The sequence below is a fragment of the Tenrec ecaudatus genome, chromosome 10 (assembly GCF_050624435.1).
Source record: "Tenrec ecaudatus isolate mTenEca1 chromosome 10, mTenEca1.hap1, whole genome shotgun sequence".
NCBI lineage: Eukaryota > Metazoa > Chordata > Mammalia > Afrosoricida > Tenrecidae > Tenrec > Tenrec ecaudatus.
In genome coordinates, this window is record NC_134539.1 from 153,464,310 (window position 1) to 153,599,030 (window position 134,721).

Here is a 134,721-nt window from a genome sequence, read left to right on the forward strand (position 1 = left end):
CGTTCTCATCAGCTCCCTCTCCCCTGTTCCTTTCCTCTTGCCCTCCTTCCCCTCCCCTTCTCTCCACATGGACCACCAAGCGGAGCCGTGGTGAGCATGCTACCATGAAATGTGTCTGACTGCTTTATTGTAATAGCTTTTCTATCGCTCATGCTCTCCATGACTTTAATATAATATTTATATATCTCAACCATACAATTATGCTTATTGAACCCATGATCAGTGGGGGGGGGGCGGCTGGTGGGTTTGAACCACCAACCACCTCTGGTTAGCAGCCCAACACGTACCTCACCGCACTACCAGGCCCCTCCTCCTGGCAGGTCACAGCACATTCAATATTCACCAATGATGCTTTGAGTCTTTAGCTTCCTCATGCATGTGAACCCACTGCCATGAAGTGGGCTCCGACTCACAGCGCCCCTGGAGGACAGAGTCCAACTGCCCCTGTGAGTTCCTGGAGCGATGCGTCTTTACAGGAACTGACAGCCTCATCTTTGTCCCTCAGAGCAGCTGGTGGGTTAGAACTGCTGGCCTTGCCATTAGCAACCCACCTGGTAACACGGTCCACACCAGAGCTCCTGATTACAGGTCTGTGAGATGACAATAGCATGCCTTGGGTCAAGTGCATGTTTATCTGCAAAGCAGCATCTTTTAAAACCTTGAAAGATGTCGGGGGTTTATGGTACTTCTATACAATGTAATATGAAGTATACATCAGTGACATTGTTCCAGTTGCAGAAACTCAGTACCCCTTCAGCAATAACTTCCCCCTTCTCTAGACCCAGATAATGACTGATAAGTACTGGTCTCTCTGCAGTGGTCTATCTAGTCTACATGTTTCGTGGAAGCGGGGCATACAACATACGTGTCCTTTGTGTCCGACTCTCACTCGGCATAAAGAGTTCCAAGCTCTTCCCCGTTGCCTCAGGAACCAGGACTTCATTTCTCGCCTCCGCTGAATAATTCATCGTGTGGAATACCGTGCTTTGTTTATGCATCAAGGCTTTCAGTGGTTGCAAATGTTGGTGTTCTCTTTCCAGGTTAAACAACGCTTTTGGACGTCAGGGCTCTGGGGTAACTGTTGGTCCCCTGTCCTTGGCTGGTGTTGGGAAGGCCGGGGCTGGAGTTCACAGATGTCTGCAGGCTGACGTGCCGTAGCCGAGCAGTACATCAACAGGGAGTGGCCCGGAATTCAAGTTGAATTCAGAAGAGGACATGGAATCAGGAATATCATTGCTGGCGCTAGATAGATCTTGACTGAAGGCAGAGAGTACCCAAAAGATGTTTGCTTGCGTTTTATTGGCCGCAAAGGCACGGGAGTGTGTGGATCATAGCAAACTCTAGATAACATTGTGAGGGAGGATTCCAGAACACTTCATTGTGCTCCTGTGCAGATCCAGAGGTTGTCCTTTGACTAGAACAAGGGGATGCACGGCACGGTTTAAAGTCAAGACAGGTGTGCGCCAGGGTTGTCCTCTCGCCATACTCCATCTCTGCTGAGCAAATACTCCGAGAGGTTGACCTGTCTGAGGAAGATCAAGGGCATCAGGATCAAAGGAAGGCTTATCAAATAAGACCTGCATACATAGGTTCCAAAGTCTTGCCTGATGAAGACAAGGACGATTGGAAGCACTCACTGAGGAACATCAGAGACTACAGACTTAAGTGTGGATTGAAACTCAGTGTAAATAAAATCACTGTCTTCATAACTGGACCAACAGGGAGCATCAGGATAGATGGAGAAAAGATTGACGGCAAGGATTTCATGTTACCTGGATCCACCATCAACACTTCCAGAAACTCAAGAAAGCAATGGATCCGAGTAGACCAGCTGTTCTCAACCTGTGGGTCGAGACCCCTTTGGGGTAGCAACATGACAGTGATTAAGTAGCAACGAAAATTAATTTTATGGTTGGGAGGTCACCACAACATGAGCTGTATTAAAGGGTCTTGGCATTAGGAAGGCTGAGAACCACTGCATTAGCCAAACCTGCTGCAAAAGATCTCTTTAAAGTGTTACAGAGAAAACCTGTCACTTTGAGGAGTAAGGTTTGCCGGACTCAAGTCTGGGTATTTTCAGTGGCCGCCTGTGGGTGTGAAAGTTGGACAATGGGAAAGAATTGACCCATTTGAATTCAAGTGTTGGTGAAGACTATTGAAAGGGCCACGAAGAAGAATAAAGGAATCGGTCAGCATGGGCAGTCAGAATGTTCCTTAGGGGCATATTTTGGACATGTTGATGGGAGGGACCAATTCCTGGTACAGTGATGTTTGGTAAAGTGGAACTCAACGCCCCCCACCCCAAGTCCATGCCGACTCCTTGCAATCCTCTAGGACAGGGTGGAACGGCCCCTAAGGGTTTCCCAGACGGTAAAGCTTGTCTTTCTCCAGAGGAGCGGCTGGTTTTGAACCGATGACCTTAGGGTTAGCAGCCCCGTCATAACCACTGCGCCACCGGGGTCGGGTCAAGTGGAAGTTGGGTGAAAATCATGCAACATCTGGCTCAAACAATGATTGTGAGGATGGCGCCGGGGCAGACAGGGGCAGTGTTTTGTTCTCTTGTGCCTGGCCTTCATTGTGAGTCAGAACTAGGGGCCACAGGTGAGTGAGCCTGAGTGGGGTGAGTGGTTTAGCACCTGACTCTAACTGCCAGGTGCGCTGCTCCAGGGAGAAGGCCGTGGTGGCACTCCGCTTGTTTCGGTGAAGATTCTTACTGTCTGCTGTGCTGGAATTGGCCCCACGGTGACTGCTCTCCGTTACAATCCAAGACGGCAGCCTTGGAGAACTGCAGGCAGGACTGCTCGAGCCTACAGGGCCATGTGAGGTGCAGCTTTCACAGGATGATGGTACCCATGACCTTGGAAGCCCACTGCCCTCGCTTTCTCCCATGGCGCCCTGGGGCTGGGGTGAGGATGGGTGGGGTGGAAGCAGGCCCTTTCAGTTAGCAGCCGAGGGCTTTAACCACTGTGACACCAAGACACATGATGAATCCTCTTTTTTTTAATAAACATTCCCCAAATCATGCACATTAGAGTGATGGTGGATTTGTTGGTTGTTGGTTAGTTTCCATGGCATGAAGGGCTTTGGTTTACACCAGGTTTAAGCATAACTCACCCCCCCCAAAAAAAACACACCCAAAACACTAACTACTAAGAGATCCTGACTCATAGCAAACTTACTGGACAGGGTAGAACTGCTTCTGTGGGCTCCCCAGCCTAACTCCTTAAGGGAGTTGAAGTCTCGTCTCTCCCCAGGAGCAGTGGGTGGATCTGAACTGCTGACCTTGCTGTTAGCAGCCCAAGCCACCAGGGCTCCTTTAAAGGGTACATTTTTATTAAATTTCAACTGGAAACGGGGTACAACAAAATTCAGGAAGCGCTGGCCGTGTGTGGAAGGAGCCCCTTCCAGCCTCCTGGGACAACTCAGAAGATCGAGGAAGGAGGGGCTCCAGCCTTCCTGGTCTGTGGCCTTCGGCCTAAGCATCTCCTCTTTCCTGGGCGGCCTCGGATTCATTGTTGGCCCAGGTCAGGGCCCTCTGCCGCCTGCATTATTGATGCCCTTGCTTAAGGCAGGAGCTGCGCCTATGGCCCCACCAGAGGAACGGACACCCAGAGCGGCCAGATCCCTGGGCAGCCCCTCTTCCCAGGGCGCGTGATGGACGGAGGCAAAGGCAGAGTGCCCCGGCGTGCAACAGGCTCGGGGCGGCCATCACACAGCGAGCAGGAGTCCGGGTCAGCCAGCGCCGACCGTGCACCCGCCGGGGACCGCCCACGGCGCCGCGGAAAGGTTCCCGGGGCCAGACCCACCACGCAGCCGGACACCGCCAGGGGCCAAGGGGGTCCTAGCGGCCACCGGAAGCCCTCAGCAGAGGGGAGCAGCGGAGGGTCAGGGGGTGAGCCACTGCCGGAGTCCGCGGGGAGGCCAGGCAGCGTGCAGAGTCACAGTCTCGACACCAAGGAAAGCGGCGAGCCTCGAGGGGGGCGCGGGGAGCAGAGGCTGGGGGCAGACGGGCGGCAGGGCAAGCGCGGCCGCCGCAGGAGGCGAAAGAAAGATCGGGGAGCTGCAACCCGTCGGGACCGCCCAGAAGCCCGGGGTCGCGATGGCGACACGTCGGGCGGGGACAGGGGCAGCTCCTGCCTGGACAGCGAAGCCCACGAGCCCCGAGGAGGGGTCAAGCGGGGCGGCGAAGCCCCGCAGCTGTGGCCCAAGTCACGGGGAACGGACACGGACTCAGAACAGACCAGAACTGGGCCGGAGTACGCGCGGGAACCCCGCATCCGGCCCCCAAGCGGGGAAGAGTCGTCGGAAGCGGGGCCCCAGAGACTAGAGGACTCGGGGGGCGGGACGGACTGGAGCCTGGAGCAGGCCCGACCGAGTCGCGGCCTCCGGGGCCCCGAGGCAGAAGCAGCCGCGCCAGGTAGCGGGGGTCCAACCTCCAGCCCCCTGGACAGCAGCCGCACGCGCGGCCTCCGGAGCTTGCGGGCCTCTGCAGACAACAGGCCGGCACTGGGCGTGGGGAACCACGGACCGCCGCCCGAGGGCGAGCCGGGGGTCGCGGAGCCGAGAGAGGTGCAGGCTTCGATTCCCGGAGCCAGGCGCCGCCAGGTCGGGACGGTGCCGGGGATGACGCAGCCGGTGGCGAGCGAGCCAGGGGACCCGACGCTGCCGGCCGCCCTCCTGGCGCTCCGCTGCCTCGGCGCCGGGTCCCCGCCAAGCTCGGATGGGAAGGCGCCTGGCCCCGGCCCCGGCCCCGGCCCCGGCCCCGGCCCTGGCCCCGGCCCCGGCCCCGGCCCTGGCCCCGGCCCCGGCCCCGGCCCCGGCCCCGGCCCCGGCCCCGGCCCCGGCCGCGCGGGGCTCCAAGAACGACTCCGATGCGTGGCGCGCGCCCTGGGTCTGCTGCGGTGGCTGCGGCGGCGGCTCGGGCCGCGCGGCCGCATGGAATGTGGGGCGGGGCCGCGCACGAGCGAGGGGCGGGGCGAGGACGCGGGGCGGGGCAAGGGGCGCGGGGCGGGGCCGCGCACGAGCGAGGGGCGGGGCGAGGACACGGGGCGGGGCAAGGGGCGCGGGGCGGGGCTGCGGCGCCGTCTAGCATTGCGCCTGGCTAGTGTGGCGGGCATCGGGGCTCAGCCCGGCGCTCCCCGTGGCGCCGGCCTTAGCTCCCATCTAGCCGCGAAGGACCCAGCCCCCGACGGCGGCTCGAGGCCGGAGGAGGACCCGGCCTGCGACCCCAAGTTCGCGGTCGTGTTCCCGAGCATGCACCGCCCGGCAAGGACGATCGCGGACACCGCCGCCGCCGGGGAGCGGCTCGTTTGCCCTCGTGCCGAGGCTGCAGGGGACAGTGAGGGCCTTAGGGCGAGTGGGCCAGGGGCGGCCGGACTCCACCACTGCTCCTTCCCCGACTTGACGGGCTCCGAAGAGCCCCCACTCGAAGACAGAGCCTCCAGCAGTGAGGTGGAGCCCGAGGCCTCCGAGGCCGAGGCCCCAGAGGCCGAGGCCCCGGTGCACTGGGCGCAGGGCTCAGACCCCCGCGTGGACCCTGGGCCGGGCTCCGAGCGGCTGCTGCCCCGGCTCACCCTGGAGACCCGCTCGGAGCGGGAGAGGCGCGCGGGCCCCTGCGCATCCCTAGGGGATCGGTGGGAGCCAGAGGACGAGGCTGAGGAGGCCCTGGAACAGCACCTGCAGTTGAGCCGTGGGGCCAGACTAGAGGGGCCGCCTGCCCCGGATGCCGGTCCTGAGGACACGGAGGACCTGGCCCGGCTCCGGTGAGCTGCGGCCCAGACTCTGCTGCCCCAGGAGTAGAGACCCCGAGCTATGTGTCCACAATATACCCCCTGACCCCACACGTAGAAACTGCATCCCCCCAATAGAGTTCTATTTGGGAAAGCTTTGTGCACCCCACAGAGTTTTCAGTTGGATGAAATGCGGGGTCACTGTCCCCCACTTCCCTCTCTAATTGGCATGAAGTTTCTTTCCCTCTGGTTTTGGGCCCTGGTCCTGCTTGTTACTCCTTCAGGGTGGGTCACTTGCTTAACAGCCTGTCTCCTATTTCAGTGACAAGACCCATAGAGCTTGCCTCAGCTGGCCACTGGCCTGTAGTAGTCCCAGCAGGCGAGCTTAGCCAAGACCCCTCAACTCCCTGTCCCTCCACTCCACTGTTCCCACAGGCTGGTGTGTGATAGCTCCGTGCTGCTGTGTCTCAAGACGAGGTTTCACCGAAACCGCATCTATGTATGGGGGCCCTGCGGGGAGGAGGGGTTCTGGTCTGGAAGTGACCGTTCTCCTGGGGACAGAGGGCCCTCTACCACCCCGGGGGCTCCTCTTCCTGTCCTGGGTGGGTGGTGAGCCCTCTCTGGGTACCCCGGGGAGGGACCAGGGTGGCAGGACTGGGGGGTATCAGAGCCCCACTCCATTTTCATGTGCATTTCCTGTCCATGGGAGGGGGTGGGAGAGGTGGAGCAGGGACTATGAGGGCAGTGAGTTTGGTTTGGTCTTTGGTCCCTTCTATGCTGTGTGTGATGCGCCCTTCTGCCTTCCTCCCTAGACCTTTGGGGGGCCTCTCTTACTTGCTCTGAACCCCCATCAGCCCCTGCCGCTCTTCACACCTGAGATCCTGGCCAGCTACCACCCCGGGAAGGCTCCCAACACCTCCCCGTAGGTGACTTTGCCCCTAGATCGTTGCTCAGGCTACCAAGCCCGAGACACATGGCCCACTGACTGACACATCCCACATCACACAGGGCACATACTGCCTGCATGTAGAGCTGGCACCCCGATGCCCAGCTCTCACCCTCTCATCTCCCCTATCCCTACCTCTACCCCGCAGACACATCTTTGCTGTCGCAGAAGCAGCCCATAGCCAGGCTCAGAGGACTGAGCAGGAAACTTGCATCCTCCTCAGGTGGGTTGGGCTGTCCCTTTCACTGCACCTGGGGCAGCCTCCACCACCTGCCTGGGTGTCCACAGGTCATAGGCCGGGGCGAGGAGGGGTCCTGAGGTCTGGTCTGCTGTAGGGTGGCAACTCTGGACTAGAACATGGGATCTCAGCACCCTTCTTCTCCAGGCCTCTGAGTACATCCATCTGTATTGCTGGGGGCCTCTTCCAGGGGAGGTGTCTCCTCCAGGTGGGCACATCCCTTCTTCCTAAGGGACATTAGGAGACCCTTCCACTTTCTGTCACTGCCCCCTGCAGCGGTCACAGCGGCTCAGGGAAGACAGAGACTGCCAGGAAGGTGATGTACTTTCTAAGCAGCCTGGAGCAGGAGCAGACGAGGGGCAGGTGCCAGGTGAGGTGCTGCAGGAGCCTGTGGCCTGGGGGCCTGTGATCCTGGACGAGCTGCCCTTTGGCTAGGAGGAGGGTGACCATTAGACCTCTGGCTTCTGGGGACAGGGTGGGAAGGCTGTTCTAATGGACCCAAGTCCCTCTGTGGCCCCAGAACAGCCTCCCGTCATAGAGCACTCTCAATTGGGGTACCTAACTCAGGGTCACTTTGTGCTTCCTGGGGTACACGATGACCCACCCCCTCCCCCAGCTGGAGAACGTGTTACCAATATTCACAAGCTTTGGCCACGCAAAGACAGTCCTCAACGCCAATGCCAGCCGCTCGGGCCAGGTCTCGTGCCTCTTCCTGCAGGGGTGAGTGGCAGGGTCCAGGTGGGCGCAGGGGAGCCCATGTCTGTTCGTCCCTGGGGTCAGCCCATGGTGGGTACACAGCCCAGGCACTCGCTACCTGGTCTCCTGTGCCCACAGAGGAGTCATTGTAGGAGCCTCAGTGTCACATTACCTGCTTGAGGCCTCCAGGGTGGTGTTTCAGGTAATGTCTCCATGCTCCCCACTCCCTTCCAGCCCCCTAAATTAAAAACAATGAGAAGGCCCACTATATAGGGGGTGGGGGTCCTAGGCCCACAAGCCTGCGTTCCCCAGGCCACTGCTCCCCCTCAGCCAGCACTTCTCCCCAAGGCCCAGGCTGAACGGGGCTTCCATGTCTTCTATGAGCTGCTGGTGGGGTTGGACCCCCGGGAACGGGAGCAGCTCTCCCTGCAGGGGCCCGAGACCTACTACTACCTCAATCAGGTGGGCATTGGCACAACCTACACACTGTTCCAGGGAGGGCCAGGCCTGCCTCTCACTGCTACGCTCCACAGGGCCGGGCCTGCAGGCTCCCGGGCAAGGAGGACGCCCAGAATTTCCAGCGGCTGGTGAAGGCCCTGCAGGCTCTGGGCTTGGGCCCCGAGGATCTGGCCGCAGTCTGGTCCGTGCTGGCCGCCATCCTGCAGTTGGGCAATATTTGCTTCTCCTCTTCAGAGGTGGGCACCCCTGGGGCAGGGCAGTGACCACGACGCCGTAGCCCGCTTCTCAGGCGCAGTCAGGCTGTCTTGGACAGCACCCAGGTCCCCACTTTGGAGATAAGAAAACTGAGACCTGTATCTTCCATCTGAGGCCCCATACAGTCCCACTAAATCCCGAACCTAACCCACTGCCCTGGACTAATGGATTCAAACTCCCAGTGCCCTGGGAACAGGGGAGAGCTGCCCCTGTGGGTTTCCGAGGCGGTCAGTCGTTCTGGGAGCACATCGCCTCATCCTTTCTCCAGGGAGCGGCAGGTGGGTTCAAACCGCCGACTTTCAGTTAGCATCCAATGTGTTTCCCACTGCCCAGGGCTCCTGCGCTGTGTAACTCACTTCAGCTCTCACCTCCAGACTCACTGCCATCAAGTCGATGCCGACTCACAGTGACCCTGCAGGACAGGGTAGAACTGACGCTGGGGGTCTCCGAAACTGTAACACTTTGTAAGAGTAGCAAGCCCTATCCTTCTCCCATAGAGCAGCGTGTGACCTTGAACTGCTGACCTTGCAATCAGCAGCCCAATGTGTAACCACTACCACTATGCCACCGGCTCCAAAGACAACGCACGCGTGAGCATGGCCACTCTGCCGGCAGCCATCAAGACGTGGGGCTGGGTGGCACAGGAGACTGTGCAAGCCAACCAGCTAGTGAAGTGAGGTTGGGACTCAAACTCGGTGCCTCAGACTCTTGGGCTCCCCAGAGCCCAGGCTGGCCCACCCAGTTCCAGAGGAAGAAGTGGGGATGCTGCTTGGATATCAAGGACCAGCTCTTATCTGCCTGGACCTGACCACGTGTTGTTATCCCTGCCTTTCTCTGCCCAGCGCGAGTCCAGGGAGGTGGCAGCCGTGTCCAGCTGGGCAGAGATCCACACAGCAGCCCGACTGCTCAGGGTGCCGCCTGACCGCCTGGAGGGTGCTGTCACTCAGAGGGTCCTGGTGAGTCCGAGGGTCCGGGCCAATCAAACCACCTGCGCGCACGTGCCAAGGGCTACACTCACCCCCACGGGCCTGTCCTGTGCCCCCAGGAGACGCCCTACGGCCGAGTCTCACGCCCCCTGCCAGTGGAAGGCGCCATGGATGCCAGGTGGCGGTCTGCCTGGGGCTGGGAGGGCCTGGTGGCCCTGGTGCCGTAAGTGGTCTCTTGGGCTGCTCACAGACAGCGTCTGCAGGGACACCCTGGCCAAGGCCCTGTACTCTCGGCTCTTTGACTGGCTCCAGAGGAGGGTGAACACGCGACTAGCAGCGCCCAGGGATGGAGGCAGCGTGGGCACTGTCACTGTTGTGGACATCTACGGCTTCGAGGTCACCCCTGGGGTCCCTCCCATCCCGGTGTACTTGGGGAGCCCAGCGCCCCTGTGGGGGCACATGTCTCTTCTGTGGTGCCTCCATCCGTGGGGTGGCAGCTGGGCTGGGTCAGGGCCGGGGCGGGTGGTGCAGAGATTAAGCGGAAAGAGGCCCCCCGCATATTGGAGACTGGGCAGTCTAGGTGAGGAGTCAGCATGCCAAAGGACTTGGGGTGCCCCTCTCACCACCCGGAAGTTTCCACCCTATGTCCACCTACATGTCCAAGCAGCACCTCACCATTTCCGGTACCTGAGTGCCTGGGGACAAGGAGCTCTCGAGACTTCGGTGGTGAGAGTGGGACTCCTGCCCCCAGCCCCCCATGCTTTCTCGCAGGCAAGCCCGGGGGGAGAGCAGGGGCTCTGGATGCCCCCCACCTCCCAGGCTGCAGGCCTGTCATTCACACGCTGCGTGACCTTGGGCAGGTTAGCAAGCCTCTCTGCGGTGCAGTGTGTATGTCTGTAGACTGGGGTCAAAGTAGGACCTGCGTCCAGTAGGTAGGTGGAGGGCTCAAGGGTAGCTTTCTTCAGGAGGGAGCCCAGCACGGTGGGTGGGTGCAGCCCTTTGCCCCACGCTGCCCGCCAGCTGAGCAGACTCCAGCAGCCTGGGGAGCCTGGGGAGGGGGAGATAGGACAGCCAGCGCCTCCCTGCCCCCACCTCCCACACTCTGCGAGGAGAGGGAGGAGGGGCGGCCCCCAGTGTCTTAAGACTCTTGTCCCACTCTGCAGAAGATGGCACCTCTTCAGGGCAATGTGGGAGAGGCGGAGGGGAGGTGGCCCTGGGGGAGCACCACCCACCGCCTCCTGCTCCACCATACTGGGCACAGTGTGCTCTCTGGGTTCCCCCCTCAGGTGTCCCTGAGGCGGGAGGTGGGGGTGCAGAAAGGGCAAGTGTATGGGGTGCTCGTGTTGTGCGTGTGTTGCAAACCTCACACTCTGCAATGCTGCGCTGATGGGGGACGCCTAGCACGTACTCGGAAAGTGGAGGGGGGCTGCCAAAGGAGCTATGTCTAAAGGAGAGGAAGACAGGAAGGCTTCCTGCCAGAGGAGGCATGTGGTCCATCTCCTGAGGACCTGGGCTCGGGAGAAACAGCAAGGTGTCATGGCCGGAGGCTCACAGTAGCAGCGGTCTAGAGGGCGAGAGCTGAAGCGTGAGCTGGGCAAGGCGGGCACCTTTGCACCTGACCGATGGTGCCAGCATCTGCCCTGACCTCCCTGAAGGAAGCAGGGGAGTCCCTAGGGGAGGGGACTGCAGGACCCAGACCTGTACGCCTGTCCTCAGCCCTGCCTGGCTCCCGGACTCAAAGGGTGCTCCCCCACTTGCCCCAGGCGCTGCGGGTGAACGGCCTGGAGCAGTTATGCAGCAACCTGGCCAGCGAACGCCTGCAGCTCTTCTCCCGCCAGAAGCTGCTGGCCCAGGAGGAGGTACAGGAAGTCCCCCCGCCCCCCCCCCACCCGCAGCAGAGGCTGTCCTTGGTGCTGAGAGCTCTTGGCTGTGGGCGTGTTGCTCACCTGTAAGAAGGGAGCACCCTCGCTGCTCTCAGGGTAAGGAGCCACGTGCTGGCTGTCCCAGGAGCGGTGTCGGCAGGAGTTGCTGTCCTGGGTGCCCATTCCCCAGCCTCCGCAGGAGTCCTGCCTCGACCTGCTTGCAGACCAGCCCCACAGCCTCCTGAGTATCCTGGATGCCCAGACCTGGCTGTCTCAGGTAAGGGGCAGGGGCAGCGGGCCCCGAGTAGTGGGGACAGGATGGTCCTCAGGGTTACATCATCCAGAGACCCAGGAAGGCAGTGGCCATCGGGCGAGAGCCCTGGTTCAGAGCTCATCTCTGAATGGTCACCAGGTGAAGTACCTGCTACAGAAGTGGGGCCGGGACCCCTGCTGGTCAGGGTGGTCGTGGAGAGTGGCTGCTTTCTGATTGTGGCCGGGCACCACTTAGGCCTCCAGCCAACAGGGGCCCGACCGGGGCATCGCTGCCTGTGCCCCTCTCTCTACCCGACGGTTCCCTCTCATTCTGCAACCACTCCTAGCAGTTCCTTGGTTCTCAACCTTCCTCATGCCACGGCCCTTCATACAGCTCCTCCTGTGGTGGGGACCCCCAACCATAACATTATCTTTGTTGCTACTTCATCACTGTCATGTTGCTACTGTTATGAATCAGGTGACCCCTGTGAAAGGGTCATTCGACCCCCAAAGGGGTAGCAACCCCCAGGTTGAGAACCGCTGGTTTAGCTGCTACTTTGATGTTGCTCGTTCATGCCCGGTGCAGGCACTCCGAGCATGTATTCTGTACTGTTTCCCGGAAGCTGCTCCGAGCCCCATGGAGCGGTGTCCTCGTCTGGGAGGGATGCAGTGCATCACATGTCAAACCAAGGAACCCCCTGCCCTTGAGTGGACGGCGACTCACCGCCCCCTCTGGTACGGGTGGAGTACCCTTGAGAGCTCCCTGAGATGCTGACTGTGGGGGGCACTAGAAACCCCACCTACCAGGCCTCAAAGTCGCCCCTTTTACTTCCTCGTGTGAAGAAAGAGCTGTGGGGAATCTCTGAAACAAAGCATTGGTCATATGGACACTTCATGTACACACCCATCACCCTTACTGGACCCCAAGTTTTTCCATCACCTTCACGTTCCCCCTCCCTGGTGGTGCAGCGGTGAAGCGCTAAGGCGAGGTCAGTGGTTGGAACCAGAGGGGTTGGAACCAAGGTGAGCCGGGGTCACCTTGACAGACACTCCCACGCACAGTGCCATCAGCTGAGGGAGAACCAAGCAGTTTGGGGCGACCTCTAGCAGAAGTCCTGGGTGAGTCACTGGATCTACTATTGACGGAAGTGGTTTCTGTGTCGGAATTGACTGTCAGATCCGAAGGTGTTGGGTGTGAGGATGCTATGATAGGTCTGCTCAGATGCATGCATCGGTAAAGGCGGAGACCTAGGGCTGCTTCCTCTCTGGGAGCCTGGATAGCACAGTGGGTTAAGAGTTGGACTGGGAAGCCCAAGGTCAGCAGGTTCAAGACCACCAGCTGCACCGAGAAGAGTCAGTCTTGGAAACCAAACGGACAGTGGAGTCAGGACTGCAGTGGGTTTGGGGCTCCTTCCTGAGGAATAACTTCTTTGGAGAACATCAATGAGTGTCAAAGGTTGCAAGGAGCCCTGGTGGTGGAGTGGGGTTACATGTCAGGCTGCTAACCATAAGGTCAGCAGTTCAAAACCACCAGCCCCTCTGAGGGAGAAAGACGAGGCTTTCTACTCCTGTAAAGAGTGACAGTCTCAGAAACCCACAGGGGCAGCACTACTCTGTCCCACAGACTCATTATGAGTCTCAATTAACTCGATGACAGCGTGGTTTTTTAATAGTTACAGATGCTATTTATATTAAAGGACATACGGTCCATGGGCCCCAGATGGGAAGCCCACGCAGGGCGGGGACAGCAAATGGGAGGCCTGACGGAAGCCGTCCATCCCATCAGGCCACGGACCACACCTTCCTCCAGAAGTGCCACCATCACCATGGCAACCACCCCTGCTACGCCAAGCCCCAGCTGCCCCTGCCCGTCTTCTCTGTGCAGCACTATGCTGGGACCGTCACCTACCAGGTACTGTCGCCCCGGGGAGTCATTAGGGGTTGAGGTGACCCTCTCTCCCCTCCACAAGCAGAGTCACCCGGACAGATGACAGGAGTGGTGAGGGCGGCCCTTTCAGGGCTTGTTCAACTGTCCCTCTGTGGTGCCCCACCCAGGTTTTGAGTGGGATTATTGAATTCAGGATGTGTGGGTCTGAGATCTTGGGACCCTCCACCCAGGGGGGCTGAGTACAAGCACAGGGCCTGGTTCTGGTTGCCTTGGGCAGTTTAAGTCACTGTGGAGCCTCTGTGTTCCCATCTATTAAAACTGGAATAAGAACGAACCCGCACCGTTGTTTTGATGTGACATAGCACACCAGACCTGGCCTGGTGCCCAAAGGACCCCTGGTGGCATTGTAGTTATGTGCTGCTAACTGCAAGGCCAGCAGTTCAAAACTGCCAGCCACACTGAGCAAGAAAGACGGGCTATCTACTCCCGTCAAGAGTGACCGTCTCAGAAACGCACAGGGGCAGCTGCCCCCTGCTCTGCAGGGTCCCTGTGAGTCGCCATTGACTCAAGGGCAGTGGGTTTGGTTTGGTTTTGGTGACAGGCCCAGAGGAGGAGCTCACTGAATAGACTCTCCTGCTCTCACCCCCCTATAGCCCCCTACTGTTGGGGAGAGGGGCTACCCACCCCAGAGGGGACCTTCTGAGGGGTGGGAAGGAGCCTTGTGTGAGGATGGGGCTGCTTTGAGCTGGGCCAGTCGAGGGGTGTGGCTCTGGCTGGTCAAACACTAACTACCCCTACCCTGGACAAGCCCAGGGTTCAAGGAAGACACTAGAAACTGCTCTGTCTGTCACAAAGGGGAACCCCGAAATGGAGACACATCACCTTCCAATCAAATATGGGGGGGCGGTGAGAAACAAAATCAAAACCAGAAGATGGAGGGACCATGAAAACATATGCTGAAGCTCCGGGAGTGAGACGGGTGTGGTGCAGCCCAGAGAAGGGCCCCAGCAACGTGACAAGGGCCACCTCTGAACCAGTGGGAGAGGACAGACTGGGGGACAAAGGACACAAAGGCCTGACCTCCAAACCAGGCTTCTTTCCACCCCCTTCCTGCCGTGGTCTCCTGTAGGTTCACAAGTTCTTAAACCGAAATCGGGACTGTCTCGACCGGGCTGTGGTAGAAATGCTTGCCCAGAGTCAGCTCCAGGTGACCTGCCAGTCCCCGACCACCCCCACTCTGTCCCCAATGCCTCTTCCTCTGGGCACTCTTGCCCTTGCCTTTGTGGCTCACCCTCAAGCCCTGGCACCTTGGGCCTGCTCCCCCCACCCCCGCCCCTGGGCTGTGGGGGAGAGGGGCAGGCTGCATCCTGGGACCAGACCCCTCTTCCCTACAGCTCGTGGGCAGCCTGTTCCTGGAAGTGGAGCCCGAGCTTGGGGAAGGTAGAGGCAGGCCTACTCTGGCCTCTCGCTTCCAAGAGTCACTGGGGGACCTCCTAGCCCGGCTGCGCAGGTCAGAACGGTGCTCCCTGCCCCTACCCCACCCCCGACCCCAGGCAGGTGGATGGGGGTCTGGCCTGGGCCCAGGTGACCTCTCCTCCCACCCCCCAGGAGCCAGGTCTCTTTTATTCAGTGCATCAACCCCAACCCAGGACAGGTGAGCTTCCCAGGCCCCAGCCCCAGGTTGGGGGGGAACTGCACCTTTCCCAGGGTGCCCCACCCCCTTTGCCCCCACCTCCTGGGTGTCCTGCCCCAAGGTGGCCTTAACCCCAGAATCTGACCATGGTTCCCTGGGCCCAGCTTCCAGGCCTCTTTGATGTAGGATACGTGGCTGAGCAGCTGCGCCAGGCGGGGACCCTGGAGGCTGTCCGCAACCGCAATGCAAACTTCCCTGTTCGCATCCCCTTCGGCGGCTTCTTGGCCAGGTAGGGACCCAGTCAGGGCGGCCAGGGCAGTGCCAACAAGAGGGTTCCTGCATGGCTACAGAGCTGGGGTTCCCACCAGTGGGCTGGGTGCCCCTGCCAGGGACCTTGGCCCGCCCCTCATCCAGCCCTCCAATTCTCTTCCTCTGAGCATCCTCCTCCTCCCCCTCCTCCCCCTCCTCTCCTCTCCTCCTCCTCCTCCTCCTCCCCCTCCTCTCACTCTCATCCCCAGACTCCTCTCTGCTCCCCACGAGAAGCTCCAAGTCCCTGCCGAGTCCTGGGTCTTTCTGCTGACCGGGCCTCCTCCCTCTCGGGGCATCATGTGCTCACACTTGCACCCAACCTGCCAAGTGCCCCGCACTTGTAGGTGCTTAAAACCCTCTGTGGAGTGATTTTTTTAAATCATTTTATTGGAGGCTCGTACAAGTCTTATCACAATCCATCCATCCACGTGTCAAGCGCGTTTGTACATCTGTTGCCATCAGCATTCTCCAAACATTTGTTTTCTGCTTGAACCCTTGGTATCAGCTCCTGATTTTCCCTTCCCTCCCCGCTCGCCCCGCCCTCATGAGCCCTTGATACTTTATTATTATTTTGTCATATCTTACACTGACCGACGTCACCCTTCTGTGGAGAGCAGCAGTTCTCAACCTGTGGTTCGTGACCCCTTTGGGGGTGGAATGACCCTTTCTCAGGGGTCAGCCAATTCATGACAGTAGCAACATCCAGTATGAAGTAGCAACGAAAATAATGTTATGGTTGGGGGTCATCACACCACGAGGAACTGTCCTGCAGGGTCGCGGCGAGAGGAAGGGTGAGAGCCACTGCTCTAGAACAAAGTGGGGGAACCCTGGGACCCCAAGGCTGTGATTTTTCTAGAAGTAGTCAGAAAAAATGAGGCTTCACCCTGCTGGCGATGCGTCCACCCTGTTGGCCGCACCACTGGGAGCAGTGTGGGGTGGAGTGCTTGACCACTGGGCCACTGGGCCCCTTCTTTGGTGCCTCAGAGACCCCATAGCCTGTTGCGGGGAGCGGGTGCACAGCGATCCGGTTGTCAGAGGCTGCAGCTCGCCCTTCCTCCTGCAGGTTCCGGACCCTGGGCCCAGAGGAGCAGGGCGAGCCCTCTGAGCGGGAGAGGTGCGGAGCCATCCTGAGCCAGGTGCTGGGGGCCGAGTCGCCCCTCTGTCACCTGGGAAGCACCCAGGTGGGTGGGTGCGTCCTTGTGAGACGGGGACTTGGGTGGGCTGGGACCCAGTGGAGCATGCAGGGTGGGGGAAGGTGCCCCACAGAGCTCCATCCCTAGGTCCTGCTGCGGGAACAGGCCTGGCAGCAGCTGGAGCTGCTCCGGACCCAGCAGCGCGCCCAGGCCCTGCTCGCTCTGCACCGCGGCCTCCGCGCCTGCATCTCCCGCCAGCGCCTCCGCCTCCTTCCCCGGATGCAGGCTCGTGTGCGCGGGCTCCAGGCCAGGTCTGGACGGGTCCCCGGGCATAGGGGATGGGGTGAAGCCAGGGATCCTCCTGAAGGTAGGGGGGCAGGGCTGAGAAACCTAGGGTGTCGGGGCGAATCCACCTGTGCCAGTTCTCCCCTCCATTGCACGCTCCCTGACAGCCACCTGGCCTGTGCGGCCTGGTCACAGGGAACTCATGACTGGTCTGACTTGCCCACAACTGCAATCTTGCTCCCTGGAGGCTCGCTTTTCTAGTCCGGTCTCCACTGCAGCAAGCGTGATGTTTAAAAGTGAACCAGGTCCTGTGATGGGCCTGGCTGTGAGGCTCTGTGCCCATCTGCAGCTTCTAGTTAAGCTGGACTTTACCCTTAAGCGACTCCAGACCCTCAGGTGCACAGTGCCCCCTCCTGCTCTCTGCTCTCTGCCCTCTGCCCCTGGACCTCCCAGCCCACCCCTCTTCCTCCTTCACCTGGGCTGGACACCAAGGGCAGGGATCAGGAAGGCCAAGACCCGCCCCCATCCTTGGGCTGGCTGTGGGTGTCAGATTCAGACATTTCAAGAGTAAACTTACACTCTATCAGAAGGAGCCCTGGTGGCGCTGCGGGTTGGGCACTGGGCTGTTCACCTCAAGGTTGGCAGTTCACGCTCACGAGGATCTGCAGATAACCCCTCCCAGGGGGCCGGAGAGCAGAAAAGGGGTGAAGGGAGACTTCGGTCAGTGTAAGACATGAGAACATAATAATAATAAATCATCAAGGGTGAGGGAGGGAGGGTGGGGGGAGGGGGAAAATGAGTTGATACCAAGGGCTCAAGTAGAAGGAAAATGTTTTGAAAATGATGCTGGTAACAAATGTACAAATGTGCACCACACAATGGATGGATGGTAATAAGAGCTGTATGAGCCCCCAATAAAATGATTAAAATTTTTTTTCAAAAGGAAAAAAATAAGATCTTTCTTTTTTTGAATTGTTTTATTAGGGGCTCATACAACTCTTATCACAGTCCATACATACATCAATTGTGTAAAGCACATTTGTGCATTAATTGCCCTTATCATTCTCAAAACATTTGCTCTCCACTTAAGCCCTTAAAAATGAATTTAAATCAATGCAATCAAATTTATATTTGTTTCTTTTCTAATTAAATAATGTGCTTGCCAAAATGGCTCATGAGGGGGAAGGCAGAGTCCATAAGAAAACAGAACGTGCTTGTTTGTGTAAAACGCAGTCACACCAATAGGTGATTTCTTCCTAGAGAGTCGGTTTCTTCCTGTTTTCATGTTCTATCTCAGGATTTCTCAGAGTGGGGGATCCCTTCCCCTGGGGAGGGGCAGGGCTAACACGATCCCGTGGGGCCGAAAACTCAGCTCCCCACCCTCCCTCCTGGATTGTGGGCTGGAGTTCAAAGGTTTACATCGTTGGGGGAAGGTGCTAGTTTTTGTTTTGTTTTTTCTGAAAAGGGATCAGCAAGCCAAGTAAATTTGGGGGCCTATAGACTCTCTCTCATGTCTCCCTTCTGAGACCTGCCGCCTCCTTTCTGAAGTCCACTCTTGAAGTAGTTCTGTAAGCATGAAGAAGATTAAACTTACCGTGACTGTCAAGGTGATGCTGGACCCACAAGCAACCGAGCTGCTAAATCCCTTCATTGGGAAGGTCTTTTTCACTCCCGTTCATAGTTTAGCTGGGAATAAAATTCTGAGTTAGTCGTTCTTTCCCCTCCGTGCTTGGAAGACATCGCTTGATGACCGTCCCTTCCCATTCTTTGCTCATCAGAAATCTGCTGCCCGCTCCATTTCTCTCCACTTGCAGGCAAACCTTTTCTCGTGGTTCCTGTGCACTTTCTAGGGTATCAGGACGCTGCTGTGCTTTTACTGATGTACCTGGTGCATGAGTGTTCTTTAAATGTTCCTCTTGCTCACAATGCCTGCATCCAGGAGTTAGGTACTTCAAAACTGGAAAATTCTCAAAGGGATCTTATTTGAATGTGGTCTCATTCAGGATCTCCTCCTACCGTCCTATCCAATTTTCAATGATGTTCCTTTTTTCTTCTTTTCTTTACTCATTTTTTTAGCCATTCTCCCTGACCCTTGATCAAATCACAATGTGCCAGACTCTATCCTAAATACTGGCATCTGTTCATTTATTTCTTTATCCTCCTGGAGTCATTACTACCACCTCTTTTTACAGAGGGTCAAAATAGAACACAGAGACGCACAGTGATTTATCCAGGACCACGCTGGATCCTGAGCAGGGGAATGATTTGAACCCAGGCTACCTGGCTCTGGGGGCCCTGATGGCATGGTGGTTACACGTTGGGCCTGGTACCCGCAAGGTCTGCAGTTAGATACCACGAGCTGCTCCGTGGAACAGAGACGGAGCCCTCTACTCTTGTACAGAGTCAGTCTCAGAAACCCCCAGGGGGCAGTTCTACTCTGTCCCACAGGGTCACTCTGAGCCAGCACCTTGTTTTTGTCTTCTCATGGTTTCCCAAAGTGGGTGATGCTGTCCCCTGGGTGGGTGCTGGACTCCCCGCCGCCACCCCCACCCCCCACACTCAGTTTGATTTTGGGTTTGAGTCTGCCTCTGGGGTCCCTAGTGGTGCAGAGCTTTCTTTGCCCACTCATTTAAAGGTTGGTGGTTCCAATTGATGTATGTATATGTATGGATTGTGATAAGAGTTGTATGAGCCCCAAATAAAATGTAAAAAAAAAAAATAAAGGTTGGTGGTTCAAAGCCAGCAAGTGGTGCCATAACAGTGAGGCCTGGCAATCTATTCATATGAGGTCATCATGAGTCAGAATTGACCCAATTACAACGGATGCGGGTGGGTGTTTTATCTGGCTCCAGTACCTAGACTCTTAGTCCTATGCTAGACAAACTGCATCTCAGTGGGCCTGGTCCTTTTGCATAGTATCCTGTTCTTAGTGTTAGATATCCCGAAGATGCTGTTTCTTCACCCAGAGGAAGAAGATTCTGGCACTAGGTAGGAGGTGGAAGTTCAGACCTCTCTCTCCCTGGCCTCCAGGAAGCGGTACCTCCGGCGACGGGCAGCTCTGGGGCAGCTGAACACCATCCTGCTGGTGGCCCAGCCCCTGCTCTGGAGACGACAGAGGCGGCAGGTGAACGGCACTGGGCAGGGCTGCTGGACTGGGGCAGCTCAGAGCGGAGTCAGGCAGCCTCGGCTATCAGTGCTGGGGGAACCTAGGCGGTGGCCACCCTCCTGGCCTGACCAGGCAATGGCTGACGTCTCCAGAGACCATCGTCCACCATGCTCCAGAGGATTCCCTTGCCTGGCCGGGAGGCGGTGTTCTCACTTTACCTGCTTCACACTGGGGCTCCCCACCCCAGTCAGACCCCAGCTCCCTTCTCCTGCTTGATGACTGTAATTTGAGGGCCATAAAGCAGCTCAAAGGTCACTGCCCACTTAGTGCTCTCCTGTTGGGCCCCTCCCAGGCTGGACTTTGTCCCCCCTGGAACCATCCTTCCCCTTCTTCCTTCCTGGCCTCTTCCTGGTACCCTGGCAGACGGGAGTGACACCCACAGTGCCCGGGCTGGTGAGACCTCCAAGGGCCAGGGGCTGGCAGGGACAGGTCCACGGCCAGGCAGCTGTGTGTGTGTGTGTGTGTTGGTGATGGTTTATAGGCCTTTGCTGGAGCCGGGCCCTCGAGCAGGAGGGGCAGCTGATCTGCTGGGCTGGAGAGTTGCCAGGAGTGGGCGGGGGTGGGGGGGCGCTCAAGGTGGCTCCCCACAGGGGTGTCAGCTCTTCCTGCTTCTTCCCCAGCAGCTTGGATACTGGTGTGGCCGGCACAGGAGCGGGGCCTCAGAAACAGCGCCAAGCATGGTAGGTGGGGGGCCTGGAGGGTGTCCTTCACTGGGGGGTGAACCGGCTATACCTGACACTGCTTGAAGGGGAGAGAGGTGTGCCAGTGGTGCTGCTGGGGCCTTGTCCCTTGTCCCCCTGGACTTGGGGTGGGGGTGGGGTGATCTGTCCTCTCCAGTGCCCCTGTCCATTTGACTATCCAGAATCCTCCTCGGGGTCTTGGGAGGGACCCTGGGTCCCTAGGCCCCCTCCCTGAGTACCTGGGCCAATGGCCCCTCCCCGCAGGAGCTGGGCCGCCTGGAGATCCCGGCGGAGCTAGCCGCCATGCTGAAGACCGTGGAAGGTGAGTCCTGCAGGGAGGCACCCCAGTCCCTGGATTGTGCTGTGGCCATCCACTGGGGTCCCTCTGGTGCTCTGCGTTCCCCATAGCTCACTGCCCACCCTCCCAACCCTCCACACGGGTGCCGGGTGCCCCTCACTGGAAGCTGAGCCTGAGTCTGTCTCCTTGTGTGCCTCCCCAGGCCAGCAGCACGCCCTGGCAGAGAACATCACGGAGTCGCTGCCCCCAGAAGTCCCTGCCCGGCCTAGTCTGGCCCTCCCGCCGGACATTGACCAGTTCCCCTTCTCCAGCTACGTCTCCACCAGCTTCCAGGTGGGCCTGAGCGCGCCCCGGCCGTGCAGGGAGCTGAAATGCACGCAAGTGTCCCTTGCGCCTGGGTGGCTAACAGGCCTCACGATAGTTAGCTCCATCACGCCACACCTGTGTTACACCTGTGGGATGGCCTTGCCACCTGCAAGGACCTGAACCCACAGGGTGATTGTCCCTGATGCCTGGCTAACGAGGGGACTGGGCTCGTGACACCCGCGGTGACACAGGGCCACTATGACAACGCCCGGCTGGGTGGACGGAGTCAGACAAGGCAGGGCCTGGTCGTGCTCCGTGGTCACGGCAGAGACCAGCGCTGCTGAGTGGCCCTGGGGCTGGGGGAGGGCTGCAGTTGGGGTAGAGATTTGGAAATGGACGGTGGGGGGTCAGGGTGGAGGAACGCCTGGGAAGCCCGAGGGGTCTTCAGGGATGGAGGGGAAAGACCACGGGCTTTGCCAACCGCGCCTGTAAACTTCACTGAAACTCGAAACTCACGGCCGTGGAGTCGATGCCGCTGCAGGGCCCGGTGGGACGGCCCCTCTGGGTTCCTACGACCGCAACTCCTCACGGGCCTAGAAAGCCCTTCTCCTGCACAGGGGCTGGCGGTTAGGAGCTGCCGACCTTGCAGTTAGCAGCCTGGGTGCTGCAGTGGGGAAAAACCGGACGCACAACCCAGTGTGGTTTATAAAGCAGCCGGGGGCAGGTAGCGTTCAGACCTTTACAATGCACCAGGCAGCCATGGGCCTTCCTGGCGGGGGTGGGGGGGGGTTGGATTCCTTCTTTGTACTCGACCATGCTTCAGAATGCTCTGCGTGTGTATAGTATGTATAGTATGTGTGTGTGCACATGCATGTGTGTGTCCTCATTTTCTAATCTAAGGTGCATTTTTAAAATCAATTTATAGGGGGCTCATACAACTCTTATCACAATCCACACATCCATCCATTGTGTCAAGCACATTTGTCATTGTTTCCAGAATATTTGCTTTCTGCTTAAGTCTTTTGTATCTTCTCCTCTTCCCCTCCCTCCCTCATGGACCCTTGATAATTTATAAAAAATATGTTTCATGTCTTACACTGACCGCTGTCTCCCTTCACCCTCTTTTCTGTTGTCCATCCCCCTGGGAGGGGGCTATAGGTAGATCATTGTGATTGGTTCCCCTTTTCTCTTCCCACCTTCCCCTTCCCCTCCTGGTATTGCTACTTTCATTATTGGTCCTGGGGGGGTTATCTGCCCTGGATTCCTTGTGTTTCCAGCTCTTATCTGTACCTGTCTACATGCTCTGGTCTAGCCTGATTTGTCAGATAGAATTGGGGTCATGATAGTGCGGGGAGGAAGCATTAAAGAACTAGAGGAAAGTTGTATGTTTCAATGGTGCTATACCGCAACCCTTCTGTAAGGGGGTGTCCAATTGCCTACAGATGGGCTTTGGGTCTCCACTCCACACTCCCCCTTATTCACAATGATAGGATTTTTTGTTCTGGGTCTTTGATGCCTGATACCTGATCCCATTGACACCTCATGATCACACAGGCGGGTGTGCTTCTTCCATGTGGGCCTTGTTTCTCCTCAGCTAGGTGGGCACTTGTTTATCTCCAAGCCTTTAAGACCCCAGATGCTATATCTTTTGATAGCTGGGAGCCATGAGCTTTCTTCACATTTGCTTATGCACACATTTGTCTTCAGCGATCATGTTGGGAAGGTGAGCATCATGGAATGCCAGGTTATTAGAACAAAGTGTTCTTGCTTTGAGGGAGTACTTGAGTGGAGGCCCAATATCCTTCTGCTACCTTAATACTAAACCTATAAATATATGCCCATAGATCTATTTTCCCATTATCATACATAAATATATTTACATATGTACATGCCTGTATTTAGACCTCTATAAATGCCCTTTGCCTCCCAGTTCTTTCCTCTATTTCCTTTGACTTTCCTCTTGTCCCACTATCATGCTCAGCCTTCATTTGAGTTTTAGTAACTCAAGGTGCATATTAAGGCAGTGCCCAGCCGCCCCATGCCCCGGCTGTCAGTACAGCTGGCCCAACCTGGGCATCATGCTCGCCTTTCCTTTCAGGAGACCTCCCTGCCCCGTCTCGGGCAGCCCCTGACCAAGCCGCTGACCCGGCTGGATGGGGAGAGCCCTCAGCATGCCCTGGACATCAACAAGGTGGTGAGTGGATGGGCCCAGGAGGAGGGCTGGGCGGTGGCCCCGAGACTGGCCCTGAGTCCAGGCTGCTGGCTTGGTGCAGGGCGGCTGCCACACCCTGCCCCCTGGTCTTACTGGCAGATCCTGCGGCTCCTGGGGGAGGTGTCCCTGCTGCCCTGGCAGGAGCAGGTCATGGGTGAGTTCCTGGTGCGGCAGGGGCAGCGGCACCCTGGCCTGCGGGATGAGCTCTTCAGCCAGCTGGTGACCCAGCTCTGGCACAACCCGGATGAGCAGCAGACCCAGCGTGGCTGGGCCCTCATGGCGGTGCTGGTCAGCACCTTCCCCCCAACGCCCCCCCTGCAGAAGCCACTGCTCAAGTGAGGACCCGGTGGGTGGGGTCGGGGGGCAGGTGGGCTGGCCTCCTCGGGCTGCCCTGCCCCCACAACAGCCCTGGGCTGTCCCCACAGATTCGTGTCTGACCAGGCCCCCACGGGCATGGGGGCCCTGTGCCAACACAAGCTGCTGGGCGCCCTGGAGCAGACTCAGCTGGCCCCCGGGAGTGCTCGGGCCCACCCTCCCACCCAGCTGGAGTGGAAAGCCGGGTGGCGGCGTGGCCGCATGACCCTGGAGGTCTTCACCTTCAACGGTGACGTCCCCTTCTGCAACCTGCTCTTGCCTTGCTCCCTGGGGTCCCCTTCCCTGTAGCCCATCCCTTCCCGGTGGGGGGATCTGCCCCCCCCCTTACCTGGCCCTTCCTGGCCCCACAGAGGAGAGCTTCTCCGCAGAGGTGGAATCCTGGACCACCGGGGAGCAGTTTGCAGGGTGGATTCTGGAGAGCAGGTGGGGGTACCTGGTGGTGGCAGGGCGTGGGGTGGGGGTGGGAGGTGGACATTGGTGTTGGGTTCCTGGCAGTAGGTGCCAGCAGGGAGCGAGGCGTGGAGACTGTACAGGGGGGCTCACAGTGGTGGTGTGCTGTACCCTGGGAAGGGCTGAGGGACCGTCTCCCAGCCTTCTCCTTGTTGAAAGGTTTGCCTGCCTCTCTGTTCCCCGGCCCCCAATTACCCTCGCCCTCCCTCAGAGGCCTCAACGCGTCCCCCCGAGGCTGGTCGGTGTCGCTGCACTCCGGGGAGGTCTGGCAGGACCTGGCTGGCTCTGACTTTGTGCTGGACCTGATCGGGCAGATGGAGGACCCGGGGGACCCAGCCAGCCCCCACAGCTACCCCATCACCTCTCAGGGCTACTCTGCCAACCCTCGAGGCTTGTAGGTGCCACCCCTGCCCCATGATCCTGGGGGGGGGGCACAGCTGCCCTCCCCCCCAGTGACCTGAGGTTGGTTCACGGGCCCTGCAGGGTGATCTTCCCTCCTAGCCCTCCTGTCCCCCAGCAGTTTCTCATCTCGCCGCAGCCCCCTCCCCTGCCACACCCCCACCCAGGCATTGAACCGGGCCTGTTCTCCTGCAGGGTCTCTGAAGACATCCCTACTGCCCCTGGGTTCCAGGCCCCCCCACCGCCCCCAAGACCAGCCCCCACACTGCCTCACAGGAACCACACAGGTAAGGCCGGAGGGGACCTGTGGAGGCTGGGGAGAGGGCAGGGCACTGGGTGCAGGACACCCCTCCTGTCCCAGGCTGATGTACCAACCTTCTCCTGCCCTGCAGGGGAGGCCCAGCCGGCAGGGAGCCTGGATGGCTTCCTGGACCACCTCTTCCAGCCGGTGCTCTCGCCCCGCTTCAGCGTGAGTGCGCGCGTCCCTTGGCCTGGCTGTCCCCGCCAGCCCCTGGCTCCAGCTCTGACCCTGCGACCCGTGGCTTCTGTCTGGCAGGATCTGGAGCAGAGCCGGGCCCTTCAGGGCCGCATGAAGGGCGGGGGCTCCATCGGGCCCGCACAGCAGGGTGTCTACCCCATGGGTGAGTGTGGACTAGCCCAGAGAAGCACTGGCCCCACCCTGGCAGGGTCTGGTCCAGGCACCCAGTGGCAAAGCTCTGGCTAACACCCTGGGGGTCTCTGCTCTTTTCCACCTGAGGCTGGAGGGAGGGAGTCTGAGACCTCGCAGGGGCCAACTTGGGGGCTGTTTCCTTGCATGTCAAGGGATGATGCAAATGCCCGGGTACCAACCCGCCATGATGCCCGCCCCTGTGCCCATGATGCCAGCAATGGGGGCAGTCCCTGCCATGCCAGGTAGGGCTGGGGGCCATGGGCGAGCCAGCTGGATGGGGGGAGGGACCAAAGGGCACACAGTGGGTGAGGGCCACCCACGTGGCCGTAGCGCCGACTGCTTGGCACCCTCCTGCCTGTCCTCAGCCATGATGATGCCGCAGCCGCCGCAGCCCCTGCTTCCCAGCCTGGATGTCCAGCAACTGGCAGCGCAGCAGCAGAGCTTCATCAACCAGCAGGCGCTACTCCTGGTGAGCGTGGGTGCTGGGGTGAGTGGGTGGTGGGTCCTTGGGCTGGGTGGGGCAAGGCCTCTCACTGACTCCCCTCCAGGCCCAGCAAATGACCACTCAGGCCATGACCCTGACCCTGGAGCATCAGACCCTGCAGCGGCAGAGGCAGCACCAGGCCCAGGCCACCAGGGCTGCCTCTCCAGTGTCGCCCCCAAGTCCACGCCCCCAAATCCAAGCCTCTGTCCCCAAGTCCAAGAAGTCCCCTGTGCCCCGAGAGGAGCCTTTGAGTGCCTGCTCCAGGGTGAGGAGCGAAGCCAAACGGATGGCAGGCCTGTCGGGAGGGGCCCTGGGTGGACTGGGCCGCACCTCTACTTTCCCTTCCTGCCAGGAGGAAGCTGAGGAAGGGGCTCAGGACAGGGCCCAGAACATCAACAGCTTCCAGCAGAAACGGGACTACTTCCAGAAGATGGGTGAGGGCGTGAAGGGAGCCAGGCCAGCTGGCTGGCTGAGCAGGCCAGGGGGTGGGGTGAGGGTGCGGGTGATGACGGGTCACGGAGAGGGCTGCCTGGGCCCCTTACAGGGCAGCAGCAAATCAAGATGAAGACGGTGAGACCTCCGGCCAAGATCCAGATCCCACAGGCAGAGGAAGAAGAGGAGGGAGAGAAGGCCACGAGAGCAGGTGATAGAAGAGACAGATGAAGGGCCTGGGGTTCCTGCCCTCTACACAGCGCCTTATCCTCAGTGGACATCCTGGTCTTTCCTCTCTGCAGAGTCCCTCCCACCCCCAGTAATGAGGAAGCCACCGAAACGAAGCACGGCCAAGGCCACAAAGGAGACGGAGGAGCATAAAGCAGGCAGTGGCCAAGGGTCTGCGGAGAGTAGGGGGGACGTGGTGCGCAGCTCAGAGCCCCTAGCCCCGCGGCCACAGCCCAGCCGGGAGATCCGCAACATCATCCGCATGTACCAGAGCCGCCCGGCGCCCGTGCCAGTTCCTGTGCAGCCATCCAGGTGGGCTCCCTGGAGGAGGAGGAGGAGGAGGAGGGGTTGTTCCTGCCTCCGGGAATACCAGGTGACCTCTGCTTGCTTCCAAAAGAGCCCCCAAAGCTTTCCTGAAGAAAAACGACCCCAAGGATGAGGCGCTGGCCAAGCTGGCTAAACTGGGCATCAGTGGAGGCGACTCACCCCCCTCGGTGAGGACCCCCACGGTGCCCCCTCCAGGCCCTCTGTCTCTGGGAGAACTGCAGCCTCCAGGCTTGGGCAGGTGGCCCTGCACCTAGACACAATCTGGATACTTTCTCTGTGTCCCCCAGACACTGTTGCGCGGTTCAGAGAAGGACCCCCCACCAGCCCCGGCCCCTCCACCCAAGGGCCCCTCCAGATCCATCCGGGAGAAGCAGGGTCCCCTTCAGGGCCTGTTCAGCCAGACCCCACGCACTCCCGAGGGACCCCCACTTCCGCCAGCACCTCCACTGCCTCCACCTTTGGATCTAGAGCCCCAGCCACCTGAGCCCCATGGTAAGGACCCTTCATAGACATCAGGTGGGTTTGGTGGGACAGAGCAGGATTCCCAGCAGCCTTTGGGCACCCCGGCTCCGATCAGCTGCCGCTTTTGGACTTTGGAGCCATGACTGAGGAGCCCCAGCTTCCTTCCGTGTTCCTATCCAGGGTGGGGCCAGTATCCCGGGGCCTGCTGCCCTGTGACAGGGCTGTCCCTTTCAGGTGTGTGTGTGGGGGGGGGCGGGTGTCCTCCAGGCAGACCAGGAGCAAAGGACCTTAGAAGTTTGGGCAGGAGGACATGGAGACAGGAGAGGCTGCAGGGGCCCAGAGGGGCACTCCTGGGAGGCCAGGACCTCTGCTTCCCAGGTGGGACCCAGCCACCGACACCCTGAAACTCGTCTTGCAGCCTTAACAGAGCCCATGGGCGACCAGGGGGTCTCCACCCAGCTGCTGGTGCCCTCAGGCAGTGTGTGCTTCTCCTACGCCTACGCGCCCTGGAAGCTGTTTCTTCGCAAGGAGGTGGGCACGGGGTGGGGAGGGGGTCTCAGCTCAGACCCTTTGGTCTGAAGGACACAGCTGGGACCCCACAGACCCTCCCCCACAGCCAATCATGGGTCTGCCTCCCTTAACCATCCCCCAGGCTTGGTTGTCCAATCTGGACCTGGGAGGGCAGAGGTGCCGGTAGAGTGGACCCACCTGAACTTGACTGTCCACCTTCCTCCAGGTGTTCTACCCCCGGGAGAACTTCAGCCACCCCTATTGCCTCCAGCTTCTCTGCAGGCAGGTGAGAGCAGGCCCACCTGCAGATAGGCGGCCAGGGTGAGGGGCGGAGGAAGGGGCCGTCGGCCCATTTGCTGCTCACTGAGGCTCCCTCATCTGTAGATGGGGCTGAAGCCTCTGAGTGTGGGTGCCCCTCCTCCAGCCCCCACGAGGCTCCCAGGGCTTGGCCTCTGTGCCTCCAGATTCTGCATTTAGGGGCCAGGTTGCAGGTTCTGGGCTCAAAAGCCCCCCATGCCTTGGCACTCCATTTGTGCCCCAGGGGCCCTGGAGGGCAGGTCAGCCCCAGAGGCACCCAGATCAGGTCAGCTGCCGTGTTCTGACTTTGGGGCTCTCCAGGGCCCCCCTGTTGGCTGTGCTCATGGCTGCCCCACCCTGGGTCAACTGCCTGGCCCTGCCCCTGCCCCTGGCTGTCCCGGCTTGTGCTGACTGCCTGGCTCTGCCCCAGATCCTGCTGGACACCTTTGCCGAGTCTTGCATCCGCATCTCCCCAGACGAACGGCGCAGAATGAAGGACCTGCTGGGTAGGGCCCCTGCTTCTAGGGTGGGGGGAAGGGGTGGGAACCCAACTGAGCACAGCGTGGGAGACTGAGGCCGGCCCCTTCTTCCTGCCTGCAGGGGACCTGGAGGTGGGCCTGGATTCCCTCGCCTTCGCTGAGGAAGGGGTGAAGAAGCGCATCGTGGTGGCCGCTCGGGACAACTGGGCCAATTACTTCTCCCGCATCTTCCCAGTCTCGGTCAGGGGCGCACGGGGCGCTGGGGCGAGGGGGGGGCGGGGAACGCATGCAGCAGTGGTAAGAATGTGGGGGGGCGCAGCTCCAGGGCATTTTCCTGGGCCTCCATGACCTCCCCCCTCACCCGCTCGCTGGCGGCAGGGAGAGAGCGGCAGCGATGTGCAGCTGCTGGGTGTGTCCCATCGCGGGCTGAAGCTGCTCAAGGTGACCCACGGTGCCGGCTTCCACCTGGACCAGCTGAAGACCCTCTGCTCCTACAGGTGAGCTGGGCCAGGCTTGAGGGGGGTGGCGGGGGAGGCGGCGCCAGGTGGCTTCCAACTCAGCCCCTGGCCCGGTGCACAGCTTTGCGGAGGTGCTGGGCGTGGAGAGCCGGGGCGAGTCCACCCTGGTGCTGACGCTGAGGAGTGAGCAGCTGGTGCTGTACACCGCCCGGGCGGGCGCTGTCAAGGCCATGGTGGCGCTGTACCTGCGTGAGCTCACTAAGGCAAGTGGGGGCTGGGCCGGGCTGGGGGTGCCATGGGTCCTGCACACTACCCGGGCTGGTATGGGCTGTGGTGGAACAAGGAGGGCGGAGCTGAGGGTCTGGGGCCACACATGTCCCTGCCCCCAGAATTCCGACTACGTCATCGCCCTGAGGAGCTACATCACCGATGACAGCAGCCTCCTCAGCGTCCACCGAGGGGACCTCATCAAGCTGCTGCCCATGGCTGAGCTGGAGCCAGGTACCCTTAGGGGCTGGCCTGGGGGGGGGCCAGGGGAACCCTCCTCCAGCCCTCTGGCCTGCTGGGTGGAAGGGACAGGCACCCTCATAGCTGCCTTGTAGGCTGGCAGTTCGGCTCCAGTGGAGGCCGCTCCGGACTCTTCCCTGCCGACCTGGTGCAGCCCGCAGCCGCCCCTGACTTCTGGCTGGAGCAGCAGAGTGGCCGGCACCCGAGTCTGCCGCAGCCACATGGGGAGCCGGGGCCACCTCCTGGGGCCAGGGCCTCGGAGGTGAGGATGACAGGGGTGGGGGCCTAGCTGGGAGCAGAGGAAGGACAGAGTGAGAATGTCATTCCTAACCCCCCTGGAAAGACTTTGCTCTCATGTGACCCTCTGCCTGCTCACTGCCCCTCGCCCGTCTCCCAGCCAGACTGTAAGCCCACGGCGGGCACTCAATAAACAGCTCTCGACCGCCCTGTCTCCCTGTGTGTGCTTCTCTGGCCGCCCTGCCTGCTGCCCTCAGGCCTGGTAGGGCTGGGTAGGCAGGGTCTTTGGGACAGGCCAGGAGCCACGTGGGCAGCAGCAGGTTTCCTGTGCTCCCAGCGCCCCGTGCCGACCCGGAGCCAGGCTCTCAGTGAGGACTGGGAGACCACCAGCCTGCCCTCCTCGCTGGCCCTCAGCTCTCTGCCCAACGACCCCCACAGCTACAGAATGCAGGAATTCGCCCTGCGCTTCTTCCGCAAGCCCCCGGCCTCGTGAGTGCCCTGTGTCCACCCCGGGCCTGTCTGCCCCTCGGTGGTGAGAACTGCCAGGCTGTGGCCCCAACAGCCGCTCCTTGAGTAGCCTGGCCTAAGGGTGGGCAGGAGGGCCGGCCAAGCAGGGCTGTGGTCCCTCTGTCCCTGCAGGCTGGCTGCAGCCGGCGGAGGTGACGAGGGCAAGGCCCTGGCCAGCCTGGTGCAGTACACCAAGGTGAGGGTGACGTGGTGGGTGGAGAGGCTGGCCCTGGCCTCCCTGGGCCTGCCAAGGACCTCAGCCCCACAGACCACCTCTGTGGCTGCAGGGACCCATCCAAGAGTCACTCATCTGTCTCAGCGACGAGACCGCCAACAGGCAGGCTGTGGAAAGCTTCCGGGGTGAGTGGCGCTCCCGGGTCCAGCCGTCTGGGGGCGGGTGGTGAGTCGGGCCAACTCAGGAAGCTCCTGGGGGGTTCTGTGCTTCCGCCCATGGGCTGTGGCAGTCTGGGAGAGGAAGGGAGCAGGCAGTTCCGGGCAGCACCCTGCCCTTTGTGCGGCTGTGGGGGCCCCATTGTTCCCAGCCTCCTTTCCCCGGAGGTAAAGCTGATGCCAGGGGCCCCACCTCCTTGCCGTACCATTGGGGAGGATTTCAGACCAGTCGGTCCTGGTTTGCCAGAGATGCTGCAGCAGGCCCTGCATCGCCTGGGAGCCCCAGGTGTCCCTGAGCATCACCTGGGATCTAGGGAAGCTGTGGATTCTGACTCCATTTACCAGACACCCCAGGGGGTACAGTGCTTACATGCTAGGCTGCATGCTTTGGGAGACAGATGAGGTGCCACAGAGCGACAGTCTTGGAAACCCACAGCGACAGTTCTTCCCTGTCTGGTAGGGTCCCTGTGAAGCAGAATCCGATGAAGGGGAAAGGCAAGGGGCTCTCGGCAGGGGGTCCAGCTAGGCCAAACCAGTTAGAAGTGCAGGTGGGGCAGTGAGTTCTTCTCCCGCCGGCAGCACTGATGCAGTTCATGGGGGACCAACCCAAGCCCCGGGACAAGGATGAGGTGGAGTTGCTGTATGGGCTGCTGGAGGTGAGCCTGGCCTCCCCACGCACAGCGATGTCGTGACACCATCCAATCCTGAGCACCCAGTTCCTGCTGGACCTGGCAGGACTGCTCGCCCGAGGGAGCGGACGATCGGCTGCCCTGGGAGAATGAGGCCGGGCATCGGGCTGTGGTTTTGTTAGGTTTCTTGGGTGGTAAATGCCTCCATCCCTGGCTTCATCCAAAGAGGAATTCATGCCCAAGACTGGTTTGTGATCCAAGTGGGTTTCTATAAAGGACAGAGCCGTTTCAGGAAACCGAACTCAGGGCACTGCACACCCACAGGTGGTGCTGCAGCCAGAGAGAGAGAGAGAGACCGAGGCCAGGCCGCAGAACGGCGGAGGAGCAGCTGGGAAAGAGGGTGGTCTCCTGGGTCAGGCTCTTTTGGGGTGGCCTTCTGCTGGGAGACATGGTCGACCCCATTGGCTGAAGTAAGCCCACCTGGCCTAGATTGGGCCAATCCAGGTGTCCTGGCTTCCTGGCTCAAAGGCCTGGATTTGTGCATGCCCTCTAGCCTTGATCGGCTTCCAACTTCCTATAGGGGCCCCCTAGGCATGGAGGGGAACAATCCCCTCTCCTAACAGTCTCACACAGCGCGCTCCTCCCTGCTCCTGTGTAGGCGTCTCTGGGCTTCGCTGCCAGGTGACATGGGAGCAAAGGGCAGCAGGAAGAGGGGAGAGAGCCATGTGGCCATGGGTAGGGAGGTGAGAGGTCCTGATGGGAGGGGGGCACAGGGATAGAGCAGGTCTCCTGGGGAGATGGGAAGGCACGGGGGGGGGACTGTGCAGAGGTCCAGTTTGGGTGGGCAGGGCCACTCTGGCTGGCATTGAGTTCATGGGGCACAATCCCAGGTGAGAGCTGGAGCTGGTCAGGGGGAGCGGGGAGCAGAGGGGGCAAGTCTGTTTCCAAACCGTCACCTTCTCAGATGGGAAGAGGGAGGAGTGTGACTTGGGTGGGTTAAGTCTAACATTCAGGAGGGTCCTGCAGGCCAGGGGGAAACCCCTGCAGGAGGAGGGCGTGTGGACAGAGGCCCATGCTGGCTGAGTCTGGAGAGGAGGAGGGGACAAGAGGGGGCAGAGTGGGGGCCAAGCAAGGAGGCTGATTTAAGGCCAAAGTGCCTGAGTGCTGAGAGTGATCCCTGGTGTCACCTCCACCTGTGTCACTGCCCAAGCCCCTCTCCAGGCCATTGAGCCCTGCCTCCCAACTCCCTTCCCCCCAGCTCAGCCGGGAGGAGAGCATCCGGGATGAGATTTATTGCCAGGTCATCAAGCAGGTCACGGGACACCCCCAGCCGTGAGTGGGGCACCTGCTGGGTCGGGCCTGGGGCCTCGGGGAGCAGGGCGCTGGATGAAGCAGCCTGACTGCTTGCTGGCCGCCTGCAGGGAGCACAGCGCCCGAGGCTGGAGCGTCCTCAGCCTCCTCACTGGCTTCTTCCTGCCGTCACCCACCCTGATGCCCTATGTGACCAAGTTCCTGCAGGACGCTGACCCCAGCCTAGGTACCTGTAGGCGGGGTAGGGGGGTGGGGGAAGGTGGGTGCTCAGCTGGCAGGGGCCTCAGGGGCCTCTGATCCCGCCTGACCCTCCCACCCCCACCACAGAGCTGGTCCACAGCACCCAAGAGCACCTTCAGCGCACAGTCAAGTATGGGGGGCGCCAGCGGCTGCCCTGGCCAGGAGAGATGCAGGCCTTCTTGGTATTGAGGGTGCAGCAGGGGGGTGGGGGTGGGGCGAGGGGCGTGTCCTGGGGCCCCTGGAGGAAAGTTGGGCCAGCTCTGACCTGCCTTCCACCTTGACAGAAAGGCCACATGTCCCGAAAGTTTCTGATCCACATGTCGGGGGGTGTGGACTACAAGACCAACATCCAGATGTTCACGGTGAGAACCATGCACAGAGGTGGGGCCGGGCGGAGGGGCAGGGAGGGCCTCCCCCCCTCACAGCTGTCCCCGTTGCCAGGTGGCGGCAGACGTGCTGGAGGAGCTGTGCGGGCACATGGGCATCACGGAGCCGCAGGAAGTACAGGAGTTTGCCCTCTTCCTCATCCGGGGGGAAGGTAGTGTCCATGCGTGAGGCCGCTTCTCCTGGGGGAGGGGGGCTGACCGTGGTTGGGCTGCAGGGCAGGGCCTAGCGCAGGCTCTGAGGGAGCCCCTGGTGGCAGGGGAACTGGTGCGGCCTCTTCGGCCCTGTGAGTACCTCAACAGCCTGCTGGGGACCAAGGGCATGAGCCTGCACAGCCGGCGGATGGGCTGGGAGACCCCGCTGCACCTGGACCATCCCACCTACATCAGCGTCCACTACAGCCAGGTCAGTGCCCTGCCTCGGGGTGCTGGGCAGCTGACTGCGTCCCAAAGTGGGCTCTGCATCCTCCATTGTGTCCCCCTGCCCCCCTTTTGCCCTCAGGTGCTGTTGGACTACCTCCAGGGGAAGCTGCCGGTGAGCGCCCAGGATGAGGCCCGGCTCGCCCACCTGGCCGCACTGCAGCACCTCAGCAAAGCTGCCTCGGAGCGCCCCTCACAGTGAGTGCCCCTCCCCCTCCCCCTAGGCCGTGTGCCCTTCCCCAGGGTCCCGGCCTTAACCTGGGAGCGATTGGCTGGATTACCTGGTGCCTGGGCTCTGCCCAGCCCCGCACCAGGCGGCCAGCAGTCTGGGACGCACCTGCCGCCCGTCTGTGCCCTAGGGAAGACCTGCTGCTTTACGTGCCCAAGCCACTGCAGGCGCAGGTGCGCACAGCCGCTGTGTGGGTCCTGCTGGGCCGGGAGCTGGGCCGGCTGCAGGGACACAGCACACTGGACACGCAGATTGGCTTCCTCGGTGGGTCCAGGTGCACCTGGGTGGAGGCCCTGCCAGCAGCTGCCTCGCCCTCCCCAGGCACCCACCTGAGCCCTTGCCTCCTTTCACCCCAGAGGCCGCCAGGCAGCTGCCCCTCTTTGGCTACACGGCGTACACGGTGCTGCGCTCCAGCGAGCTGACCCTGCCCAAGCCCTGTCTCCTGGGGCTCCGCCGCCAGGACCTGGTCCTCATGGATCCCAGCTCCCAGGTGGGCCCTGCTCGACGCCCCCCACCCACGCACCCCTGGAGCCCTGCGTGACCCTCCCCTCCCGCCCCCAGACTCTCTGCTTCTCCATTGCCCTGGAGGAGGTGCAGCGGCTGCGCCTGATGAGCCCCCTGGAGGAGGGCGGCGTCCCGGGGCTGGAGCTCAACTATGGCTCGGCAGACCGACCCCGGACCATCTGGTTCGAGGTGCTGCAGGTGAGCAGGGCTGGGCCGGCCGGAGGGTGGGCCGACGATGGGGGAGGGGTGCGTGGAAGGGTGACCCGGTGCCCTCTGTCCGCAGGCCCAGGAGCTGCAGCACACCATCGTCTTCCTGAGGGACAGCCACGCGGCCACAGGGCCTTAGGGGGCCCAGGGCTGTGCCCAGAAGGGGACCCACTGCAGGGCAGCCCAGCTGGCCCATGTGGTAGCTGACGACAGGGCGGTTATGGCCATCAGTGAGGACTCCCGAGTGGGAGCTGGATGGGGTGCCGGGGACTTCAGCCTGGGTATCTGGGGCTGCGAGGGAAATAAAAGTCCTGAGCGAAGGGCGTGTGTCAGCACAGACAGACATTTATTCCCATGTAAACATCCTGAGAGTCATTCTGGTCTCGGGGTGGGGGCCGAAGCCAGCAGGCACTTCTCTAGAGCAGCCCCATGCCTTAGGCAGGCGGGGCCTCCCTGCCACCTCTTGGCTCAAACCTAAGCACCAAGCACAGGTCCTCTCCCTGGCCCAGGGCACCAGCCACCACCTAGGCGGGGCCCTGACCCAGACAGCCCAGCCATGATGGGGTGGGGGTGGTGCTCATGGAGAGAGGGCCCCAGGCCCCGGCAGCAGAGGGAGGCGGCAGGCTTGGCAGGAAGGGTCCTGAGAGGGGGTGAGGCCCTGGCGGTCAGTGGTCTGCTGCACACTGTCTGAGGGGCGTGTGGCCCAGGCAACGTCATCGCTGAGGGCCGGCCAGACCCTGCCAGTCGGTGCTGCTCTCACACCGGTGGCGGCCATGGAAGAACTGCCCGATGAGGCTGCAGGCTGCCTCTGCCACTGCGGGGAGGGGTGGGCTGTGAGGGCCAGTCTCCTCCGGCAGCCCCGTGCCCCCCACTTGGACCCACCGGCGCTCACCATTCCCTTGCAGGGAGGCCTCCTGAGTTAGCAGGTGTGAGAGGTGGCGGGCGAAGCCCTTGAACAGCTCCTGGGGGCCGGCAGGGGGTTGAGGGGGGCCGAGAGCAGCCAGGGCAGCCCTCGAGGGTGAGGCAGACCCCAGGGAGGGTTAGAGGTGGTCGATCCTGCCCCACCCTGCCTCTGACCCCAGGGCTGGGGAGAGCCCCAGACTCATACCTTGGAGGCAAACTTGCCCTGCTTGTAGAAAGGGGTGAGGCACTTGACCACCGTGCCGGCAGCCTCCTTCAGGGAGATGCCTGGGGCTGGCAGCTGCGAGGGCTCTCGGGCTGCAGGGTGCATGTCGCCTGGGTCCCCTGCTGAGCTGCTACCCACAGTCTCAATGGAGACACAGGGCTGGGCCGAGGGGCACAGCCGCTTCTGAGCCAGGCTCTCTGCGCTGTCCTGGGCAGGGCCACAGTGGATGGTCATGTCCACCGCCCCCTGCTCTGTAGGACTGGCCCTCTGTACCCCGGGGCCCCTGCAGTCTCTGCCTCGGCTGTCCCACCCCGCCGCCCAAAGCAGAGAATGGCCTGGTCTGAGGTGCCGCCCCTCTGCGGGGGGGTGGGGGAGGCTGTCCCTGAAATACCTGCTGGAGTCGGGGCCGCTTGCCCCTCGGGGTCTCCTGTGGGGGTGTCTGGTCTCCATGTGGGTGGGTGCTGGCCAGGGGAGAGCAGGCATTGGACCATCTCAGGAACCATCCCTGTACTCTGAAGGCTCATGCTCAGGTGGTGCCAGGATCCCACCCTCAGCCCCTTACCTGGGCCGCTCCCAGGAGGGCTCCTCTGTGCTTGGAGGGGCGGGTGGGGCGCCTGGTGTGCTCTCCCGCCTCTGGCAGAAGCGGGCGATGCTCTGAGAGTCCTTGCGGGCGGCTTCAGCCAGGAGCTGCTGCTTCCGCCTGACCCGGGCCTTGGCTGGGGGGCTGCCCCTGGAGGAGTGTTGGGCCTTCTCGGGAGAGGACCCCCCATGCTCATCGCCCCCTCCGGGGTCTGCTCCTTGCAGCTCGGCCCTGCCCTCCTCCCGGCAGCTGTGCATCTGTGAGGGGGACTTCTCCGGGTCCCCCGTCAGGGGTGGGGGCCCTGACCCCTCAGCCCGAGTCCTCTCCATCAACTCCGTGGCTGTCTGGAACAGGCAGGACCCTTTGGGGAAGCCGGCTCCCACCCGCTTGGCTTTGAGCTGCAAGGAAGGGGAACGACAGCGATAGGCCTCCGGCATCCACCCACTGGCTGACCCGACCAGGGGCCTGCTGGGCTGGGCTGGGCTCGAGGAGTGGGTGGGTGCAGAAAAGGTAGAGTGGCTGCACCGTGGGGACGTGAGGGGCTCCCCTTAGGTTGGGCAATGAGGCTCATTGTGGCAGGGCCGGCCACCACATACCGAGTACACCTGGGAGGCCGGCAGGATGTCATGCTCACTGGGCGCTGGGGGACCGGCCTGCGCTTCGCCACGCTCAGCTCCGCCTCCCATGCTGGTGTAGAGCTGCCCCTCCTTGGAGGCTTTGTGGATCTCAGCCACCTGGGTGGGGGGCAGACAGGATGCTGGGGCCAGTAGCTCCCCCCCACTCCGCCCCAGGCAGCTAGACCTAGGACCAGCTCGGGTACTCAAGAGTCGGGTAGTAGCCAAGGAGGGAAGTCAGGTTTTGCCCCAGCAGTGGAGGCCTAGACCCTGTGCAGAGCCTGCCCTGCCTGGGGAGCCTGACAGCCCAGCCCGCACACCTTCTTCAGCACACTGGCCTTGTACAAGTTGGCCACCTTGGCGTTCCGGAAGGCCTGATGCTCCAGTGCCACGGCCTGGGCCTGGAGGGCAGCTCTGCGGGAGGGAGGGAGGCGGAAGTCAGCCAGGTGTGTGCTAGCTCCCTGTGGGGCTCCTGCTGGAGTGTCAGGGCCTAGTGTGGTGGGGCACAGGAATCCCCACCCAACTCAGTGGGGGGACATCCTCTGGCTACATCTTCAGCAGTGGCCAGGCCTGCCCTCTAGGGGGACTGTGAGGACTCACACCCCTGGGTACAGGAAGGTGGAGCCTGTGATGGTGGGCCTTTGGGCGTGGGGAGCCTGCTTGGGCTCGGCCTGGACCCTCACCTCTCAGAGGCACCCGTGGCTGGGTGGTTCCCGCTCAGGGCCTCCTCCAGGAGCCGCAGACAGTGCTCCCGGGCCTGGGAGGGAGAGGGGTGGGTCACATAGGCTGCTGTGTGGCCCGGGGCAGTGAAGACGTGTCGCCCCAGCCCCCCTTACCTTGACGGTGAGCTTGGGGATCTTGCTGCTGGCAGCCTCTTTCAGAGGACAGTCATCATCTGGAGAGAGGGGGGCGTGCTCCATCCACCTCACCCACCCACTCCCATGGCCCTCCGCCCCAGTAGCCCTCACTCACCTGGGGGCACGAACTCTTCCACCGTGGGGCCTTTGCCCTGGGAGGGTCAGAAAGCACATGTGAGGCCCCTGTGGGCATTGGCCAGTCCAGGGTGGGGAGCTGAGGGTGTGGGCAGTGAGCCCTGGGAGCCCCATGCCTGCCTGGCCCTCACCTTTCGCAGCCCCATCTGCTTCTGGTAGAAGATACTCCATTCGCGCTTGCGGGCCTGGTCTCGGGCCTCGTCCCCGCTGCCACCGCTGTCTTCATCATACCTGGAGACAGGCAGGTAGGCAGACTGGCATGAGCAGGACCCGGCCACCCCCTGCCCCCCAGCTTTCCCCCGGCCCATGGAGCCGGCACCCAGACTTGTGGCCCTCACCTGCTAAAGCCCCCGTGGCCCCTGCGACCACCCTCGTACAACTCGGGGTCAAAGCCATTGCCTGAGGACGAGGGCCCGATGCAGGTCTTGCTCCAGCTGGTGCTGTGCCCTAGGGAGTCCAGCTGCCTCTGCACGGCCGTGGGGTTCTGGCAGTGGTCACAGCCCTGGGAGCAGGTGGGGGGGGCATCCCCGAAGTACTTTGCAATGGCTGCGTGGCGGCACCTGGGCATGACATGGCCGAGGTGAGCGGCGAGGGCCTCAGGCCAGCCTTCACCTGGCAGGCGTCTGCAGGCAGCCTGACCACCGTCTCACCCTCAGCCACTGCAGAGCACAGGCCCTGGGAGCCCTTGACTCTACCCATCTCAGTCATGTGGGGGTCTGGCGGGGACAGACTGGGGACCCTCTGTCTGTCCCCCAGAGTCTCGGCTCTGGCCCTCGGGCCAACTAAGGGTGTATCCCTGGGGGGGGGGGGTAGAGCAGAGCAAGCAGAGACGAAGGGAACGGGCCTGACCTGCCATTGCTGCTGCCCTCTCCTAGTGTGGGCCAGATGGGGCCACGCCCAACCCCCAACAGTGAGTCACTTTGCTGCTGTCTCTTGGGACCTGGGGACACAGGCAGAGGGGACCGCTGGCCTCCAGTCTCCCTCCCCTAGCACCCGTGGGCTGCCAGCCAGGAGCAGGGCGGCTCTGCGACTCCTCAGGTTCCGTTCTCGGAAATGCAGCAGGGTGGGTGGGGGTCCCGGGGTCCCCCAGGGACAGGAACTCTGATGACACTCCGCTCCGAGCGAGCTTGCCAGGGGCAGCACTGCGGGGATCAAGACTCCTGGGGCAGCTCCAGGGACGGCGGGGTGGGTTGACTTTCTGCCCCCACTCAGGGGCTCTCCTGAGTACACTAGAGGGTCTGTGGGTACAGCGGCCAAAGGAAGTCTTCCACACAGTGGCTGCCTGCCCTATGTGGGGAGGCCACAGGCCGGCCTGACCACCCCTCCTGGCCGACTCACTGGGGTTCTGTGCTCAGCTCAAAGGGCTCCATTGACAGCGGGCTGGGGTCTCCAGTCCTGCTCTGGGTGTGGCTGGTCTGCTTCGTGGCAGGACCTGTCCACTGTCACAGGCCCCTGGCCCTGGGCGCCAGCGGGCAGCTGAGGAAATGCTGGCACACGGGCCAGAGGTGGGGGGGCTAACTCTGGCCCGGAAAACCAGCGGCTTCCTCCCTCTCCTCCCAGCGCCCATTGGCCCACAGGACCCATGGCATCCCTGAGATGCCTCTGGGTGGGGTGCCCAGGGAGAAAGGCCTCCCTGGGGGCTAGGTCTGGGTGGTCCCATGGTGCCACAATTCCCTATCCTCAGAAGCTCCCTAAGGGCAGGGCAGGGCAGGGTGGGTGGGCTTGGGACTGAAGGTCAGAAGCATCCCCCTTGGAGCTGGGGGTGGGAGGCAAGAGCTGGGGCTGCCTCTCTGTAGCCCTCTTCCCTCCACACCCTCAGGTTAACTGGCCTCTGGGGTCTTTGCCCAGGCAGGAGCCAGCCCAGCCCAGCCCAGCCCAGCCCAGCCCAGCAGAGGGAGGGCGGGGACGAGGGGAGTAGAGGAAGAAGGCAGGGAGAGGGCGGGACGGGTGGGAGGGAGGACAGAGGAGCTCTCGCCCAGCAGTTGCTGGGCGCCCCATTCAGTGCTGCACCCGTGCACCCGGCGCCAATGCAACTTGACACTTGGGTCTCCGGGACAACCGACAACAAAAAGGCCAAGCCTGCCGGGCTGCTGCCCACTATCAGCTCCGGGGAGACGCCCCAGCCCCACGCGGGGTGCTGCTGAGGGCCGCCGCAGCAGCCACCAGGAAAGAGGTGTCCACGGAGGCCAGGCCGGGAACAGAAGACGCACGTGGGCTGCTCCTGGACAAGGCCCCCCCAAGTCCGCACCTGAGCAGCAGGTGAGTGGCCCTGCGTGGGGTGAAGGGTAGGGGGCAGCGCTGGCTGCCATGAGAAGTGGAGGAGGCACCTGTGGGTACACTTAGCTGGGGTCTCTGGGTAGGGGTTCAGAAAGAGCCCCATTCGAGGCCGGCCACCCTGCTCTATGTGGAGGGCCACCTAGGTCATCGGGGCTCCTGCCAAGCCTGTGGCCGGCAAGGCACACATGGCCTGCCGACTCGGCAGGTGGAGCTAAGCTGCCTCCATCCTGTCCTCCCCGCGGTGGTGCCCCTGCCCTGCACAAGTCCACCTCCCCAGCCGGGTGGGTCTGTGGGCCCTAACATCCCCCTGCTGGCAGTGAGCCCAAGCTCTGTCCCCGAAATGGGCGCGGCTGTCTCTAGCAGCAAGGTAACTGGGAAATAAGGTTGAGGAGCAACCACCCAATGTCAGGGCTCGCCAGCCCCCACTGTGGGACTGGCCCCTGCTGCCCACCTCCCCCATCCTCACGCCAGGGTCAACCCCACTGCTGGGCCCCCAGAGCAGACAAAATCATATCCATGAGACAAACAAAACCCCCAGCGGCCCAGGGGACAGTGAGCTCCTTGGCTCAGCCCAAGGGCACTGTGCTCTGCCAAGGCCGGGGCTTGGGCAGACGTGCCTGCAGCAGGGGAATGGCCTGGACGGCCAGGGGCAGAAGCTGGGCTGGTGGGAGGGGCCTGGGAGCCTCTCCTACACCTGGGGCTTGTCTACAGGCCACCCTGGGGCAGGCAGGGGTCTGCTGTCCCTGCGGCCTGTCACAAACAGACAGAGGCTCCTGGAACACATCTCCCCAATGCAAGGGCGGAGAGACACGTCCCAAGAGCAGCCACAGGCAAGGGCTCCCCGCCCTGGAAAGCTACTGGCTGAGCAAGCGGGGAACTGTGCGGCAGGGGGGGGGAGAGGGTCATCCAACACATGGCAGGCACCAGTGCCACCTGTGGTCAGGCCTCGGGGCCACAGGAGACCACAAGTGTCAGTTCTGCTCCTTCTGGCTGCGAGATAAGGAACCACGGGCATAGCTAGGGGAAGCGCACCAGGATAGAACACCAGCTGAACCCAGTGTCCTCGTCAGGGTCCCTGAGCCGTGGCCCCCTTAGGCTGGGGAGGTTGGGGGGAGGGGCCCTGGTTCAGCACGGAATGTGTGGTTAGAGGACCTGAAGGGGTGCCCTGGGCCTGGGGTGCCACACCAGGGGATTCCTCCAAGCCCTTGCTCTGCCAGCTCCCTCTGCCCTGCTGGGCCAGGGGTACCCTCGGGGACTCCTGATGGGCCATGAGGGCCCTCGGACCACTCTCCCTGCCTGGACCCAGGGCTGCCTCTCAAGAACCTGTGAGACCCAAGACTCTCGGAGCCAGGTCTGAGTGACGTCTCCCAGCTCCTGGGCAGGAAGCGAGGTTCTGGAAGGCCTGTGGTGAGCCTGAGTCCGAAAGACTGGAAAAGTACACAATTGTTGGCAGCTGGGCCGGGCTCCCCTGCCTTCCTCCCTCCAGGCCCAGAGACCAGGGGGCCAGGCGGGCAGCTTGGGTACATGGCACTCAGTCACCTGACCTTGGGTTATATCTGGCAGTCAGGCACTCCCTGGGCCCCCGCTGTAAATAGCCTGCCAGAGAAGGCCCAGAGGCCTGCTGGAATGTGTCCCCTCCCAGAGCAGCAGCAGCCTGGAGGCACAGGAGACCAGCCAAGGTGAAGAGTGTGGAGCAGGGATGATGGACTGGTATGTGCCATGGGGTCAGGACACAGCTGTCTGAGAGCTGATACAAAGCCTCAGCACCTCCCAGGGCTGTCACTAGTGTGCCCGGACGCTTCCCAGAGTCCCAGTATCCCCGCTTCAAGACCTCTGGAGTGTGGCTTTCCTGCCAATGCTGACCCACCAACCTCCTTTGCTGCCAGCAAGCGCAGCCTCAGCCCCCCCTTCTACCTCTTAGAGCCTCTCCTTTCCCTCACCCGCACTCCCAGCCTGGGGTGGGGTGGGGGGGCGGGACACAGCTGCTCACTATGAGGGTGCTCCTGCCCTCTGCCCCCACCCCCAGCAGCACCAGAGCAAAGATGACATGACAGGTAGGCAGAAGAGAGGCAGGACCCCCCTCCCCCCGTGTGTGTCCCGGCCAAAGGTGCAGGCCTTGGGCTGATGGGGCACAAGAGACCTGCCCCTCTGGTGGCCTGTGCTGCGGTGGGAGGGGCTGTGGCCCGGCCCCCTCTCCTTGTGGCTTACTTCCTCCCAGGCTCAGTCTCCCACTTAAACAGTGGCGGCACCAACGGACAGACAGGGGCCCAGGCTTCTAGGGTGCTCTGCCTTTTCAAACGCTCGCCAGCCGGGACCTGCCCTGCTTCTGGGGTGAAAGGAGGCTGAGGCGGGGCCTGGGCCACAGGGCCTTCCTCCAACAACACACTCGGCGCAAAGGTACGTGCAGAGCCCCCAGGGGGGCTGCCCGGAGAGTGGTGCCCCCAACACCAGCGAGGCCCAGCGGCTCAATGTGTTCCAGAAAGTTCTGAGCAGGGCAACAAGTTGGGAGGAGCCAGCTTCTCACAACATAGTCACCTGGGAAGAATCGGGAGCACAGGGCCTACAGGAGGGCCCTGGCCCGGTGGACCGGTTCTGGCAGGCCTTGGTGTAGCAGAGACAGGAAGCAACTTCTGCGTGGGGCCACAGACCTGGGGCGGGCCGGCCAGGACGGGAGTGGAGGAGTCCTGGCCAGGCAGCAGAGTAGGCAAGAGCAGGCTGGGGAGACTGGCCCCTAGGTGAAGCCTGGAGGGAGGGGCAGTTCAGTGGCCTTGCTGTTCCCAGGAGAAAGGTGGGTGAGTAAAGGCATCGGGCTGTAGGGAGGTTGGGGGACCAGTGGGGTGGCGGGAGCAGCCCCGTCCCTCTCACCCATGGCTGACCCAGGGCCCACAGTCCTTTGAGCTCCTATCTGATGGGCAAAAGCTCAGGGGACCTGGGGAGCCCCCACAGCACTGAAGGACACAGCGACAAAGTTGCCACCTGACGGCCAGAGAGCTCCTGGCCTTGGCTGTGGGCCCAGCTCTGCCAAACACCCCCCAAACACGGTGCCAGCTGGGTGGGGGCCCTGGCACCCCTGAGCAAGCAGCAGGTCTCCCTCCCTCCACCCTGGGAACCGCAGGGAGCGAGAGGAGAGACCAGAGGAACTCGTTCCACGGGCGGAGGTGGCACAGGGCGGCGTCTCGGGCACAGGGGCACGTGGCGTGTCACCCAGAAAACTTCAGGAGTTCTCTATGCCTTGGCACAGCCCAGTGGGTGCCCCGCGCACCATGGCCGCTGGCACCTTCGTGCAGGAGATGCACGCCGTGGGCCAGAGGCTGCTGCTGAAGCTGCAGAGGCTGCCGCAGGCCGACCCCGTGGAGATAGCTGCCTTCTCCATCCTTGTCATCTTCACAGGTGAGTCAGGCACCCGCCAGGTGGCCCAGGACTTCCCTGATTCAGCTGGCGGGTGGGGCTCAGACTACGGAGGGCAAGGGACACCCCTGCCTGCCCCTCACACAGTGGGCAGGGGACGGGGGCCACAGCTCTAGAGCATGGAAGAGGGGGGCAGGGAGACGGCTGGGAGGGCCGGGGCGGCCCTGCCATGCACCCACGCGAGCTCCAGCTTCGCTGCTGGCTGAGACCCCCGGGCATTCTCACCCGCAGCCACTGTCCTGCTGCTGCTGCTAGTTGCCTGCAGCTGCTGCTGCGCCCACTGCTGCTGCCCAGAGCAGCGGGTCAGGAAGGTCCAAGTGCGGCCCGGGACCCGGCCGTGAGGGATGGGGGGCAAGGAGGAAGGAGGACAGAGCGGAGCCAGACGGCCTACAGCCCAAGAATGCAACTGACTGATGACCCACCGGCTCAGGGACCACCCGGGATTCTTTCGGACAAACCAGGGAAATGGGCCCCATCTCTTGATCGAGAAGAGCCGGCACCTGTGGGAAGCTAATCAATCGCTATTGGATGCCAGACCCCCGCCAAAGGGGGGACATGTCAGTATTCTACCCTGGCTCCCCCTACCACACCCACCTCTCTCCAAGCGACAGCTTTTGGATTATGCACTGTTGTGGCACCAGACACTGGTGGGCCAGGCGCGGCTCTGGGCAGAGTGGAACTCCAGGGTGTGACTGGGCACTGGGCGCTCCCAGTGCCCAGGAAAGCTGGAAAGCACACAGGGGGATTGGAGGGGATGTCCATCCCAGATAAGTGCTGGACGCGGGAGCCACTGACCACTTCCCCTGCCAGCCACTGCCCTACAGGCTCATGTCACTGGGCCTTTTACGCGTCTGAAGTAAGAGTCATCTGTCGCCTGCACCCCAACCCCCTCACTCTGGGAGACTCGTCTGCTCATCAAACCCTCACTCCACCACTTGGCTTCCGGGGGAGAGCCAGTCGGTGACACCACTAAGCCGAGCAGCTCCAGCCCGGGTCCTCATTCTGAGGCCCTGTCCTGCGAACTGCATGTGGCTCCTGCTCCCCTGCCTGTCACCCGTTTACCGTCTCCTGGAGACCTCTGCAGGCGTGGTGGCAAGCCCAGCAACGAGGGCAGGGAAGCAGAAGAGTCAGGCCAGCTCCTCGGGGGCTCGGCTCCTGCCCACGGGCTCCCTAAGACACCAGACTGATTCTTAGGGAGACAGGCTCCTGCCACCTTGGCTATGCCGGGGCGCGGAGCCCTGTCTTCCAGCCCTGCTGGCTCCAGCTGGCCATCCAGGCCGGGGCAGCTGGAACAGGCTGAGCAGGTGACGCACGCTCAGGGCTGGCTTCACTTCCTGGCTTCCCTGGACTCGCGGGGCGGGTTTGAGGTGGACACCAGAGAGGAAGTGTTCCCACAGAATTCAGAAAGGAAAATAAATCCAACAATCTGCCTGTACCCTCCCTGCCCCCAGTGCAATCCATGATGGCGGTGGTGGCGGTAGAGTGGTGAGGATGGTATGATGGTAGTCATGGTGACAGTGTGAGGATGATGATGGTGGCGGTGGCGATGGTGACGACAGAAACTCAGTGACACAGGTGTCACTGAGGGCTGACACCGCTCAGGCACTGTCTCCATAAACATCGCGATGTAAATGACTTGACTGAACCGCCATGACCCCGGATCCCAAGTGACTGGCTCTTGTGCAGTCGGCTGAGAGGCCCGGTCCTGAGCTCCACGCCCAAGTCTCCAAGGCCGGAATCCTGGCCTCCCAGGTGAGATGCAGATACACGCCTGGTTCCATTATCCCCCATCAGCCAACTACATTGCAAACACACACCCACCTAAAGCCGGGAATCTCCTCCCAGACCTTCTTCCCAAAGGAAAACAGGCTCTAGGCTGGAGGAGGGAGGAGGGAGCACTGCTGGCTTCAGTCCCAGCCCCTCAGCTGGAGGGTCCCCAGAGCCCTTGGCTCAGGGCAGTGCCCCCTTCCCTTCTGGGCCTCTTGGCTGGAGAGGCGCTTCATTCCTGGCCCAGGGGCGGTTCCTGGCTCATCCACCCCTCGTCCTGCCAAGCCCAATGAGGTGTCCCCTGGCCCTCAGAGGGCTGACCCCTCCTCATGCTCTGAGCCAGGGCACTGACAGCTTTACGCAGCGGTGAGCTGACTCGGCTGGCAGCACCTAGGACACAGCCCTGGACGGGCAGTCCTTGGCACGGCTCCTCTGGGGAGGAGGCAGCTGCTCCCACGGTGGGTCCCTTCTGGAAAGGGTCATGAGGAAGGCCCAGCAAAGGGCTGCAGAGTGGGGCTGTATGGCCAGTGGTGGCGGCTCCGGCAGGGGCCTGAAGCATGTGCGACCAACTCTGGTCACCACACCTCTTTGCCCAGCCACCCCTGGTGCTCGTGTGGGATCATGACACGGCGGCACCCACGCCCTGCCCTCTTCAGCCTCTCCAGGTCCCCCTGCCTGCCGCCTACGCCCGCCATCACACAGACCCCTCTCAGTTCTTCAAAAGGGACCCCAACATACCCATGCACTGCAGAGCCAGGTGTGTTTCCATCTGTCCGTTCCCCAAAGGGCCCGGCCCGACTCTTGGCGCCATGCTCGCAGGATTTAGAATGGCTGGGTTCCTGCCAGGCACTGCGGGGCAGACTCAAAACACCACTCTGGCCACGCGGGCAGCTGGATGCAGGAGCCGCATCTGCTACCCAGCACCCAGCTGCACAACACGAGAAAGGGAAACCAAGCCCCCAGTGCGGGCATCCCCGAGAGCCTGGCAGGGCTTGCGCCAGACCGTTCTCCCTCCTGACCCTCTCCTCAGGCGCACTGGCTTCTGGGACACGCAGGTTTGAGAGGGGGACACAGTGGATTTGCCCTCAGGAAGGTTTCCTTGCTGCCCCTGGATCCTCCCATGGGAAACTGTGCCCCTAATTCTAAGACTCACATCAACTTCAGATCTCCATGGATGGGGTCCCCCTCACACCCAGGCTCAGTGTGCTCACTGCCTGGTTACTGGTCCAGCAGTTAAGCTGACGACCCGAGCCAGCAGGAAGCCACGACCTCGGCTGAGGCAGCCTGGTGCTCTCCCCATTCCCTTCGGAAGGGAAACAGACGTGTGTGTGGAGTCCCTTAGGCAGACTGGGGCCGCTGGTGGCAGTGGCTTCTCCAAAGCAAAGCAAGCATTTGCCCAGTAATCCGCGTGCCAGGCCTGGGCGGACTTTTTTAAGATCACCCATTTTGACAAGAAACTGATTTGAAGGATCCTTACTCCCTGCCACTGCATCAGTGCTGACTCATCGCGCGCGACCACTAGGGGTCTCCAAGAATGCAATCATTGACAGGAGTAGAAAGCTCAGTCTTCCTCCTGCGGAGCTGCTGGGGATTTCCAACTGCCCACCATGCGAGTCGCAGCCCATGTGGGACCCCTATGCCACCAGGCCCCACGGATGACTCCGAGGTCCCAGAGGAGGCAGGCTTCCTTCTCCACTCCCTCGCCGGTCCAGCAGGGGGCGGCTCACAAGTGAGCAGACCTCAAGGCAGTGTCTTTCCGTCTATCTGGCTCTCAGCCCTCCGTGCCCCTTCCCAGGGGCAACACTGGGCGCTCGCTCAGGCTGCTCCCCTCCCCTTGTTTGCTCGGGCTGGACTCCAGGGAGTGACAAATAACAAGGACACCTGTCACAAACGGGTCTGGCAACAAACAAGTGGCATCCAGTGATGGGAGGGCTCCAAGTGCAAGGTGCACAGAGCCGGCCGTGGGCGTCAACCAGCCTGTTTCACAGAGGGAACCGGAAGTACCGGGCAGGCCAGGCGTCAGCCAAGTTAAGCAGCATTTTACTGACTGCGTGTCACCCCGCTCACCCAGCCCTGGCTGCAGTCCGTCGCTGGGATCTCTGAAAAGCCCGGACGCCTGGGGTCTGAGGGGCAGGTGGCCCTCCCAGTGCGCCCTCACACGCCGCAGCTTCTGAAGGAATGACGGTGGCCAGTGGGCTCTATCCCCTCGTGGGCGGGGAGGAGCCAGCAGCGTTTATAGCTAAGACAACGGGTGCTCGGTCTCTGTGGTTTACCAGATGAGGCACCTCAGCAGAAAGGCCTGGTGATCTGCTTCCCCGAGTGGGGCGTCATAGAATGGACGGAGCCAAGTGGCTGGCAGCAGCACCGAAGCAGGCAGAGGCTCCCAGGAGGAGCCGGGCCTCCTGCAGCACCCAGGTCTCTGGTGATAAGCGCCTCCACCCCCAGCGGGCTCCAGGAGGTGCCAGCCAGCAGCGTGTTAATCATTCACTTCTGCCACCCCCGGAAATAAGTGGGCACGGCGTGGCACCGGCGGGTTCTCTTGTCGGAAAGGAGAGGACGCGATCCTCCCAAGCAAGACCCTGACCTCCGGCCCTTCCACCCACCGCCCAATTCCTGCTCCCAGGGACAGTGCCCCAACCCAGGGTCCCTGAGCAGACACCCCACCTGACATCATAAAAGGACAGGTGAGTGAGAAGGAATGAAAGGGAACATGTTGCTAGGCAACAGGCCCTAGCCCACCTTTGTTGGGCTTCCAGGGCCAGGTGACAAGGTTAATACCTGTCCTCGCCACCTGTGGCTTTTTCGAGTGGGGGCGAAGCTCCGGGCATCTGGCAGCCTCTTCTGCTGCTCAGCTCCCACAGGGGGTCCTTGGGGGCCAGTCTCCTTCCCATAGCTCACAGCAGGGGCCAACACCGAGTCAGGTACCGCTCTCCCCTTCCCCAAGGGGCAGGCTCAGAGCAGTGAGCCTTGGTGGGTCCCTCTGCTTGTCATTACTCCTGGGACACCCAAGGGCTCTCAGCTTGAGTCAGGCGATCCCCTGGTCCTCCACAGGCACCTCCAGACTGCCTGGCCAGCAGGCGGCTCCAGAGGGGCACTGGGGACTCTTGAGTACACAGGTCTCGGGGGAGAGGCCAGCCTTGAAGCTCCAGTTCACCTCCAAGTCCCTCAGGGAGAAGGCAGCCAGACCACGACAGCCTCCCCGGCGTCAGTCCCCGCTCAGAGCAGGAAGCCCCACCTGGCACTGGCTGGAGGTCTGACCCAGATGCCCACTGCCCCTCTGCCCAGGAGCTGCAGGAGTCGGCGACTGCCCCCCCCCACCATACGGGGAGGGCGGGCTTAGGCAGGCCAGAGCTGGTCTGGGACCGGGTGGGCTCCCTGTGCTCAGGGCCTTCGGCTTCCTTTCTCCCCAGGTGCACATGGGTGACTTGCCCAATGACCTGAGCCGCTGGAAAGGGGAGTTCTGGCAGAACCCCTGGGACGTGGGGGGCCTGGTGGTGATCGGGCTGCTCATCGGCGCCATCTTCCTCCTCGTCTTGTTTGCCATCGTGTTTGGGCTGCTCTCTCCCAGTGACACAGACAGCCCCTTCGAGGAGGAGGAGGAGGAGGAGGAGGAGGAGGAGGAGGCCAGCTTCCTGGGGGCGGAAAAGGCGTCCAGAGAGAGCAGCTGAGGTACTCCGCCAGACAGCACTGGTCCCTGCTGCCGCAGGGCTCAGCCTTGAGATTCAGGTTCTGGCGTAGGGGGTGGCCCGGCTGGCCAGCTGGAGACTGGTGCCGCTGTGCTGGCACTGACACCAAAGGGCACATGGAAGGGCCCCACACTGCCTTGGGGGAGGGCAGCCATGGCCCCCCAGGCCCTAGAATACGTGCATGGGCTCAGCAGGGGAGCCGAGAAAGCCACCAAACTGAGTAAAACACCCTTGTCACATCCGCTGGCTTGTGGAGCTCATTTTCTGCCCCAGGGGAGGCCCCCTGGGGCAGGCTTCTCCTGCTGGACCCTCCCCGACCCGGCTCTACAGAACTTCCTTCTCTGGCCACCACAGGGGCCTGTGCGCACACGCAGCACTGTAGCCGGTCCTCGTCCCACATCCCCCCTCGCTCCTTGGCCCAGCTGATGACTGCTCCTCTGCATAGTTCCTCAGCGAAGTCTCCCCTCCTGGCCCTCTAGACGGGGAGTTGCCTGTCACACACTCTCAAAACTCCGAGTGCCCTTTCTCCAAAGCCCTTCGACAACCTGTCTCTGCGTTGGTCCGATCGCCCCCCTCAAAGGACCACCCTCATAGCAGGGCTGGTCTCCTGCCTACCAGAGCACTGCCGTGCCGCGGGCCAGCACAGACTCGGCACCCTGCACTCTGCTGGGCTGTTGGCTCCCTCAGCCCCGAGACCCCAGGAGGCAGGGCAGACCAAACGCAGGCCTCGCACCTCAGCCAGTCCCGGACACTGCAAGTTACAAAGCCATGTCATGCAGCCACGCTGCTTTGCCTGGCCCTGCCCCTGGGGGCAGCTCCCCACCCACAAGAGAACCGGGCTGCCCGGCTGGCTCGGGCCCTCAGATCCCTGCCTCTTCCCTCGGGTCACAGAGACCCAGGCCCGGCTTTGAAACAGCACACTCTGCCCGCCGAGCCCAGCTCTGTGCCTTGCTGCCAGGGGCCTCCCTAGTCTCGGGATGCTCTTAGACGAGTGGCACACGGCTGACAGGGGAGGGTCCTTTTCTTTGCACACACAGTCTCAAACCCAGCCAAACCTGCGGCACGGGGCTCGCTCCGGCCCGGGGCCTGGCACCTGGACACCTCACGCAGCACAGGAGAGGCTGCTTGAGACCGTACCTGGGGAAGTGGGGAGGTGCCGTGAGAGGGGGCAGAGTCAGAGAGGAGGATCCTGGAAGACACTCTCCCCGCTTGGTCTGGAGGGCAGAGGGCAGGCGCTGGGATCCGACAGAGGGCCACAGCATTGAGGGGGGCCCTTCATGAGATGGACTGATAGTCGCTGCCACGCTGGCTCCAGCAGGCCCACAGATGTGCGGATGGTGCAGGACTGGGCCCCAGGTCCCTCGTTACAGGTAAAGCCGCCCATCGGTCAGTGAACTGGTGACGACAAAGGCACTCCTCCCCCGGGGCCCTGAGCCCCACAGGACGGATTCCAAAACAGACCCACCCGGGGGACTTCTAGGCCAGGGGGTTCCGACCGCCAGCCCTTGCCCTCCTCACCAAGAAGGCCCCATATGGAGACCCCTGTGCCAGGGCCTTAAGAGGACTTCTGTCTGGCTGTGAAGGCTGTGAGCTAGGGCAGACCTGGTCCTGCAGCCAGCGCCCCTGCTGCATGTGGTCTCACAACAGAGGCCAAATTCCACACTTGTGCTGTTTGCAGGAGGAGGAGCCCTGGTGGTGTGGTGGTTACAGGCTGGGCTGGGATCCACGTGGTCGGCAGTTTGAAACCCCCAGCAGCTCTGAGAGGAGAGGACTGGGCTGACAGTCAGTCTGGGAAACCTACAGGGGGTCACTAGGAGTCACACTGACTCAAGGGCACGAAGTCTGGTTTTGGGGGAGGGGGGTTGTTTGGTTTACAGAAGAGGGGCCCTGGTGATACAGTGGGTTACACATTGGCTGCTAGCCACAAGGTCCACTGTTCTAAACCACCAGCTGCTCTGAGGGAGAAAAATGAGGCAATCTACCCTTGTAAAGATGTGCGACCTTGGAGACCCACAGGGGCAGGTCTAGCCTGTCTTAGAGGGTCGCTGTGAGGCAGAATCAACTAGACCAGTGGTTCTCAACCTGTGGGTCATGACCCCTTTGGGGGTTGAATGACCCTTTCACAGGGGTTGCCCAATTTATAATAGTAGCAATGAAAATAATGGTTACGGTTGGGGGGGTCACCACAACATGAGGAACTGTATGAAAGGGTCACGGTGTCAGCAAGGTGGAGAACCCCTACACTAGAGGGAAATGGGTGTGGTCTGAAGAAGAGCGTCTGTCCAGGAGCCCCCAGTTCCGTCAGGCTGGAGGGAAACGGCGTCTGAGCCCTGAGGGAGGGTGGGAATCCCCACGCAGCCCACCCTGACGTGTCTTGGGAGAGGGGTTGCCGGCACTCCCGACATCTCCTGTGCTTTGGCCACGTTCTTGGGAGAGACAGAGGAAGGCCCTCAGTGAGAAGGTGGACACGCTGGCTGCAACACTGAGCTCAGGGGCGTGAAGACTGAGGATGGCCGCCGTACGTGGGGACTAGGAGTCGGGAGTGAAGAGTCCCCAACATGAGCGGGCAGCCAGGATCACGCCCAGCTTCCAGGACCTGGTCTTGCCGAACGCCAGATGGCCCAGGATGGGGAGAGCTCGGTGACGTCTTGTCTGTCATGAGTTTTGGGAACCTGACGGCTCTCAGGCCCGGTACATTCGCCCATGAGACAGAGCAGGGACTTCTGCTTCATCCACCACACAGGGTGGCTGGAGAACCGGTCCCATCAGGCGGGTCAAAGTGCCACACAAACACACGGTCTTCCCAGCTAGGGATGAACCCCCGGATGTGATGTCCCTCACACCATGTACCCACCGCTGGCTACACGCTGCCCTGTGAGCCTTAGATAAGAGGGTGACTACTACTCCAGGGTAGCCAGAGCCCAGCCCACGGGCACGTGTTGGCCACAATGTCACTAGCTGAGAGCTGGCTCCACGGCTCAGGCCTGAGTCACTTAAGGGGCTAGCCATTCCAGAAGGGACTGGAGCACGGGAGACGAGATGTCCCCCCCAAATGCTCTAAAACCATGTTCACACAGTCAGGAGACTCCGAGGCGCACCCAAAAAAACAAAGTGCTGGCTGACAGAGAGGTCCCACCCAATGACCTAGGGCAGACAGGGCCCCTGGTGGCCCTAGAGCTGCCCTGCCTTAGCTGGCTAACGTGGTGGTGGGAGAAATGGTCTCACCACATACAATACGATGCAAGCCACTCACCCCAGTTCTTCACAGAAGGTCACCAGGGCATCGAAGGCTGCGATGGAAGCTTTGTCGGATGCTTTGTTCCCCCTCTTTTCCTGGAGACGAGAAATGGCTGGTTAGCAAGTCTTACGTAGCTGGCCCACGCTCGCTGTGGACACAAAACAAGGGTGGAGGAGAAAACTGCTGATGGGGCCCGTGGACTGGCACTCGGGAACCCCTGTGTAGTTGCTAACCTCGAGGTCGGCAGTTTGAATCCACCAGCTGCTCGCTCCACAAGAGGAGTCAGCCTGGCTTCAGGAAAGAGGCACAGCTTTGGAAACCTGTGGGGCAATCCTGCTCTGTCCTACAGGGTGACTAGGAGTCGAATCAACTGGACAGCACTGGGTTTGGGCTTGGGGACAGGGTCTAATACTGACTGAACACAGGCACGAGGATGGGACACAGGGAGGAGTCTGTGTGCTACCGTATCTGCGCGGAGCGATCTGGACACACACAGTCTTCATGGCACAATGGGCAAGGGCTCCGCTGGCACTGTGAACCCACCCAGTGGATTCTCGACAGGAGCCCTCATGGCTGGGCTCCTAACCACAGGGTCGGCGGTTTGAAACCACCGTCTGCGCCTCCGGAGGAGGAGCCTGTGGACTCCAGGAAGGGGTGAAAGCCTTGGAACCCCACAGGGGCGCCTCCACTCTGTCCTCCAGGGCTGTTCTGGGTCAGAGTCGACTCCATGGCGGGGAGCCTGGCTTTCTGGTTTGTCCACCACAAAAGACTAGTCAGAAAAGTATTGTTTCCAGGCGGAGAAAAAAAACCTTACCTTGCTCGTTGCAGACGATCTACCCACCCAACAGGCCATTTCTCTCTCCACTGAATGCACAGTAAGGGGCCCTGGCGGGGCTGTTAACTCAAAGATCAGCTCTTTGAAACCCCCCAGGGAAGAGACGAGCCTCTATTGAGAGGACAGGTTGCTCCTACAAGGTTGCTATGAGCTGGAATCAACCTGGTGGCCACGTTGTTTTAACGACGCACAGTGACACCCCGGTCATGCTGTCCAGGCCCAGGCCCCTCTCTGGGAGCAGAAATAAGCTGTGTGTCATCAGGAGAATGATGGGGCCCGAGGGGCCAGGACTTACCTGGAGTGTGGCTACTTCCTTCCTGATCAGGAAGCTGACCTGGTCCCGGTCGCTCCTGGAGTAATAGAGACGGCACCAGGCAGGCTTCCCATCCCTGCCGGCCCGGCCAGACTCCTGGTAGTACCCGGCCATCGACTTGGCGATATTCCAGTGGGCGACAAACCTGCAGGGCCAAAGGGACAGCTGTTTGAGCCGTGCGGGAGAGACTGGGGAGGAGGGGCTTGGCCTCAGCCCCTGGGGGCCTTTCACAGAGCCCCAAGAGGAAGGAGCCTGCAGGCAGGAAGGCAGAGCTAGGGCATGGCAGCCCACCTATAGGCCCCTTGGCTCTGGGATAGCCCAGCTCAGAGGCCACTGCAGGGGTTAGGGAGGTGTGCCAGTTGACATGAGGAACCCCAGAAACCACACGGCCAGGGCCAAGTGGAAAAAATGCTAGATGGCTCGGCTCTGCCGCTTGAAAGCCAGACGCTGAATGTACTCCATTGAAATCGAAAAGGCATACAACCAGCTGATGTCGAACCAAAACCAACTCAGGCCTACCAGGTACACGTCAGCTCCGGGCCAGCTAAACATTACTGCCACCACCATGTGAGGTCGTCACCCCATTCTAATGACAATGGACATGAGATTCACAGGCAGATTTGCGCACGGTCCCCCAGCTAGGAGCCTGCAGGGCCAGGATCTGAGCCTCGTGGTGGCTGACTTTGCAGTTGGCCCCTACTGAGACCCAAGGTGAAGAGTCCAATTCCAGTTCCACGTTCTTTACAATGCAGCTCACTGAGTAATTCCTTCTGTGGCTTAGGGGTCCTGTGGGCCAAAGCACCTGCTAAACCACACAAGGCATTCCTGAGTGCCACTCAGAGCAAGCAGCTGTCTCTCCAGGCTCAGGCTTCGTGGCTAGGAGTCAGGTAAATCCTTGCCAATAATTTCCAGGGCGGGGTCAGGAATGGACAGCTGGTCAACGGGCATGAGGAACGGCAGTGACCCCGTCTTTGCAGGGAGCTCTTTTAGATCCCTCCTTCCTTCCAGCCACCTAGCCGGGCCCTTCTACTAAGATATTCAAGGCTGGGCAGCGCATGCCGCCTGCATTCGGGGGACTGTCTGAACCCCGGGCTGCGTAGAGTCACCTGGGGGCAGGTTCACGAGGACTTCCGGGGCTTGTGCCGCTCACATCCTAGGGACACAAGCTCTGGATCCCCCGTCCGGTCCCCTCTGGCCGCAGAAGGTAGTGCACCACACCGCCACCTCCAAGCCAGGCCCCAACCAGGACGCTGACGCAGGGAAGCAGAGCTCACCTGACGTTGGCCTTGTCCACGCCCATCCCGAAACTAATGGTGGCAACGATTACGGGAACCTTCTCCTCCATCCACTCATTCTGCACCAGCGTTCTCTCCAGGGTTTTCAGCCCTGCACAGGACGGGGAGGAAGAGGAGGGAGCGCCAATGCTAGTGGCTGACCAGGTGGTCTACCCGGAGTGGGATACTTCGTACCCCTCGAACCCTGCGCCCCCAGCCCACCAGCTATGTCAGAGCAGCAGCCCCCCCATCCTCACCCCGGAGGGAGGGAACTGTCACCAGCTATACAGAAGGGCAGGGAAGGTTAAATGATAGCTCAAGGTCACAGGACTAGTGACGCCCGGGCTCTCCTGCTCTCCAGAGCCAGCACTCTTTCCACAAAGTCCACTAGGCATGCCTTCGAGCACACTGCAGAAAGCGAGAAGGCACCACATATGCTGCAGAATTCCCAAACCCAAACCCACTGCTGTGGAGCCGACTCTGACTCATACCAACCCTAGAGGGCAGGGTAGAACTGCCCCTGTGGGTTTCCAAGATTTTAACTCTTTTCAGGAGGGGAAAGCAGCCTCATCTTTCTCCTGAAGAACGGCAGGTGGTTTCGAACTCCTGACCCTGAACTACAAGAACCTCCAAAGATAGAGGAAAATCACGACCAACTGGAGTCTTGCGCTTTAACTTCGTCCAAAGGGCACTAGAGGACGAATGGGCTCCAGGCCTGCTCCACGGGCTGATGCTGAGTCAGAAAGCCTCCCCCACACCCAGGCTGCCCACGCTGTTAACAATGTCTGCCCTTCGAGGACAGTGGGCTTCAGGCAAGGGGGAAATCTGGGAACAGGGATTGGTGAGAGTAAAACAATGTGGGCACATTTAAAGTCCCTCGACGGGACGTGTGAAGATGACGGAAAGTGTGTTTGCAAACTCAGCATTTGTCACAACTTAAAAAAGCCCCAAAGCCTAAAACAAATGCCTCTCCCGCTGCTAGAGAGGACAGTTCTCATCATCACGTGTTCCAGTCTCACATCTCTCAGTAGTTTCCAGGGAATCCCTACCGCTCGGAGATTCTGGATCCCTAATCAGCACACCTGACAACCCACTAAGCGGCCTGAGGCCCTTACCTGCATGGTAAGCTTTGGCGCTCACGCCACGATAGCTGAGCTCCATGGCTAGCTGGTCACAAGCCTGCCTGGTTCTGCAGTACACGATGCCGCAGCCAGAAAACTGACACATGTGGGAAGCAAATGAGCACCAGTCAGGACAGAAAGAGCAGCCTCCCCCCCCCCCAAAAAAAAAAAAAAAAACTACTGCCAGCAAGGCCATTTGAACTCACAGTGACCTACAGGACAGAATATCCTTACAGAACAGCCTGACCTTACAGGACAGAGCGGAACTGCCCCCTAGGGTTTGTAAGACAGTCATCTTTCTGGAAGCTGATTGCCACCTCTTTCTTCCAGGGAGCAGCTGTGGGTTCGAACAGCAGGCCTTTCAATTAGTGGTGGAGTCCTTCGGCACCCTGCCCCCGGGGCTCGGTGCTGCCTGAAGAGAAAGCCTGTGCTCTCTCTCTGGTTAGCCTCGGCCCTCTCCTTGGAGGCAGGGGGACCAGCAGGGCTCCGCTATGCTCTCATGACTCAGGACCCCAAACACTCAACATGCAATTTGTCGGCTCTGCCTCCTCCCCGGAAGCCCTCAGATCAGGCTGCAGAGGCCTTACACAGGGGCTGGGACAAGGGAAGCCCCTGCTAGCAAAGGGGAGGGCTCCTCGTAGTGGGTGCATTGGCCTGTGGTCTGCAAGGTTGGCAGTTCAAAATTACCAGCTGCTCTTCCGGAGAGAGACGGGGCATTTGACCCCCGTAAACAGTTAATAGTCTCGGCACCTCAGCGGGGCAGTTCTCTTCTGTTCTATAAGGTCGCTATGAGTCGGCATCAGCTCATGGCCGTGTTACCGTAAGTATATGGCTAGTCCTGGCTAAGGAAGGGCTTAGGAAACCGCCATTGCCGTTAGGCTGCAGGTAATGCCCGCTGCAGCTCCTACCACCCCCCTCAGGGCCTCACCCCCTTGTCGGCCTTCTGCCCCAGGGCCTTCAGGCAGAAGTCCTTCAGGTTCTCAAAGGGATCGGAGAGCAGGTCCTTGAACTGCACGTCGTAGAAGAGGTTGGCCCGGAAGCAGGGAGTCTTAAAGGTGGCCACTGGGGGCTTCAGGTGCAGGGCAGCAAACACATCCTCCTGGACCTGGGGGGTGGCGGTGGCGGTCAGCGCCACACAGGGGGCATGTGACAGGCGGGAGCGCAGCGTGCCCAGCCGCAGGTAGTCAGGACGGAAGTCATGGCCCCACTGGGAAACGCAGTGCGCTTCATCCACCACCAGGCAGGAGAGCAGCTGGCGGGACAGCAGGGAGTCGAGGGTGGGCTGGAAGGAGGCGGCTGCGGCCATCTCAGGGGTGATGTACAGGAGTTTGGTCTGGGGCTTTTCTCGCTGCAGGTCAGAGAGCAGCTCCTTCTTCTCCTGTGCTGAGAGCTTCGAGTTCAGGGAGCGCACGGGGACCTTCAGGGCCAGCAGGTGGTCCACTTGGTCCTGAGAGCAGAAGGGGACAGGTCACGGAGGGAAGGGTGACTGACCCTCAGTATGCTCAGAGGCAGAAGCCACTGGGGCTCCCTGGGGCCCTGCCCCACCAGAAAGAGCCTCTTCCCAACTCTCCAGCAAAAGATGAGGGGGCTGCAGACAGTACTGGAGCCCAATACACCCGGGCCTAATCCTAGCTCTTGGGATTGGCTCCTGCGCTTTAGCTGGTTCTAGTGATGCAGTGGTTATCAGTTGGGCTGTGTTCCGCATGGTCGCCAGTTCAAAACCACCAGCGGCTCCCTTGAACAGTTACAGTCTCAGAAAATCACAGAGGGCACGGTGTGAGTGCGCATGGCCTCGATGGCAGCGAGAGGCCTCTAGGGGACATCCTGGTGGCATAGTAGTTCAGTTGGCTGCAGTTTGATCCCACCAGCTGCTCTGCTTAAGACAAGACGTGGCAAGCTCTGCCCATGAAGATTCACAGCTGAGGAAACTGACCGAGAAAGCTCTCCTCTGCCCTACAGGGTTGCCTGCCTCGAGTTGGAATCAGCTTGATGGCACGACACAGCAGCAGCAAACCCGAGTCTCTGTGTTTCCCCTCTTTCTCTAAAAACTGCAGCCACCAGCCAGGACGATTCCAAGGGTTCATGAAAGCAGCCACAGAGCGCTCAGCAAACAGTGAGGGCTCTTTGCTGGCCGTGGGCCCCACCTTCCTGTCTTCACAGTTGATCACGGTTGATAGGCCTGGGTTTCCTCACTTCCTCAGTTCTGACCCAGCCGGTGAGCCCATCTGCTGGCTTTAAACGCAGGCAGAAGCACAGAGCAGATGTCCCCTGGGTCTCCATTGGTTTCCCTCTGTGTTTTTGGTCTTCAAGACAGAAAGTGAGAGACTTGCCCCTTCAACTCAGCTCTCTCTGCATCCCCCATCGCAGGGTCATGCTCGCATCTGTGTATGTGTGAGCTGGATGTGCATGTGTAGACACTGTCCCATCCACCTTGGGGCAGGAAGCAATGAAGGAGGGTGAGGGGACTCAGGCCATCCAAACACAGATTATCCAGGACACTAGTGACAGGCACTAGGGGGCAGTCCCATACTTTGGCAAATTTAGAGACGGGGGAGAGAGGGCGGGAGGCAAATCAGAGAAGCTGAGAGCCAATCAGTCAAATACAGCAGTAGGGAAATGGCCAGCTTTACAAAGCCCCCCCGCCCCCCAGCCGTTTGGGGCCCCACTCTCCATCACCCTAGGTAAGCCTCACCTGAATCAGAGCAATGAGGGGGGAAATGACGATGGTGATGCCTTTGGCCAACAGGGCAGGGAGCTGGTAGCAGAGGGATTTTCCTGCCCCTGTGGGCATGCACACAAAGACATCCTTGTCACCTGCAAAAACACGTGGCAGCGACATCTCAATGGTGCCTGCCTTTTCCTGCATCGAGGGTGTTTAAGACAAAAGAGAATGTGCAGGGAAGACAACTAGCCGAGTGCCTGGTCGTGTGTGTGTGTGTGTGTGTGTGTGTGTGTGTGTGTCTGTCTGTCTGGGTGTAGTATTCTCTCGCTCTGTCTGTCTGTCTGTCTGGGTGTAGTATTCTCTCGCTCTCCTGGCTGTGAAAGAGGTCACGTGTACAGGGCAGTACTCCTGGGGAGAGTGTGCCCAACTTAAGCATCTGCCACATAGCCACCTCTGGCAATAGCAATAACAACTAAGAGGTAAGAGAGTTAGAGTCTCCCAGGCAGTGGATTATTATTATTTTTAAAGGAAATGTGTTGAACACCTATGAAAAGGAGGATATGCTTGATGAATGGGTTATCGGCATAGATAGGGCAGCAACATTGTTTATCAATGGTCACCAACAGGAGCCCTGGTGGTGCAATGGTTAAGCATTCAGCTACGAATCCTAAATCAGTCCCTTGAATCCACCCAGCTGCTCCCAGGGACCCGCCCACATGCTCCTATAAAGATGATGGCCTGTGAGACCCTATGGAGCAGTTCTGCACTGTCCTTCCTACAAGGTCACTACGAGTGCTGACTACACGGCATGTGACCAACAACACTGATGTTTCCCTCTCCACAACCTCCCCTGCCACCTTATGTCAGGAGATTCACATGACTATTATCACTCCTTTTCCCATCAGGGACTCAGGCCATTCAATCTACAGCACGGGCATTAACCAGGTCAGAGACTTAATTGGCCTCCGCTGGCCACCTCTCCTACTGCCTGCACACACGATGTAGTTCCCAAAGGCAGTCTGTACTGTTCTTATTGAAATGGACGGACCAGATGCTCTGGGGTGGGGGGTGGGGGGTTCTGCCATTAAAGCTGTATGCCTTGAGTGACAAGCCTTCAAGATTTTCAAACCCAGTTACATACCAGGGGTGGAAGGGTTGGGAGGAGGGTGGTTCTGACAGAGTTACAGTGAAGCCAGCAAAAACGGATGCACAGGTAGTTTGGTGTTGTTACCTTTCACTACAGCCATGGTCGCACTCTCCTGCAAAGGTGTTTTAAAGGAGTCAAACCCAAAGACGTTCTTCAAGATGCTCCGGACTCGGCGTTCAGGCCCAACGGGGAAGGAGGAACGGTGGGTGCTCATCTTAGCGAGACTCAGTGGCTGAAGGTTAAGATAAAGATCACGTGATTGTCACCAGAGCCCTCTGTTAAGCTTGAGAATCACAGCCCGTCTCTCTCCGAGTACCTAGAGTACCTATCAGATCTATTACACTCAAGTAAGGGCCCTGGGTGTGGCGGTGATCGAAAGTGCCAGGCTACTAACTGTGCCAGGTTGTGTTGGTATCCACCAGCTGCATCCAGGGAGAAAGATGCAGCCGTCTGCTTCCCGTCAAGATCAACCCCGTGGGGGAGGGTTCTGCTCTGCCTCGGGGGGGGGTGGGGGGGGGGCTTGGCGTGGGGATCCGCCCCGGAGCAGTAGGCGGGCTTACGCTCCAGCCATATACTCAAGGGCTATAGCTGAGGGTGATTAACAACCCCGATAGAGCAATAACCGGCTCCGCTTTCGAGCCCAGTGGCAATACAGAGTATGGAACCCTCCAGGGCTACGGTGCAGCATGGAGCAAAAAGAAACACAAGAGTCTTCGGGACAGTTCGGAGAACGTAGGCATTGTCTAAGATGCCCAGTAGGTGCTTCTTGGATACGCACACTCGTCTCCCCGCACGCCTCCAAGGGGAGTCGTCCCTCAGCCTCCACAGAGCGCCCGATACCTTCTCCCTTCTCCAGCCGCGGCTTCCTCGCCCTCACCCCAGGACTCCAGGGCTGGGCGTGGGCCGCCCGGGACGAGAGGGCCCTGCCGGGCTGCGGCTGCCCGCTGGCTCAGAAACTAGTCACCGAACGCCACAGGTCAGCCCCGGGCCTGAAAAATCCAACCGCAGCCAAGGCAAAGCGCGGTAAATCCCCACACCGCCCGGCGCCCGGCACCCGGCGCCCGGCGCTCCGTGATGACGTGTCCAGAGCCCCGGCGCGAGGGGCGGGGCTACGCGCCGGAACGGCCGTTTTGATTGGCTCCCGGCCTACCGCCCTCGCGAGGCCTCCTGGGACCTGGACCAAGAGGGCTTCCTGGAGTCGTAGAAGTGGCAGTGAGCGAGCCGCTGTGGTGCTGAGGGGGAAGGATGGCGGGGAAGAAGAATGTCCTGTCGTCGTTAGCAGTTTACGCGGAGGATTCAGAGCCCGAGTCCGATGGCGAAGGTGGAGTCGAGCCGGCGGGCAGCGCGGCTGGTGAGGCCCGAGTTGAAAGGGAGAAGGGGGTGTCTGCCTAGCGGGGTGGAAAGCAAACAGACGCCGGGTTTGTCCCGAGTACATAACTGGAGTGCGGCGGCGTGATGGTTAAGTACTCGGCTGCTAACGGGGAGAGATCGGTAGAACCCCCCCCCACTTCGCGGGAGAAAGGCGGGGCAGTTCCACCCTGCCCTGTACGCCGAGGCGGCGTCGACTCGACCGCCGTGAGTTTTGGGTCGTGCTTTTGTGGAACCCCAATATCCAGCCGCGGATCCCCTAAGGATGGATGGGGTCCTGTGCAGATCTATCGGAGGCTCTACTAAGAGTGGGTCACCTCGACTCTCTCACCCACTCTCACTAATTCACTCACTCACTAATTCACTCATTCACTCTCTCACTCACTGTCTCACTAATTCACTCACACCCTCACAAAAAAAAGAGTGGGTCACCTCGATAAGAATATGATGCCTCAATTTACTAGAAGTCCTCTCTGAGGGGGGCATGGGGTTGGGCAGAGGGAGGGATCCTTTCATTGCGCTTCCGGTCCGCTTTTGGTGGGAGTAAGCCAAAAGTAAACTTACATGGAGGGTAATGAAGGTTGTGTCCTGTTATAACTGTTCATGAGCAATGTGCCTCGTCCACATCTAAGAGCCTTTAAAATACAGACGCCCCGTCTCTACTGCAGAAATAACAATGCATTAGGGAGCCCCTTTGCTTTCTGAGCTCCCTTACCACCCATCAGTGATTTCATTGCTCTGCCTTGGTGAGAATCAGTGTTAGAGAATGGGAACAGGCGTTTTGGGGAGTTAGAAAACAAGTTGCCTAATATCCGGGGGCCTTGCAAAGTGGAGAGGATTTAAATCAGTTGGCTCTGACTCTCGGCAATCTGATCGATGAGAGGGCACCCCCAAAAGACCAGAAATTTCCCCCCAATGCTATGTATTTAATTTTTTTTTCACAAAACAACCTTATCACTTTCAAAGTACTCTCCATTACACTTAATGTCTTTGTCAAATCTGTGATTCCATTCTTGGAAACATTTTTCAAACTCATCTGTTTGGAAGGCTGACATCACCTCCCTTGTTTTTTCTTCACCTCTTCTCCATCAAATCGCTGTCCTTTCATGTCCCTCTTCATTTTCAGAAACAAACATAAGTAACAAAGAGCGAAGTCAGATGAATAAGGTGCGTGGGGCAAGAGAGGTATGCTGTGTTTTGTTTTTCAAAAAACTGGTGCACTGAGTTGGCTGCGTGATCGGGTGCATGGTCGTGGTGGCAAAACCAATCACCTGTCTGCCACAAAGCAGGCCTTTTTTTGTCACACACTGTTATGCAGTCTTTTCAGAACCTCTAAATAGAAAGCTTGAGGAACAGTCTCACCTGGTGGAATAAACTCCAAGTGCACTATCCCCCTCACATCAAAAAAACAAAACGAGCATCCTCTTGATCTCTGATTTCACGTGACAAGCATTTTTGGGGGAAGACAATGGTGTCTTCCACTGGCTGGATTAATGTTTGCTTTCAGGAGAAATAAGCACCGTGCCTCGTCACCAGTAATGACCTTGGGGAAAAAGTCTGGGTCACTTCGGAGTTGTTCTTTCAAAGCATGTCATGTTTCCAGTCGACGCTCTTTTTGCTGGTCAGACAAAACCCGAGGCACAAATTTCTCAGTGACCCTTTTAGTTCCCAAATCTTCCATTAAAATTTATTGAACTGAGCGCCAAGATAGACCAGACAATTTCCCCATCTCTTCAACGGTCTGTCCTTGCTCTTCGAGCAGGAGTGCATGCATTTCATTGACATTTTCATCCTGTGGTTTGTCATCAAACGACATTTCACCTTTTTGGAAACAAAACCACTCATACACTTGAGTTTTTCCCATCGCGCTGCCCTTGTAAGCTGTGTTCAACATCACAACAGTGCGGTATTTTTCCCGAGCAGGAAACAAAATTTCGCAGCGGCACGCTGTCCTCCTAAATCGGCCGTCACAAGAAACGAGGTTCAAGCCAAACTGTTTTTACCAAAAAATTCACTGTGACCAGAGAGAACCTTCCAGAGGACACCAGTGGTGCGCCAACTCAGAGCACGTTGCTCAGTGCTTGCCTGGCAAGGAGGGGGGGTGGTTGGGGGAATGCATACTATGAAAGCTCTGCTCCACTCAGTGCAGTTCTAGGGTTGTTTTTTTGGTACCCCCTCATATAACAGAACTAAACAGTTGCCCTGCGCGGAGCCACCTTCCGGGTCTCCGCCACGTTTGAGCCCATTGTGAAACTGGTTAGCTCCTCCCTGGTTGGGTTGCTTCGTGTGGTCTCTTCTGGTCAGGAGGTTCTCTGGTAGTTTCCCAAGAGTGTGTAGGGAGTTTCATTTGTTCTGTTGTGAACACAGAAAAAAGATTTTGTTTCTCAAGCCAGGTTGGTTGGATAGCCCTCGGGATGCCCCATGGACTAGGCCCTGTTTCGGGGGAGGATACACAGTAATGAGCAACCCACAGTCAGACGCCGTCTCGTTGAAGAAGACAAGTTCACGGGTCAGCCTATGACCTGTCAAGGGAGGTGTTCAAGCAACTTGCTCTAAGTGTTCAGAGAAGGGAAGATGACATCAAGTGGCATCATAGAGGGATGGAAAGCATTATAAACATTTATATTTGGTACTTGGTTTTTCTGTTTTTTAAATTGACTGGGTCTTTAGTTACTTATATGAGACCCGTGGGCCCCTGTTGTCTTCGGAAGGAGCCCTGGTGGCACAGCATGTTAAGTGCTGAGCGGCTTAACGGAAAGGTTAGTCTTTCGAATGCATCACTCAACTCCGTAAGCGAAAGAGGAGGCAGTCTGCTTCTGTAAAGATTTACAGTTTTCGAAACTCTGGGCTCAGAGAGTCACTGTGAGTCGGAATCAAAACTCTGCGGAGCTGTTCTGTGTCCTCTAAAGTCGCTATGAGTCCGTGGATTCTCCTCAGAGATGGTCCCAGACACGCAAGTCCCTGGAGTCCTTTCTTGCATTTTCCCTCCTCTGATGTCCTTTCGTTTCTCTTTCAGAGGAGAAAGGAGGGCTGGTATCGGAAGCCTACGGAGAAGATGACTTTTCTCGTCTCGGCGCTGACGAAGATGGTTATGAAGAAGAAGACGATGAAAACAGCAAACAGTCGGTAGGTCAATCTCTCCCCAGCCCCAAGTCCAGGGCTGCGCCAAGCACCATTCTGTTTGTCTGGAGTGTTCTGATTGGTACCCGTGATGTTCTGTTTTCCATTTCAAGACAGGCTTCAGCCTCCTGCCCTTCCAGCCCCATCCCCACATGACTTTTTGTGTCAGTTGAATGAAACCAGGTTAAAATATCAGTGGTTCTCTTTGCTGATGGAGAACATTTTCACCTGGACCATTTCATGTTCACCTTCAACTTGAAATTTGGGTGGGGAAAGGTAATGTGCTGTCTGTCTACCCTGGGTTGGGTGTGGGTTTCCTTGGAGAGGTGGACCAGCTCAGCTGTGGAGAAGGCCTTGTCTACTGTCTGTTGGCCTTGTGTGGCGAAGCAACAAATCTGGATAGGATGAGTCTGTGGCTGTCCAAAGGTCAGAGCCCACTGAAGTGGACACAGGAAAGGCTGAGGTCTGCCCTTTAGCCCTGCCCTTGTGGGGTCACGAGGCCCGGCCATTTGATGCTCCTTTCCTGCTGCTTCCATTGGGGTGGTACTGCTGGGCCAGGGCCCAGTTAGGAGCAGTGGACAGGGGGCAACAGGCGGTGGGAACTGGGAATCCTCACAACGGTGAGTGATGTCATGTGGGGCGGGGGCAAGTCTGACGTGTTTTTGTGTGTGAAAAGCAAACGATTGATAATCCAGGTTTTAAATCTTTGGTTTTTTTTGGGAAACATTGTGCCTGTTGTTTATCCTGTGAGGCCAATCTTGGTCTTTCTCCATTTTCCTCTCTCCATTTTCTTTTTTCTTTAAGTCATTTTATTGGGGCCTCGTACAACTCTTATCACAATCCATACATCCATCCATTGTGTCAAGCACATTTGTACATTTGTTGCTATCATTCTCAAAACATTTTCTTTCTACTTGAGCCCTTGGTGTCAGCTCCTCTTTTTTCCCACCCTCCCCCTACTCCCACCCTCAAGACTCCTTGATAAACTATAAATTATTATTGTTTTCATATCTTACACTGACTGCTGTCTCCTTTCACCCATTTTTCTGTTGTTCATCCCTGGGTGGGGGTGGAGATTATGTGTTGCTCCTCTCTCTCCTCCTGACCCCCACCTTACCCCTACCCTCCTGGTATCACTACTCCCATTTCTAATGGGTTTATCTGACCTGGATGCTGTGTCTCATGAGCTCTTATCTGTAAGCAGTGTCCATGTTCCGAGTAGACAGAACTGAAAGGCAGGACTGGGGTCTTGATAGTGTGGGGTGAGGAAGCCTCAAAGAACCAGAGGATAAGTGGAGAGCAGATGTTTTGAGAATGATGAGGGCAATGAATATACAGATGTCCTTTACACAATCGATGTATGCATGGATTGTTATAAGAGTTGTATGAGCCCCTAATAAAACGATTACAAAAACAAAAAAAAACAGAGGAATAGTGTGTATTTCATTGGTGCTATACTGCACCCTGGTTGACTCATCCCTTCCTGTGACCCTTCTGGGAGGGAATCTCCTATTATCTACAAATGGGTTTTGGGTCTCTGCTCTGACCTCCCTAGTTCTTAACAATATGTTTGTTTGTTTTGGGTCTTCTGGTGCCTGCTACCTGATCTGTCGGCACCTCTTGATCTCACAGGCTGGTGTGCTTCTTCCACATGGGATTGTTGCTTCTCAGCTAGATGGCCACTTGTTTAACTTCAAGCCTTTAAGACCCCAGGCACAGTATCTTTTGATAGCCGGGCACCATCAGCTTTCTTCACCACATTTGCTTATGCACACATTTTGTCCTCAGCAATTGTGTCGGGAGGGTGAGCATCACAGAGTGCCAGGTTATTAGAACAAAGTGTTCTTGGGTTGAGGGAGGGCTTGAGCAGAGACCGAAAGTCTGTCCGCTTTCCCAGTGTATTGCAATATAAATAGATGTACATCGGCCAGTACCTCTACTTTTATGAATCGATATGTTTACATACATGCACCCCTATGTTTATACTTCCATCCATGTCTTTATTTCCTAGCTCTTCCCTCTGTTTCCTTTTACCTTCCTCCTGCCCAACCGTCATGCTCGCCTTCTTCTGCCTATGAGTAATTCCTGTCAGCTAGATGCCTGCTGCTCCACCACCATCGGGATCTCCCCGTCCTCCTCCTTGTTGATTTCAGGTCCCTCGTTGTTCCCCTCTCATGGTGTTTGCTCACCTCCCCTTTCCCCTGCCGCCTCCTCTCCCAATCCCTCCGGAGCCTTCGGTCCAGTTGCTTTCTCCTCAGGCTTGCTTCCTGCCTCCTTAACTTTCTGAGCAAGCAACAGGCGCCTTGGGTGGGTGATTCTACCTGGAAGCCATCTTCACTCCTCCCATTTTCTCCATTTTCATGTCTCTGATTTTTACTGCCTCCTGCGTTTTCATTAGGTGTTGGGCTGCTAACCACAGGGTCAGCAGTTCAGAACCATCAGCCACGCTGCATGAGAGAAAGAAAGATGAGGCTTTCTACTCCCATAAAGAGTTGCGGTTGTGGAAACGCACGGGGCAGTTGTACTTTGTCCCAGGGTGGCCAGGAGTGGACTCGGCCAGATGGCGGTTTTCTATGGCAGCCTTGGCCCAGCAGTCGGCTTACCTTTCTCCTACACTCCCTGTAGCTGCAGGTCATGTGCTGGGGAGGGGTTCTTGGCGGGCTGACTCAGGCAGGGGAAGGGGTCTACTTGCACCAACCCCCAGTATGTGTGGGAGAGTCCACAGACCCTAACCCTGTAACATTCTTTGTCTTGTAGGAAGACGACGATTCAGAGACAGAGAGACCCGAGGCTGATGACCTGAAGGTATTTGGTGTTGGCGGCCTGGGGCGGTTGCATGCTCACACTATGGCTCCGTGCACGTGCCTGTGAAGCTTTGTCCCCCGACACTCACTGTAACCCTGTTTACGCTGTCGGGGGTGGAGCAAGCCTTATAAAGAAAGAGCCCACCCAGGGATGAGTCAGTCCCCAGGAAGGTTGGTGCTCCATCCCTTGCAGCTAGTACCAGAGCTCAGAGTCAAAAGGAGAGACTTGGCTGAACCCAGCAGCCCACCTGTGATGTGCTTCTCAGGTGGGGCTTGGTCGGGCCCCTGCCCCTGCAGTGGGTTCGGTGGGCAAATGGTCCTAGAACATACTGGGAAGCTATAGGGGCTGCCTGGCATGCTCTGGGTCCTCTGCAGTCTTGTAGAGGTGAAGATGGGCAGCCAGTCGGGCCTCAGGGAGGCCTCTGCTCCAGCACAGGACATGCTGAGCTGGAGCCCGCTTCTGCTGGCCTCGGCCCCTCCACGCGGATAAGCCATGAGGAATGGTCTTTTTGAAGACAACATAGCCATTTCTTCTATTTCCATCCCAGTAGCAGTTGAGCGTTATTAACAGCGCTTCCCGTCGCACTCCTTGATGGCTCAGCACAGATGGAGGCTCAGACCCCCTCATGTTGGGTAAGATTGCTGCACTGGGCCCAGCCCCAGTCGCGTGGGCCTGAGGCACAAACAGTTGGTAGGAGACTAGTTTCCTCCTGCTGGGGGGGAATAGGGACCAAATTGGTGACGCTCAAAAAACCTCAGTGGCATCAAATCTATTCCAACTCGTAGTGAGCCTACAGGCCAGGATAGAACTGCCCTGTGGGCTTCTCTGGGACTGTAAATCTATACGGAAGTAGATCGTTTTCCCTGCACGTCAGCTGTTGGCTTTGAACTACTGACCTTGCCACTAGCAGCCCGATGCAGCACCACGAGACCACCAAGGCTCTTTAGGGGGTGATGACCAACTTGTCCAAACCAGCGTGTGCCCAGAAGTGTAGACTGAGCTGCCCCAAGTGTGAGCAGCATCTGGGTGGGCAGCTCCGAAGGCGCAGAGTCAGGGCCCTGAGCGAGGGACAGGAGCACCCGCCCCCAGCGTACAAGAGGAAGGCAGCCTGAGCTTGGGGGGGCTGCGATGCTGGCTCCTTTCTGTGTAAGCGGGTATCCTAGGCCTGACTGCTTGCCAGCTTTCCTCCCAGGAGGGCGTGGGGCAGACCTGGGGCCTTGCTCAGGGCAGTCAGGGTTCTGCTCAGGGCACGCAGAAAAGAAGCCAATCCAAGCGATGGTTGCTCTTTGCTCTGGGGCCATCACCATGCTCCGGAGAGCTGCCTGGGGGAGGGATGTGGTGTGGGACCTGGACAGTCGTGTGCCCAGCTTCCACCCTTCATCTAGGGCTGGACAGCTCCTGGGAGGGTGTCGTGCAGGGAGCAGCGTGTGCATAACCCCTTAACTATCGGATCACTCCCCGCTTCTGGAGTGCAGTGTGCCGTGTGGAAAACAAGACAGACTTCTCGGCCTGCGAACTGTTAGAACAGGCTGGGGAACAGCTGGGAGGTGGTGAGTGGGCCCGTGGCCTCCCCCCCACGGTGGAAGGACCTGACGGGCAGTGTACCTTAGAGACCTTACCTGCTGTGTGCATTTTAAGTCTCCTCCCCTGTGGACCGGAAAGCATGCATGGAGCAATTTTCTAGTCCGGCCAGGGAGCACGCGGCTCACCCAGCCCCCAAGCAATGTGGTCTTGCTCTGCAGGAGGGTGGGTGTGGACTTCAGAGGACCACATCGGTGGCTCTCAGAGGCCCACCAGGGGAGAGGGGCAGACTACGAGCCCCTGTGGCCTGAGGGATGGAAATAGTCTCCTGCACAGGTCTTCCGATGTCCTGTCTCCCTGGTGGCGCTCCTGCCTGTGTGTGTCAGCTTGTGCTCAGGTGTGTCTGCCTCCACCCTCTGTTGGCTGTCTCAGGTTTCCTCTCACTGACGTTTCAGTGGAAACCTGGGAGCTCCCCTAGTGGGGAGCTTCCAGTGGCTCTTTGTTAGCAAGCGTGTTGGTGTTTTAGCGGTCTTTCCCACTAGATGGCAGTCGCCTGCCCGCTTTGATCTTTCTTTTTCTTTTTTTTAAGGCCCATTTTCTAAAGTTTCCGCCACAGCAGTTCTCTAGCGGTTTTGTTTGTTTACCAGTTTAAAACAGAGGATCGCAGAGTCTTCGCTCGTTTTGGTTTTAGCATATTGATATTTACTCTCTTACAAGTGAAAAACTGAGAAAATCCTTCACTTTATTTTTAAATGGCACTACCGTATACACTCATATAAGCCGTTTCCCAGCACATTTTTAATGGTTATTGTGGTGAAATTAGGTGCCTCGTCTGATATTGGGTGTACGGTAATAAGCCTGTGGCATTTGTTCAGGAAAAGAGCTCTTGTTTAGAAATTACTGCCGAAGGGCATCGTTTGGTCCTTGCACAAGTCACCATGACGTCCGACTGCATGCAGACAGACCCATTTCATCGCGATTCCCTTTTCTGCCCGGTGCAGCTCGTGCATCTGCTGTCCAGGTGGAGGTGTGGGGCGACGCTGCACCCACAGGCAACTGTTTCTCCAACAGTGTGTGTGTGCTCCTTTTGTGCCGTCAAGTTTTGGTTGATCTCTCAATATTTAAGATTTTTTCTGAATGCTACTACACACTGAACACATTACTCCCCTCCCCCCCAAAAAATACCCCTGCCATCCTGTGGGTTCCAGCTCACAGCCACCTCACGCAGGGTTTCTGAGGCGCACGTCTTTTTAGGAGCAGATCACCTCCTTTTCCTCCCTTGGAGCTGCTGGTTAGCAGTCCGGTGCTTACCAACAGTGCCGCCAGGGCTCCTTCAATGCACGCACGACAGCCCTGTGTGCACCCAGCTCAGATGCACCAGAACCCACGTGTGGCTGGGGGCACGGTGATGCTTGCTGTATTGCTGTGGCCGGGAACCGAACCCCCAGTCTCAGAGGTCGGCCTGTGGAAGACAGCTGGACTCCTAGCAGCTTCTGCAGTCCGGCTTCGCAAGGTGTGGTTTCGGTTGAAGCATTTGAAGAAAGCCAGAGCTGGCACCGGTCGGTGGTGGGGAACAGGCGGTGTGTTCTACTAGCCCTCCAGGAAGCGCGGGGGTCTTGGTGCGTTGCTAGCACTCGGGCGTGTGCTCATTTCCTAAAGGTCACTTGCAAGGTGGACCCTGAATCATTTCCGTGACGTTTGTTGTACTTCTGTGGACTCCACCAATCTGTCTTCTTTGAATCATTCTTTTCCTCATACGTGATTTTTTAAAAATCATTTTATTGGGGGCTCGTACAATTCTTACCACAATCCATACATCCATACATGGTGTCAAGCACATTTGTACATTTGTTGCCATCATCATTCTCAAAACATTTGCTTCTACTTGAGCCTTAATATCGGCTGCTCATTTCCCCCCTCCCTCCCTCCTGAACCCGTCATCATTCATAAATTATTATTATTTTGTCATATGTTACACTGTCCGACGTCTCTCCCCGCCCTCTTCTCTGCTGTCCCTCCCCCAGGGAGGAGACTATACGTAGACTCTTGTAATCAGTTCCCCCTCTCTACCCCACATTCTCTCCACCCTCCAGGCATCGCCACTCTCACCACTGGTCCTGAGACGTTTATCTGTCCTGGATTCCCTGTGTTTCCAGTTCCTATCTGTACCAGTGTACATCCTCTGGTCTAGCCAGATTTGTAAGGTAGAATTGAGATGATAGTGGGGGAGGGGAAGCATTTAAGAACTAGAGGGAAAGTTGTATGTTTCATCGTTGCTACCCTGCACCCTGCCTGGTTCATCTCCTCCCCACAACCCTTCAGTAAGGGGTGTCCAGTTGGCTACCATTGGACTTTGAGTCTCCACTCTGCACTCATCTACATTTTCAATGATATGATTTTATGTTCCTTGATGTTTGATATGTGATCCCTTTGACAACTCGTGATCACACAGGCTGGTGTGCTTCTTCCATGTGGGCTTTGATGCACGTGATTTTTTTTTAACACCAGATATGCGTGGTTTAGAACATATTTGGAACACACTGGTTTGCCGTGATATATATAGATCATTCTAAAAATCATTGTGCTTATTAAAAACATCGCCCATCTCATCAGCAAAGCCCTGAAGTATCGGAAAGCTGTGAGCTGATCCGACTCATGGAGATGGAATAGGACAGAGCGGACTGTGCCCTGGGATTTCTGAGGGTGTAAATCAGTACAGAAACAGATTGCCTCATCAATCTCCCAAGGAGCAGCTGGTGGGTTTGAACTGCCAACCTCCTGGGTTAGCAGCCCAATGCTCACCACTAGGCCCCTGGGTCAAATTTGCCATGGAGGCTAAACATTCTCTAAAATCGTTTGGGGTTGAAAGCTTGAACTTGCCCATCAGGATTCTCCATTTTCCTTCAAGGCTGGCTTCCTTCATTCTGAGGAAAGTCTGACAGGGCTTCTGTGCATGTCCTGGAGGCTGTGGTGGTTGGTGCTCGGGTCCAGAGAAGAATTCAGGCAAGCCACCTAGTGCACGATGATAAAACTCACTCGCTGCCGTCGAGTCCAGGCTGACGCATAGCGACCCCCTGTGGGCTTCTGGGACTGTCACTGTGGAGGGAGTAGAAAGCCCCGTCTCTCCCGGGGAGCTGCTGGCCGTTTTGAACCGCTGGCCATTCGGATTGTATTCCAATGTGTAACCACTGCACCGTGACCAAGGCTCATGATTCAAAACATAGACAGACTTATACTCGGGTCAGAACATCACAAAACTAACCATCCGTGCTGCTTCTGACGGACAGTCTCAAGGGAAGCTGCCTTTCCACCACAGCGGGTGCGCCGGACTGTCAACTGCCGCTGCTAGTGCACAGGCTTGACGGCAGAAACAACCAGCAGGTCTCTGAAGATGCCTGGCCCGCCCGTGGTCAGCGGTAATGTCGGGCTCCATGCCCTCCCTTGTGCCCGAGGATGCGTAGACCTTGTGTGAGGTGCTGGGGAAGAGGCACCCCGAGCGGGAAGGGGAAGAGCTGGGAGAGACGAGGGAGGACAGCCTGAGCCCCTGTGTCCGTCCAGCTGTCGGACGTCTGGGACGGGGCAGGAAGTGATGACCAGATGTAGAACTCGAAGCATGGAAGCAGCCTGCAGAAATTACTGGAAGAATATGCCCATCACATCTCGAAGAGCCCTGTCCTCTGGCCAACAGTGGGTTGGGCTGTCAGGAGGCAGGGAGCTGCCCGTCGGTGGACGTTTCTCAGACTCAGTTTCAGAAATGTCACGAGAGAAACATGTGCTGGCCCACGGAGGGTCCCCTGGGAGCCTCCTGGGAAAGAGTGAGCTGAAGCACCTGCTATCCCGGCCCATCGTGTGCCCCTGAAACAGGATATCCGCGGCTCTCCTTTGGAGCAGCTGGTGGGATTGAACCACCCATCTTGTGGTCAGCAATCTCATTGTCCGGTGCTTGCCCCACCGTGCCTGCCACCAGGGTAGCACGGGTAAGTGAACCAGCCTGTCTGTGGACCTCACACTGGAAGTCGCCGGGGGCTTCATCTTCTGGGCCTGCCAGTGCGTGCAGACCCACGTTGGGGAACCCCAGGCACGCTGCTCCAGGCAGCCTGCGGAAGTGGGCGGCTGATGGTCAGGAGGTTGGGCCGGAATGCGAGCTTTATTTACACCCTCTTTGATCTTTCCTCCTCCGTGCATGCTCATCGCTTGGCAGCAGGGGGCACTGCGGTCCCAGGAGAGACCAGGGCTGGCCGCACAGAGAGGCCCCACCAACCCGCTGAAACCTCTGTCCCCGTTTTACCTCAGTTGCCCGGGAAAGTTTTCCTTTGTTTATTTTTCCCTCCACGCCCTTGTTCCCGTGGATGAAGGTATTTGCACTCTGACACACCCTTCCGTTGAAAACAAGCTGGGATCGACAACCGGGCCACAGAGATGGAGGGGCGCCCCAGCAGACTCCCTGTGTGGCCCGCAGCCTCTCTGAGGGCTTTGGGGGGGAGGCCCGGCCTAGGAAGAAGACCTCTGACTCGGGGGCAAAGGTCAGGGAAAGCCAAGCAGTGTCTGTAGGTCAGGGAGGGGTGCCCAGACATTTACAAAGGCTGTGGAAGCACCCCAACTTTGTGATTCAAAGATGACAATAACAAAATTAAAATATGATGAAGGGAAAAGTATCAGAGCCTGAATTGTGGGCACCTGATTCGTAGAAGGTTGAGGAGGGCAGTGGGGCCCCAAACCCATCTGCAGAAGTGTCTGGTCAGATGAAGCCGCTGGCCGCTCCCCTCCAGCCACTGGCAAGCGTCTCATCAGATAGAGATCATTGTGATTATACTGGATTGAACTGGATACTTGGTCAGTTGACCTCCCTCTTGACTCAACCTGAAAGTGTTCCAGGTGCAAGTATTTCTTGTTTGTTCCATGACAAAAATGTCCTCCCTGGCCTTTTAAATATTCATGGTATTTTTCCTTGCTTACTCGTATTTGAGTCTTTATCTCTGTATTACTGTTTTATCCTTACCACTTTATTTTGTTGGTTTTTTTGTTGTTCCTGTTGGATTTTCCAGTTTGTAAGGAGTGGATGCAGAGAGATAAGAACTGCTAGGGAGAGACGGGGGGAGGGGAGAGGGAAGGGGGGCATTGGGGGAGCAGACAATGTATGGGGGGGAAGCACTAGAACCAGTGGTGATTACACAACTCATTTTATTTTATTTATTTTTAATTACTTTTTTGGGGGCTCTTACAGTTCTTATAACATTCCATACATCAATTGTATCAAGCATATTTGTACATATGTTGCCATCATCATTTTCAAAATATTTTCTACTTGAGCCCTTGGTATAAGTTTCTCTTTTTTCCCCTCCCTTCCCCATGGTCCGACCCTTGTGAATCATTGAACAATAATATATTATTACTTCTTATCTTACATGGCACAACCCGTTTTAAAAGCAGTTTTACCACACAGGAAAGAAAATGTTCTAAAATCTTGTGGTAATGATTGTACAACCCTTCTTGATACAATTGAACTATTGAATTGTGGGATCTGTGTATTAAGAACCAATAAAACTCTTTTTTAAAAAAAAACGATTTACAGACTGGCGACCAAAGGGGCCGGTCTGCGCCTTCTTTAGGAGGTCGATATGCGTCAGGATCAACTCTGCAGTGGGGTTAGTTCTGGGTTTCGTCTCTGGTTTTGTTTCCATCGTCTGCGTAGTAAACATCTTGGGTGTCAGGAGCAGCAGGACACACGTGCAAAACCAATTGGGAGAGCATGGTGTGATGGGTGGATTCAGTTGTGTGAAACTGTTACTTTAAAAAAAAAGCTTATAAAACAAATTAAGTTTTCCAAATGCCTCCAAATTTAGGAACGATCAAAAATCTGGTGTGCCCCGTAACCCGTGTTCTGAGTAACACCACCCATTAGCAGCCCTGGCTCCCGCTTCAGTTCGCTCCTTCCTTCCTGTATTTTCTCCGTGACCTCGGAGGTGGTCTGGGATTCCGAGGATTCCTGCTTGGTGGGAGTAGCCCAGCCTGGCCGGCTGTGTAGTTTCTTGGGAAGAATGCTTTCTATGTGTTTGGTCCCCGTTGGACAGGAATGGGCCATGCGCTTTTACTCGGGTCAGGAGAAGCGCATCTTCCGAAGCCCAAGTTCACATTGGAAGTCCCCGTGTTCACACCCAGGAAGGGAGAAGGGAGAGCTTAGTAGGGTGGTTTGTCAGGGAGTGTCCAGGCCAGGGGCTGGGGTGAGGGCACCACCTCTATTTGCAGACGTAAATCTTCCAGACCAGCCCTTCTGCTCAAGGCTACACAGCCAGTGCTCACCATTAAAGGCTGTCAGTCTGGCCGGGCTCCCGAGTTGAGGGCTTGCCACCTGCTTTGCTCAGTGACCTGCAGGAGCGCCATTCCTGGAGGGGTAGTTCGATCCCCACTGGTTGGCTCATCACTCGCTTCGCGCTTTTTTTGTAGTTGGGGGGGGTGTCCCCGTTTGCTGGTGCCCCGGGAGGAATGGAGAGGTTGGGAGGTGGTCTAGCTGGACTCGAGCCTGGCTTCCAGCATGGCTGTTGGCTGGGCCTCAAAATCAGGATAAAAAGGCTCACCTTGTGAGTGTGGTGGAGCGTGCGTAATGCTAGTTAGGGAGCCTTTGGGGTCAATCCCGTGTCTGGAGCCCGCTTGGTGGGTGGGAGAGCCCATGCTCTGTCCCTCTGTCTAGCTCCCCCACCCCCCTTCTGTCTGCATACCCATGAACTTGATTGTTGACGGAAGAGGCGGGGAATTACAGCATGACTCATTCAGAACCGAAGAGCAGGAAGTGACACTTGATGGTTGCTGGTCTGTGAGCCGCCCACTCTTAACTAGGTAATGCCCCGAGACTGTCGCACAGAGCACTTTGCTGGCACTCAGCACAATGGCGGCCTTCTTCGTGGCTTGTCCTGAACAAGGCTCAAGATTCATCTCACACAAGTGGGAAGACAGGGACTTCCCGGGAGCTGCAGCGTGCTCCAGGCTAGGTCCTGTGGTGTGACTGGGCGGTGACTAGCTCTGTGCAGCGGACAGAGGACAGGCCTGGGGAGTTGTCCTGTAGTTTAGATGGACAAACAGCCCAGGCAGCGGGTTGTGGCGCCACGTAAAGGATGCACCTCAGCTTCCTTAGCTGCATTCACCAAGCCGCTGCCCCTGGGGGCCTTGGTGAATGCAGCCGGGACCCTCCCTCTGAGCCCTCCTCACTCCCCACACTGCCCAAGGGCCGTCCTGGCCGCCCCGCTCCCTGCAGACCTGCAGCTGGAGTGCTCAGAAGCCCCACCCGCCTCTCGGTGCTCCACATGCTCATCCACCCTCCTCTCAGAAACACAAGCCCCGACATCCTGCCTTCCTGCCTTCCCTTCGGGGCTCATGCCACACATTGCTCACTGAGGTGTGTCTGGCCCCGCCTCCCGGACTTGGGGTGTGACATTTTGGAATGACTGTTCTCCTCTCGCGTATGCATGTAACATGCATCATCACGCACGGGAAAGCGGGAGGGCTGTGCAGCGTGAAGACAAACGGGCCAGCTGCCAGGGAGCCCTCCGGGTGGTCTCCAGGTTCCCTCAGAGCAGAGCGCATGCCACCCCCGCCTCTCAAAGCTGCCTCCTCTGCCCCTGCTGGCTCCAGGCTCGCCTCCCAAAACACAAGCCTGCACCCAGAAAGCCTTTTCTCGCGAGAAACAACGCAGGCTGGGCCCGACGCCCTCCGTGGGGTGAGGAAGCCTGTGTGCCCAAGAGCAGTGCAGCCCTGACCGGATGAGCCCCCAGGAAGGCAAGAAGGACAGATACCCACGATAACCCAGACCTAAAGCTCAGAATCCCCACGAGCAAGTCGTTAAATCTCAACGCATACTTGGAAGCGCTGGCTAGCAGCCGTCTTCCCCTTTGGAAACGGTTCTGGGCCTGGTTCGCTTTGCCCTGGAAGGCAGGTTGGTTTGGCGGGCAACATACGTGCACAGCCAGGCCCAGCTGGGTCCATTGCGTGCTTTCAGCTAAGGGGCTGCTCCCCTACCTTTTTCCTTTTGTCGGCAAGACTAAATTCTGGAGCTGGCTTAGCTTGTTTTGGCAATTTTCCTGGTTAACCCTGTCCTGTAAAAACCCTCTCTTCTGGCGGGGCTGCTGCGCCTTCCTGTCTGCAGACTGTCTGGGAGCAGAGACGGTTCCATTGCTTCCAACTCAGCCCCTCCAACTTCCGCCCATTTCTCAGATCCATTGAGTGTTTCCATCCCTGTGCATAAGGGTGCCCGTAGCAACGGCCCAGTCCCCGCCAACAGGATACAGCTGAAGGAAACACTCTGGCCAAGCTTTCTCCTGGGCCCTCCTGTGCGTGCAGGCTGCCTAGCAGGGGCCCTGGCGGACCACGCCTCCAGCCGTATCTCTGTCTGATCAGGACTGTTGTATTCTGGACCTTGGAGGCTTGTTTATTTGTTTGTTTTCATTGTCTTTGGGATGAAAGTTAGAGCAAATGTCTCCATTCAGGAGTGCAGTGTAGGTTTTTGTCTGCTAACATCATTGCAAATCCCTCAAGATTTCCCTACCTCCTCTGGGGGTTGCATGTTCCCATTCCCGTCTGCTTCCTACCCTTTCCCGCTTTGTGAGCTTTGTTCTGGGGTCAGCCCGTTGGGTGGCAGTGTTCCTGTGCGCTTTACAGACCTGTCTGGTTTGACACACTGAAAGAAAGGTGGTCCCAGGGGTGGGTCCCGTCCGACCAGTAGGGGCACCATGAGTCGGAGTTGACTGAAGGCAGTGAGCTTGGTTTTTCTGGTGTGTAGCAGACCCGTAAGTCTGCGCTATGATCTCGAATGGTTCTACATTCCCCCCGTCTGTCCAGGACCTTCAACATTACGGTCTGGTGGCGGGGCACCATCTGTTCTTCACGTCTCAGAGAAGGCTGCGCTTCAGATGGCCCCTGGGTCCTTTGGGCGGAGTTCCGTGCATCCTTGGTTTTCTCCTGGCTTTCCGCTGGGTGTGGAGCGGCCAGTAGTTGCAGCTTAGTTTTGGGGCTTTAGGTTTGACCAAAGTGATTGTGAGTCCTGGCCCTGAGACCCCCCCAGACCTTGACTGTCGTCTGAGAGGGCTGCTTCTAAAGCCACAGAGCAGCCTGCTCATTGAGCGCGCAGCTCCGCAGTGCTGGCAAATGGCTCCTGTTGGACTGCCCGTGGAAGGGCTTAGCCAGCAGCACCCTCTGCCTCCCCCGCTCACCTTGGCACTCTGTTCACATCAAGCCCCTTCAGCACTCAGCCCTTGCCTGACACACCACAACCCCGCCCTCGTCTTTTTTGGATCAGATCAGTCCACTGCCATTTCAGGAATGCCTTTTCTTTTTCTCTTATCATCTTATTGGGGTTCGCACAGCTCACCACTGTCCATCCAACCATCCATCAGGGCAAGCTCATTTGTACATGTGTTGCCATCATCATTTTCAAAACATGTTCTTTCTACTTGAGCCCTTGGTATCAGCTTCTCATTTTCCCCCTCCTTCCCCCACCCTCCCTCCCTTCCTCACCTTAATACTTTACAAATTGTTATTTTTTTCTTGTCTTACACTTTTCTGTTGTCCATCCTCCTGGGAGGGAGTTATAGGTAGATCATTGTGATTGTTTTCCCCTTTCTCTCCCACCTTCCCCTCACCCTCCGGTATGGCTACTCTCATTATTGGTCTTGAGGGGTTTATCTGTCTGGGATTCCCTGTGTTTCCAGCTCTTATCTGTAACCCTGTACATGCTCTGGTCCAGCCGGATTTGTAAGGTAGACTTAGAGTCATCATGGTGGGGGAGGAAGCATTGAAGAACTAAAAGTTGTATGTTTCATCAGTGCTGTGCTGCACCCTGACTGGCTCATCTCTTCCTTGTGACCCTTCCATAAGGGAGATGTCCAATTAATTGCCTACAGATGGGTTTTGCTCTTTCACAATGATATGATTTTTTGTTCTGGTTCTTTGATGCCTGACAACTGATCCCTTCGACACTTTGTGATCACACAGGCTGGTGTGCTTCTTCCATGTGAGCTCTGTTACTTCTTAGTTAATGGCCGTTTGTTTACTTTCAAGCCTTTAAGACCCCAGACGCTATATCTTTTGATAGCCAGGCACCATCAGCTTTCTTCACCACATTTGCTTATGCACCCACTTTGTCTTCAGCTATCCTGTCAGGAAGGTGAGCGTCATGGAATGCCAGGTTAATAGAGCAAAGTGAAGTGTTCTTGCGTTGAGGGAGTACTTGAGTGGAGACCCAATGTCCATCTGCTACCTTAATGCTAAGCCTATAAATATGTGTACATAGATCTATTTCCCCGTCGCTGTATATAAAGATATTTACACATGAACACGCCTGTACTTAGACCTCTGTGTGTGTCCTTTGCCTCCTAGCGCTTTCCTCTCTTTCCTTTGGCTCTCAGGGAGGGCTTTTCTATCCGAGGAGCACAGGAGCAGCAGTCCCTGCAGTTAGAAAGCAGAGAGTTTCAGTATGGTGCCCCCCCATCCTCCTCCATCCCTCATCAACCTTGTGTGGCCAGTACTACCCTGTATTAGTCTGACCCCCAGCCTCTGCAGACTAACTGGAGTGGGACAGGTGTGGAGGCTTGGGGGTGAGGTTGATGTAGCCCAAGGTAGCTGTAACCCTGAACTGTAGACTAAAGAAACTAGGAAGGAGAGAGTGTGGGGGTGTGGGGGTGGCGGCTGGCAATGACTCCCACTCTGGGCTGGGCTGTTACATGGGGTGGCTTGTACTCCTTGGCCAGGAGGACTGGGATGCAGGTGGCTTTGTGGAGCCCAGGAAGGCACCAATCCCTTGACTAGTAGTGGGGGTGCACTGCAAAGTCTAGGAAGTAGCATGGTAGATGGGGCTGGGGGTGAGGGGGTGGACAGAAAGCAGCCCAGAGTGGCTGGCCCAGGGAGGAGCCAGAAGCTGCTGAAATGGCCAGCAGGGCCCAGTCCCCGAGTCGTGGTGGACACAGGGAAGCCCTGCTGTCACAAGGTTGCTCCGCTCTCAGGGCCTGGTGACACTGGCTGCCCTTGCTGCAGAGGGTGGCGGGGGACTGGGAAGTGTGCCTTTCTCTCCTCCCTGCCCGGAGGCACTATGACTTAGGGACACTCCACAGAAAGGCCTCCACTTGTGTACTTGTCCCTGGCTCTGCCTCAGGCTCCCAAAGCAGGAAGACAGCATGACATAGACTGCAGCGGGCTGTATGTGAGGTTGACCACTGCAGTTGTGTGTGTGTGTGTGTGTGTGTGTGTGTGTGCGCGCGCGTGCATGCACGTTCTCCCCCCACCCCCCTTTGGGGAAGCACACTGTTGACTAAGCAAACCGCTGTCCTCTCACTGAGGCTGCCACCCAGCACAGAGAGCCCCGCTGCTGCTGCGGCCACCGCTTCCTCGGAGGCTGGACTCCGGAACCGCATGCCAGGGCCCCTGCCCCCACACCAGCCTTCAGCCACGTGCCCCGCCTGGGAAGGATTAGGGACTGTGGGAGAGGGTGGGCCTGGCATTGGGGAAGATGGACCTTTCCACTTCGGTAATGAAACCACTGTGGGCTTGGTGGAGATGGGCGCTTTCAGGGGCCAGAGGCTCGCATACACTCCCCTGTTCTCACCTTATCCTTAAAAATGGTTCCCACGGTGGCCCGACCGCAGCCTGGCACTTGCCCGGTGACAGTGGCCTCCACCTCTTTCCAATCCCTTGATTGTTCCATGTTATGCTCCTCTGAGATGGCCTTCTTGTCTTTGATGCCTCGCCAGCACTGTGCTTGGCGACCGTGGCTACAAAGGTAAAGCCGGAAGTGTGAGTCACACACCAACGACATGTGCGACGCGGTGTCCCCAGCAGCGAGCGCGGAGGGGGCTGGGGGGACGGCGCTCTCCTTCTGAGAGCCAAGACTCCACTGGAGCACTTGTCAGGCACAAGGCAACCAAGGGGCTGCTTTCAGTTTTGGACACAATGGGTGGGCTGTGGGTGTCCTTTGTTGAGTGTAAGGAGTCCTGGGACCCCCAAGGCGGGCGTTCTGAACCCTGGGCTTGCACATACAGTTCAGTGTCCCTGACTGTACCCCGTGCTCTGCAGCCTCCACTGTTTCCGGAGAGTTCTGTGAGCAGGAGTGCGTGCCTCCCGGCAGCGACACCCGCTTCACTGGGCTTGCTTTAGAGGAGGAGGAGACCTGCCTGGTCTTGTTTCCAGGCAGAGACATCTCGTTCATGAGTTGGGGAACCCCCTCAGCCAGTGCTGTGCCGTGGAGGGGCTCACCGCTCGTGTCCCGGGGCTGTGGGTGCCAGGCCGTCGGTGGACAGGGGCAGCTGGGTGGTCATCTCCAGGCCGAGTTCCTCGAGGATGGAGCTGGTCTGGACAGCTGTGGGGAAGCAGCCGGGCTTGGCACCGGGGTCCTCAGCACGGCCCTCGTCTCTGCATCTGTCTTGACGTGAGACTCACCACTTGCAGCAGCAGGTTTTGTCAAACTGGTTTCCGGAGCGTGAGCCCGTGTCCGTCTTCCAGGATAAGTCATGAGTGCATAGCTGCTTCCACACTGTTCCCTGGCCCTGAGGCTGGGCAGGGGGGATGTCTGCAGGGCTTCGTTTGGGGGAGTCGCCCCTCTACCCCAGCCCTCCCTTTCCCTGCTTGGCTGGAGGCTCCAAGAGGTTGTAAGGGAGTTTTAGTACCACTCGATGTGATTGGAGGCATTCACTGGGTGACACTGGACTGGCTCGGTGGCCACTGAGGACCAGTGGTTCCAAAGCATATTGTTGTGGGTGCTGAGGTACCCCCATTCCCCTCCCCTTTCTTCCTGCCTGGTCTCCCTGGTTTCTTGGAAGCCCTGGGTGCCGCTCCATCTGAGGAGCAGGGTGCGTGCCAAACTTGAGAACCCAACAGCAACCCTTGTGTCGTTGTCATCTTCCTGCGTGAGGTGTTTCGCGGGACAGCCGTCTGCCCAGACCCCCACCCAGCGCCAACAGCCCAACTCGCTCCTCCAGCCGTGAGAAGGCGGGGCCACCGGGAGGCACAGATCTCTGTTGCTGATTCAGAGCCTTCCAAGCCCCACTGGAGCCTGGGGCTTAGACGGGAGATTCCAGCCTCTCCCAGGGAGCCTTAGTGCAGTACATCTTGAATAGGCCCTTCCAGAGGCTGCTGGACCGCTACCTCCAGTCTGTGGACACTTGCTTATAGGTAGGGTGTGTAAGATTCTCTTAAGATACAAGACTCTTAGAAGGCTTGGCCCCCGTTCCACTGGTCAGCACATGGCTCAGAGGCCCTGCAATTGGGCGAGGGGGAGAGGGTGGGGAGGCTGGTGAGGAGGTGGACCACATCGAGGAAGCTGGGAGTAGCTTGTGTCTGGGGTGCTGGTCAGCGTGAAGGAGGAGTCCACAGCTCCGAGGGGCTGAGTGCACCCTGGACATGCCACTTTTTTACCCCGTTGTGCTACGAGAGTAGACAGGCCAAGACCAAGGCCACACGAAGTAACCACCTGAAAACGTGTGCAGAGATTCGTTTGGGAACGAGGAGCCAAAAACTACCAGAAGGGGAAAGGAGAGTTCCTGCCTACGGCTGCATCCCAGCCAGACACAGACACGGGGATTGACTGTCCGGCGGGCGGGGTGGTTAGTCTGTGATTCTGCCCCATCATCTCTCTTCCAGAGACATGACTAACCGTCCCAGCTAAGGCAGGCAGGAATCCACTCCATCCCCATCACTGCAGCCCCACCCCACTATCCCCCGGCACGAAGCCGCAGGAAACACCCCTGCCAACGACCTGGAAGTGAAAATCCGATAAAGTGACGCTGCACATTTGGTGATAACTCCTGTGACTAGGGACTCAAAAAGAGCCACCACCACTGAGCCAGTCCCCACGTCCAGCCCGGCTCCTTCACTGCACCAGGCAGCCTCCTCTCTTCCCCAGGGAGCAGCCCCCCCTCCTGGTAGCAGCGCAACTGTTACCGCCCCACTGTGCCACCGGGGAGACCCGCAGAATGCCAGCAGCGGGACGGTGACTGGCTGCAATCCCGGACAGGGGTGGGCATGGTGCAGTGTGGTGTATGTCAGACCCTGCTGTCCCACTGCCGCCTTTGCAGGCCAGCACTCAGCAAACTGTCCCCTGAAGGGAGCACTTGAGATGGTGGGCCCGAATCTTGTGACTGCCATGCTCTTCGGCATCATCTCAGAATCTCGACCACAAAGCTGCTGCTGTGGGTCCTGCTCGGGAAGGTAGCTAGCTCATGAGACTGCCTGGCCTGCTGGTCCTCCAGGCAGGAGGGAGGCAGCCGAGCAGCCTGGCCCATCCTGAGTCAGGAGGGGCTTCTCTGTGGCTGGTGAAGCGCTGTTGTCCTCTCCTGGGGACATTCGGTGATGTGGGGGGGGGCCTTGCTCCAGGCCGTGTCCCCACAGCCACCCCCCTCGCCTTTGCCTTTCAGTCATCAGCCTGTTGGCCACTGGAGAGCCCCTCTCTGAGGGTCTGGCAGGGGAGGCCTAGAAGTGGGGGGAGTGCAGGTGTTTTCTGTTACATTTGGGGCGACAGCCAGCCTGAGGGCCGGGCTGCCCTGGTGTCATGTGGGGACACATCCAAGGCCTGCTCCTTCCCCCATGGGCCGGCCCTGCGTGGAACCACAGCACGTGCCTGTTGGGAGCACGGGAGAACCACTCGGGAGCAGCTCTTCTTTGTACTTGGTGACGTCGTGGTTGGACATGATCCAGTGGCTGCCCCTGGTCCCTTGGGACTGACGGTCAGGGTAGGCAGTGGTGCATGGCTGGGCCTGTCCCTGTGTTCTTGGGCAGCAAGGCCTTGCTGGCCAAGGTTCTCCTGGGCATTGTGGCTCTATCCCTACCTGGCACCTCAGCTGCTCTGGTGCTCAAGAAGGGGACAGAGACCCGGGGATGTTGGTGCAGCCCATGCTCCCCCAGGACCCTCATGGTGTAGCTCACCGCCTGCTGTTTTGTTTCTCTTGTAGGATATCGCTGAGGTAGAAAAGCGAGACCCCCAGGAATTAGTAGGTAAGTCCCCAGGGGAACCTCGGACGTGGGTCTGTACCCCACACTGGCTTCCTTCCTCCTGGGCTGCATCCGGGCTTCTCCCTGCCTGGGCTGCTGGGCTGAGCAGGCATCTCTGAGGGTGCCCTCCCTCTCGGGGCTCTGGCAGCCTCCAGGGCGCCTGGGTAAGATGGCCAGGGAACAATTCTCCCTTTGACATTGGCGTCGCCGGCCCTTTCTTTGGGCTCTGGTCAGTCGCCAGTGTTGTCAAGAGGGAGTTGAGGGCCCCCTTCAGCTAAGAGTCACTCCCCTTGTGCCTTGGACCCAGTCCTCTGCCCTGGCACCCCCTCCGCTGGCACGGCCTGTGTTCCCCAGGCGGGCACATGCCCTATGCTCCCAGCGTCTGAGACTTTTTGTGTCTTGGAAGGAACAGGAGGTTGTGTTTCTGAAAAACAGCAGTGTTGTCATCTAAGCCCTGAGTTCGCCCAGCCTTCCTAATGCTCTTAGAAAGCCCCTCAGCCCCTTTACCAAATGGGCTCCCCCAGCGCCAGACCCCAGGACTGACCCCCACCTGCGGTGCCCAGGACCGCCCCTCCTGGCCTGTCCCGGGTCTGCATGCAGAGGGCCTCCTGCCCTCTGTGGACAGCAGCCACAGACGTCCTTGCTGAGCTTACTGGTCCAGCCAGTGACTCATGCAGCCGGCTTCCCCGAGGCACAAAGTCCAGGCCTGGCCTGAGAGTGGACCTCCCTCCAGCCGCAGCCGCTCCTTTCCCTGGAGCCTGGGCTGCTTGTCCCCAAATCCAGGAGCAGGAGACTGCCTGGTAGACCTGGCTGGTGGGGAGGGACTGGTGGAACTGAGCCCTGCGGGTAGCTCAGGCCCATGGTGGAACCGGCCATCAGCAGTGGGTTTCCTGTGAATGCCCCTCCACCTTTCAGGTCCCACAGAAATCTTGCTCTCAAGAAAAGGGTGCGCAGGGTGCCGTGGCTGGGGAGGCAGAGCCTGCAGAGGGCGCCAGTGGCCTCACCCAGTGCCTGAGTCCCAGGCCATGTGTCAACTGGGGCCTCTGCCTCTGTGCCCCACTGTTCACCAGCAAGACACCCACCCAGTACAGCAGGCTTTTCCATCACCTCGAGATGTCCCCTGGGAGCCCCTCCCCTGATGGGGCAAGTCCTACTCTCTCTTCTACTGCAGTTTCAGTTGTTTTTAGAATTTCCTAAAGCTTGGACCTTCTCCCCGTAACCCCTGGTGACATTCTGGGCCAGTGCCTGATGTTTTGTGCCTGGTAGGAGTCTCGCAGCAGCACTAGCACCCCCAGCCAGTATCACAAAAGTGTGCCTGGCCGGCAACGCCTGGCCGTACTGGCACCTGCAGCCGCGGGCACCATGGTGTTCTCTGACGGGGTGGTCAGCGGGCTTCTCGGGTGCAAAGTGCACCGCTCTGCTCTTCTAGAGCAGATGAGCAGTGGCCCGGACACTGTCACCACCTCCAAGGGTCTGGGGACACAAGTCTCGGGCTGATGCTAAGACTTGGTGACCACCTATAGGGCATGAGGTGTGCTCTGGGGTTCAGGAAGGGCAGACTGCATTGATAGGTGGGCTCCTGAATTCCCCAGGGGAGGCGGGCAGGTGGTCCTCTGGTTTCCCAAATGCCTCCCTTCTCTGTTCACCCGTCCCTCCATGTTGTAGCCCCAGAGCTCGGGCCATGGCCTGGCAGTCACATTGAGCCGTTTGAGCCCCAGAATGTGGTCCACTTGCTATGGCAGCAGGGCCACACCCTGTTTTTCCGAGATCAGATGAGATCGGGCGCGTTCAGGGTGGTATGGCCGTAGACTGTTTTTCCAAAAGGCTTTCCTGGCAAATGCCAAAGGCCACTCTTTGTCCCTCGACACAGGCCGCCTCACAGACGCTCAGCCAAGTACTCCCCCCACTGCCCTGAGGGGGTGCCCAGAGCTTTTGTTGCTGATGCTCTTGGAACCGAGGGTCCACCCAGCCAGCAAACCCTCTACACGCAGCCTCCAGGCCAGGCTGCTAGGAGGAAGGCAGGTGGACTTGAATTCCAGCCAAGCCCCAGAGTCTCCTTTGCCCCTGGAGGCCCAGGAAGCACACAAGTGCCCTGGACGTTCCCTTGGCTGCACTGATGTGTCTGCCCAACAGGCCCTTTGGGCGCCGTGCTGCCTGCTCGGTGCCTGCTCTTAGGGCATGTCCAGCAAGAGTCTGGGATGACCAGGAGAACCCCCAGATCCCTGGGCTCCCGCCCCTGTGTCTCTGCTGGGTGCAGGCCTAAAGGGTGGTCTGGTCCCCAGCCCATCCCTCCCAGCGGGTGTGCACTGCAGATCAGAGCGCCTTCTCTGCCCAGGACATGGGTGAGAGAGGAGGAGTGACCAGCACACAGTAGGTGCCCATGCTGCCTGCGGTTCACACAGCGTGTGCCTCTGCTCCTGAGAAAGATTCTAGCACACTGTCCAGGGATGCCGGCCAGCCCCGCTCCAGCCCTCCAGCCCCGCTCCAGCCCTCCAGCCCCAGGTGGCCCACAGCTCCGTGAAGGGGCCGGGCTGGGGAGCTCTGGTGGGTGGTGGCAAACACCAGAAACTGCCCTTTTGTTCCTAAGAATGTGATAGACTAGCTGATGGCATTTGGAAAGGATGGGGGGCGGGGGGTGGCGGTTGTTTTGACAAGCCCTAAATTAATTTTTCAATGTCATATGTGCAAGGCACAGCTCCAGAGTCTGTGGGGTAGGAGGGCTGGGCAGGTCTCCCTGCGATGAGAAGGATGGATGGCTCCAAGGTGCTCTGAGATTGCGAGTGTTGGGTTGCGGGGGGGAAGCTTTTGTGCAGATGCCCGGGGCGGGCTGGAGCTGGCAGGCTGGCCTACACTGGGCACACCGCCTTCCTGCTCTGAGGACAACGGCTGCACATTGGTAGCCTGAGATGGACCGCCGAGGGAGTAGTTACACTGGGGATTGCCTGGTGTTGCAGGCAGAGCTCCCTCGGCTTCCAAGATGATTGCTGCTCTGCAGCTGCACGTGGTTGTCCTAGCTCTCTAGTGGCTTCGTGGCACACACTCCCTGCGCCTGTGCCCTCTGCCGAAGCTGCTCTCCCACCCTGGTGCCTGCTGGTCCCTCCTGCCCATTTGATGTTGATTCAATAGCGGCCTCTCCGAGAAGCCTTGTCCCAAACCTAACCCTCTTCTACAGACTGCTGCTCTCCCTTCTCTAACAGCCTCGTTTTCTGAAAGAGTCCGGAACATGTCGCCTGATGAGATCAAGATCCCTCCAGAGCCCCCTGGCAGGTGTTCAAACCACTTACAGGTAGGTCCAGGGCCCAGCAGCCACGGCCAGGCCTGACTTCCCCAGCATGATGGGGAACGGGTCCGCGGCTCCTGGCCGCCCCCCCAAGTCCCGACCGCAGGAGTCCTCAGTCACCATAGCACCGAGGGCTGTTCTCACTGGGACCCTGGGGGCTGAAGAGAATGACCGTCCACCTCTCCTGGGCAGCCCGGACAGGTGGATGGGACCCTCACGGGAGCTGATGAGCTCTCGGGAGGTGCAGGAGCAGATTGTAGGAACGCAGAGACGCACGCCCTCGGGTGCGTGGAGAGCATGCTTTGTGCTCCTTTCTGCAGGGCCGGGGCCTCGCTTCTTGCCTGACAGGCCGCCTCCGGGAAACCCCAATGAGAGAACACTAACTGCATTCTTCCCTGGCAGAGGGTGGGGACAGGGCTTGGGCACAGTTGGATTGCCCTCTTCTTTCCAGACTCAGGTCCGAGGCTCAGAGCCTCGCTGGAGGGCCTTCTCCCTGTCAGGGACCTTGTGACTAACAACAGAGCCACGGCAGGGGCCCAGTCTAATCCCCTGCACTTCCTGGGTGCCCATGGCATCGCCCTGCGGATGGTGACTCACCGCCCTGGGGCTGAGGAATGCAGCAGGCTGGGCCCAGGTCAGGGCGTAGGAGGGGGCTAGGCAGTGTGGGCTCCCTTCCTTCCCCAGAGGGCTCCTCCCTGTGCTGAGTCGGCGGCCCCCTGACATCCCTTGGGGTGTCGTCACTCCTCCCCCCATGCCAGGCAACATGCTGCAGCGTGTAAGGAGCTGCCCAGCAGTCTGCCAAGCCAAGAGCAACCCTCCTGCTCTTTAGACCCCTCCCCAGTTGGGATACGGTGCTGAGCAGTCATTTTCCTCCTTGGCCACCTGGGAGATGCTGGCCGGTCAGCACACCTGGCTCGCCTCAGTTGGCCCAGGCTCCTGTCCTCTAAGACGGGGAGGAGCACTGCTCTTGTCCCTGGGGAACATGTTTTAAACCTCTCTGGGGCCCGGGTTTGACGCAGTGGCTCCTGGGGTTTCTGGAAGCCGAGGTGGAGTTGTCAGCCCCGCCTGCTGCCTCTTACCAGGCCTTTTCTTCTGGAGAGTCCATGTTAGTAGCTGCCCCTGGGGGGAGGCTGCAGCCAGACCAGTGCCCACCATCCAGGGGATCCTGCCCTGGCTGTCATAGGCCTGAGGTTTCCAGAGCCTCTGGGATGGCCCTGAACAGCTCTGGTGCGTCCGCCCAGGACACCATCTCCAAGAGCCTCGGGCACCTGTGGCATCGGAGCAGTACGTACCCCTGGCCCTCTGTCAAGTGGTTTCCTGTTGCCTATCCCCAGGGCCTGGCAGGGTCGTGGGGGTGACGGTGAGGGGTAAAGGCCTCCCAGCCCTGCAGGGCGCTGTGCGCCTGCGCCTCCAGGATGCAGTTCCCCCCCCACCCGCACCGTGGTCTGAGAGGACCTTGACGTGGCTCTTCCTGCTGCATGCCCTGTGCATGCCTGCACACAACCTGATTGGGCTGCGTCTGCCGTCTGTCTGCTCCGTGTTTGCTGCCCTGCTTTTCATGGACGGTAAATACAAGTCCCTGGCCCCTTCGCCGCCCTTCCGCACACTCAGCTTGTGCTCCTCCTGCGTCTGTGTCTCTCACAGAGCTGGCCAGTCAGTAGAGAGTCAGGAGAAGCAGGCAGCGGCGGACCCTCACCTGGCTGGCCGCCATAGCTCAGGCTGGAGACCGGCTCAGCAGCACGCGGGGGTAGACGGGGAGCTCCGTGGTAAGCACCGTGTGCTGGTCTTCTCAGGACAAGATCCAGAAACTGTATGAACGCAAGGTCAAGGAGGGCATGGACATGAACTACGTCATCCAGAGGAAGAAGGAGTTTCGGAACCCCAGGTGCATTTCCCAGGAGCCCACAGGGCCACTTGCATCTTTGATGTTGGACCAGGGACTAGGGCGCCCCAAGGGGCTGATGAGAGGCCCAGCTAGGATCCAACCTGAGGCCAAAGGGGCTATCCCCCAGCCCTCAAGCCAGGGACCTCCCTTCCCCTCGAGAAGTGTCCAAAGGGTGGTTCTGGGAACGTGGTGGGCATGGGGCCCTGAGGGGCGAGGGCCTGGTGCCTGCTCACAGCCTTCCTGCGCTCACTTCCAGCATCTACGAGAAGCTGATCCAGTTTTGTGCAATCGATGAACTTGGCACCAACTACCCAAAGGTGTGTCCTGTGTGACCTGGGGGTTCGGGAAGCAGCACTGCTGGCTGGGGAGCCCACACCCCACCTCTGCCTGAGGCCCTGGTGTTCTGGAACAATCCAATGATTCCAGCGACAGAGCTGGTTCCAGGCCCTGATACATAGGGGTCTGCCCGTGGCCCTGGCTCTGGCTCTCCAGGCAGCCTGAGGCAAACCCTTGGGTGGGAACCTCAGGGGGAAGGAAGGGACTCTGGGTGGATGCTCGGACCCTGGCTTTCAACCTTCTGTTTTCTAGGACATGTTTGACCCCCACGGCTGGTCTGAGGACTCCTACTATGAGGCACTAGGTAACCACCTCCCACCGTCGGCACAGGCCACGCTCTCTTGATAGTGCAGTGAGGGGGGTACGGAATGCAGGGTGAGGGGCCATGCCTAGACACCCTGCTGAAGCTGGTGTCAGGAGCTAGGCAGCTGAGCCCAGCCTAGCGGATGCGGGGCGGACAGTCACGGGTGTTCTCCAGCCACTGGTTGGCCTGGGGAGGGGCTATGGCTGTTTGCAGCTGAGCCACTCGCCAGCACTTTCCCTAAGAAGCTGTAATTCCAGCTTCTCTTGGTGACTGGGAGCACACAGACCAGAGCCCACCCTGAACCCAAGCGAGTCTGGGTGGTCTGAGGACCTGCCCTGACGGGGAGCTGCTCTGATCACAGCTTGTCTTGTCCTCGCAGCCAAAGCCCAGAAGGTAGAAATGGACAAACTGGAAAAGGCCAAGAAGGAGCGGACAAAAGTGAGTGCGGGTGGGCAGACACCTGGACGGACGGGCCAGGCTTCCTGTTGGCCAAGCCCGGGGAATTCCAGAAGGCCCCTGGCCCTGCCCCCAAGGCGATGCCTATGGACTCAGGGGCCAGCTGCTGCCCCGCCGCCTCCTGCCTCGGCCAGCAGACACCTCCCTGGGGCTTCCGTGTGGCATCTTGGGTCCTGGTTTGCTGCGTTGCCACCCACCTCCCATCCCTCTGTCCCTTCACCACTGCCGTTGTCGCCCTCGGGGCTGCCCTGGTCTGTATGCCCCATGGCCCCCAGAGCTGCCCCAGTCCTCTCTGCACCCCACCACTGTGCGTCAGGCACCCCTCGCTGTAGAGTCAAAGCACCACTTCTCCCCAAGCAAGGATGGCTGGTCCTTCAGGGGCCATGGACTCCGCTGTGAGGGCAGGAGTAATCCTCTGGGCACCAGGAGCTCCGGTCCCTGAGAGAAAGAATGCCAGGCCCTCGGGCCACCAGCTCCCCCCGCCCCCTCTCTTTGGCCCGTGGCCTCCTCTGTGCAGCTGTGGGGGAGCTGGTGCTGGGGGTGACCTGGTCCCTCATTCTGAATCCTTGATTGAATCTCCCTTCTCTCTCTCCCCCCCCCTCCACACCCCAGGCTTATTGCAGGGACGTGTCTGCAGCGCCTGGGGACCGGAGCTGTCCTTCCCCTGTGCGGGCGGGCACCGCCTCCTCCTGGGTGTGAGAAGGAGGGGCCTGGCCCAACGGTGCTGGGCATGTGAGGGGGGTGGGGGGCGGGACGGGAGCCGGGCGTGTGCAGGTGAGGCCGGGAGGGGCCAAGCTCGGTCCAGGAAGTTTTTTGAGTTAGTGCAGAGCCCCTCCGGGCCCTTCTGAGACACCTCTCCCTCCCCCAAGACGGTCACCGCAGAGGAGATGAATGCCTTCTTTGTCTCGGCCCACCCCCCCTCCCCGGCCGGGCCTCACTCTGGCCCCTCCCCTTCCAGATTGAGTTTGTGACGGGCACCAAGAAGGGCACCACCACCAGCGCCACAGCCACCACCACCAGCACTGCCAGCACGGCCGTCGCAGGTAACCGCGCCCCCAGGCTGCTGAGTGGGGCAGGGGTCTGGCCCCCACCGGGTCCTGACTGCTCCCCGGCTTTCTGTCCAGATGCCCAGAAGAGGAAGAGCAAATGGGACTCGGCCATCCCCGTGACGACGATCGCCCAGCCCACCATCCTGACCACCACTGCCACCCTGCCCGCCGTCGTCACAGTAACCACCAGCGCCAGCGGCTCCAAGACCACGGTCATCTCCGCGGTGGGCACCATTGTGAAGAAGGCCAAGCAGTGACCAGCGGAGGGACCCCTACTGGACTTAACAGACTTGCCACCAGGGGTGGGGGTGGGGTGGCGGGGACCCCACTGTGTGGCAGAGCCACCTCCCAGAAGAGCCCAGGCAGGCCTGGCCGTCCATCTGCCTACAGACTGTGCACCTGTGCGGGCTTCTCCCGATTAAACGTGCTAACCTCCGTGTGCACACGCTGTGCACTGTGTGGGTTGGACTGGTTCCCTCGGACTAGAAATGGGGAGACTGACATCTGAGGTGCTGCTCAGCATTGAGGGAGCCCCAAGAAGCCGCCCTGTCATTCCCAGGCCCCTGGTGGGCCACCCTGAGCAGTAGGATAAGAACCATCTATGTACCAGCCTGCCCCTGGGGTCTCAAAATATACCAGTGTGTGAGGTCAGCTGGTCTACAGAAAGATGAGGAGCCAGGTCGCCCAGCCCTCGGTGCCAATGTGCAGCCAGCTGGCTCGGAGCAATGGGGACATGAATCACCTCCGCTGGCCAGGCCGCAGCTCATTGTTTATGTGCAAACCCCTCTGGGAGCCAGCCCCTGCCACCCCACCCTTCCTCCCCGTTATCTCTGCCCCACAGCAGCCCAGGCAGCCTGCTCAGCTGCCAGCTGCCAACCGGGGCCAAAGCTGGCTTCCCTCCCAGCCGCCTGCCGAGTCCCCAGGGGGCTCGTTTATCTCCTTCCCATCCCATCGGAGGAAGGGCCGCGTGTCCGAGGTGGAAGTGGGGCTGCGAGGAGCAGGGGGATTCTCTGGACAAGTCAGGCCTGAGGTAACTGAAGTGAAGCTCAGTGATACATGCTCCTCATCCCCGCACAGGACACCCTAGGGATCCATTCTCAGCCTGCCCTCAGCCTCAGCTGGGTCTTTGCTAGCCCCGGCCCTGGCACGCGGCGGTGCGGGGCAAGTGACAGTGTCGTATCTTGTCAGCCTCCCAGCTCCACGCTCAAAGGGGTGTGGCCTTCACGCACGTGCACGCCCATCCAGTCGTGGGGCAGCTGCGGGAGGTGGGTGGGCTGTGGGACCCGGGAGCTCCTGTGACGGCTTGACAGACTAGTACTCTTCACAGGGCTCACCATCGCCGGCCAGCCCAGCCCTTGGCATTTCCTACCACGGAGACGAGGGACGTGAGATGATAAATCTAGGGGAGCAGTTGCCAGGGACAGCGGTCCCCCTCTCCACGGGGTCTTCCCCTTCCTTTGGACCCCGGCTGGGCCCCTGTGCTGAGTTCTGGATGCCTCCGCGGGACCCGGGACCGGCCACCACACTGCTCCCTGCAGAGCTGCCAGTAGGGCTGGGAGCTGACCGGAGCCTGAGTTGGGTCCCGATCCTCTGTTCCTCTGAACTTGACACTTCCCTCAAAAGGGCTTGAGAGCACCCTGGTGGCCCAGTGGGTTAGGCAGCACCCCACTAACTACAAGCCCCACCTTTTGGACCCATCCCCCGGCTGCTCGGCAAGAAACAGACGAGGCTGGCAGTGTCCATCAAAGATGTGCAACCTTGGGGACTCAGCAGTGTCCTCAGCTTTCCACGCTCTCCGAGGGAATCACCTTCCCGGCAGTGGGTTTGGGACTTTTCCGCTGGGACTGACGGTTCACAGACGCTATGAGCCGGCTGCTTCTGTGGGACGATGCTGAGAAAAACGGAGCACCCCCCGTTTCCACTCCAACACGGGAGGGAGGAAGGGACTCAGGGGCCACAAGTGGACATTTTTAAAAGGAGATAAAGACCCAGCTACAGGTCAGCTGTTGCCGTCCATGCCGAGGTTCCGCCGAAGAAAGGGCTGCCGACCATCCCAAAGCCATGACCATAGAGAGCCTTTGGGAGGAAGTCCACTCTGAAACTCAGGGGTCACCATAAGTCAGACCAACCTGACAGCGGTGACTAAGTCTCACGGAGAACGGCTGAGACCTTTGCTGTGGAGACAAGGTTTCCCAGGCATTCAGGATGCGGAGTTATTTGTCTGTCCCAGCCAGACTGGAACCAGGCCCTCGGATTTCACACAGCACACCTGCCCCTCCTCCAGAGCTTAGGTAACTGGACATCAGACCTGTCCAGCTTCTACCGTGGCCCACCTGGCGAGCCCCTGCTCTCTACAGCTGATGGGTCACCACCTCAGAAGGGCAGACTGATGACCCACCTGAAAGCCCCCAGGTGGCCCAGACTGCCTGCTCTTCACCCCCTGCCATGGAGTCGATGCTGACTCAGAGCGAGCACCCTGGGGTTTCCGAGACCAGTGTTTACAGGAGTGGACACCCCAGTGTTCCTGAGGAGCTGCCGGTGCTTTTGAACTGCCGGCCCTGCGGGTCCCAGCCAACGTGTCACCACGCCACCGCAAGGGCTGGGTTGCTCTTGACTGCCAGCCCGCGTGAGGAAGGCCGTCTCAGGAGGATGCATTTGAAGGACAAGGACGAAGCTGGGGGAGAGTCCTACAGGACTGCCAGAGAACAAGCAAGCCTGCCTCTGGAGAAGGGCAGCCGTGTGCGCCGTAGAATCAGGGAGGCCAGCAAGAGACCCCATCCCTGGAAAAGGATAAGAGGGCCGGTGAGAAAGAAGGCCTGCAGCCAGACGGGCTGCAGCGTCGAGCTCAGACAAAGCAACATTGCGAGGGCGGCACAGGGTCGCCATGAGGGGCTGCCCAGCAGTCACACTAGCCTGGAGGTTGGCGTCCTTGAGCCCTGGTGATCTGGTTCAGTAGGTGGAGCCCGGAAGCCCCCCGTGGGGCAGTTCTACTCTGTAAGGCAAGGGGTGGCTGGCACAAGCACTTCCTGCCCCTAGGCCCTGGCGTGCGTGCACTGAGTATCCAAGCCAGTGACTGGGGAGGCAGGATGGAGGCCGGCCCCTGCCCACCCCATCCCACAGGCATATGGTGTCAGGTTCCAAACGGCCCGTTGTAGGCTCCCCGCAGGACAGCAGCAGGGTTGCTCTCGCAGATGTGTGAGATTTTGTGTGCTAGATTCTGTGTGTTTCGGGGCTGTTGAGCAGCAGGAGAGAAGGCAGCGGCTCTCCGGGCCGGATGGATACAGAGCGATTCGGGGACGACCGGGTGGGGCAGCACACAGTGTGCTCTCCTGCAGGGCCAGGAAGGACTGGAGTAAAGATCACAGAGGAAAGACAGACGAATAACGGAAGCACAGACCAACCCCTGGTGTGAATTCTGAATGATGAAAATAAACCCATGGTTTGGGGTGGTGGTGGTTTATTTCCTCCTCCATCGCAATCACACGGAGGCTTCCAGAGCAGATCGCTTTCCCAGTGGAACATACCATGCGTTTTGTTTCCTGTTACTCCTGATTGAAATCTCCGAGAGGTGCCAGCTCTGACCCCCACTTCCTCCCCCCTGCCCTTGCCTTGTCAACCTTCTCCCCGGCCAGCGCTGCCCTCTCCATCTCCGATGGCTGACATCTCAGGTGTGCCTGCCTTCCCTAGACACGGGTCTGCTGCTTGCCCAGGGAGCCCTGCTAGTGCGGGCGCCGGGTTGGACGGTTCTCCTTGAGGTCAGCAGTTCAAGCTCACCAGCCTTCCACGGAGGAGCAGCAAAGATCTGCCTCCCCCCCCCCCCCCCAGTCCCTGTGAGTCAGAAGCCAGCGGAAGGCGGTGGGTCTGGTGTTGGTGTCCCTTGTCTGGCTAGAGGTCCAGCCCTGGGGCTGAGTTCGAGGATGACTAAGGGCCGTAATCTCAGGATCAACTCGGGCTTGAAAAACAAGAACAAAAACATCCCGTTTGTTCCCCCGACACCCCAGTGGCAATGAGCATGTACAGTTCCCGGGTAGAGCCCCAATACCATTCCCCACTCCACCGGATATGTGCTTTGGGAGAAGGGGGCTGATCCCGGACCAGGGGCATGGGCAGAACTGAGCCCTTGGTTCTTGGAAGCTGTGGCGGCTAGCATGGATCCTCGGCTGCCCCGACTTGGTTTAATGTGAACAGGAAACAGCATTGATCTTAAGCCAGCGAACATCTAAAAATCCATCCATCCATAGGAATAGCTGAGAAAAAAAACAAAGCAAACACTGCCATTCACTCTGTACGGGAGTAGAGAGCTCTCTCTCCTGGGGGTGCCTGGCGGTGTGGGACTGCTGGCCTCATAGTCCACACCCCAACGCTCACCTGCTATAGCAGGGCTCCTGTAATATTTGGGAGGTGAAAGGAGGACATCTCCTCCCCGTGATTGGAGTTGGAAAGGCAGGGGTCCCTGCATTTGGGGAAGAGCATCGTTTATCCCCAGTTGACGAAGAAACCTCAGGGCCAGCTAGTCCGTTCACACTCACAGCCACCCTGGAGGGTCGGAACCCTTCACGGGAGCCTCCCTCAGAGTGGCTGGTGGTTTCGAACGGTTGATCTTGTGGCTGGTATCCCAGCACGTAACCCACTACACCGCCAGGGCCCCTTGGCCACCCCGGCAAATAAAAATTAATATGCAGAAACAAATGCACAATAAAGAGAGGCCTCTAAATAAAGCAAGCGTGAGAAACCGTTTGTCCTCACTGGGCTGTGTGAACCACATGTCCTTTCCAGGGAGGCAGGAGCGGGGAAATTGATCATGTGGCCCCAAGTGTCTGTCTGGTTTGTAAAACCAGGGGCCACTGGGCCATTAAGTGGGATGCACTATGAGGCTTTGAACGTCCAGCCCGCTCAAGGACCCTCCGTATCAGCTGTCTGTGTTTCCACATCGAAGCCCAGATGCTCCCACAGTCCCTGAAGTTGGTAGGGCATGAGTCTGGTTTTATTGTTTTTAAATCATTTTATTGGGGGCTCTTACAGCTCTTATCACAATCCACCCATCCATCCATCGTGTCAAGCACATCATTTTCAAAACATTTTCTTTTGACTTGAGCCCTTGGTATCAGCTCCTCATTTTCCCCCTCTCCCCCCTCACCATCCCTCATGAACCCTTGATAATTTATAAATTATTATCAATTTTTGTCTTCAACCAACTGCTATCTCCCTTCACCCACTTTTCTGTTGTCCATATGTCGATCATTATGATCAGTTTCCTCTTTATCCCCCCACCTTCCCCTTCCCCTCCTGGTATCTCTATTCTCATTATTGGTCCTGAGGGATTTATCTGTCCTGGATTCCCTGTGTTGTGAGCTCTTATCTGTACCAGTGTATGTGCTCTGGTCTAGCCGGATTTGTAAAGTAGAATCCAGGTCATGATAGGGGGTGGGGGAGGCGAAGCATTAAAGAACTCGAGGAAAGTTTGTGGTATTAGGATGGGGGGGCAGCCCCCACCACTAATCAGTAAACATGTTTGTACGGTGTAGATATATAAATATTATATTAAAGTCATGGAGAGCTTGAGTGATAGAAGAGACATTGAAATAATGGAGTCAGACACATCACATGGTAGCATGCTCACCTCAGCCCAGCTTGGTGGTCCACGTGGAGAGGGGGGAGGGAAGGAGGATGGGAGAGGAGAGGGGAAAGAGAGGAGAGAGAGAGCGAGAGGAGGGGGCGAGAGAGGAGGCAGATCTCTGTTGCTAACCCAGACCTATATCCCTTTGGGGGCGTGCCAGCCCACTAATTACAGGTGAAGACATCCGTCACAGGAAGGGCTGTGCTATATGTTCTACAGCAATGAGAGGGGGACAATCTAGGAATGAGCACGCAGTAGGAAAAGGAGGGATAGGGGGTACACATGTGACAAGATGGGCGGATCCTAGAGTCAGGGTGGCGGCTTAACTTTGACCTGTTGTCTGGATCTCCATAGGAACCATTATCTGTAGGGTGTAAACCCCACCTACAGGAACCAAGCTAATGGTTGCAAGCTTCAGGGAGAAGGAATCCAAGGTCTCCAGAAGCGGAGCAGGCCCACCCTTGTGGTGTGGGAGGCAGCAGTCTGCCCCCCCAGAAAGTTGTTTCCTGTGTACTATACTGCACCCTGCCTGGCTCATAGAAGCGGAAACCGAGGCTCACGGAGGTTGTGTGATCATCCCATTCAACACCAAACATGGTTCACCCTGCAGCCGAGCTGGGCACTGGCCTAGGTGCGGGGGTGAAGCCGGTGTAGAGAGCCACTGCCCTGCCCGGGGCTCACAATCCCCTGGGGCAGAAAGACCCCCTAAACCAATGTGGCCAGCATCATGCCCGGAGACTACGAGACTGCGGGGGTGCTGGCAGAGGTCAAGAAAAGAGTCTGGGGCATGTGGCATCAGCACGTGGATGAACCTGGCCGGGGGCAGGGCCCTGCAGGTTGAGGGGCCACCCCAAGCTGCTTGGTTCCCACGGGCTGTCAGACACTGCTGGCAGGTGGGCTAGAGAAATCAGGACAGGACTCCCGGCCTGGCACCAGAGGCTGGCACTGCAGTGCCACCGTGCAGGGAAAACGAGTCAGAGCTGTGTCCCTCCGGGCCTGCCGCCCTGGCCCCTCCAGGTTTCAGTCCCTTGTCCGAAGACACAGAAGACAGACCAGCCCTTACAGAGCTCCCTCTGGTCCCCAAAGTGTTGGGGGAAGCCCAGAGGCCCTTACAGATGACCGCGCTTGATGCTGGGCAGCCTGCCACTCATGCCGCGGGGGAGCGGCCGTCGGGCGGTCGCTGCATGGCCTGGCTGTGGCCCAAGGTGGGAGGAGGAGGGCGTCCCGTCCACGGCCGCAGCCTGGAGGGAGCCGGGCGGGCGCGCCGGGGCTGCCCGGACAAGGAGCGCGCAGGGTGGCTCCTCCCTCCACCCTCCTACCCCCGCGTGGAGAAGCCGCCCAGCCCGCTCGCTCCCCTCCGGGAGGTCGGGGGCCGGGAGCCGCAGCCTGTTCCGGGGGGCGGGCCTGGCGGTGGCCGCCCGGCTCCTGCCCCGACAGGTGCGCGGAGCGCAGGAATGCGAGCGCCTGACTCACCAGCGCCGCCTGCCTACCTGCCCGCCGGCCGCCCTTAAAGCCACCCGCCCGCTGCCGCCGCCGCCGCCGCTCCCTCCCCGACACGCGGCTCCCAGCGAGAGCCCTGCAGCCAAGGTAGGGGCAGCCTGGCCGGGTCGGACCCCGGGGGCGGGCGCAGTGCAGGAGGGCAGGAGGGAGCCCGGGGACCGGGAGCCCAGACCTGGGCGCCCAGATTGCGGCTCCAAAGCAGGGAATGGCGGGTGCCCACCAGCCCCGGGCGGCTGGGCCAGGGAGCTGGCGGTGGGCAGTGCCAGTGGCTTTTGTTTCCTGGCTTCTTCCCTTCCTGGAGGCTGGCAGGCCCTGCCCAGGGCAGGTGTCCCGTGTGCCAGGGTGTGCCAGGGACAGCCCGGAGCAGAGGTCAGGAAAGTCCGGGAACCTGGGGCTGGGGCGGCCAGGGGGCAGCAAGAAGTGGTCCTGGTGTTGGGTGGGTGTGGAAGAAGGGAGTAGAGGGTGGGCGGCTTGCAGACAGAGCTGCAGGTTGGGCCCCTGGGGTTGGCAAAGATACAGAAGCAGCTACCCAAGGGAGGTGAGTGCCCCCACTGGGCTGGGCAGGGCCCTCTGGGTGCAGTGATCCCCATCCACCCTGCTGGGGAACCCCTGGCTCCCTCTCCGCTTGGCTTGCTAGCCCTTCTCGCAAAGCCAGCTGTGGGCACCCTTCCTCCAGGAAGCCCCCCTGACCTCACTCACTAGACCAAGAGTCTCAGCCCACCTATGTCACCTCCTCCATGCCACCCTGCTTCCGACCCCTCGTCATGGGTGGGCAGCACTGTGCTCACCGCTGAGCCCCAAAGTGCTGGAGGGTTGAGTCGAGAGGTGGCAGGGCAGTGGGAGGCCGGTCTGCCTCCTTCCCCCTGGGCTCCAGCTCCTCACTGACCTGTCGTGTGAGTGCCCAGGCTTGCCATGCTGAGGGTTGGGGTAGTAGGAGGGGGGCGACCCTGGTGGGGTGGGGTGGGGCCTGCAGTATCCAAAGGGTCCTTGGAGTGAAAACGGAGGGTGGGTAGGGAGAGAGGCTAGCTTGTGTCACCGTGCGTGAATTGAGAGACGTGCCTGCAAGCTCGGCCTAGCCCCCTGTACCCGCGTCTACCGATAAACCCACAGTCCTCTGTTTCATACGAAAGCTCATCCTTTCTAACATTGTGACTTTAAAAACTTCTTCAACACGGCATGAATCCAGCAAGACGTTCCTGAGCATAGCCGGTCCCTCCCTGCCATTCTGTGCCCCCTGGGGACAAGTCAGGGGCAACTGTGTGTGTGTTTTGTGGGGGGGTCCTCTGTGCTGTCCCACAGTGGCTAAGGTGCCCTGCTCTGTGAAATGAGAACTTGGGGTGTCTGCACAAGAAAGCCCCTGTGCTTGTTAGTAACTGTCAGGTCCATGACGAGCGGGCCACAGGGTGTGCTTGGTGAGCCCTGCCTGCGGGCCTGGGGAGGGCAGACTAGAGCTGAGCTCAGCTACCCTGTGCCACTGGGTAATGGTGCCCCTGGGGCTGAGCCTGCATTGTGTAGCATGTGGGTGTGGTGCCCACACCCCAGGGCCACAGGAAAGTGACTTCCCACAAGGAGCCCCACCTCAGGGGCTCAGGGCACCTTGCCCAGGGCCCTCATTAGCCGCTGTCTCAGGTGGGGATGCCGGTCTCCGGCTGGTCCCACCTGTGGCTGTGTTGGACTTCTTGGGGACCACCTCAGGGTCACGTGCTTGAGGGGAGGGAGGCAGTGCCTAGACCCAGACCTATTTTCCCAGTTGGGCAAGGGCTCTGATCCAGGCCCTTAGGCAGGAACTGAGAATAGGTTCAAGTGGGGAGCCAGTGAGCACATGTGGTCTTGGGCTGCTGTGGTGGGGGGATTTTCCCTGGAGAGAGAGGCAGGACCCTGACCTTTGCCCCTGGCACTGAGACCTTTCGAAGCTGGCCAGCCCTTGCTTTCTAGCGGCCTCAGAATGCTGGTGGCTGTCCCAGGCATCCCTGCTAAGCAGAGAGGGTTTGCTATGAGCCCAAGGCAGCCAGGGACTCCCGGGGACAGCTCGCCATGTGCAGGCAGGGACTTGTCACCTAGCCCTGGGCTGACCCTAAAGACATGGACCTGCTCGAGAGCTCAGGGCCCCAGGAACTCCAGTGGGACAGGGGAGGGGGTAGTGAGTGTTGGGGGGTGGGGGCCAGGGAGGCAGAGAATTCAGGGCTGGGTGGGAGCTTCCTCCTCAGGCCCTAAAGCTCTCCACGCTCCTGAATCAGAGGGCAAGGGGGCCAGGACAGGGAGAGGCCAGGCGGGCAGGGTCAGAGCCCCTCTATCTCTGTCCAGCCTGGCCCACGCCTGCTAAGGTCTGAGTGGTCAGGACAGGACTAGACAGGACAAGGTCTGACCTGCCCTCAAGAGGCAGCTACAGATAGCCGGGCCTTGGGACCATCTTGCCCCCAGCTCGGAGCCCTCAAAGGCAGAGGGTGAGGCCTCCCTGGGCAGGCACAGACCTGTGAGACATCAGCAGTTTCCGGATGGCAGGCGGGGGCAGTGGAGCAGGCAGCAGTGTGGCCCTGGAGAGGCCCCTGAAGCACACCGAGCCTCCGTTTCCACAATGGCCCTGTGGGCAGGGCCTGGCTGGACCCTGGGTGGACCAGGGCTGTAGAGGCATCAGGCATCCACTCTTCTGTTACAGGAGGAAGAGGATGGGAGGACTGAGCCCAGGCGCCTGGACCAGGCTGCTGCTGGCGGCCCTGCTGAGCGTCAGCCTCCCGGGCCACATGGGTGAGTGTGACAGGGGCCTGTTTTCAGGGCATGGCCCTCACACACGGGCGGGGTGGGGGGCCTTTGAGCCAAGACACTCACTCTGCCAGCCAACATGTCACCACGGCGCTCAGGGGCTGGGGAGGCCTGAGAGGTGAGGGAGAGGGGTGTTCTCCTCATCCTAAGCTGAGACAGACACCCTCAGGGGACCCTCAGAGCCATCCCCGAGGTCTAGCAGGTGGAGTTGAAACCCAATAGGATCTGGAGGGTGGGGAGCCTCTGAGCCCTGCTCTCTGCAAGTCTCCACTTAACTGCTGTGCACCAGCCCGGACCCCTGAAGGTTCCTCGCTTGAGGTCGTACTGAGAGCGGGAGCTAGATGTCAAAGGGAGTGTTCACACCACGGACATGGGCAAATAGCCACCCCACAGGGCCCTTACTCGGGATCCTGCTGATTTTAAAATGTAGAATGTGTTGTATTTGTTGCGGTGGTTGGGATTAGACACTGCTGAGCGCACTCCAACTCAATGGTTTCTGCCCAATTCAGCGACGCCGGTTACGTCCTCATCCTCTTTTCTGAGTCGTTCTCCCCCCACTAACATGAACTCGCTGCTCCCCGAGGCTCCCATCGAACCTTCCGAGCTGCTGTTTGAGCCCACGGAGATAGGTCTTAGCAATCCTGCCTAACCGCTGACCAAGCCGACCTTGGCTGGAGCCTGGGAGAGCCCTCACTGACTGCGCATAGTAGGTCCCAAGGGACAGAGCTGGCAGGAGTCTCAAGAACAGTCGAGGGACACGCTGGGATTTCCTCCCGTTCATTTACGGAGGCCCCACGGAGTACAAGGCCTTGCGTTTGCCCACAAGGTGCTTGCAGCTCATGGGGAGGGACCCCACGTGGGTCAGAGTGGAAGGGGGCTGGGGCTGGGGGCAGGGGAGGGCCGGGATTCCATGGCTGAGTTGGCATTTCTTCTGAGCCACCTGTGGGTAGACCCAAGCCACCAGCTTTTCAGTTAGCAGCCAAATGAGTGAAACACTTAGACCACCCAGGGATGGGCCACACAGTGACAGATAAGACGGGCAGGCATTGGAGGGTCACGTAACAGAGGAGGCCCGTGGCTCTTCTGCTAAGAGATGGGCTGTGATGGATGGCAGGGAGCCTGTGAAGAACCGGGACCAGGCAGGGTGGGCTCATCCCAGGCCTCTGGAACGGTGGCAGGGTCCCAGGTGTCAGTAGGCCCCCATTTTCCCTCTGGACTTGAGCAGAAAGTCGCAGGTGTGAGTCCTGCCTCTGCACCTTCCCTGAGCGCCGATGTCCGAGTCCCTCGAGTGGGGTGCCCATGGAAAGGGCGAGGCTGTTCCCGAGGTCCCTGTCCTCTGACCTCTCGCCCCACCCCGCCCCCCCGCCAGCGAACCGCTGCAAGAAGGCGCCGGTGAAGAGCTGCACAGGGTGCATCCGGGTGGACAAGGACTGCGCCTACTGCACCGACGAGGTTGGGCCCCCCTGCCGCCCCACCCCTGCCCTGGCCCAGGCCGCACTTGCCCCACCCTCAGACCAGCCTCAGGCCACTTGGGTGTGGGAGAACAGGCAAGGGTCAGAACACTGCATGGGAAACAAGACCCAGGGGTGAGGACAGCCAGGGGATGGACACTGACCCCGTCCTCTGCCGGCCAGATGTTCAAGGAGCAGCGCTGCAACACGCAGGCGGAGCTGCTGGCCGCCGGCTGCCGGCAGGAGAGCATTGTGGTCATGGAGAGCAGCTTCGAGATCACAGAGGTGCCCTGCGCGGGGCTAGGGGTGGGGGTCGGGGCTCTCCCCCCCCGCCCGAGGGTCTGCTGTGCCCCTTGGCTGGACCAAGAGGCTCCCCCTAAGACCGGCTGTTACCCTCCCTGGGATGCAGGAGACCCACATCGACACGACACTGAGGCGCAGCCAGGTGTCCCCCCAGGGGTTGCGGGTGCGGCTGCGGCCCGGCGAGGAGCGCCACTTCCAGCTGGAGGTCTTTGAGCCCTGGGAGAGCCCCGTGGACCTGTACATCCTGATGGACTTCTCCAACTCCATGTCTGATGATCTGGCCAACCTCAAGCAGATGGGGCAGAACCTGGGTAAGCTGCCGGCACAGAGGACATGGGGTGGGTGTGGGGCGCTGGGAGGAGAGGTGGCCTCACCCAGAGAACTGCCTGGGTGGCCAGCCCTCAGCACAGCTGTCCCCACCCCACAAGCAGAGACAGGATATCTGAGAGCCCCCTCCCCTCCCCGAGAGAACACCCTCCCACATCTTCAAGGCAGGGTTCCAACCACACCTGCCTGCTCACTGCAGACACCTACTGGGAAAGGCCCAGGGGGGACATCAGAGACAGCTGCCCGGACAAGGAGGGAGGATCGATCCTCCGTGAGATCTTAGCTCGGTCAACAGAGCTGGCGTTAGCTACCCAGCCCGGCAACTTACCAGCTGCTTGGCTCAAGGCCCCCGAGCCCCACTTCCCTCACCTGTACTTAAGAACAAGGGCTTGTGGGAGCATGAACTGCGGTTCCGACTTCGAGTCTTGGCAGTAGGTAGCTCTCCCCCATGTCCTCCTTCCCAGCTGCCCCAGAGCCCTTGTCTGTTTCTCGGGGTGGTGGGGTAGGTGGTGAGTACTGGAGCTCTGTCTCCCTGGGGGGGCATAAGCAGTTAAACACTAAGCAACCCATCACAAGGTCAGTGGTTCGAGTCCACCCAGAAGTGCCCTGGAAGAAAGGCCTGGAAATCTGTTGGCCCCAAACCCACCTCCAGGAACCCTGCAGGGCCCGGTTCAACTCTGACCCACGTGGGGTCGCCGTGTGTCAGAGTGGACTCCTTGGCCGTTGTTGGCGGCTGCTGAGTCAGCTGTCCCCTCTTTCCTATGACGTCCAGCTGAAGTCCTGAGCCGCCTCACCAGTGACTACACCATTGGGTTTGGGAAGTTTGTGGACAAAGTCAGCGTCCCCCAGACGGACATGCGGCCTGAGAAGTGAGTGACCCTGTGGGCCCCAGGGGGACAGGGGTCTTGGCCAACCTGATCACAACGCCCTGGAAATTCTTATGGATGAAATGAGACAAGGGGGTGCTAGCCAGAGAGCGAGGGCACCAGGCAGGCCCTGGGGTCCACGGGGCCTGGCAATCTACCTCCCCACAGTCGGCAGAGCCTGGGAACCCCGCAGAACCCAGGTCACCTTTTGGGGGATCTTCTCCCCACTGACACGCTCCCTCTCCCTTCCCACCCCTCTCTGCCAGGCTCAAGGAGCCCTGGCCCCACAGTGAGGCCCCCTTCTCCTTCAAGAACGTCATCAGTCTGACAGAGGACGTGGAGGAGTTCCGGAGTAAACTGCAAGGAGAGCGCATCTCAGGCAACCTGGATGCCCCGGAAGGGGGCTTTGATGCCATCCTGCAGACAGCCGTGTGCACGGTGAGCACCGGGCGCCGCCAGCCAGGCTGCGCCCAGCTCCTCCCCTGCCAGGGGCCCACGACCCTCAGGCCCCAAGACAAACTCAGAGCCTCGTGGCGGTCCTACGTGACCATCCCAGGGTAGATATGCCAGGAAAACTCAGAGCCTTGTGGCGGTCCTACATGGCCATCCCAGGGTAGATATGCCAGTATGCCAGGAGCCAAGGGCCGCAGTCTGAGAAGTCACACGAGCCAGCGAGGCGGACCTGGGCTTGGTGCTCCTGAATCGTCTGTGCCCTGAGAGCAGGCTGCCAGGTAGGCCCCTCCTGATGCCCGTCTCTCAGGGCCCACGAGTGGCCCCGTCACCAACTGTGCTGGCCAGTCGAAGAAAGAGGACACTTCTTTACCTGTCCATTCTTTTCTTTATTTGAAAAGAACGCAGCCTGGGAAATTGCAGGCACATTAGAAAACCAGGAGCAGAAGTTGGTCACTCGGCCACTGGTCGACCTACTAGCCGATTGTCCTCCCTCCCTCCCTCCCTCACCCTGACGTAGTTGGAACTTGGGGCCCGGAGGCTTCCTTCTTCCCCACCAAGCGCAAGCATAGGCATCTTTGCCCTTACAAGCCAGTCTTCAAAGTCCACCGTCTTTCTAACCGATCGCTATGCACATACGGAAGGCCTCACTTAGCGACCGCCTCGCTCTCTGACGTGGGCGGCACGAGTTGGCAAAATCAGTCTGTATGTCCAGCAGTAACACACAGCTGTGGGGATTATGAGTCCACTGGGCTGGACTGTAATTCTCAGCGGTTGGGTAGGTTGCGCCACGAGGTCATTTGGCAATTTTGGAATGGCATCATTTGGCAGTTATGGTCTGATGCAGTCGTCTTCCATCCTGCGACCTGATCTGAAGGCCGGTCGTTGGAGCCTGAGGGGCAGGTGGCACTGCTGCGTCTGTTTTGATCAGCTCTTTGTCACGGACCGCTGTTTTGTGAACATTGTACCTGAAACCGTTTCCACTGGGGCTGAGAGCTGAAGTGGGCACTGGATGAGCCTGTTTCAGGCCTCCCGTGGGGCCCTCTGGGACCCACAGAGCCTGCTCCCCCACAGTAGTTTCTCCATCATCACCCTTCACCAACATCGTCCTTTAGGAGGGTGACATGGTGTGACCCCGATGGCCTGGCCACACCCCCTGCCAGAGTCTACATCCACTGCCCTACGGGACACTGGGGTGACTGGTCTCAGTGTCCCTCCTGCCTCTCCCTAGAGGGACATCGGTTGGCGCCCAGACAGCACCCACCTGCTGGTGTTCTCCACCGAGTCTGCCTTCCACTACGAGGCCGACGGCGCCAACGTGCTGGCGGGCATCATGAGACGCAATGATGAGGAGTGCCACCTGGATGACTCGGGCACCTACACCCAGTACAGGACGCAGGACTACCCGTCGGTGCCCACCCTGGTGCGCCTGCTTGCCAAGCACAACATCATCCCCATCTTCGCTGTCACCAACTACTCCTACAGCTACTACGAGGTGGGGGCCTGGCCCGGGGGGGCAGGGGCAGATCCTGCTCAGACACCCTTTCTTCACCCACCACCTCCCTAATTCTCTCTGCTACCATCACAGAAACACCACAAGGGTGGGGGGGGGGGCGCTTTAACAAACACATGGATCTTCTTGCAGTTAGGAGCCAAGTCCAAATCCAGGATGCCGGCTGCTCTCAAGGGGCCTTCCCTGTGTGTCCACTCTGGAAGGAGGTCCTGCTCCTCCCCTCCTTGTCCATCTCCACGTGTCCATCTCCTTCTCAGCCCCTCCCTCCTGTCTCTTTTAACATATCAGAAGTGATTGACATCCCGAAACTTCTACTTCTGGGCCTGCATCAACCTCACACACTGCTCCCACATGGGGTTCCCTGTACACAGATGAGGAGCCCTGGTGGCTGCTCACTGCAAGGTCAGCCCCTCAAAACCGCCAGTCGCTCTGAGGGAGAAGGACGGGCTTCCTGCTCCCATAAAGAGACCCGGTCTCAGAAACCCACAGGGGCAGTTCTGCCCCATCCTGTAGGGTCGCTACGGGTCCACCTCAGCTCCATGACAGTGAGCTTTTTGGAGTAGTATTTAGGCTTTATCACATTAAGTCCTAACACTTCCCAAAGCTCTTGGGGACCCCCAGAGCGGGCCCTGGCGGAAGGGCAGGGCATGTGTCCGAGCCCCAGCCTAACTCCCAAGCAAGTGGGGGCGGAGAGGGCAGGCTGTGAAACACACCAGATGGGTCCCCGTCTTTGGCTTCCCCACCTGCAAGGTGTGGGGGCACAGACGGCCCACCGAGGTGCTGCCTGGAAGGCTGAGCAGGGCCTGGCCTTCCTCCCACAGAAGCTACACTCCTACTTCCCGGTCTCCTCCCTCGGGGTGCTGCAGGAAGACTCGTCCAACATCGTGGAGCTGCTGCAAGAGGCCTTCGAAGTGAGGGCCGGGCTGGCGGGCGGAGACCCTCCAGGGCAGGGCCAGAGAGGAGGAGGAGGCGTGGGCTGGCGGGGAGGGGCCCTCAGGGCTGGGTCAAGGTTGAGAAAGGGGTACTGGACCATGCCAGGGATGAAGGGTCTCAGGCAGCCCCCAGGGGGGTGGGCAGAGGAGCCTCATTGGGCCTGGCCCCCAGCTCCCATCTCTGCCCACATGACCCCAGCCTCCCCCTAATCCTCCATAAAGGTGGACGGGAAGGGCAGACAGGCCAGGCCACCCCCAAGGCCACCGACACTCTGCTGTCCTTTAGCGCATCCGCTCCAACCTGGACATCCGGGCCCTGGACAGCCTTCGCGGCCTGCGGACCGAGATCACCTCCAAGATGTTCCAGAAAACAGAGACGGGCTCCTTCCACATCCGCCGCGGGGAAGTGGTAGGCTTCCTTGGGCTGGCGGGCAGCACAGGGCGGCGCGGGACACAGGCTGCCCAGAGCACTGTCAAAAGTGGTCTCTGGCATCAGACGGGGGACCAGAGTCCTCCCCAACCTGCCCCGAGCTGGCAGCTTCCTTGGTTTATCTTTAGCCTCACAGCCCAGTGGGGCGATCAGAGGCCCGGCCCCAGAGGTGGCTGAGAGGAGTGAATGAGGTCTCATAACAGGGACAAAGGAAGCAACTGCCAGTGTCCTGGTCACTGCGACTGCTACCATCAGTGGCTGTGCCAGGTGGCAGCATGGAGCTGAGTGGTCACTTCTCCAGAACCCACCTCCCCTGACAGCGGCCTCCCTGCAGGGCACGTACGACGTGCAGCTGCGGGCCATCGAGGAGGTGGACGGGACGCACGTGTGCCAGCTGCCCGAGGAGGAACAGAGGGGGCACATCCACCTGAAGCCTTCCTTCTCCGATGGCCTCCGGATGGACGTGGGCATCATCTGTGACGTGTGCGCCTGCGAGCTGGTACTGAGCCACCTTGCAGGCTGCTGGACGGGCGAGTGGGCCACCTGGCCCCTGGGTGTTCCCTTGCTCCTGCCCCATGCCCTACCCCACCAGACACCTCCCCGTGGTCTCGTTCCAGCAAAAGGAGGCAAGGTCCGCTCTGTGCAGCTTCAACGGGGACTTCACGTGCGGGCAGTGCATGTGCTATGAGGGCTGGTGAGTGTGGGGCGGGGGCCTCCCCTGACTCTCCGGGGCCGAATGGGAAAGGGACGCCACTGGCCGGCCCGTGCGTGGGTGCAATAACTAGTAAAGACACAAAATGGACACAGGTGGCTGATCGCGGGTGGAGACACAGGCCGGAGCCAGCCCTCGGCTGCCTTTTATGTGCATTCTGAGCCTCAGCCCATCCGGCTTACTTCCCCAGAAATAGGGTCACGTGATGGTCAGGGCTTCTGGGGAGCCCTGGTGGTCCCCCAGTTAAGCGCCGGGCTGCTGATGCAAAGTTCGTTAGCCCAAACCCACCGAGCAGCTCTGGGAGAAAGACCTGGCCCTCCATTCCCGTCCAGGCCACAGCCGGGACGCCCCCGGGCAGCAGTTGCCCTCTGTCCTGTGGGGTCCCGCCGTGAGGCAGAGGCAGCTCACTGGACGACACGCAGCAATGAAGACTGTGAACGCCCTGAGACATGAGCAAATTGCTGTGTCTCACGTTGGGGGGCGGGCGCAGGCATAGCAGGGCACTGAGGGGTGCGTCTCAGCCTGGCCCTGCCATCGGCCCAGCCTGCACCCACAGCTGCCCTCTCCAAGCCTCGGTTTCCACGTCTGGGAAATGGGAGGCCTGAGTGGCAAGTGACAGCTCCCTGGCTCCCCCCCAGGAGCGGCAAGGCCTGTAACTGCTCCACGGGGTCCCTGAGCGACACGCAGCCCTGCGTGCGGGAGGGCGAGGACAAGCCCTGCTCCGGCCGAGGCGAGTGCCAGTGCGGGCGCTGCGTGTGCTATGGCGAGGGCCGCTACGTGGGCCACTTCTGCGAGTACGACAACTCCCAGTGCCCCCGGACCTCCGGCTTCCTGTGCAACGGTGAGCGCCGGCTCCCCACGCCGCCCCCGGCCTGCGCCTCACTTTTCTCATCCACAAGCCTGAGGTCCCAGGCCCTGCCCGCTCCCCGGCACCTCTTATCCATGCCCACCCCACCCCTCCCTTGTCAGGGAGACCCCACTCAGCTCAGGCCCCACTCAGTGGTTGGCAGGTGAAGTGCATGGTGGTCTGTGATCCGGAAGATGCTGCTGTACAAGGGACACTTGCTCTGTGTCCCCACGGGGTGCTGGCGGTGGGCACATCGTAGGCCCAAGGGCTCTGGAGTTGGGCAGGGGGCACGGGACCGCTGTCCGCTGCCAAACGGATGGATGGGCGGTTGAATGGGAGGAGAGTGAGAATGGGTTCATCAAATGCTCTAGTGAACATTGGCTCATGAATATTTATTAAGCTCCTACTGTCTGCTAGGCATTGGGGTGGGGAGGGGGCAGGTCACCCTCTCCCTCCATCCCGGCTGTTCCCCTCCATTCTGCGGGCCCAGGGGTGCTCAGAGAAAGGTTAAGAAGAAGGCAAGCTGTTGGGGCAGGCGGAGGTAGGTGGGGAGGAGGAGGCAGGGCCAGGGTGGGAGGGGCTGGCTCTCAGTCAGTTCTAGGCTGGCCCGACATTTCTCACGAGGCCAGGCCAGAGACTCAATCTCTGTAGCTTTGGAAGCCACCCAGCCTCTGTCACCGCTACTCAACTCTGCAGCCATAAGCTGTGCACATGAAGAGGGGCTGGGGGCTTAGCTAGCTTAGTTCCAAGTTTAGAAACCAGTGAGAAAGTGGATTGACTCACAGGTGGTGAGCTGGCCTTCACCTGAGGTTGGGTCTGGTTGGTGGGTCCGCTCTAGCTACCGAGAGCCGTGTGACAGAGCGGTGCAGAGCAGAGCGGCCCAGCAGACAGTGGGCTTTCTCCCTCAGGGAGTGCTTAAAGGCTGCACCACCAGGGCTCCTTGGGGCAAAAGGGAGTCACTGGGGATTTTTATTTCATTTTCCAACTATTTTGGCAATTAACCTTGCGTCCAGCCACTTTGCCGAGCTGGTTCCTGGAACCTCGTCCTTTGTCTGTGGATTCCTCTGGGATCAGGGCAGGACCGGAAGCAGCCTACTTACTTTTATTGTTGCATTGCACTGGCAGGGCCCCCCTAAACCAGCAGTTCCCAACCTTCCTCACGCCGCGACCCTCTCATACAGTTCCTCATGTGGTGGTGACCCCCCAACCACACATTTATTTTCGTTGCTACTTCATCACTGTCATTTTGCAGCTGTGATGAGTCGGGCGACCCCTGTGAAAGGGTCGTTGGACCCCAAAGGGGTCGCAACCCACAGATTAAGAACCCCCGCTGCCCTAGCTATGGTTACACAGGAGGGCCCCACAATGGGATTCTCTGGGGCGGGGGCGGGGAGGACAGGTACTCTGGTGCAGGGTGGAGGCAGAAGGTGGGCTGGAGGAGGAGATTCCAGGAGACAGGGAGAAAGGATGCCCTCGCTCCAGGGCTCAGCTCCCACAGGGCCTCCCTGGCAGGTGGGCAGCCTGGCGCTGCAGGCACACTTACGGTTCTCCTCTCCCTCTCCCCCCGCCTCTGCAGACCGTGGGCACTGCACCATGGGCCAGTGTGTGTGTGAGCCCGGCTGGACGGGCCCGAGCTGTGACTGCCCGCTCAGCAATGCCACCTGCATTGACAGCAATGGGGTAGGCCGGCCTGGGCACTGGGCAGGCAAGCAGGGCGCTCGCTCAGAGGGTGCCTGGTGGAGAGAGGGGAGGGGAGCCAGGAGGGAGGGATCGGCTAGCTCACTGGTACACTGGCCTCCCTTACCCCCTCCTCCTGCTGGGCCAGGGCATCTGTAACGGACGAGGCCACTGCGAGTGTGGACGCTGCCATTGTAACCAGCAGTCCCTCTACACGGACACCACCTGTGAGATCAACTTCTCGGCGGTGAGGCTGGGACTGCCATGCAGTGTGGGCTTGGGCATGGCAGCCCGGGTCCAGGGGCACAGGGGCAGGACGGAAGGGCTGAACCCTGAACCTGGGGCCTCCAGCTCAGCGCCCGTCTACCCGTTCCCCTCCCTTGCCCCCAGATCCGCCTGGGCCTCTGTGAAGACCTGCGGTCCTGCGTGCAGTGCCAGGCCTGGGGCACCGGGGAGAAGAAGGGCCGTTCCTGCGAGCAGTGCAGCTTCAAGGTCAAGATGGTGGACGAGCTGAAGGATGGTGAGTGGCAGGCGGGGGGCCGGGGGCAGGGGGCAGGCAGGCTCACGGTGGGTGTCCAGGCAGGACGCTGCTGGCGCGGGCAGGTGGGAGCGCGTGTGCCAAGCAGGACCCACAGTCAGGGTGGGACCCCAGCCTCCCCTCATTTGGGCGATCACCCACCACCACAACGCCAAGCCGTGGGGCCAGCCAGGGTGGGGGAACAGCAGGCAGCTGTATGGCTGGGGATGCACCTGGGTGCAAATCCCAAGCCCCTAGCCGGCGCCAGGGCAGCCCCCTTCGTACCCATCCCTCCTGGGGAGTGGGGGTACAGTGCCTCTGCTGGGGGACCCCTCCGCGGGCCTTGAGGCTGAAGGGGAGGCCTGGTACCCCCTGATGCCTGTGGTGCCGCGGGGGGTGGCGGGTGGGCTAGGTACCGTGGGGCACTGTCCGACTGTCCGGCTGTCCGTGGGCAGCGGAGGAGGTGGTGGAGCACTGCTCCTTCCGGGACGAGGATGATGACTGCAACTACAGCTACACCGTGGAGGGCGACGGCGCCCCGGGTCCCAACAGCACCGTCCTGGTGCACAGGAAGAAGGGTGAGCCGGCAGGCTGCGTGGGCATGGAGGTGGGCCCCCATCAGACCCAGTGGGTGGGCACAGCCCCCTTCCTCCTTTGCCCCCTTCCTCCACAGACTGCCCCCCCGGAGCCTTCTGGTGGCTCATCCCCCTGCTCATCTTCCTGCTGCTGCTTCTGGCCCTGCTTCTGCTGCTCTGCTGGAAGTACTGTGCCTGCTGCAAGGTGAGGCCCCTGGGGACACCCCCCACGGCGCCCCCAAGGGTCCACCCTCCCAGGCTCCCACCTCAGGGTCTCACCCCCCCCACCCCAGGATCCCAACCCCAATTCACAACCTCCAAGGTCCTACCCCACAGGATCCCACTCCAGGGTCCCCACTCCCCAGAGTCCCACCCCATAGGGTCCCCACACCTTTCTAGGCCCCCACCGACTAGCAGAGCTCGGGGAAGGCACCCTGGGCCCTCCGGACCCCTGGCCCAGGTGCAGAGAGGTGGCAGCCGAACCCAGCAGCCTGTCCCACCCTCACCTCTCCCTTCTCTTAGGCTTGCCTGGCCCTCCTCCCCTGCTGCAGCCAAGGTACAGGCCTGCACCTGCCAGGGAGGGGGGAGGCCAAGGGGGCTGAGTCTGGAAGGGCGATGGCTCGACGGGCTGTGGCGGGTGGGACTCAGCTCCCCCCCACCCCCCCGGCTGAGCACCCTGCCCTGCAGGACGCATGGTGGGCTTCAAGGAGGACCACTACATGCTGCGGGAGAACCTGATGGCCTCAGACCACCTGGACACGCCTCTGCTGCGCAGCGGCGCCCTGAAGGGCCGGGACACCGTGCGCTGGAAGATCACCAACAACGTGCAGCGGCCCGCCTTCACCTCCCGCTCGGCCAGCTCCAACCCCGCTGAGCTGGGTGAGGCCCCGCTGGCCCTGCGGGGAACCGGGGTGCTGGGCCCCCTCACAGTTGCCCCGGGCCTGGGGCCATGCCCTTCCTGTTTCCCCGGCCACCTGCAGTCCCTTCCTGCTGGCTAGTGGCCCCGCAGTCCTGGTGTGGCTCCCAGAAGGGGCTCCATGGTGCTGGCTGGGTGGGGAGCTGACGACACCCCCTCCCGCCTGTCCCCAGTGCCCTATGGGCTGTCCCTGCGCCTTGCCCGCCTCTGCACCGAGAACCTGCTGAAGCCGGACACTCGTGAGTGTGGCCAGCTGCGCCAGGAGGTGGAGGACAATGTAAGGGCCCAGGAGGGGGTACAGGGGACACGGGGGGCAGGCAAGGACACAGGCTCCCCAGGGCACGCGGGGGCAGGACGCAGGCAGGGACACAGAAGAACTGTCTCTGGCTTCCACTTGGGTATGAGGGGTCTCCTTGGCCAGGGGTCCATGTGGGACCTGTCCCTGTGACTATTCCCGGTGGTGGGGACAGGTCGCAGGGCCTAGGTGTCTTGAAACACCCCCTCTGGGACCTCCAGGCCTCCTGAGCGGTCTACTTGACTTGGGAGCTGCTGAGTAGGCCGCTTGCCAGTTCATGAGGGTCCAGGGGGGTGGGGGTGACTGTGGAGCCTCCTGGCCCCATGGCTGCAGACTCAAGCCTTCCCCTACCCTGCAGCTCAACGAGGTGTACAGGCAGGTCACAGGTGCCCACAAGGTCCAGCACACGACATTCCGGTGAGTCCAGAGCAGGAGGGGCAGCCAGGCCCAGGGCGAGGTGGGGGTTGCCCAGGCATACAGCTCCTGGCTGTTTAAGCCCCAGGCAGAGCCTGCCTCTGCCCCAGCCTGCCCAGCCCTCCTGTGGGCACTGTCTGATGCCATGTCCCTTGCTTGTGCCCAACAGACAGCAGCCCAACGCCGGGAAAAAGTGAGTGGAAGACACCTGGGGGCCAGGCAGCACCCCTGGCCGCCCCCACCCCCATCCCCATCCTCACCTGCATCCTCTGCTCGGAGCCAGCCCAGTGTGCCCCCTGCCCCAACAGTTCGCCCCAGCCTCCTGCCATCTGTCTCCAGCCCAGCGCCGCCCACAGGAAGCAGGAGTGGGGGTGCCTGAGTTGGTTTTGCCCTCCATTCCTTTAGGTCTCTGCTCCTTCCACACACAGGAGGAGCCGTGTCCCAGACCCAGAGCCCCAGACACAGCCCCTCCCCCAGGGTACCAGGCTTAGCCCGGGCCCCACCCATCCTTCCTCCAGACCTGGAGAGCCTGGTCCCGGAGGCGCCTCTGGCTGGGTACCAGACAGGTCATCATGAGGCAGCCCAGGTCGATGCCTCTTTCCCAGTGCGCACTCAGCTCCAGGCCCTTCCAGGAAGGAAAGAGGGGAGGGGACTTCGGTGCCGAGAGGACACAGAGTGGAATTCTAAGAGGAGCCATCAGAAGTGCATGGGGGACCCCGTTGTATGTCCATCCCATCTGTCCACGATCTCTGAAAACCTGTCTCGGCAGAAGGCAGCTCTCTGAGCACATTACTCTCAGTGCTAACCAGTGAGGCCAGCAATGTCGGCAGGTGCTGTACCAGGCATCTGTCCAAGGGCTTCCTGGGTGCTGTCTCACCCAGCCCTTTCCGCTGCTTCCCCTCAGCCCAGAGAGGTCGGACAGCTTGCCCCCGCTTCTCTCTCAAATTCATCCATTCGACTCAGCAACCTTCTGTGGATCCACGAGACTAGATCTTTTGGGGAGTAGAGAGCCTCATCTTGCTCCCAAGGAACAGCTGGTGGTTTCAAACTGCTGACCTCACGGCTAACAGCCCAATGAGCACCCACTGCACCCCTGGGGCTCCTCACAGGTCTCTAGCTATCAGAAAGTGGAGCCAGGATTTGCACCCAGGCAACCCCCCTGCACAACCTTGCCCCCCTGGCCCGCTCCGAGCCCCCCCCTCCTCTGATCACCAGCCTTCTCGGTGAATAAGAGGGGCTCCCAATCGACTTTAGGTCGAGGGTGGTGGGTCTGATGAGCCCGGGCTTTTGCTGGCCTGCTTCTGGTCTCCTGGTTGAGGAGAGAGGCCAGGCTGATGCCCTCCAACCTAACTCTCCACTCCAGGCAGGACCACACGATTGTGGACACGGTGCTGATGGCGCCCCGCTCCGCCAAGGCAGCCCTGCTGAACCTGACGGAGCGGCAGGTGGAACAGGGGACCTTCCATGAGCTGAAGGTGGCCCCTGGGTACTACACCCTGACTGCAGACCAGGGTAGGCAGCAAGTCCTCGGCCACACCCCCACGACCCGCCCTAGTGTGGGCCCCGGGCCCCCATCTGACTGCCCCGCGCCCGTCCCGATCCCCTCCAGATGCCCGGGGCATGGTGGAATTCCAGGAGGGCGTGGAGCTGGTGGACGTCCGAGTGCCCCTCTTCATCCGACCCGAGGATGACGACGAGAAGCAGCTGGTGGTCGAGGCCATTGACGTGCCCACAGGCATAGCCACCATCGGCCGCCGACTGGTCAACATCACCATCATCAAGGAGCAAGGTCCGGTGCGCGGGCAGTGGGGGCAGGAGGGTGGCTGTGGGGCCCGTGCCCAGTGACACCACGTGTGGAAAGAGGAGACCCAGGCTCCCCAGGGTCCGCCAGGGCTGATTTCTCAGAGGGTCTTCAAGGTCTTTCTTTTAAGACCCCCTCAGGGTGGACTCAACATGTCTAACCTTAGTTAGCAGGCAACCACATTACCTGTGGGCACCCCCTGGGGTCTGCTGAGGCACCCGGCAATGTGACCTGGGGCAAGTCACCTAACCCCTGTGAGCCTTGGTTTTCCCATCTGCAAAAGGGGGAGTCAGCGGCTGTGACGCTCTTTGCGAAACCCCCTTGTTGGGAGATAAACATTCAGGAAGCAGGGGCGCCTATTGGAATCCCCTCCTTTCTCTCTGCCTGGTGGCCTCTCTGAATACCAGGGGGAGAGGAGGGGGGGCTGTCAAGCAGCCCCCTAGGATGCTGAGAATACAGGACAGGAAGGGGAATGGGCTTCACTTTGTCCAAGTGCCTCTGGGGTAATGAGGAATTGGAGGCTTGAGTTGGGGGTGCAGGGAGGTGGGGGGGGCAGGTATTGCTCCAGTGACCTGACTTGTCTTCCCCCACATTGAGAGTCTCTGGCATGCCCACCTGTCCCCCAGGACCCACAGATCTTGTCCTGCTCAGCCTTGACTTTTTAATTTATCTATTTTTTTTTTTGCTTTTTCGTGTGTTAGGTGAAGGTTTAGAAAGCAGCTCATAGGAGTGCTTTCCACAAATTGTACACATTTTCTTTCCGCTCATCCATTTCCGTCCCCTCGAGAGACCAGCCCTGGTCCCCCCTGCGTTTCCTGTCTTGAACTCTGTCCCGGGCCGGTCTTCAGTGGACCATGGCTCCAACGCAGGGGGCCGTTCAGCTCTAGACCTTGAAGGGTGACCAAGGGCTGTCCACAGTCCTGGGGTCCTCTCTCTGACCAGTGAGCCCGATCGCTTTTAGGAGTCTGAGTTCTGTCCCCTTCTTCCCCCACTCTCGCCAGGACGTCCCCATGGGACGCTTTTCAAAGCTGTGGGGAGACAGCCAGACACCACCTATTCTTCTGGCCCCACGGCCCCTGGAGGCTGATGTCTGCCTGGTCCATGAGTCCATTGGACGAATTGTTTCCATGTGGTTTTTAAAGTCTTCATCACCCTCCTTTCCTCCATCCTCCAGGAGCACTGGTTACGTGTTGGGCTGCGATCCTCAAGGTTAGCAGTTCAAAACCACGAGTCGCTCCGAGGGAGAAAGATGGGCTTTTTGCTCCTTCCTCTTTTTCTTCTTCTTTTTTAATTAAAACATCTTTTTGCTGGGGGCTCTTACAGGTCTTAGAACAATCCATCCATCCATTGTATCAAGCACATTTGCACATAGGTTGCCATCGTTAATTTCTAAACATTTACTTTCTATTTGAGCCCTTGGCATCAGCTCCTCTTTTTCCCTCCCTCCCGCCCTCATGACCCCTTGCTAAATTATAAATTACTATTATTCTCATATCTTACACCGACCGCTGTCTCCCTTCCCCCACGGTTTCTGTTGTCCGTCCCCCTTGGGGGGGCGGTGTGGTTAGGTGTCTATCATGACGATCGGTTCCCGCTTCCACCCTGATTTTTACTTCTATAGAGTTACAGTCTCAGTAGCCCAGAGGGGCAAGTCTACCCTGTCCCCGGGTCACTGTGAGTCGGCGTCAACTGGGTGGCAGTGAGGTTTAGAGGCTGTTGATTTCCTTCCTCTGGACAAGGAGGGACTGATGGTGGTGCCCCCCATGGCTGCTCACGGCTTTCAAACCGTTACCACGCATCGAAGCAGGATGGAGAACAGTGGGCCTTCGTCAACCATGTTCTCCATCGTCAGAGGGTGGTAGGGCTGAAGGGGTCGTGCAGGCTCTTGGAGCCGGGGCTGGGCTGGCTACGGAGCGGGGCCAAAAAGCCCTGACCAGCCTGGTTTACTTGCAGCCAGCGGTGTGGTGTCCTTTGAGAAGCCCGAATACTTCGTCAGCCGCAGGGAGAAGGTGGCCCGCATCCCCATTGTCCGGCGAGTGTTGGACGGTGGAAAGTCCCAGGTCTCCTACCGCACGCAGGACAACACAGCTCAGGGCAGCCGGGTAAGGTGCCCACAGGGCTGTGGGCATGTCCTGGGGATGCCCGGGGTGCAGCAGGCTCCGGCAGTGGCCTGAGTTCCTGGGCTGACCTCCTAGTTGTGCCCACTCATCCTGCCACCCGGGGTGAGGTCAGGTCCGGTGCCCATCACTGCCAGGAACTAGGGTCAGAACATCCCATGTCCTCTCCCACAATCAGGGTCACCAGGACAGCCAAACCCTTCTGAGAAAAACAGACTCCCCAGTCGACCCAGGGCTTTGGATACTTGAGCTGGGCTTCGGGCCACGTGTCCCTAGGCCACCACCCCAAGGGCCCTACCCAACAGAAGCACCCTTGCAAGGCCTCGTGTGCACCTGGGCCCCTTCCTCTGGTGCAGCACCTGCAGCTGGCAGATGGGTCCTTTTGGCTCACGGGCGCTTGGTTGGGGGTCTGCCTTGGCGGTAATGTTGGTTGTTCATTTTGAACGTGTTGTTGTCCGTTGCTTCGAATCAGTGTCGACTCCCGGTGGCCCCGTGTGCGTCAGAATAGACCAGCTCAGAAGCAGACTCTGGGACACCTCAGAAGCAGATCACCAGGTTGCTGGGTGGGTTTGAACCGGCAGCTCGGAGTCAAGCACCTAGTGGTCAAACACCCTTTGAATTCAGTACCAATGTCCAAGCGTCTTTAACAATTCATGTTCAAAAATGGTCTCCAACTTTGACCATGAGCCTCTGTCCTCAGCAAAGGTGCCTCGGGCCCAGCCACGCCCCGTGTCTCTCAACTTCTTTTGATTGGTAGGAACATTTCTCGTCACTACTCCGAAGCCCCCGATCAAAATCCCAAGGCTGTCAGTAAATTCATTTACTCGGTCACATCTAGGAGCCTCGTGGTGCAGGGGCTGCACATTGGGCTGAGAGCCACAAGGTCAGAGTTTGCAACCACCAGCCGCTCTCCAGGAGAAAGATGGGGCTTTCTACTCCTGTAAACAGTGACGGGCTCAGCACCCGCAGGGTCAGTTCCGCCCTGTCCTGTAGGGTCGTTGTGCGTCGGCATCGGCCCGCTGGCCGGGGGTTGAGTTCAACAGGCCACGTGACCGGGAGATGTGGACTATCCTTTCATAAAGAAGGCATTTTATTACTTTAACAGAAGTTTATTATGTCCGAACTCTGCATCGAGGGTGGGAGTGGTGCGGATTCAAACCTACAGAAGCAGAAAGGCAATAAAAATGTGCATCTGCTTGGTTCTCACATAGCCTCCCCATCTCTCAGTTGGCTTCTCTAGCTAGGCAGAGGCCAGGCGCATGGCTGCTGCTCTGGGCGCCTTCGGGCTGATTCCACCTTGGGGTAGCCCCAGGTAGCAAGGGACAGCTACGCTGTGGAGCCTCCCAGGCCATGATCCTGACCCCGGCAGGCACACGGCCCCTTTCTCTCCTGAACCCCCTGGGGAGATTCAAATGGGCAACCTTTGAGACTGAAGTAGAGACCTACAGCTAGTTAGTCATAGAACCGATGTAAGGCGGGACAGCTAGACCTGAGAGCCTGTTGTCTTGGGTTGTGCCTGCTGGACAGAACTCAAAGCGCTTTGCAGACATCACGACACGGGCCCTTCGTGTCTTCTGCCGGCCCTTCCAACACCGTGCTGCCGACACTTAGCCAAGAACCTGTGCGTGCTGCCACGAGTCCGTTCTGACTCATCACCTCCACCCCCGGAACAGAGCCTAACTGCCCCTGTAAGATTGGGAGGCTGTGAATCTTTATAGAAGCAGAAAGCCCCCTTTTTCTCCCAAGGAGTGGCCGGCGGATCCAAGCTGCTGACCTTGTGGTGAGCAGCCCAGCTGTGACCCACTGTGCCCGCAGAACGTCTGCTTTCTGGTCATCAGTGCTGGCTCATGGCGACCCTACAGAAGGGCAGATTAGACCTGCCTTGGCGGGTTCTGGGACTCAGTCGCTACAGAAGCAGAAAGCCTTCGCTTTCCTCCACGGACCTTGCGGTTAGCAAACTAAAACGTGACCCACAACGCCACCACGGGCGCTATGAGTCAGAGGTGACTTTCTGTGAGCTGGAGTTTTTTACTCAGGTGACCCCTAATGACCTTCATGTTGCTCCCCCCCACCCACCCACCCCCAATCCAGGATCCAAACAAGGGTCTGGCACGGCATGTTGATGCGTCGTTGGCACCTAAAACCTAAAACAATTCTCTGGCTCTGGTTTTCCCAGCAGTGGCATTTTCTGAATTTCCTTGAGTTCAATGATTTTTTGAACCTGCCTTCCCCGCCCTGGGCAGCCGGGCAGTGGAACTGCAATGTTAGTTGGCACCACCACCTAGTGGTGCGCTAGTGGTCTTGCAAAGAGGCATCTGTTTTCCCCTGCCTGCTGCTGTCAGCTGCTCCATGAGGCTCTCAGACAGACTCTCCACCCAAGAGCACACTCCTCCTGGAAGACGCAGGGAGGCCCTGGGGTGCTGGGAAGAAGGAAGCAGGAGGTGATGGAAGGACCCAGCAGGCAGGACCTCGGGTCAGGTGGGATCCCCGACTCTAGAGCCTCCAGGAGGGCGAAGTCCTTCCTGCAATCTCAGCCCCACAGGGCTTCACAAAGGGCTAGGCGCCTGCCTGTGTGTGTGTGTGTGGCGGGGGTGGGGGGGTGTGGGGGGGGAGCAACCTTGTTATTTGCCAGGGCAGTCCTGGCTCTGGCTCTTCAATCCTGGTTCAAACCCTGGCTCCACAATGCACCCACCTGCAAGAGTGTGGGCTGGTCTCTCGGCCTTACCGTCCCTGTGTGGCCACCTGTGGAGGGGGTGCTTTGTGTTTTCAAGTCCTTGTCGCCCCTGTGTCCGCGCCTGTTGCCCTTGAATCCATTCTATCCCATGATGACAGTATGGGTTACAGAGCAGAGCGGGTTCCCCAGGGCGGTTTTGGTTTCGCCTTTGCCTTGTCGTTGTCACAGAAGCAGGTTGCCAGCCCTTTCTTGCGTGGTACCACTGGGTGGGTTTGTAGAAACAAGCGTGGCACGGGGGGGGGGGGGCTGGGTGCACCGGAGGCACCATGTGATGCCAGCAGCCACTTCACGGCCACCTTCTCAGCTGTGGCCTGATGTCCGCCCCCCTCTCCCAACCCCATTCTCAGGACTACATCCCCGTGGAGGGCGAGCTGCTCTTCAACGCTGAGGAGAGCTGGAAGGAGCTGCAGGTGAAGCTGCTGGAGCTGCAGGAGGTGGACTCCCTCCTGTGGGGCCGCCAGAGCCGCCGCTTCCACATTCACCTGAGCAACCCCAAGTTCGGGGCACGCCTGGGCCAGCCCCATTCGGCCACGGTCATCATCGGGGACCAAGGTGGGCGTGCGTGCACCGAAGCAGGGAGGAAGGGGGTGCTGGGAGCCTCATGTTTAGCGGTCCAAACTGCCGGTACAGAAAAATCCAGTGAAATGTGAATGTTGGATCAATAGTGATCACTCACTCTTTTACTATCAGTCCATCTTGGGCAGTGTCTGAAGATTCCTGTCCCGTAAGCCGCAGCCCTGGTGGGGTAGTGGCTAGGCATTGGGCTGCTAACCGCAAAGTCAGCGGTTCAAAACCATCGTCGTTCTCTTCGCCGGAGAGAGAGATGAGGCCTTCTCTCCCCATCCTGAGCTGTGGTCGTGGAAATCCACAGGGGCAACAGTACCCTGTTCTACGCGGTCACTAAGCATCCCACTAGACTCGATGGCAGAGAGTTTGGAGCTTTTTAAAGTCAGGTGAATACGGGACGGCTCCCATGAAGACAGACGGCCTCAGCAACCCTGTGTAGGGTCACGATGACCTGAAGCAGGGGCCCTGGTAGTGCAGTGAGCTACCAGCTGGGCTCGGCGGACTGGCAGCCACTATAAAGAAAGATGAGGCACTCCACTCCCGTAACGAGGTACAGTCTGGGAAGCCCACAGAAGCAGTTCCACTCTGCCCTGTACGGGGACACTGGCAGCCAGAATCAACTCCAGGGCAGTGAGTCTTTTTGAGTGCTGAGTCAGACCGGTGGGTCTGTAGACTACTACGTGTTTGTTGTTCGTCTGAGATTTACATTCACTGGGTTGCCAATATTTCCCCCGCCACCAGAGGCTGAGGCCACACGGGGCCTGCCGAGGGCCTGGCGTTCCACCCCCAGGTCATATCCCTTGGGCTTTGCTCCGTTTGTCCATCCACCCCATGCCTGGCGACCCCGTGTGCAGAGCAGAACTGAGCTCCGCGGGAGCTCTTCAGCAGCAAGCTACCAGGCCTTTCTTCTGAGGCACCACCCACTTTTCAGGGAGAAGGAGGAAGTCTCTAGTCCAGTCCTGAGTTACAGTCTTGGAAACCCTGTTTGGGGGGGGGGGGGCGTTCCACGCAGGGCTGGGTTTCTAAGTCTGCATCCTACCAACTGCAGGAGTTTGTGGAGGGCCAGGGAGGTCAATCCGCATCCCTGAAAACCTTGCTTGGAAGTACTCTGAAAACTCCCTTTGCCAAGAGCGAGAGGGCGGGAGACCCCCCTCAGACGCCCCCAAGCTTAGGCAGCACCAGCCCCAGGGACTCCGGGCATAGGTCTCAGGTGGGAGCTAGTGAAGCGTCCCCTGGTGTTTAAAGGTGTCTCCGGCGCCCCCTGGTGGTCTGGAGGACAGGTTCCTGCCCCCACTTTCAGAGGGGTCTGAACGGGCTGGCTGCCCTGCATTTGACCATTTACAGATGAGACTGACCTGACAGTCGCTGGCCAGACAATGTCATCACTCCTGGCCTCCCGGGGCGACCCAGCGGCCCCACAGAACCCCAATGCCAAGGCTGCCGGATCCCGGAAGATCCACTTCAATTGGCTCCCCCCTCCTGGCAAGCCATTGGGGTACAAGGTGAGACCGGAGAGGGGTGGTGGGGAGTCAGGGAGGATTAGAGGAGGAGGGAGGTGGGTGTCCTGAAGGTCCCTGGGTGAGGAGAAGACATGCGTGGACAAGATGGATGGCAGGGGCAGGGGCAACCGCCGGGACTCAGGAAGGAGGAATCCCGTCCCTGAGTTTATCAGCCAGAGCCTGGCTGGCTGAACATGGGCCACTGGGCCATAAGGCAGGGCTCCCAGACCCAGAGGGGCAGCTTTGGACCCCTGTGCCCCACTCACCACTCCTCCCTCCCTCCCGGGTGCAGGTGAAGTACTGGATCCAGGGCGACTCCGAAGCGGAAGCCCAGGAGATGGACAGCAAGGTGCCCTCTGTGGAACTCACCAACCTCTACCCGTACTGCGACTACGAGATGAAGGTGTGTGCCTACGGGCCGCAGGGCGAGAGCCCCTACAGCTCCCTGGTGACCTGCCGGACCCACCAGGAAGGTGAGGCTCACCCTCCTCATGCAGCCAGCTCAGGGCCAGGGCATCCAGCCTGCCCGCCCACCCCACCCGTCCCTGACAACCTCTTCTTGCACCCACCCACCCACCCCCCAGTGCCCAGCGAGCCGGGGCGCCTGGCCTTCAACGTCGTCTCCTCCACTGTGACCCAGCTGAGCTGGGCTGAGCCAGCGGAGACCAACGGCGAGATCTCGGCCTACGAGGTCTGCTACGGCCCCGTCAACGAGGACAACCGTAAGGCTGGGCCCTCTCCCACCCTGGGACAGCAGGCATGGGAAGGGAAGGAAGAGGGCAGGGACTGAAGGGAGGTCCAGGTCCAGTCTGGACGCCCTGGGATCGATCTGCCTTGCTCTGGTGGCCTGAGGCATCAGTGAGTTCAGGTCCGACTTGAAATTTGGGTTGTGGTGCCCGCCAAGGCGGTGGGCCAGCCTCTCAGGGGGCAGGAGGCTGCACTAGAAAAACTCAAACCCACCGCCACCACCGAGTCCGTTCCAACTCACACTGACCCACCAGGACAGGCTGTGGGTTCTCAAGACTGTCTCTCAAGGGGAGTGGGAAATTTCGTCTCTCTCCCACGGAACGGCTGGTGGCTTTGAACTGCTGACCTCGTGATTAGCAGCCCAGTGTATGGGGCTCCTCCACCAGGGTTCCTGGAGGAAAAAGCCAAGACACCCTGGACCTAAGATCCGTTGTTAGTATGTTTCTTACACCAGGAAGGCGCCCTGGTGGCACTTTCAGATCAGCACTGGAGTACTAACTGTAAAGTGGCCAGTTCAAACTCCCCAGCTGCACTACAGGAGGAAAATGAGACTAGGACACCCACACCCACACACCTCCGTCAGGTGACTACACGTCGCAGTAAACCCTAGGGCAGTGAACTTGATTTGGTTTGGGACATGCACATCTGGCAGGCCTGTTTACCCAGCCCTGTAAGAGGGGAAATTGACCAGATAAGGAAGTGTTAGAGGGAGGCCAGATCTGCCTCTCTCTTCCTACCCTCATCTTTGCTTGGTTAGTCTCAGGGATGGGGAGCTCACCACCCTGCAGAGTAGCTATCTGGAGCGTCTGTGGTGAAACCAGGCTTTCTGAGACTTCCTGCACCAAGGATGTGTCTGTCCTCTCCCACATGTCTCCCAGGGATCTGAGGGTACCCTGAACACAACCCGATTCTCTCCGGGCTCAGTTAATACCCCAAACCTTCAGTCATCCTCTGTGCTGCCTCATGTCACTTTCACAGCAGCTCCGGGGGATGGAGGGCGGCCCCCATCCAACAGGCCCCGCCCCAGGAAGGGCCAGGGCCAGGAGTGGGTGTCTGCAATTCTCAGCCTCTGCATATGACCTGCGGGTCCTCCTGGAGAACAGGGGTCAGGACGATGTGTTCAGGAGGATGGGCACTGCCATGCTGTCTCAAGCCAGCAGAGGGAGCACCGCCCTTGTCAGCAGCTGCCTGGAGACCTTGGCTCATCCTGGGTCTGCGAGGTCTAGGCCAACCATAGGAGCCCCCGTGCTACAGACGGTGAACATCCCTCCGCTGCTAACCCCGGGTTAGACTTCTCCTACACCCAGAGATGCCCCAGGAGAAAGGGGTGGTGGTCGACTTCTGAAAAATCAGCCACTGGAAACCCTACGGAGAACAGAGTTCTACTCTGATACACTTGGGGTCTCCAGGAGTGGGTCTCATGGGCCAGTGCGGGAAAGAGGCCAGGCCAGTCATCGCAGGCCTGACTTGGGTCTTACAGTCGCTTGACACTGAGTGTTTCCATCCCTACCCCGGGCTGGGTTAAGATGTGCCGGGCAGCCCTCCCAGCCTGTGGGCCTCGCTATGGCCCAAGGATGGCTCCCTGCAGGCTGGCTAGCCTCCACTCACCACCTCCTTGAGCACAGGACTTTTCCTGGGGTTACACATGCAGCATATCGGATATACCATTTTCCAAAATCCTCTTCGACCCTTTTTGGAAACCAGGCTCTTTCTGGTCCCCCTTTTCTGTTCCCCAGAATCCTGCACACAGCGGCCTGGCTCTTCTGCCCTGGTGGCCTGTGAGCTAAGTGTCAGCCGGCAAGTGCAGGCCGGCAGTGTGAACCCAACAGTCGTTCCCAGAGAGAGACAAGGCTGCCAGCCTCTGGGAGAGGCCTGGTTGCACAGTGGTTACGGGCTGGGCTGCTAACTGCAAGGCGGGCAGTGTGAACCCCCAGCTGCTCTGCAGGAGACTGACGAGGCTTTCTGCTCCCGTGGAGACTGACAGCCAGGCTAGAAGTCCACAGGGGTAGCTAGATTCTGTCCGACAGGGTGCCTGTGAGTTGGAATCGACTCGGTGACAGTGAGAGAGAATTGAGTGAGCCTGCTTGGGGAAGGGCACAGCCTTGGGGAACCTCACGAAGTGTGCCACCCTGTCCTGGGGGCTGGCAATGAGTGGAAGTGAACTCGGATGACTCCTTCCTCTTCTCCCCTCCCTGTGCTCATGGGTATGGCACCCTGAGGGCAGCCAGGAGGGTGCTCAGAGCCCCCCTTGCTTCCTCGACAGAGCCCCCGGGGGTTTGGTTGTGTGTGGCATGTGGGGTCACTGTGATGCTGGTGGCCGGTGGGTAGAGGTGAAGCCAGGCCGCCTGCAGTCCAGGGCAGGCTCTGTCACCCATTGGTGACATGCCCTCTGGAGAGGTGGGGACACTTCTTGTGACAGTAGTCCCCGGAGGTCATGAGCCCTCCCTGCCTGCGGGGAGTCATCCCAGGACGGCAGACATGGTCAGGCCAAGGCGAGGCTGGCACCTGGGGCCCTCTGACATGCTCTCCCTGCCCCAGGGCCCATCGGGCCCATGAAGAAGGTGCTGGTGGACACCCCGAAGAGGCGCATGCTGCTCATCGAGAACCTCCGGGAGTCCCAGCCCTATCGCTACACCGTGAAGGCGCGCAACGGGGCCGGCTGGGGGCCGGAGCGGGAGGCCTTCATCAACCTGGCCACGCAGCCCAAGCGGCCCATGTCCAGTGAGTGGCGGTCAGGTGGCTCGGGCAGATGGGGAGCCCAGGGGAGGCAGAGAGAGGGCCCAGGCTCAGCTCGTGCTGCCCCCACCCCCGCAGTTCCCATCATCCCCGACATTCCCATCGTGGATGCCCAGAGCGGGGAGGATTATGACGGCTTCCTCATGTACAGCGACGATGTCCTGCGCTCGCCGGGGGGCAGCCAGAGGCCCAGCGTCTCCGACGACACCGGTGAGTGAGCCTGGGACCATGTCAAGGGTCCTATTGGGTGGGCATGGGGTCAAGACAGAGCTCCCCGCCAGGCAAAATCAACTGGGGGACTCAAGGTGCTGACACTGGGTCAGAGGGGCCAGGCAGACAAGGTCTGTGTGCGGTCTGAGTGCTAGGGCCGGAGGCAGACGGGCTTTGTGCACACGGACCAGTAGAGACTGCTCTCCAGGGCTCAGGCCCGGCTGGGAGTCGGGGCCCTCGGGGCAGGCCCCTGGCAGAAGGCCCCTGGCAGTCACTTGGCAAGGTGCTAATGAGGCAGTGCCCACACAGACACACAGGCATGCCCCACCTTCGTGGTATCCAGCACAGGCCCATGGAAAGCCCCTGTGCAGAGGCTCCTGAGCACAGTCCCCAGGTGGCCCTACTCCAGGCCTACCACCAACCCCCCAGCCTGCTGCCCGCTCTGCGGACATGGGCTACCAGGTCTAGTTTCCTGAGTGAATTCACACTAGCCCCCAAGGCTGAGCTTGGTCTTGGTCTCATGAGCCACCAGGAAGGTCTGAGGCACCCTGGTGGCCCACTAGTTCAGTGCTCATCTGCTAACGGAGAAGTTGGCTGTTGAAACTCACCAGTCATCCTGCAGGCGGCTGTGGCCGCCTGCTTCTGCCGACGTGCGGCCTGAGAGCCGGAATCCATTAGGTGGCAGTGGGGTGGGTTTGGGTGAGGCTCTGAGGAAAGACCACCTGGTCAGCAGCCAGGAGTCCCAACTGCTACTGGCCCTATCGGTACCCACAATGGTCCCTGGGAGGCAGGTAGGGGAGGGGCCACTCTGACCATTGAACAGACAGGGAAACTGGGGCTCAGAGCCCAGAAGTACCTTCAGGAAACTTTCACAAGGTTGCCAGGGGCTCCCAGCAGGTCCTGGGATCTGTCCTCTCCTCAGTGCCACACTGCTCAACGTCCGCCTGGGTGGTCCGGCAGGGAGCCCCAGATTGGGGCTCCCCATCTCCTTCCGCCTGGATCTTACCGAGCCCAGAGGATGGGGCTTTCGCCGCAGCGCCGCCCACCTCGTCTGTCCATCGGCCCCTCTTCATGCAGCCACCAGCCTGCCCGCCCGCCCGCCGGCGCCAACGCGGCCCTTCGTTGTTCCCAAGGCGGCGGCTGGAAGTTCGATGCCCTGCTCGGGGAGGAGCTGGACCTGCGGCATGTCACGTGGCGGCTGCCCCCGGAGCTCATCCCGCGCCTGTCCGCCAGCAGCGGGTGCTCCTCCGAGGCCTCCCCTGCGCCCCCAGATGACGGCATGGGGGGCGCCAGACCACCCCGCAGCGCAACCCCTGGGCCCCCCGGAGGTGACGGCTCTCTCCAGGCCGCGCCCCGACCGCACACACTTAGGCTCCCTCGGCGCCCGCCCTTGGGGCCCCTGGGTGGGCAGCGCCCCCCAGCTCCACTGGGGCTCAACACCCATGATGGTGGACTGCCCAGGGGCGGAGCGGCTAGCCCTGCCCCACCATCCTGCAGAGTGTGGCCAGCCAGGGGCAGGGTGGTCCTTGTCCAGGAACAAGTGTCTTCGTCCTTGGTGGCCGAGGGAGGTTGGCAGGAGAGCTGCCAAGTCCCTGGAAGGTCGCCAACCCTGGGACTTCCCAGGACCCCCATCGGGGCTATGGGCCTGTCTCCTGTGAATGACCCTGCCCTCCTCCGCAGAGCACCTGATGAATGGGCGCATGGACTTTGCCTTCCCGGGCAGCGCCAACTCCCTGCACAGGATGACTGCAGCCAACGCAGCCTACGGCACCCACCTGAGCCCACAGCTGCCCCGCCATGTCATGAGCACCTCCTCCACCCTCACGCGGGACTACCACTCGCTGACCCGTACCGAGCGCGCGCAGACGGCCACGCTGCCCAGGGACTACTCCACCTTGACGTCCGTCACATCCCATGGTGAGTGCCTGGCCGCCCTGCCCTTCCCTTCCCGTCCTCCAGGCTGAGGCTGCGGGCTCGGGGGCCCCAGTCCCCACCCTCCAGCACAGGTACCCACACCCCACATACACACACATACCCCTCACACCCCCGGCCCCCACCTCTCTCACGCTTGTTTTATTCCAATGTAGGCCTCCCTCCCATCTGGGAAGCTGGGAGAAGCAGGCTTCCGTTGTCCTGGGCCCTGGGGGCTCAGAATCGGGCTCAGGTGAAAGGGCTGCCCCCCTTTGGGGGTTCAATCATCCTGGCAGGGCAGCCCACAGCACCCTCCCAGGACCCAGGTAGTGCAAGGGAGTTGGACCTGTTGCCACGGCTGACCTGCTCCATCTGCCACCTGTCCAGTCACTGCCACCACCTTTTCATGCTCCATCCCACCAGCACAGGGACTAACCACCAGCCCAGCCCATCCATGCTGAAGCCTAACGCGGCTCCACCGGGTGTACAGGGGTGGGGGTGGGGGCAGCCAAAGGAGGGGGTTGCTGCGCGCCCACTCAAGGTGCTCGCCCTCTCTCGGCACAGGCAGGGCCCGCACCCACTCTGAGGACGTGCGGGAGGTGCTGGGCAGCCTGGACAGGGTGATGCAGGGTGAGTGAGCTCCCAGCTGGTAGTGCACCTGTGAGGGAGGTGCGGGCAGCAGGCTGTGACAGTTCAGAGACCCCTGCCTCTGAGGCTCTGACTGTGGCCCTCTGTCCCCAGAATCGCGTGTGGTTGCGGGGGTGCCCGACACGCCCACGCGCCTGGTGTTCTCAGCCCTGGGGCCCACCTCTATGAAAGTGAGCTGGCAGGAGCCGCGCTGTGAGCGGCCGCTGCTGGGCTACAGTGTGGACTATCAGCTGCTCAATGGCGGTGAGTGCTCCAGGGGGCTGTAAGGACACCCCCCCACGGCTGCTCCAACCCAGCCTTAGAGAGGAGGGTCCCTTACCCATCTCCCCAGCTTTTCAGCTAGGCTTTACAGAACAAGGTCCCACTGACCTCAGGCCTGGGGCCTTGCTGGCCTGACCTGCCTGGGGAGGCTGAGAATCTGAGCCTCCAGGCAGGCACAAGCCCAGGTCAGGATGTGGGTGGGCTCAGACACCACCCGCCCCGCATACAGTGCAGAGCCCAAACCACCAGCCCTGTCTGAGGATTCTAGCCTGCGGGCCTCCTGTACCCTGGGAGGGTCAGGGAAGGGGTGGGAGGATGCCCGGGTTGGAGGGCCCGGCTCCACTGCCTATCCCACCCGCCTCCAGAGGAGTGGCACCGGATCAACATCCCCAGCCCCAGCCAGACTTCGGTGGTGGTTCAGGACCTCCTGCCTAACCACTCCTACGTGTTCCACGTGCGCGCCCAGAGCCAAGAGGGCTGGGGGCCCGAGCGAGAGGGTGTCATCACCATCGAGTCACAGGTGCACCCGCAGAGCCCACTCTGCCCGCTGCCAGGTGAGTGGGGCCTCCCTCCAACACACCCCCTCCAGCCCCCCAGTGTACTCCGGCCCCAACACAAGGGACACCCAGATTCTAAACCTTCACCCCGGGATGCCAACACAAGACACTCCTCCCACCGCTCTCCAGGCCCCGCCTTCCCTCTGAGCACCCCACCCCCAACACACTGACCTTCGGCTCCGCTCCCCAGGCTCCGCTTTCACCCTGAGCACCCCCAGTGCACCGGGCCCCCTTGTGTTTACCGCTCTGAGCCCCGACTCACTGCAGCTGAGCTGGGAGCGGCCACGGCGGCCCAACGGGGACATCCTTGGCTACCTGGTGACCTGTGAGATGGCCCACGGAGGAGGTGCTTCCCCTGCCATGGTGGGCGAGGTGGGGGGGACTGAAAGGTCCGGAGGGGGCAGGACAAGAGGCCTGACGGTGGTTCCCCATGCAGGGCCCGCCACCACTTTCCAGCTGGATGGAGACAGTCCGGAGAGCCGGCTGACTGTGCCAGGCCTCAGCGAGAATGTACCCTACAAGTTCAAGGTGCAGGCCAAGACCACCCAGGGCTTTGGGCCGGAGCGCGAGGGCATCATCACCATAGAATCGCAGGATGGAGGTAGGAAGCCGGCTTCCACCAGACACCCCCCCCGCAGACCCCGCCCCTGCCCCCACCCACTGACGGACACCCCCCTCTGCGACCTCCAGGGCCCTTCCCACAACTGAGCGGCCACGCGGCGCTGTTCCAGCGCTCACTCCCACGGGAATACAGCAGCGTCACCACCACCCACACCAGCACCACCAAGCCCTTAGTGGGTGAGTGGGGCGCCAGCACAGGGAGAGTGGCTGGGGCCCCGGCAGGGTGCTTCAACACCTCTGCCCCTGCAGATGCACTAACCCTGGGGTCCCAGCACCTGGAGATGGGTGGCTCGCTCTCTCGGCACGTGACCCAGGAGTACGTAAGCCACACGCTGACCACCAGCGAGACCCTCGGCACACAGGTGGATACTCAGTTCTACCAGACCTGAGCCCCCCGCCCCACTCCCGTGCCTCTCCACTGCCTTGCTTCTGCATTGCGAAGGCTCCCAGAGCCCAGCCCCGACAGGTGACTCAGCCTCCAGAGCAAGCCCTCAACTACAGAAAAGGGGGCGGGAAGGGGCAGAAACCCGGAAAGACCCCCTGGCTGCCTGTTCCTCCCCACCCTGCCTCACCAAGGGCCCCAAACCCCTCTGTAACCAAAGACCAGACCGCGAGTGCCCAGGGGCCCAGCCTCAGACCTGCAATTAATAAAAGATTTTGCTACTCCTTAGCGCTACCTGTCGAGGCTTCTGGGGCCAGAGAGGTGCCACCCCAGTCCTGGCCCCCATTCTGATGCCCCAGCACAGATACACCTCAGGGCCACACAGCAACAGGATCAGAGGCACAAGTTTATTGAGCACCCAGATGTGGTGGGCAGGCACCAAGGCCGGCAACCCCTCACAGTGGCAGCACCGAGGCGCCGCTAGCGGCCTGGGAGAGGTAGAAGGTGGCCTTCCCACTGTACTGCTCCTGTGGAGGGGGAGAGTCTGAGCAGGGGCCCCAGGCACCAGGCGGAGGGGCCCCCTCCCTCCAGGCTTGGAAAACACTCACCTGGATCTGCTTCATGGCTCGAGCTGCAGCGGAGGCTTCCAGCAGTGTCACCGTGCACCCGCCAAAGCCACCGCCTGTCATGCGGCTGCCATAGACCCCAGGCACAGACAGCGCGGCCTCCACCAGCTGGTCCAGCTCGGGGCAGCTCACCTCGTAGTCATCCCTGTGAAGACAGCACGGAGGGCGGGCGTGGGACATGCTGGCCGAGGACAGCTAGCGAGCTGGCCTGTGAGATGCTGGTGCCCGGAGGGCTTACCTGAGCGAGTAGTGACTCTCTACCATAAGACGGCCAAAGGCACGGTAGTCCCCGCGGTTCAGGGCTTCAGCAGCCTGGGCCGTGCGCCGGATCTCCCCCACGACGTGCCGTGCCCGCCGGAAGCCCTCCTTGCTGACCAGCTCCTTGCCAGCTGGGGAGGAAAAGGTGTCAGCAGACCACCTCCCAGGGTCACGGCTGTGTGTGTGTGTGTGTGTGTCCAATAGCACCCAAATGTTACTTGCAGAGGCCTGATGGCATAGTGCCTCTGCACTGGGCTGCTAACTCTAAGGTCAGCAGTTCAAAACCATCAGCTGCTCCTTAGGAGAAAGGCAGGGATTTCCACTCCCACAGAATTAGTCTCAGAACCAACAGGGTCCATTTTACTGTGTCCGGTAGGGTCCCCATCGACCTGATGGCAGTGAATTTGCTTCTGTTTGAGGGAAAGGGTGGAAGGTCCAAAGGTCAAGGCCAACTTCCAAGGCCCAGCTCTGAACCTGAGTCTAAGCCGGAGCTGGAACTCTGAGCAAGTGACTGGGCTCCTGAACACCCTCTTCCTCCTGGCAGAATGGGAGATCAGCCTGTGGGAGTTTGGCACACAGCAGGAGACCAGCAGGCAGCCGTTCCCGGCCGAGACCCCGCAGGTGCTGCCAGGATGCGTGGGACCCTGCTCCTTGCCTGGGTCACCCAGGCAGGACAAGAGTGCAGAGGCTGACACAAAGTGATAGTGGTATTGGGAGGGCCAGGGACATAGGGGACAGGAAACTGCCTCGGGGCAGTGTATGCAGGGGACTGTGGGTCACAGTGTCAAGGAGGTCTGGCTACTTCATTCCATGGGCAGCTGGAGCCATGGCCGGAGCAGAACACAGCTGAGTTCCAGAGGACAGTGGGACCTGGCCTTGGCAGCAAGAAGCAGGTGTTGGAGGCAGCTGTGGATTAATTAAATACACCCACCTGGGGATCCCGGTCAGCAGCAGGAGTGGGAGAACTCAGGCTGACTGAGGTTTCTAACGGGCGCCATGAGGGCAAGACGGTCACAAAAAAAAACAGGAAGCCCAGGGAGGAAGCAGTTTCGAGGGCCATGGGGCCCCTGAGTGGACACAGAACAGAGGTGAGGAAAGCAGGGCCAGAGATACAGGTATGACCCTCCAGGGGCCACTGAGACTGCTGTGTAGGGAGGTCAGGGTTGGGTGTGGCGGGGGCACGTCAGAGGGGAAATGAGGGAGCCGTCTGCAACCATCAGGCCTAGCCCATGGGATCCGTGAGGGAGGCATGGAGAGGGGCCGGCAGACTGAGGGTTAAAAGACAGGCGAACTGGTGAAGCAGAGGAAGCACAGGCTCTCAGGAGTTGGGGGGAGGGGGGGTTGTGGGCAGGACACACACACACACACACACACACCCCACCCGCTTTTTCTCCCGCTTACTAACATCAGGGCCACTCTGACTCACAGCGGCCCCGCAGGGCCGGTGTGGGTTTCTGAGACTGCCAATGAGCAGCTGGTGAGTTTGAACTGCCGACCTTCAGGTTAGCACTCCGACGCATCGGTAACCTACTCTACCACCAGGGTTCTTCTGAGAATCCTTGGAGGAGGGGAGGGAGCAGAGAGGTCTGAGTCAGGGTCTGAAGGCAGCAGGGAAGGACCAGGCAGGGACCAGGAAGGCAGGTGCAAAGGGGGCAGGGCTATTGGGCAGGGGAGCACCCATAAGCGTGAGAGGAGGGCGCCAGGTCAAGGCACTCAAACGTGAAAACCTCAGCCAAGGTGGTCTGACCAGAGCAGGGGAGGCAGGCCTTGGAGAAGGCGAGTCACAAAGGGAAGAACAAGGTGGGCCCTCGCGCTGGCCCATGAATGGGACACTCCCATGCTGGCAGGGAGGGCGCCGCTCCGAGTGGACGGGAAGCAGAGGCTCACAGTGTGGGCTCCAGCAGGTGGCCGGGCCTCAACCTCAGCGCTGCCCCTTTCTGTAAGCCGCCCTAAAGGGGCACAGACTATGGGTTCTGGCGCTCAACTCCCCCAGGCCTTAGAACCTGCGGAAATGACCCCACCCTTCTGGTCAGTTGTCTTGCCTCAGAGACTCACTGCCAGCGAGTGGACGTCCATTCCGAGGGACCCTGTGGGACGGAGTGTGAGGTTCTCAGGCTGAAACTTCCCGGAAGTAGAAACCCCTGTCTGTCTCCTGAGGAGAGTCTGGTGGCTCTGAGCTCGAAGCCCAGGTGTAACCACACCACCTGGGCTCCTCTGCTCAGTGTGTCGGAGACTTAAACAAAACACCAAAACTGCCAGCTTTCGGGTTCTAGTTCTAGGCATGTGTTGCTGATGCTGCCATCGAACAGGTTCCGACCCGTAGCGACCCTGTGCACCATCGAAGGGAACACTGCCCGGTCCCGTGCCGTCCTCCCAACGGTCCCTAGGCTTGAGGCCCTTGTTGCAGCCAAGGAGTCACCCCACCTCCTGGAGGCCCCTCCTCTTTTCACTGCCCTTCCGCGTCAACAGAGTCAGACGAGCTGGGTGCGCTGTCAGAAGGGAGTGCCCCGATGTGTGCTGAAAGAGTCCGTCTCTTTGGACAATGAACGTCCCCTGGCAGAAAAGGGGGTTCAAGTTCAGGGACTCGCAAGCACCGGCAATCAAGAGTCAGGAGCAGATGAGTCGAGGGCACACACTAGTTGGATTGCATGGTGGCGCGTGCTGAGGGAGAGGCTCCCAGGTGGTGGCCCGTTAGGTTCTTCTCTGCACCTGTCTGCGTCTCGTCTGCTTACCAGGGGGGGCTGCAGACCGCAGGGTCAGCTGTTGGAACCCCCCCACCCTCTGCCCCATGAGGAGCTGCAGTCTCGGAAGGCGCAGCCCCACCCTGGCCTGTGGGGTGGCCATGAGTCACACTCAACCGGGTGCCAGTGAGCTTGGTGCCGAGGGAAACCAAGCCTCGGACGGGCAGGAAGGGGCACAAAAACCCAAGAAGAGACAAAGAAGACCCCAAGCACTGCGGAGAGAGACCGGGGGTGGGGTGTGTGTGTTGCAGGGTGCTTGGGTGCAGGGAGTGGGCAGATGTGGCAGGAGGGCCCTGGAGGTCAGGTGCCCACCCAGCTCCAGGGCAGCACGCCCTGCCAGCCTCACCTTCCAGCTCCTCCAGCTGCACCTCTCGGAGGCTGTCCTTGCCCAGGGCCTGCGCCACCTCCTCGCACTGGCGCCGCCGAAGCGGGTACTCAGTGGAGCCCAGCGAGTGGCGGACGTTGGAGTTGGTGATGAGCACGGTCAGCTTGGGGTCCGAGAGTGGCACTAGGCTTGTCTCCAGGGACCTGGAGATGGCAAGGCTGACGTCTGATTGCCAGGTCAGAGGGGGTGGGCACGCTCCACCCGGTGCTCCCGAGTGTGCACTGGCAGGGGGCAAGGGGACTGACCTGCAGTCAATGAGCAGCGCGTGACCCTTCTGCCCCAGCAGAGCGATGAGCTGGTCCATGATGCCACATGGCACCCCCGCGAAGCTGTGCTCGGCCTGCTGGCACACCTGGGCCTGGGCGGCTAATTCCCGAGAGTCTGCAGCACAGGGCAGGGGGTTGGGGCAGTTGGGGAGGCAGGCAGCTCCAAGGAGTTTCCCATCCCCTCTCCCGAGGCCTGAAGTAGGGCAAGGAGGCGGGCCCCAGGTGGTACCTGTGCAGAGCTGGTGGAGGAAGGTGTAGATAGCCACTTCCAGCGACGCTGAGCTGGAGAGTCCACCTCCCAGGGGCACGGAGCTGACCACAACCGCATTGAAGCCAGGGAGGGGGCCGGCTGCACGGGGGCAAGTGGACAGTGGTGAAATAAGCTGTTGGAGGCAGGCACAGGAAGGGCATGTGGCCTGGCATGAGAAGAAGCATTGGGCACCCCGTCTCAATTGTCAGTCTCTTGCTGAGCCAAAGACCCAACTGCCCTCTGGCTCCCTCCATCCCTCCCTGGGTCCTGGGCCCATTTGTCCCAGTTCTCTGGCTGGCTTAGGGCTCTGGAGGGCAACGGGCTAGACCCTTGGACCCTCCAGTCATGTTCCAAAAAGCCTTTAGCATCCACTGCCTCATCTGTAAAATGGGAAGGCTCCCGCCCATGGATTAGATGAGTTACAGAAGGTCAAGCCTGACAGGCAGAGCATCTGCTACCAGTGGGCAGACGTAGGCTGGTACCTGGGTAGTGTTGAATCACCCCCTTGACGTAGTTGGCCCAGTGGGGCGTCCCGGGCTGCAGTGACCGCTGGGGTGTGGGCAGGGGGAACTGCAGCCGCCGGGGCTCATCGGCAAGCTCAGCAGTGGTGAGGAGAGAGACGAGCTTGTCTGACCGCAGGCTGCCAACCACCACGGTCATCAGCTCCAAGGCCTGGCAGAGGGAGAGGATGCAGTCTCAGGGTAGGAGATGCCCGGCCCTCAGGGGCCCCGGGGAAAGGCGGGGAGCAGGGCCACTAGGGAAGGGA

General features: G+C 59.8%; 6 protein-coding genes across 9 annotated transcripts in view; 4 read left to right on the forward strand and 2 right to left on the reverse strand.

Annotated features, from left to right (window-relative positions):
• Positions 1–3,654: 3,654 nt before the first annotated feature.
• Positions 3,655–34,547, forward strand: MYO15B (myosin XVB). Its single transcript, XM_075559695.1, has 65 exons — positions 3,655–4,728; positions 4,828–5,762; positions 6,165–6,228; positions 6,542–6,651; positions 6,824–6,902; positions 7,158–7,283; positions 7,530–7,633; positions 7,748–7,811; positions 7,958–8,071; positions 8,143–8,304; positions 9,166–9,279; positions 9,369–9,427; positions 9,513–9,645; positions 11,013–11,108; positions 11,257–11,388; positions 13,150–13,275; positions 14,381–14,458; positions 14,646–14,761; positions 14,860–14,905; positions 15,049–15,173; positions 16,257–16,374; positions 16,474–16,637; positions 19,642–19,735; positions 20,401–20,457; positions 20,722–20,779; positions 20,958–21,088; positions 23,160–23,255; positions 23,373–23,608; positions 23,699–23,877; positions 23,999–24,071; positions 24,310–24,492; positions 24,693–24,784; positions 24,890–24,966; positions 25,054–25,138; positions 25,320–25,409; positions 25,533–25,636; positions 25,716–25,916; positions 26,004–26,085; positions 26,196–26,294; positions 26,386–26,623; positions 26,709–26,805; positions 26,926–27,130; positions 27,519–27,631; positions 27,837–27,896; positions 28,338–28,413; positions 28,508–28,626; positions 28,765–28,883; positions 28,966–29,107; positions 29,234–29,345; positions 29,447–29,613; positions 29,926–30,077; positions 30,228–30,291; positions 30,383–30,455; positions 31,065–31,141; positions 32,373–32,446; positions 32,536–32,651; positions 32,753–32,847; positions 32,950–33,027; positions 33,107–33,203; positions 33,309–33,454; positions 33,551–33,666; positions 33,828–33,961; positions 34,054–34,187; positions 34,259–34,399; positions 34,485–34,547. Exons 1-65 carry the CDS (start codon positions 3,655–3,657, stop codon positions 34,545–34,547), a joined length of 9,084 nt encoding a protein of 3,027 aa, XP_075415810.1.
• Positions 34,548–34,743: 196 nt separating this feature from the next.
• Positions 34,744–60,514, reverse strand: RECQL5 (RecQ like helicase 5). 3 transcript variants are annotated; one of them, XM_075562220.1, is made up of 20 exons: positions 60,289–60,514; positions 59,533–59,680; positions 58,332–58,453; positions 56,568–57,086; positions 55,634–55,736; positions 54,519–54,630; positions 53,227–53,389; positions 52,112–52,191; positions 38,059–38,280; positions 37,852–37,951; positions 37,701–37,737; positions 37,565–37,623; positions 37,412–37,485; positions 37,049–37,142; positions 36,711–36,848; positions 36,097–36,512; positions 35,926–35,995; positions 35,517–35,741; positions 35,301–35,370; positions 34,744–35,222 (listed from the first exon to the last, which is right to left on the reverse strand). In XM_075562220.1, exons 2-20 carry the CDS (start codon positions 59,660–59,662, stop codon positions 35,122–35,124), a joined length of 2,835 nt encoding a protein of 944 aa, XP_075418335.1. In that variant the 5' UTR covers positions 59,663–59,680; positions 60,289–60,514; the 3' UTR covers positions 34,744–35,121. The 3 variants fall into 3 exon arrangements, with proteins under 3 accessions (XP_075418335.1, XP_075418334.1, XP_075418336.1); XM_075562219.1 differs by having other exon boundaries at positions 60,227–60,514; XM_075562221.1 differs by lacking the exon at positions 38,059–38,280 and having other exon boundaries at positions 60,227–60,514.
• On the forward strand, positions 43,122–44,829 carry SMIM5 (small integral membrane protein 5). Its single transcript, XM_075562224.1, has 2 exons — positions 43,122–43,387; positions 43,637–44,829. Exons 1-2 carry the CDS (start codon positions 43,225–43,227, stop codon positions 43,744–43,746), a joined length of 273 nt encoding a protein of 90 aa, XP_075418339.1. The 5' UTR covers positions 43,122–43,224; the 3' UTR covers positions 43,747–44,829.
• Positions 60,515–60,597: 83 nt separating the features above from the next.
• SAP30BP (SAP30 binding protein) lies at positions 60,598–93,947 on the forward strand. Of its 2 annotated transcripts, XM_075562222.1 has the most exons (11): positions 60,599–60,799; positions 63,833–63,942; positions 66,694–66,741; positions 83,187–83,229; positions 86,424–86,512; positions 88,300–88,391; positions 88,648–88,708; positions 88,980–89,031; positions 89,411–89,469; positions 90,446–90,530; positions 90,612–93,947. In XM_075562222.1, exons 1-11 carry the CDS (start codon positions 60,694–60,696, stop codon positions 90,791–90,793), a joined length of 927 nt encoding a protein of 308 aa, XP_075418337.1. In that variant the 5' UTR covers positions 60,599–60,693; the 3' UTR covers positions 90,794–93,947. The 2 variants fall into 2 exon arrangements, with proteins under 2 accessions (XP_075418338.1, XP_075418337.1); XM_075562223.1 differs by lacking the exons at positions 90,446–90,530; positions 90,612–93,947 and adding an exon at positions 90,100–90,201 and having other exon boundaries at positions 60,598–60,799.
• A 6,371-nt stretch (positions 93,948–100,318) lies between these two features.
• On the forward strand, positions 100,319–129,552 carry ITGB4 (integrin subunit beta 4). The gene is made up of 39 exons (XM_075559452.1): positions 100,319–100,398; positions 101,783–101,865; positions 102,048–102,149; positions 102,274–102,478; positions 103,267–103,363; positions 103,627–103,798; positions 105,042–105,305; positions 106,145–106,234; positions 106,542–106,664; positions 107,020–107,184; positions 107,303–107,379; positions 108,036–108,238; positions 109,821–109,924; positions 110,070–110,168; positions 110,312–110,441; positions 110,894–111,016; positions 111,112–111,218; positions 111,536–111,569; positions 111,701–111,892; positions 112,103–112,206; positions 112,583–112,641; positions 112,808–112,831; positions 114,002–114,150; positions 114,248–114,427; positions 116,393–116,541; positions 119,638–119,842; positions 121,202–121,359; positions 121,649–121,829; positions 121,941–122,078; positions 124,642–124,824; positions 124,918–125,049; positions 126,730–126,966; positions 127,525–127,590; positions 127,702–127,851; positions 128,235–128,423; positions 128,617–128,772; positions 128,863–129,027; positions 129,117–129,224; positions 129,297–129,552. Exons 1-39 carry the CDS (start codon positions 100,320–100,322, stop codon positions 129,434–129,436), a joined length of 5,322 nt encoding a protein of 1,773 aa, XP_075415567.1. The 5' UTR covers position 100,319; the 3' UTR covers positions 129,437–129,552.
• A 270-nt stretch (positions 129,553–129,822) lies between these two features.
• The window catches only part of GALK1 (galactokinase 1), a 5,917-nt gene continuing 1,018 nt past the window's right edge, over positions 129,823–134,721 (reverse strand). Inside the window, exons 2-8 of the mRNA XM_075562225.1 lie at positions 134,438–134,627; positions 133,935–134,054; positions 133,685–133,820; positions 133,401–133,582; positions 130,294–130,444; positions 130,038–130,200; positions 129,823–129,956 (exon numbers count right to left, since the gene is read on the reverse strand). Coding sequence (XP_075418340.1) covers positions 129,885–129,956; positions 130,038–130,200; positions 130,294–130,444; positions 133,401–133,582; positions 133,685–133,820; positions 133,935–134,054; positions 134,438–134,627 — 1,014 coding nt within the window. The 3' untranslated portion in view covers positions 129,823–129,884. The remainder of the gene's footprint in view (positions 129,957–130,037; positions 130,201–130,293; positions 130,445–133,400; positions 133,583–133,684; positions 133,821–133,934; positions 134,055–134,437; positions 134,628–134,721) is intronic.

Coding starts and splice junctions, on each gene's coding strand:
- SMIM5 (XM_075562224.1), top strand. CDS start 43,225: ATGCCTTGGCACAGCCCAGTGGGTGCCCCGCGCACCATGGCCGCTGGC. Junction 43,388..43,636: donor CATCCTTGTCATCTTCACAG/GTGAGTCAGGCA, acceptor TCTCACCCGCAG/CCACTGTCCTGCTGCTGCTG.
- SAP30BP (XM_075562222.1), top strand. CDS start 60,694: ATGGCGGGGAAGAAGAATGTCCTGTCGTCGTTAGCAGTTTACGCGGAG. Junction 88,709..88,979: donor TTGGCACCAACTACCCAAAG/GTGTGTCCTGTG, acceptor TCTGTTTTCTAG/GACATGTTTGACCCCCACGG. Junction 89,032..89,410: donor CTCCTACTATGAGGCACTAG/GTAACCACCTCC, acceptor TTGTCCTCGCAG/CCAAAGCCCAGAAGGTAGAA.
- ITGB4 (XM_075559452.1), top strand. CDS start 100,320: ATGGGAGGACTGAGCCCAGGCGCCTGGACCAGGCTGCTGCTGGCGGCC. Junction 108,239..109,820: donor CTCCGGCTTCCTGTGCAACG/GTGAGCGCCGGC, acceptor CCGCCTCTGCAG/ACCGTGGGCACTGCACCATG. Junction 114,151..114,247: donor CACCCTGACTGCAGACCAGG/GTAGGCAGCAAG, acceptor GATCCCCTCCAG/ATGCCCGGGGCATGGTGGAA.
- RECQL5 (XM_075562220.1), bottom strand. CDS start 59,662: ATGAGCACCCACCGTTCCTCCTTCCCCGTTGGGCCTGAACGCCGAGTC. Junction 37,952..38,058: donor GGCCACGGGGGCTTTAGCAG/GTGAGGGCCACA, acceptor GCCTGTCTCCAG/GTATGATGAAGACAGCGGTG. Junction 35,996..36,096: donor CCCTCCTGGGAGCGGCCCAG/GTAAGGGGCTGA, acceptor TCCCCTGGCCAG/CACCCACCCACATGGAGACC.
- MYO15B (XM_075559695.1), top strand. CDS start 3,655: ATGGACGGAGGCAAAGGCAGAGTGCCCCGGCGTGCAACAGGCTCGGGG. Junction 13,276..14,380: donor CTGGGACCGTCACCTACCAG/GTACTGTCGCCC, acceptor GGTCTCCTGTAG/GTTCACAAGTTCTTAAACCG. Junction 32,848..32,949: donor GAGAGATGCAGGCCTTCTTG/GTATTGAGGGTG, acceptor CCACCTTGACAG/AAAGGCCACATGTCCCGAAA.